This window comes from Marmota monax, unplaced genomic scaffold, assembly GCF_021218885.2.
Source record: "Marmota monax isolate L192 unplaced genomic scaffold, Marmota_monax_Labrador192_F-V1.1 WCK01_AAM20220418_F8-fsc00215, whole genome shotgun sequence".
NCBI lineage: Eukaryota > Metazoa > Chordata > Mammalia > Rodentia > Sciuridae > Marmota > Marmota monax.
The window spans coordinates 802,552-932,828 of NW_026695214.1; the positions used below are offsets into that span (position 1 = coordinate 802,552).

General features: G+C 46.8%; 6 protein-coding genes, 1 long non-coding RNA gene and 1 pseudogene across 10 annotated transcripts; 1 reads left to right on the top strand and 7 right to left on the bottom strand.

Annotated features, from left to right (window-relative positions):
- Positions 1–9,082: 9,082 nt before the first annotated feature.
- Positions 9,083–24,307, bottom strand: LOC124084075 (zinc finger protein 134-like). Its single transcript, XM_046431032.2, has 3 exons — positions 23,902–24,307; positions 19,318–19,356; positions 9,083–15,976 (listed from the first exon to the last, which is right to left on the bottom strand). Exons 1-3 carry the CDS (start codon positions 24,038–24,040, stop codon positions 15,093–15,095), a joined length of 1,062 nt encoding a protein of 353 aa, XP_046286988.1. The 5' UTR covers positions 24,041–24,307; the 3' UTR covers positions 9,083–15,092.
- Positions 24,308–25,313: 1,006 nt separating this feature from the next.
- LOC124084139 (zinc finger protein 17-like) lies at positions 25,314–29,898 on the bottom strand (the record flags this gene model as incomplete). Its single annotated transcript, XM_046431117.2, is given in 2 exon segments — positions 25,314–29,757; positions 29,760–29,898. Coding segments are annotated over 2 exon segments (669 nt in total), but the record flags the coding sequence as incomplete, so codon positions are not given.
- An 8,098-nt stretch (positions 29,899–37,996) lies between these two features.
- Positions 37,997–61,928, bottom strand: LOC124084059 (zinc finger protein 548). 4 transcript variants are annotated; one of them, XM_058574747.1, is made up of 4 exons: positions 61,679–61,928; positions 45,365–45,400; positions 42,996–43,122; positions 37,997–41,741 (listed from the first exon to the last, which is right to left on the bottom strand). In XM_058574747.1, the coding sequence occupies exons 1-4, from the start codon at positions 61,691–61,693 to the stop codon at positions 40,285–40,287; spliced, it is 1,635 nt and encodes a 544-aa protein (XP_058430730.1). In that variant the 5' UTR covers positions 61,694–61,928; the 3' UTR covers positions 37,997–40,284. The 4 variants fall into 4 exon arrangements, with proteins under 4 accessions (XP_058430730.1, XP_046286924.1, XP_046286922.1 ...); XM_046430968.2 differs by lacking the exon at positions 61,679–61,928 and adding an exon at positions 47,296–47,691; XM_046430966.2 differs by lacking the exon at positions 61,679–61,928 and adding an exon at positions 47,246–47,691.
- On the bottom strand, positions 52,363–59,848 carry Znf304 (zinc finger protein 304). Its single transcript, XM_046430931.2, has 2 exons — positions 59,722–59,848; positions 52,363–56,090 (listed from the first exon to the last, which is right to left on the bottom strand). The coding sequence occupies exons 1-2, from the start codon at positions 59,753–59,755 to the stop codon at positions 54,382–54,384; spliced, it is 1,743 nt and encodes a 580-aa protein (XP_046286887.2). The 5' UTR covers positions 59,756–59,848; the 3' UTR covers positions 52,363–54,381.
- Positions 61,919–65,078, top strand: LOC131423700 (uncharacterized). The gene is made up of 2 exons (XR_009225604.1): positions 61,919–62,116; positions 63,141–65,078. It is a non-coding gene; the product is annotated as an uncharacterized LOC131423700 (long non-coding RNA).
- Positions 65,079–67,392: 2,314 nt separating this feature from the next.
- Positions 67,393–80,429, bottom strand: LOC124084093 (zinc finger protein 543-like; annotated as a pseudogene).
- Positions 80,430–83,682: 3,253 nt separating this feature from the next.
- On the bottom strand, positions 83,683–96,979 carry LOC124084048 (zinc finger protein 805). Its single transcript, XM_046430932.2, has 4 exons — positions 96,756–96,979; positions 94,250–94,376; positions 92,207–92,302; positions 83,683–90,027 (listed from the first exon to the last, which is right to left on the bottom strand). The coding sequence occupies exons 1-4, from the start codon at positions 96,783–96,785 to the stop codon at positions 88,400–88,402; spliced, it is 1,881 nt and encodes a 626-aa protein (XP_046286888.1). The 5' UTR covers positions 96,786–96,979; the 3' UTR covers positions 83,683–88,399.
- Positions 96,943–117,990, bottom strand: LOC124084196 (NACHT, LRR and PYD domains-containing protein 7-like). The gene is given in 14 exon segments (XM_058574714.1): positions 96,943–97,314; positions 100,310–100,397; positions 102,794–102,964; positions 104,343–104,510; positions 106,446–106,616; positions 106,902–107,075; positions 108,903–109,073; positions 110,087–110,254; positions 111,771–113,367; positions 113,469–113,540; positions 115,018–115,116; positions 115,595–115,673; positions 117,846–117,888; positions 117,890–117,990. Coding segments are annotated over 14 exon segments (3,474 nt in total).
- Between the last annotated feature and the right edge of the window lie 12,287 nt (positions 117,991–130,277).

Sequence of the window (130,277 nt, forward strand, 5' to 3'; positions counted from 1 at the left end):
GAGGAGGAGGAGGAGCACGAGGAGGAGGAGAAGGAGGAGGAGGAGGAGAAGAAGGAGGAGACAGAGAAGGAGGAGGAGGAGGAGGAGCAGGAGGAGCAGGAGGAGCAGGAGGAGGAGGAGAAGAAGGAGGAGGAGGAGGAGAAGAAGGAGGAGGAGGAGGAGGAGGAGGAGGAGAAGGAGGAGGAGGAGGAGAAGGAGGAGAAAGAGAAGAAGGAGGAGAAAGAGAAGGAGGAGCAGGAGGAGTAGGAGAAGGAGGAGGAGAGAGGAGAAGGAGAAGGAGAGAGGAGAGGAGAGAGGAGGAGAAGAGAGAAGGAGGAGGAGAGAGAAGGAGGAGGAGGATAAGAGAGGAGAGAGAGAAGGAGGAGAAAGAGAAGAGAGAGGAGAGGAAGAAGAGAGGAGAGAAGGAGAAGAGGAGAGGAGAGAGAAGGAGGAGAAGGAGAGGAGAGAAGGAGGAGAGGAGGAGAAGGAGAGAGAGGAGAGAGAGAGGAGAAGGAGAAGAGAGAGAGAGGAGGAGGAGAGAGGAGAGAGAAAGAGAGAGGAGAGAGAGAGAAGGAGAAGAGGAGGAGGAGAGAGGAGAGAGGAGAGGAGAGAGGAGAAGAGAGAAGAGGAGGAGAGAGGAGAAGGAGGAGAAGAGAAGAGGAAGAGGAGAAGAAGGAGGAGAAGAGAAGGAGGAGAGGAGGAGAAGGAGGAGAGAGAGAAGAAGGAAGAGAAGAAGGAGGAGAGAGAAGAGAGGAGAGAGGAGGAGAGGAGGAGAGAGAAGGAGAGAGAAGGAGAGAGGAGGAGCACGAGGAGGAGGAGAAGAGAGGAGAGAGGAGAGAAGAGAGGAGAGAGAAGAGAAGAGAGGAGAGAGGAGAGGAGAGAGGAGAGAGGAGAGAGAGGAGGAGAAGAAGGAGGAGAGAGGAGGAGAAGAGAGAGGAGAGGAGAGAGAGAGAAGGAGAGAGAGGAGGAGAAGAGAGGAGAGAAGAGAGAGAAGGAAGAGGAGAAGAGAGGAGGAGAAGAGGAGAGGAGAGAGGAGAGAGAGAGGAGAGGAGAAGGAGAGAGAGGAGAGAGAGAGGAGGAGAGAAGGAGAGGAGGAGAGAGAAGAAGGAGAGAGGAGAGAGGAGAAGAGAGAAGAGGAGAGAGAAGGAGAAGAGGAGAGAAGAGAGGAGAGGAGAAGAGAAGGAGAGAGAGGAGAAGGAGAGAGAGAGAGAAGAGAGAGAGGAGAGAGAGAAGAGAGAGAGAGGAGGAGAGAGAAGAGAAGGAGAGAGAGAGAGAGGAGAGAGAGGAGAGAGAGAAGAGAGGAGAAGAGGAGAGAGGAGAGAGAGGAGAGAAGGAGGAGAGAGGAGAGAGAGAAGGAGGAGAGAGAGAAGAGAGAGGAGAGAGAGAGAGGAGAGAGGAGAGAGAGGAGAGAGGAGGAGAGAAGGAGAGGAGAGAGAGAAGAAGGAGAGAGAGGAGAGAGGAGAGAGAGAGAAGAGGAGAGGAGAGAGAGGAGAGAGAAGAGAGAGAAGGAGAGGAGAAGAAGAGAGAGAGAAGAGGAGGAGGAGAGAGAGGAGAGAGAGAAGGAGAGAGAGAGAGAGGAGAGAGGAGAGAGAGGAGAGAGAAGAGGAGGAGAGAGGAGAGAGAAGGAGAGGAGAGAGAGAAGAGAGAGAGAGAGGAGAGAAGGAGAAGAGAGAGAGGAGAGAGGAGAGAGAGGAGAAGGAGAAGGAGAGAGAGGAGAAGAGAGGAGAGAGAAGGAGAGAGGAGAGGAGAGAAGAGGAGAGAGGAGAGGAGAAGAGAGGAGAAGAGAAGAGGAGGAGAGAGAGAAGGAGAGAGGAGAAGGAGGAAGAGAGAGAGGAGAGAAGAAGAGGAGAGGAGAGAAGGAGAGAGGAGAGAGGAGAAGGAGGAAGAGAGGAGAGAGGAGAGAGGAGGAGAGAGAGGAGAAGAGAAGAGAGGAGAGAGAGGAAGAGAGGAGAGGAGAGAAGAGAGAAGGAGGAGAGAGAGAGAGAAGAGAGAAGGAGGAGAGAGGAGAGAGAGAGAAGAGAGGAGAGGAGAGAGAGAGGAGAGAGGAGGAGAAGGAGAGAAGAAGGAGGAGAGAGAGAGGAGAGAGGAGAGAGAGAGAAGAAGGAGAGGGAGAGAGAAGGAGAAAGAAGAAGGAGGAGAAGGAGAAGGAGGAGAAGGAGGAGGAAAAGGAGAAGAAGAAGGAGAAGAAGGAGGAGAAGGAGGAGAAAGAGAAGGAGGAGGAGAAGGAAGAGGAGGAGAAAGAGGAGGAGGAGAAGAAGGAGAAAGAAGGAGGAGGAGGAGAAAGAGGAGGAGAAGGAGGAGAAAGGAGGAGAAGGAGGAAGAGACGGAGGAGGAGAGAAGGAGAAGGAGGAGGAGGAGGAGAAAGAGAAGGAGGAAGAGATGGAGGAGGAGAGAAGGAGAAGGAGGAGGAGGAGGAGAAAGGAGGAGGAGGAGAAGGTGGCAGAGGAGGAGGAGGATGAAAAGGAGAAGGAGGAGAAGGAGGAGGAGGAGGAGAAGGAAGAGGAGAAAGAAGGAGGAGAAGAAGGAGGAGGAGGAGGAAGAGGAGGAGAAGGAGAAAGAAGGAGGAGGAGGAGGAGAAGGAGGAGGAGGAGGAAAAGGAGAAGAAGGAGGAGGAGGAGAAGGAGGAGGAGGAAGAGGAGAAAATATCCCATAGTCCTGTGCCTGATACCATCCACTGTGAAGCTAGATGAATCTATAAAGTGTTACCCAGGAAATCCAGTTGGAGAAATACACAAAGTGGATACATATCTACCAGGAATATGCATTCATCCTGTTACTAAACACACCCATTCACATCTGCAGTTACATCGCTCTACCTCATTTTATATAGCTCTTCTTCCACCACTTCAAATAACTCATTAGCTTCTACCCTTCTGAAACTCATTTCCACAGGAAACTTCAAGGGCTTTAAAAATATTTTTATATTTCTTAGCCAGTTTACAATTGTAAAGTTCTGGTACAATATTTATTAGTTCACTGTCTTGCTTTTCTAGTTAATACCCTTTTGTGTCCCACTAATTCCTGTGGGATTCTTTATTGCTAACTGTATGGCTTAGTATTCCCTAAGAACATGTAGGTTGCATTATAGCACAAATGAATATGGTGTCTTCCCCAGGGTATATTCTTAAGTGATAAGAACATGGGTCAGAACAGTGTCCAAAATATGCCTCATTATTTTAATCCAATAGAGACAAATATATAAAGGAGAGTTAATATGGTAAGAGATGGAAATAAGAGGTTTTTATGGAAATTTCTGATGTTATAGTTTTGGCTTTATGCAAATGAAAATATTTTACATAATTACTAAAGAAGATTAAGTCAGAATGAACTTACAAACTCCATAAAATCAAAATTAAAACGAAGAAAAAGTGAACCTAATTTTGTGTCAGTGTGGTAGCCAATCCATGCAAGGAAAAGTGGGGTTTCTTTAATATACACACATCCACAAGCACAACTAAGTAAATATTAAAAAATGGATATATCTAAGTCAGTATCATTGTCATTATATTGCACTGCAATTGCAAACTGGGTTGTGTGTACAAAGTCTTCACCTCTGCATTATTTCTTATCACTGCTTGTAGATCCATAATATTTCAATAAAATTTCAATCAAAATCCCTGGGAATATGTAAGGCCAACATAAGACATCATAAACCTTGCCCATAATCATATCTTGGAAAACACCTTTGGTATGGTTACATTGAAATAAACAATGTTAATTGGTAGTATAATTGGTAATCAAGACTTTCAGCGTTGGCCAAAGGAAGTACAAATACTGACACATACACACACACACATACACACATATGCAGGGCATGGGGGTGCACACCTGTAATTCCAGCTATTTGGGAGACTGAGGCAGGAGGATTGCCAGTTCCAGGACAGCCTGACTTATAGCAAGAATCTGCCTCAAAAAAATTAAACTGTGATTTTTGGCATAATAATTCATGCTTTACATAAGCATACATATTTTGTATTATTTCCTACTGAAAAAATGTAGACATTGTCAATTGAGTCGATGGTCTTGACCATGATCAGATTGTCACTGAAATGTCATTTCTTACTAGAAAAAAAAAAGGCTCCAGAAAGTAAGTGCTGACTACAGATAGGCCTAAGAGAATCCCAAAACTTATCAGCTAGGAACTTTAGTCATTCAAGGGAAATAATTCAATGGAAGGGAATTCAAATGCAAAATAGCCATATGTGACAATCATCCAGAAAATAATGACTCTGAAGACTTAAAGCTCAACTTGTATGTTCAAGTGCCATTTAGGTGAATCTCGATATTCATGAGGGGATTTTTAATTCTACTAAATTAACTTATATACATTAAAAACTACCATAGGTAAACATTAAAATTTCATGAGCTAGTTTTTTCTTAAAAGCAGTTAATAAAGATGAAATCAATCATTTCTCTGCTTTCTCTGCATGCACTGGTTTGTTAAACAAATTAGATGGAGGAGAGTTTTGTGTCAGATTTCTCTGAGATGAAGTAAAAAGAATTGATCGAAACAGCAAACACTGGTGTTCTTTATCAAAGTAAGAGAATTACCGAAAATGGAGGAACAGTGGTGGGAGTTTAATGCAGGGACCTATGAACCACAGAAGAACCCGAGTGTCAGGGAAAGGTCACCCCAGGGGCCTGCACTGCCAATGAAGTGCCCTTAACCATTAACTGAGTCTGGGTTCTACCAAGTTCCATTGATGATTCAGCCAATGTCTTCAGTGGAGTGGAAAAGGTAATAGAATGCTGGATATTATCCCAGAGCACTGATCCTTTTATCATCTTCTTCATGAAAATGAGAAAAGAAGAAAGGAAAGAGGAAGGTCTGTTAGTTTTTTTTTTTTTTTTTTTTAATAAGCTTCAAGGAAACACAGCAATAGTAGGTGTAAAATGTTTTGATACTTGTTAAAATTAACTGATTTTTTTTTCAAAATTAGGTAAGTTTGTACATGATGTGACATTGATGGCATTTTTGATGGAATTCATCTGTGTGGCTGTAACGGGGACACTGAGGTCCTCCTAGTGAAGGGTGTCCACTTTGAGACAGACATCCTTACTTACTGGTGAATGAGGATGTATGTTGGGCTTTCCATAAAGAGCTGCCCATAGGATTGGGTGCAGTGCAACAGGTGTGTGCTGATAATTATTTGTTGAAGCTTCTGATGCATCCATATCCTTTATTACACCCTTTTCTTTTCTGTATATTTCTTAGTTTCTTTTATAGTAAATTTCAAAGTCTTCTTTTAATGCATAATTTTATTTTGTGAGATGTTTTCCTGATGTTATCTCAGAAAGAAAACAAAGGTGCTGGGCGCACACTTGTGATCCCAGCAGCTCAGGAGGCTGAGGTGGGAGATTGAGAGTTCAAAGCCAGCCTTAGCAACAGTGAGGCACTAAGCAACTCAGTGAGACCCTGTCTTTAAGTAAAATACAAAAAATAGGGCTGGGGATGTGGCTCAGTGGTTGAGTGTCCCTGGGTTCAATCCCAAAGAAAGAAGACAATTGTATTGGCACCAGCATGTAGGGTCACTATTATTGTGCTTGTTTGGCTCAGTCAGTGGAACAGATGAAGGAGATGCATGTGTAAGAAAAGGCAAGCATACAAACTAAGATATTGTTGATAATTCAATCTAAATGGCACATGCTTCAAAGGCACCACAGACTCACAAAGTTATTGTTAGGGTTAAAAATTAATTCAGGATGTCACATATGCTAGATGAATTACCAGAAGGCAGCAGATTTGCTGTATGTTGAAAATCATAACTTTGAGTTTTATTACTTTATTGTAAAATAAATCAATGCAGGATAGTTAAGTTCTGGCAAAAACACAGAGATTTTTGAGGAAATATCGAAGAATAACAAAACACTATAGAAATATCAAGATCATAAATAAGTAACAGCAGAGATACACTGAAGCCCAAGATAAAATTCCAATATTTAATTTTTTTAACTAAGTAATTTATTGAACAAAAGAAAACAAAATCATATTTTATCTAAATTACCTCTCGTATTAGGGAAATAAATTTTTTCAATACATCAAAATTACACATAAAGAAAGACATTGTGGGGCTGAGGTTGTGGCTCAGCGGTAGAGCACTCACCTAGCATGTGCAGGGCCCTGGGATTGATCCTCAACACCACATAAAAAAATGAATGAATGGAATAAAGATATTGTGCCCATTTACAGCTAAAACATACTTTTTTTAAAAAAGGGAGTCACTGTGTATTGAAAAAATTCAAAGTTAATGACAGAGAAAAAGAAATCTATAAAACTAATCTCACACAAACACATATTTTGAGAAATATTAATAATTAATTCAGGGCTGGGGATGTGGCTCAAGCGGTAGCGCGCTCTCCTGGCATGTGTGCGGCCCGGGTTCGATCCTCAGCACCACATACAAACAAAGATGTTGTGTCTGCAGAAAACTAAAAAATAAATATTAAAAAAAAAAAATTCTCTCTCTCTCTCTCTCTCTCACTCTCACTCTCTCTTTAAAAAAAAAAAAAAAAAAAAAAAAATAATTAATTCATGGAGAAACAGTTTAGAGTTTGTTATTAAAAGACTTCGGTAATTAGTTCTTTATGGTAAATTTATACTGTACCTAGTAAAGTATAACACACTGAAGCAACAATACAAAGGACAAATCTAGATGAATATATTGAAGAATATTTTTCATAATCTGGGGTTAAAGAGACATTATTATTCATGCCTCAAAGTACTAATCATATTATTCAAAGTAAACTCATACTAATATTGGTAGAAATTATATTAAAAAACAAAAATTCTCAAATATGTGAAGAAGTGGAAATTATTGACTATAACCTCAGCAATAATACTAATTAAATGAACACAATATAAAACAAATAATGGGAAAGTGTACAGACTCCTTAGGAAAAAGAATAAGCTTGCAGAAAGAAAACGGAAGATGAAGTCAGCGGTGCAGAAGAAGTCCATAAAACAAATTTCTCACCCACATATCAACTGTTTTTCTGAGGAGCAGGGTTGTGTCCCCAAGCCCACTTAAAGCAGCCATAGAAGGCGGATCTTTACTCCCAACAGTCCTTAAGCCCAAGGGATCAAATTCTAGGGATGGAGATGAAGAGGGATCTGGGATAGAGAGAGAGAGACTGAATCTCATGAGCCATGGAGGTGCAGAGAGCACAGGTGGAGATCATGAGCCACTCGCCTTGCCTCATGGCCTGGTAAAATCAGGAAGATGTGTGCGCCACGGAGAATCCAGCACATGACTGAGTAGCTGCACCCCGACTGCACCTCTTGCCCAGCCCCCTGTAAATAAGCTTCAAGGAAACACAGTAGGTACACACTGAAACCCACACCAATGGGTGGGCCACCCTCCAAAGTAGCCCGCATTTCCACTTAAAGTGGAACTCCTTGCTTTGCCCCAAGACATCTCTCTTTTGAGACTGCCCCCCTCACACACACACCATTCTCCCTTGAAAGCGCATCTACTTTCCTAAATACATATCTATGTGTGCAGTTGGAGGAAAAAAATCTGTCTGCAGAATTCCCACCAATTGCTAACACTGTCCTTTTTGGGATCAGGAAAGAGAAGGACTATGTGGATATGTGTCTCAGTGGATATTTAGTTTTGTACACACATGGATTCATTGAAATACACTCAGTAAAACTTATAATTCCCAAGTTTGAAATGGAAAAACTAGGAATCCCCCAGAAATTTCCAGCATAATGAAAATAAATGACAAAACAAAAACAGTGAAGAAAAATAAGGTGATAAGGAATGACATCATCTGGAAGATAGATTACAAGTGAATTCAAACAGGAAACACACTCTTCCACAGAGAGTGAGTGGGAATCTGAGCCCTGGCGTAAATGAGAACCTGAGAGGCAACCCTGCTGTGCAGGGACTCAGACAGAATGCCTCCTGGTTCCCGAATCTCACAGTTCTGTGAAGACATGGGGAGGTACAGCAAAGTGCTCCTGCTCCCAAGTACAGGGAAGAGGAAATGCCTGCCAAAGGGCATCTGCTCAGAATCATTTCCTCTGAAGAATGACTATCTCACAAACTGGGGTTTGCGTTGGAGTGAAGCAACACTAAAGTTGAAATAGTACACAGGTTGCTAAGATACAGGGACAGATGAGATGGGCAGATAATCTCATAATCTGACTACAAGCCTATTTATATCAGGGCTGGTCCAGAGGGCAGCCTGGCCTTGCAAAGGAGAGTGTCGACTGAGGGTGAGAATAGCACTACACAGGCGCCTACATGATTTGGTTAGAGTTTAGAAGAATATTTGCCTGTTGTGAGTATTAAGACCCTGATTAGTCCATATTTCACAATGTGTGTGCTAACTTCAGCTGTGCCCTTTCTGAAAGGGAGAGGCTGAGGTGCCTGTCGTTGGACTGATAGACATGATTAAGAACCTTCCACTGATAACAGAAATTCAGGGTCCTATTGTTATGGACTGTGTTTCGTGCTGCCTTCCCTTTCCCAAAACAAAAGAGCAAGAGGCACATACACAGGCCTAAGACCTGCACACAGATATCAAGTCTGTCCTGGTACGACCTCCCACCGCCTCAGTACTGAACCTTTTGGAACAAGTGCTTCAAGGGAACCCTGTTCAGTACCCGGCATGGAGATGTTCCAGAGAGCAGGTAATTGGGATGCGGGAGGGGAAGCAGGCACCAGGCAGCACACAGACAACAATGGGGGTGGCCTGTGGATCCCCTCACAGGCACTTTCTCCTGGAGTGTGTCTGTTTCTATGTATCGGCTAGATGACAGCTAGCTAGCTAGTTATCATCTATATGAAGAGTTTTGATTCCAGCTTCAGAAGGATGATATAAAAATTATTCTCAAATTTCCAAATAAACTTCAAGCATATGAGGCTTAACTGAAATAAAAGCTACTTACCAAGTCTGAGTTTGCCTCCTACGGGGTACCAGTGTCACAGGGGATATCTGGATAAAGTTTCGAGACTTCATGACTGTGTCTCCTTGCTGGGAAGTGATGATCTCTGAGAACATGTGTGAATAAAGCAAGTTTCTGGACTTATTATACTATCATGCATATCTAAAAAGGAATAAATAAAAAGTGAATAATAAAGATGCCCAAAAGGAGTACTGGTAGCAGGTGGGGAAAACTAGTTACTTACATATACAAGCAAAATATCCATGTAGGAAGAGCAGAGATCACTGACATCAACTAAATGAAAAAAAACTAAGCACAGGACCAACCAGAACTGGTACTGAATTTAAGTGTTTGTCTACAAAATAAGACTTCTTCCCCCATTTCTAACAGCACCAAGGGTAGTAAAATTAGAGGAAGAGATAGAAAGTCAGCCGAGTTTGAAATAGGATTCAGAGTGTTGCAAATGGAAACTGTGGTCCTATTCATTTAGCAGTTCAACAAATATTTATTAGATACCCTATAAGTTTCGGGCACATTGCAAGATATGTAGGATGTATCAGGAATCACAGTATAAAAGAAATTTCCCTACATGGAACTTACACTGTGGTTGATGGAATCAGTCAACCAGAAATTCATCTACAGTATTAAGTAGCATAGTATTTTACAAGACCCTATTACAAACAGAAAAAATAATCAGAACATAGAGAAAAGTCAAAGGGCTAGGTTGAGATTGCATGTTGGATATCCTTGGCTGGATTCATAGTAAGAATGACATTTGAGGAAATACTTTAGTTTGGGCAGGATGGACATCTGTATTCCTTTTATTAGATAGGAAAGTATTCTTTTGTTGTGAGGAAAGACAATTATGCTTACAGCATTCAATAATTAAATTATACAATCTGTGGGATACTGACAGCAGCTCAGTTTTTCTCTTTTTAGAACAAGGACAGTGTCTGTTAGTATAAGGAGTGTCTGTCTTGCTTAACTCCTTTGCAGGTATGAATTGTACTGTAGCAGTACCCAGGATCTATATACGTATTTGCAGTACTGGGGGTTTATCCCAGTGGTGTTCTTCCACTGAGCTACATTGCAGCCATTTTTGAGAAAAGGTCTAAGTTGCTGAGGCTGGCCTCAAACTTGTGATCCTCCTGCCTCAGCTGCCTGAGTCGCTGGGATCACAGACTTGTGCCACCAAGCCCAGAGAGGAATTACATTTTATAATAGAAGAAAAATGTTACAAATGTTTCCTTTACACAAAATGTATTCAAACATTGACCAACACCTTAAGGCTAAGTCCATTTTCTTAATCTGTATAAATCAAAGTTGGCTTCCCCACATCCCCCAAAAAAGACAGATGGCCAATTTTGGAGAATAAGCATCAGGGTGATATTTTCTTCCAGGAGACTAGTATGTTTAAAGATAAAGCCTCACCTATACTCTGAATAAGAAACACGATGCTTTGGCCTTGCTTGGTAGAACACACCTGTAATCCCTGGCAGCTCAGGAGGCTGAGGCAGGAACATCCTAAATTTGACGCCTGTCTCAGCAACTTGGCAAAACCCTGTCTCAAAATAAAATATAAAAAGGGTTGGGGGTATACTCAGTGGTTTAACACTTCTGGATTCAATCCCTGGTGGGTGTGTGTATGTATATTTATGATGTACATATGTATTGATGATGCCATGGAGTCACAAACTCACATTGGATATATGCATGCTCATCAACTTCTCAATCTTATGTCAAGTTTGGAGATAATACTCCAATAATGCTTTCTGGAATAAGACCATTCAAGTAAGACTCTGTTACAGTACCAAGAATATCTTGATAGAAATTCATGTCTAAAAAGTACTTAGGCCTAGCGAGGTGTGGTAGTTCACACCTATACTCATGGATACCCAGGAGGCCAAGGCAGGAGGATTGCAAGTTCAAGGCTTGTCTCAGCAATTTAGCAAGACCCTATGTCAACAAATACAAACATAGGTCTGGGGATTTCAGGAGAACACCCTTGGGGTCAGTCCCCACTACCACAAACAAAAAAGGACCACCAGGCACAGTGGTTCATGCCTATAATCCCAGCAGCTCGAGAGGCTGAGGCCCTAAGCAACTCAGTGAGACCCTGTCTCTATAAATAAAATATAAAAAAGGGCTGAGGATGTAGACTTGGGAGTTGAGGCAGGAGGATCCCAAGTTTGAGGCTGGGCCCCACAGCTCAGCAATACCTATCTCTAAATAGATAGATAGATAGATAACAAATGGGGTTGGAATATGTCATAATGGCAGAGTATTTCTGAGTTCTATCCCCAGTACCACAGAAAATAATTCAAATTTTTTTGAAGTTTTACAATTAAGAAACAAATACTGCAAAGCAAATAGTGGTAAAATTGTGGCTATTGAAATGTATTCTTACATCTAACTCAAAAGTTGCCACCATGGAAAACTGAAATGGGATCACAGACTTGTACCAGCAAGCCCAGCGAGGAATTTCTAAGACGGCCAATAAGCAAAGGAAGGGATCAGGAGGAGGAGGGCAGTAGTTCTTTTGTTGTTTGTTTGTTTTTGTTTACTCAGTGGGAAGAGGGAGGCACAAAATGTTAAGGGCCTGGAGCCACCACAGACAGGTGCGGCACTGGGCAGAATCTACAGTGCTGGCCCCCAGGCGAGGGATTGTGGATGAAGCATCTGGACATAGCTTAGCCCCAGGCACACGTTTCACTCCCACACCTGACCCCCCTCAGCCTGAAGGCATTACCTGCAGCTTGACAACTTACACTCCGCATGTGTGTTGAAACACAATGACCACACAAGAACCTCGGGCTGGTGGCTAAGCTGGACTTGAGGCACAGTGTAATGCTGAAATAGCGGCAATTACCACAAGCTCAAAGAACATATAAATACCCCGCTCAGGAAGGATGAACATAGACAGGAGAGATTGCAAAGACTGGAGTAAATATTTAATGTACAAATGCCATCATATGCCAAGAAGAATCAAGAACTTTCAGGAAAGCATGATCTTACCTAATAAACAAAATATAACATCAAAAATAGATCACGGAAAAGTGAACATGTGAGATGGAAATGAACCTGTGAGAGCTAGAACAGAATGCTATAGTTTGGTTGAAATGGAGCAAGATTTAAAGCCTGATCTCAGTACAAAAGTGGACACGATTGGCATTTCAAGACAGTTTACAGAGAGCTTATGTAAACACATGAAAAGAATTTACATAATACTTGCATTTCAGATGATAAGAATCAAATGAGAATTTTTAAAGCAATCATGAGCATGTTCAATTTCAATTTTTTAGAAAGGCAGACTCTAGAACTTTGTAATATTTTGCTAATATTTTAATGTTTTCATTTAATGTTCCACTAGTCAAGGGGAGGGGGAGAGAGGGCACTGGGGTAGGAAAGATGGTGGAATGAGACTGACTTCATGACCGTAGGTACATGTATGACTGCATGAATGGTGTGACTCTACTTCATGTACAACCAGAGAAGTGAAAAAATTTCTCCATTTGTATACAATGAATCGAAGAGCTTTCTGCTGTCATGTGTAACTGATTAGAATACAATTTTTTAAAAAAAGAGGGCTATGATGATCATCTCAGTCCACCATCTTTCCTGCCCCCATTCCCCCTCCCCTCCCTCCCCTTTGATGGACATCATGACCCTAGGTACATGTACGACTGCACTTATGGTGTGACTCTACATCAAGTACAACCAGAGAAATGAAAAATTGTGCTCCATTTTTGTACAATAAATCAAATTGCATTCTGTTGTCATATATATATAAAAAAAAAAACATGTAAATGTGTTGTTGAATCCCCAAAGCCACCTCAAATTCAATAATTCAATAGAAAGACTCAAGGAACTGGGTAAAGATGTTAGTGAATATATTACAAAGAAATTCATATCAACAAAGAGCTGGGGGGCGAGGTTAACTCATTAGTAGAGCACATCCACGGCATGCATGAGGCTTTGGGTTCCATACCTGGTACCCAAAGTTAAAAGAAAATAAAGAGGTGCACAGGGCAGAATCTAGAGAGCAAGCACAAGTATCAAACTTGCCCCTCCAGTGGAGTCATGCAAACAGTACTTAAATCTCCAGCAATAATGTTTGACCACACACAAGAATTACTGCCAACCAGGGAAACTCACCCATGCCTTGTTCCACTTTTTATTTTTGTATGAAGGATTAAACCGGGGGTCATTAGCTACTAAGCCACATCTCCAACCCCGCTCCCCCCACCCCGCTGCTTTTTAAAAAATATTTAGAGACAGGGTCTTATAAATTGCTTAGGGCCTCATTAAGTAGCTGAGGCTGGCTTTGTACTCACAATCCTCCTGCCTCAGCCTCCTGAGCCACTGGGATTACAGATGTGCATCACCAGGCACAGAGGTCCACACTTTTTGTTGTTGTTTTGTCACCTAGACAAGGGACACTTGTGCAGCTCCCCTTAATTACTTGGCCCCTACAGACGTCAGATTAGTATTAGGAGACCTAAGGTCCTATCATAAAACACATTACTAACATAAACTATCTGGCATGGCTCAAGGCCCTGTGTGAACAAAACATTCTTCTCAGGCATAAAGTTTTAAGGTCTTGGAGGTGATTTACCACAGGAGATGGCTCTATAGGTTGAGGTTTCTGTAAACCCCTCATCTTAAATAGCCATAGTCCCCCGAACATTTCAAGACACAGTGTTCAGATGGGCACATCAACTCCAGTTTACCATCACTCATAATCAATGTTTCTGTAACAAAACATGGTTCTCATCTGATTCTTGTAGTGCAAACATCAGTAACACAAACCTCCCCAATTCTGGCTGCTAAAGCACGATTCTTTTATAGGCCCCAGAGAACAGTTTCAGTCAACAGTAATGGACACTGTGTAACCTCACATGAGAAAAAGAAACCAATTTATACTTCCCCACAAAGGACACGTGGTCCCCATAACTGTCCCCACCTCTGGTGACTGCCAGACCTTCAAAAAGTCCTGACAATCAGATCACAAGGCTAGTCACAATAGGTCCTACAGTCTATCTCTGGAGGCCTGACAACAAAGCAAGTAAGACCAATTCTGTTCTCAAGCCATCTCCGCCAGTGAACAGAAACTTTTGAGATGAAATATGGCTTACTCAGGTGTGGGGGTACATGCCTATAATCCCATGATTGGGCTAAAGGAGGAGGATTCTAAGTTCAAGGCCAGCCTCAGCAGAATAGCAAGATCCTATCTCAAAGCAAAATAAAAAGGGCTAGGGATGCAGCTCAGTGGTAGAGGGCTTCTGCATTTAATTCCCAGCACTGAAAATTTTTTTAAAAATAGAAGGGAGAAAGAATGTGGCTTAAACATTAAATTTTTACTCTCACACATGCATGTAGTTCCCAGACTGATGGCCTGAAGGCTAGAAAAATTCATCATAAAGATCATAGGTGTCTCATAATGTGGCCAAAGAAGGAAAGACTTGGCACCAGCAGAAGACAAACTGGGTTTTGTTGGTCAAAGCTGGTTAGGGCCATATCCTAGTCGGGTGGAATGACAATAAACAAAGGTCCAGGCTACTTATGATTCCTCTGGAGAGGGGGACAGCAAAGAAGTCTGAGCACACTGAGGTGACTAGCAAACACCAACTGAGATGATGGCTTCTACTGTAGAGATTCAGTGTGAAAGTACTCAGAAAACAAAATATAGCTGCTTAAAAGCTGCCTGAGCCTGGTACTCATAAGAAATGTCCCCACCATGAATGTTCAGATGCATGGTGTTCACTTCCTGCTGATGACTCCATTACTGAGGCTTTCCAATGTGTTGATGCAATAAATATGGAGATAGCACATTCCCTGCTATCTCCATCTCATTCTAGGGCCTTTCTTTAGTATGAACTTTCTGGTGTAGAATAAGGTTGGATCTTTGGCTGAAGCCTTTCCCACATTCACTGCTCAATTATAGCAGACCACTGACTGAAGACTATTCCACATTTACTGCACTCATAAGGCATTTCTCGGTTTGAACTTTGTGGTGCTGAGTAAGTTGGCTGCTTTGACTGAAGAATTCTCCACATTCACTGCACTCATATGGTCTTTCTCCCCTGCGAACTCTCTGGTGCTGTGTTAGGCCAAAGCTTTGACTAAAACATTTCCCACATTCGAAGCATTTATAAGGTCTTGATCCAGTGTGAACTCTTTGATGTTTAATGAGGGTAGAGCTTTGACTAAAGAATTTCCCTCATTCATTACACTCATATGGCCTTTCACCAGTGTGAACTCTCTGATGTTTAATGAGGCTGGGGCTTTGGTTAAAGACTTTCCCACATTCACTGCATTCATAAGGCCTTGTTCCTGTGTGAACTCTCTGGTGTTTAATTAGATTGGAATTGGAGGTAAAGAATTTTCCACATTCGTTGCATTTATAAGGCCTTGAGCCAGTATGGATCCTCTGATGTTCACTAAGGCTGGAGCTTTGGCTAAAAAATTTTCCACATTCACTACATTCATAAGGCCTTTCTCCAGTGTGAATTCTCTGGTGCTGAACAAGTATGTGTTTGTAGCTGAAGGCCTTCCCACATTCATGGCACTCATAAGGCCTCTCTCCAGTGTGCACTCTCTGGTGCTGAGCAAGTCTGTATTTTTGGCAGAAGGCTTTCCCACATTCACTGCACTTATAGCATTTTTGTCCATTGTGAAAAGCTTCCATATGCTCAATATTCTTTTGTTGCCTCCCTCTGCTTTGAGTGACCTGAAGCTGGAGATGGTTCAAGCTGTCTGAGAAGTCCTTCTTGGCCTCCGAGGAAATGAAACACTTCTTTGACTCATGGATACTGCAACTCCTCATACAGGAGACCCTGTTCTCATCTCTTCTGAAGAGTTCCTCTTCACTGTGCTGCTTCTGGTGTGGGTGACATTTTCCACATGCCCCACAGGGTTCCTTCCCAGAGCTGGTCCCTAGGCACTCGGCCAGATGCACATCACCTTCTGAGTCTAGGCCACATATCTCCCAGGGATGGGGCTTCTGGGTGGACAGATCTGCCTTTGTAGTATTTATTTGTGACACTTCTACAGAAACACTTTGTTCAGAAGATGCCTCCTCATTCCCAACTCCATGCCAACAACCTATAAACAGAAATGCTAGTGAAATATACATTAACATCAATAAGAAGGGGCAGCAACATCACAAATGTGTCCAATATTCCAAGGAACGAATCCATAGGATTTTTATAAGAATGAAGCATCTGGGTTTAGGCTCAGTAATGGGCTGCTCTACAGTACTGGGCCTATAAGTGTCACAGAGTAGAAACACAAGGATAGGCTACAGTACAAGGAAGAGAGGCAAAGTCCACAGCCTACTCCTCTCTGGAAAGAGTTTTCACCAGGCTCTTGGCTGGCTGGTGATACATGCATGCTTTGTGGAAGAGTGTGTTCAGGCCCAGGAAAATCCTATTGTACCCAAGTAACTAGTATCAAGACTATTTTAAGGATATGAGCAAACCTCATGACACATTAAGAGGAGGCTAACACTGAAGAGCATAGCATAGAAAGCAGTAGACAGGAAGAGGAGAGATAGAAGCCTAGGCAGTAGGAGAGAGAGAGATGAGAGATAATTCTGATCAAAAGTTAAGAGTAGAAATGATAGGTGGAAAAATATCAGAAATGAGAAGAGACAGAAATGAGGTATACAGCCCCTGGCCTTGACACCAAAAAAGTATCTGGCACAAAACATGTTCCTGTGATAATCTGAACACAGCTATTGATATCACATCTTTCCCCTGATGCTAATCACCAGGGCAGGCCTACTTTGAGGCCCTCTTGCTATGCCTGGAGTCATGTCTACTCTGTCATGTACCCAGGGTTTTCCTCCCAGCTCCAGTTGGACAATGGCATGGGACCCAGAAGATGCAAGTCCTAAGGAAAAGACAGAACAGGTGAAAATTCAGCACTGGCTGAGGGTAACCAGTTGCAGAACAACCTTAGGAAAGAAAATTAGCATTACATAATGAAGCAGCATTCTGCAGAAAAAGCCTAGTGGTCCCCACTAATGTGACTATGTTGGGTCTTTACAATTCCTGATACAGTCAGACCCCCCAAAATATCACTTAGAAGTGGGGAGAACCTGAAGCACAGAGGTGGAATAGTGCAGAGTGTGATTCTAGCAGGGAAAGGCTACGACAGAGAGGATCCACTGGACTAAATCCAAGTCTCCTGACCCACAAATCTTCCCTGAGAAGGCATCAGGGCAGCTGAGGTTGGGCATTCTTGTAAAAGGAAGCAGTATACACAGCCCAGCCTTGACACCTGTAGCACCTACAAAAGGGAACCAGGAACTGAAGCTGTGCCCATTGTCCATGTATGAGAGGAATAGAGCTGCCTCTGGAAAAAAGAGGAAAGGCAGAGCCCAGCTCAGGATGCGTAAGGTGAAGATGAGGGCCTTGCCCGTGAGGCGACAAGTGAAAGGCTTCCAGCATCACATCACGATACAGTACTCTCTGAGCCTCGTCAAGGGATTTCCACTCCTCCTGGGAAAAGAATACAACCACATCCTCGAAGGTCACAGAGCCCTGTGATGATGAAAAGAGTGGTGTCTCCAAGCAGATTGTCTCCCTGGAATCCCATGAACACACACCCACCCTAACCCACAATAAATCCCTGCTCATAATCTTCATCATCTCCCAACTAAAGGGCAATACACCCGTTTTCATTTCAAGTTTCGTTGAGCATGGGTCCAACCTTAAGCAACACAAAAGTGGGCAAACACATGCAATCTAAGCTCTGGGCCTGGTATGCAGAGCCTTCAAACCTCTCCTGTCGAACTATCAGCCTGAGAGTACCCAGGACCAAGCTTCCCAGACATGACCAAACTTGATCTCATCCTTCTCTCTTAAGGTCCTACTTCCAGAGCCTTGAGAAAATTAGTTCACACTCATCCCCTGAGTATATCACTCATTAGATCATATCTCCCACATTTAGCTGATCTCTACTACCACCACCTAGATCACAAAATTGGCATTTCTCTCTGGCCTCTTTATATGCTGTCATACGTACAACACCCAGAAAGTGCTTGGCAAAGGTAACAGGACCCTACTAAGCCCCAGAACTCCAATGGCAGCCTCCAGTCCTACTTGGAAAGCTTCCCCAACTGGTGTGACTTTAGTCAAAATACATGCAGATCTAAATACCCCTGACGTCCTTAACTTTTCTATTATACATAATGTCTGTTTGCCAGTTACAATGTCTGTCCACCATCACTCAATGAATACTTATACTCACTAACACCAAGACTTAGGTCAACTAATCTGACATTGTGATAATTCAAGTCCCACCAAAAACAAAAACAAACAAACAAAAAAAACCCAAAAAACTGGTGAGTCATGGAAGCATGAAAAAAGCACCAGATCAACTTCACTACTTACCTCGACTACTGCTTTGCCTCCTCATCCACCTCATATCCACTTGCCCATGAAAACACTGACCACCTGCTGGACCTTCTCCTTCCCCTTTCCTGCTGATGACCACCAATCTTCCTTGTATTTGTGATCCCCCTCCAGTTGCCCAAGCAAGAGACTCAACAGCTACCACCCTCTTCTTCATTGTCCCCTAACAGCAATATCACAATGACTTGAAAAAACACACCCCTCCTATAATGGACCTAGAGTTCCAATTTGTTCCACATCCCAAATGTCATACAATGGATCAGTCTATTTTGAAGCTCTCCACAGAACTCAAGACATATCCAGCTATCTACTCATCACTCCTCTCTGGGATTCTCTAAAACATCTGAGACACAACCAAACCCTGACTCCTAGTATTCTCACTGAAGAACACTTGTACCACTCACTGGCTTTCCCATTTCAGTTGATAACAGTTCCATTCTTCCAGGACACCTCCATGACTCATCAGCCTGTCATGCTCCCCATTTCAAAATCTGGTCAGCCCTATTATAAAAATAAATCCAGAAGCCAAAAGTGTCTTCCATCTCCACATCCACCACTGTAGTCTGCCATAACCAGTAAGATCCGGACAATGTAAGTGGTATCCTTAATGGTCTCTCTTTGTTCCTCTCCCTGACTGCATTCTGTATTATGCAACCAAGGGAAGCATATTAGGACCTGAATCAGATCTTCTCTACTCCAAAAATTCCATGGCTGCCACCATTCTCAAGACAGTTACCCAACTTCACAGGACACCACTGCATGCCTAACTCTGAACCCCTTGCCTTCTGTCCCCATCTACAAGTCCTAGAACACTCCAATCTCAGTCTTATCTCCAAGCATTTGTACCTGCTGATCTCTGCACCTAAAATAACCTTTCATACCTCACTCCAATGATTGCCCCAAATGGAAGCCTTTCCATGTAACTTCTAACCTTGCCGTAGAAACCTAGGCTTAAGGCTTCTCTACCAGCCCCAGACACCAGGGGTAAGAAGAGTGACAACAGAGTTTGAAGACATTGTCGCTCACCAGTGCAGGGTTCACACACGCCTCTGCCGCAAGAAGAACCTGTGGGGAGAGCAAGGCCATGTCACTGTAATTCACAGCAGGGGCAGAGATAATAAAGGAAATAGTATAACATTTAACATTTCAGGTAGAAACAAATGCTGAAGGGGAAGATACAGTACACACGAGGGGAGAAGAAGTCATGACTTCCTGCACGTGTCATGTGGGTATCTTGAGGAAAGGCTTTGGGAGTGGCAAAAACACGTTCAAGGTCCTCCTCCTGGGGTTGTGTTTGAGAAACACCCACAACACCAGTGTGGCTGGAGCCCAATAAGCCAAAAGTGCAAGGCAGGCTGCTGGTGGAGAAGCAGTGGCACATATTACACGATTCAGTGGTTTTAGGCCTACATATATCAAAATTAAGTACTTAGATGTCCAAGACTATTTCTGACACCTGCATCGTATTCCATCTCTTCTTGTGTCAATAATATATTCTCCTCTTCCTTTAGCTCACAGTTAATAGTCAGTATTTATAGCTAGACAGTTATGTGACTTGGTGTACTTCCATTTTATACTTATTTTGGTTTTATCATATATTATTTTATATAAAAATTATAACAATTAATGAAAATTCCTCTTTACCTAGTTCACAGACCAAATCACAAATCTGGCTAACTAAATTCTGATAAATTTAAACTAGTATAGCACTAAATGAGAGAATTCAAAAATATTTTTTAGTATCAATTCATACACACACACACACACACACACACACACACTGAGGATCTAATCTCAGAGCACTTTACCACTGAGGTACATTCCCCAGCCCTTTTTATTTTTTATTTTGAGAAAGAGTCTAAGTTGGTATTGACCTTGAGATCCTCCTGTCTCAGCCTTCTGATTCACTGAGATTACAGGCATGCACTACTGTGCTGGGCCTCTATTCATATTTTTGACAGTCAGATTTTTCCAAAAATATATGGACAGATTATTTAAAATGCATTCACTTTGTTTTTTGTGAATGATACTTTATACCTTTAATTCTGTAGATGTTTTTCCCTGCTGTGGTAGTTCCGAACCATTTACTGACTGCATTCAAACTAATATTCTTCCCATATTTTTTATTGGTATATTATAATTATACATAATGGTGGGACTTACTATTACACGTTCATATGTACACACAATTTAACAATGTGATTTGGTCAATGTCATGGTTTGAATATGAGGTGTCATCCAAAAACTGTTAATGTAGGAGGTTGAAATGATTAGATTATGAGAACTGGAACCTAATCAGTCCATTCTGGTTTAAGTGGACTAACTAGGTGATAACTCTAGGCAGGTGGGGTATGGCTGGAAGGGCAGGTCAGTGGGTGCATGCTCTGGAAGTGTCCATCTTCTGTGAGTCCCCTTCCACTCTCTGTTTCCTGGCTACCATGAGCAGCTCCCCTCTGCCATTCTATTCCACCATGGTGTTTTGCCTCATCTTGGCCCAGAGCAATGGAGCCAGTCCACCATGGACTAAACCTCTGAAACTGTGAGCCAAAATAGACTTCCTTCTCTAAGTTGTCCTTTTCATGTATTTCAGCAGCAACAACAACAATGACAACAAAAAGCTAACCTAGTCAAAGCTGCCAATATTTCCTTCCTCCCCTATCCTCTCCCCGCCGGTCCCTTTCCTTCCTCTAGTGTTTCCCTTTGATTACCATAAGACAGTGCCATCCACCTTTCTTTTCATTTGCCCTCTCCAGCTTTCACATAAGAGAGAAAACCTACAACTCTCAACTTCCTGAGTTAGGTTAGTTTCACTTAACATAATGCTCTCAAGTTCCATTTATTTACCTGCAAATGACATTAATTTCATTCTTCTTTATGGCTGGATAAAACTCCATTGTATGTATGAATGTGCATATACGTGTGTGTGTGTGTCTGTATATTTTCTTTATCCATCCAATGATGAACATCTGATCTTCCATAATTTGACTACTGTGAATTGTGTTGCTATACACATGGTATGCATGTATCACTATAGCATGATGACTTTTAATTCTTTAGGATAAATGCCAAGGATTTATATAGCTAGGTTATAAAGTGCTTCGATTCCTTGACTTTTGAGGAAAATCCACAAGGATTTCTGTAATGGTTGTGCTAACTTAAAATCCCACCAAAAGTATAAAAATATTTCCCCCCTTATCTTCTCAAATATTTATTACTGTCAAACCTAAATTTTATTAAAGGAGTTGTGGTCAGAGCCAAAGGAAATATACTTAGCCTCCAACAGTTTAAGGTTAAACTTAAAAGAAAGGAAGCTAGAACCTCATCTTAGTTTGATCCTTGCTATACAAAAAGATAAAAAATAAAAAACATAATCCTGCTATGAGAACAAAATATCTTCTCAATTCTAAGCATTCTATTGGTGTTTGAAACTTTATTACTTTTTGTCCTTACAACGATTAATTTCTGCACTTTAAAAACAAGTATTTTAGCAAAATATCTAGATTTGTCATGACATCAGAGATGATTTAAGAATGTTAGAAGAGTACACTTAAAAAATGAAAACTCTGTTGAATGTGCATACACTGTAAATTTATATAATATATAAGTGTGTTGAAAATGAACCCCCCAAAATAATAGTTCTATTCAAAAGCTAAAAAGATAAAATTAGTAACATAGTACAAATAAGAACAAAAAACTGGAAATGTTAAACTATAATAATTTCTATAAAAAACACACATTAAATTGTATGAGAAAAAATATAAAGGATCTACGTCTATCCCCATAACACCCATGCAATAAACACACCTCAATGTGGGACACAGCTCAGTGCTAGAGTGCTTATGTAGCATGTGCAAGGGTGTGTGTTTGATCCCCAGCACTTCCCCCTCAAAAACCAAACAGAGCTAATATATATAATATAAACAGAGATTAAATAAATAAACCTGAATAACATATATCTAATAAGAAGAAGAAAGACCACAAACAGCATCTTTAAACATGGAAAAAAGGCAAAACTAAGTAAGTTACTAAAGAAAAATAACACGAAGGGAAAAAAGCATGTCAAAACGGAGGCTGCAAAACTACTGTCTGTAACATATTCAAAGAAAGAGGGCTGGTATACCTCAGTTGGTAGAGTGCTTACCCTGCATGTACAAGGCCCTGGGTTCAATCCCCAGCACCACCAAAAACAAAATAACAACAAAAAAAGAGTTATCAAGTCAGTAAGGTGTAGAATAAGTATGGCAAGTAGGGGCAAAAAACATGGTTTATCATCATGTAAAAAATAAAACATTGACATACTGACAGTGTTAGATTTTAGTCTGGTATGCTTAGTAATGCTGCAATAAAAACTATGAACTATTGCTAAACAGTTCTCGAGAGCAGCTAGTAAAAGTAGAAAATCCCAAGTGCTTTAGAATTCAAGAAACCATTTCTAAAAAGGCACTATGTAACAGAGAACAGACAAAGTCATTTTAAAAAGCAAGGTTAAAGTGATTTCTGTAAAGAGACAATAATACTACAAAGCTACTAAGAAAAAAAAGTGTGATGTTGACACTGTGACATAAAATGTAGGTTGAACAATGAATGGGACAGAATACAGAGCTCACAAAGAAGCACATGGTTGATCTTGATTTTTGACCATAGTGTTGGTAAAGAGCATTAAAAGGTAGCTTTTAAGTAAATTGTTCTATGGCAACGGACTACCCAAAATATAAACTTACCACATGTTCTACAGAATATGCAAAAAGTCATTTTGGCCAGATAAAACTTAACTGGGAAGATAAAAATTAGACCACTTAAAAGTTAATAGAAGAGAATACATTTGCAACATGTGTACAGCAGATTTCTTAGACCAAAGATACAAGGTACTTGTATTATATAAAGACATATATAATAAATCCGACTAAATTAAAGTTCACGGTTGTTACTATCATACTAAACCATAACAACTGAAATAGGAAGTTACACAGTTTGAAACAATAAATGTCAATGTACAAGTAAATGCTTGAATTTAGTAAATAATCCCACAAATCAGTGAGAGAAAAATCTGAACTCAAAAAAGTGCAAAGCTTGCCTGCACGTACTATAATCACGGAATGCCAACAGTACTCTTCTTTTAAAATGTAGGAAAAATCTGCTGAGGGTTTACATCGCCCTGAAAGGTTAATAATCTTGAGAACTGTTTGCTAATCTTGTTCCCAGCATGCGCTGTCCCCAACTGCCAAACTGCAGAATGTATCCCCTCACCGGTTGCAGGCAATCCGCCCACTCGCCCTGACCCGTCAATGAACTTCCCTCCCTGCCCTCTCCAAGGAAAGTCTATAAGCTCTGCTTAAGCTGTTCTCAGGGCTCTTTGCTCTATTCAAGTGAGCTCTGAGCCCCAGCATGCTGGACCCCAATAAACCCTTTGCTGTTGCATGAGACAGTCTCTTGGTGGGCTCTTCCTCCGACGCTCGCCTGACCTTTACAGCCCAAGGTTTCTAAAGCTGTAGAATTAAGCAAAAAATCACAAACTACTAGTGGGCGTCTTCATTTGTGAAAGTTTGGAAAAACCCGGGGGGAAAAACCTAGCGTTAAACCTCTGACCACTTGTGGGAAAGGAGTTCCTACCTTCGACACCGCCCATGGAGTCGGCTTCGCAGCCCGGCAACCGCGGCCGGGGGCTAGGGACAGCGCTGACACCGCGCGTGGCCCACGGAGGGACAACACCCAAAGGCCTTCGGCTGACACGCAACGACATTTTATTCATCCAAGGAATAAAATGACAACGAGCGACACGTACAGACGTGCCCCGGGGCGCGGGTGCAGACGAACAGAGCAGAAAGGTTAAGGGGACACCGTAAAAGCGGGCAGTCGCCCGCCGCCTGGGGACCGCTGGGGCGGCCGCGGCCCGCGGGTCTCGCTCCCGGTCCGACACCAGCTCCGCGGCGGCCGCCGGCGCAGCGCGGGACGGTCCCGCGCGTTTCCAACTCTCGAGAACCCAGCGGGACAAGAGGCGTCAGGGCGGGACCGGCGGGCACGGGCGCGCGCGGAAACGCGAACCGCCGACCTCCGGGGCCGCCTTACCCGGGCCGGGCCCCGCGGCGCGGCCGCCGCCATCGGACTCTGCGCCCCTCCTCGGCCGGCGCGGCCGCGTCCAGCCAGCGAGCGTTAGGACCGCGCCTTCTCGCCGTTAATTTGAGCCGAGCCAGCGCCGCCCGAGCCCGAGTCTCCAGCGAGCGCGCGTGGCCCCGAGGAGGACGCCGGAAGTCCCGCCCAGGAGCGCTCCACCTGGCGGAAACGCCCCTCCCCCAGGCCTCCCTTGGCCCAACGCCACGAACGTGTCTCGCGCAGTGGCGTCTGGGTAATACCGTTCCCGCGGCGCCCGGGGCTCTGGCCAGGGTCCCTCTCCAGACCTTTGGGCTTTGGCACTGGCCACGGTCGGGGCCTGGGAAGTTGTGTCCTCAGGCCTTGCTGACGGAGCAGGGTGAAAACCAAACAGGCCTTGACAGGAAAGGAGAAAGGGACGTGGAGGGACAGAAAGCAGCTCTGGCTTCGTCGGAAATGAGGCACAGCCAGAGTGTGTCCTCCTGGGAGCGACCCCGACGGACGGACGGACGGACGGACACTCCATATCCTGAGGCATATTCAGTTACCATTGTTTTTTTGGGATGTGAGACTTACCTGCCAGTTTTGTCCAGGACTGCTACACAGCCAGGCCCATTTAGAAAGGAAGCACCGAACCTTAGATCGCTAGGAGCTGGGCACCGTGGAACACACGAGAACATGGCGCTCACAGGCTGAGGGAAGAGGATTGCAAGTGTGAGGCAGCTTAGCAACTAACCCAGGCCCTCTCTCCAAGAAAAAAGAGTATGTATCAGAGTGGTAAAGCCCCTGAGTTCATTCCCCGATTTAAAAAAAAAATATATATATATATATATTAAGAGTTTCTTTGCATAAAGAAGGATTTGTGAATCGGACAGTGCTGCCCCGGACCTGCGTGGGTAGCTGGATTTAAGATCACCCTGTGAACTGCAGGGGCACCAAGTAAGACACAGACACGATTTACCCTACACAAGCTTCAGGACAGGTTCCCTGCTCTCGCCTCAGGCTCCCCAAGAGGGAGCGCAAGAGAAAGGAGACAGGGAGAGCGAGACAAAGGGGGGGACAGGGAGGGAGAGAAAGCGGGGAGGAGAGAACACGTTGGGAAATGAGCTTTTATTGGGGGGGGGACTCTTATTCTTAGAAAGTTCTATCCAGAAAAGGGAAGAAGGGGCAGGGATACAAGGGACGGGTCAGTGTAACTCAACCCTGGGGGCACATCCCAAAAAGAAGACCATCGTACTATCCAGGCTAGACCCCGCCCAAACCAGAGCAAATGCAGTGGTTGGTCAGAATCTGCGGCATCAGGCCTGGAAGAGTGTGGGCATTCTTTGCGGCTCCCCCACAGGGCAACACTCAAAAGTTGAGAAAGATCGAGTGAGCACTGCCCACTTTCCACATGAGTGGAAAGTTTTATACCCAAGAAGAGCAAAGACCTCATTAGAATTGCTATAGCTAGGTATTGCCTTACTTGGGTATGTTAAGATGAGGCATTTGCTTTATTTGAATGTAGTTTGAAGGAGGTCCTTAGTTGTATAACCAGTAACTGATTGCCTATTGTGACAGCCTGATGCTCGTTTTAGTTTGTTTCTTTTAAGTTAGTTACAAGAAACATTTTCAGGTTAAATTCAGGCTTGCTTATGTAACAGCAAAGACAATCTCATTAAAAAGATCCTCAAATTAACAGCCTCTTTAATTATTTAGTGAGCTATTACTTGTTGGAGATGCACTACCATTGCATATTTCAGTCTCTATCCCTTACCATCCAGGTCTCCTTTTGTAGGCAGAGCACCAGATCCCTCCTATAGTGGGTCCCCTCCTTTCTAGAGGGAGGGATCATTAGAGATACTGACCTCCCCAGCTCTGCTCTCCAGCCTCAGCTCTCCCTTTTTCACCACAGGGCCTATCTGAAATTACAATTTTTGAATCCTTCCTAAACCTGATATCTATGGCATGCCCTGGTGTGTTTCCTATTCTCCACACTTTCAAAGCTCCAACTCAGTCCACTTTAACTCCAAACCTGAATGACCACTGGTCAATGAAGTAACATCTATGACTTGAAATGTCAGAGAATCGCCATGCTCCAAACTCAGTTCTCCAAAACCTGCTCCATTTTCTCAGATGTTAAGGCAAAAAATATGGGCTGGGCCTTCACTCCCCACTTTCTCAGTTACATTTGATGTTTCAGGAAATCTGTAGGCTCTAGTTTTCCAAGATCTCTATCTGAGATCTTATGATGTATCCCGTCTTTCCACTCCACCAGTTCTACTTCAACCAATATTCCCCTGGAGGTTTTGCAGTGGCCTCAAAGGTCTCTCTGCCTATCTTCTGGCCATAAGGACCAGATCTGCATAGAACTTAGCAGGCACCCCTCCACCCAGGTTTTAGCATTGTGTGTGGGGGTTCAAGAGTGCCTGGGGAAGCACTACCTCCCTCCTACCACCTCACGAGATGGACCTCCATCAGCTGAGCCAGGGAAGAGCCAGAAGATGGGGCAAGTGATCAAGACGGGGACAAGGACATTGGAGTCCCCAGCCTGGCTCAATTGAACCTCACACTCATCCCAGGGCAGGGGGACAACAGCCTTTTCTTCCACTTTCTTGCTTCATCACCTCAGTCTAAGCCAAAGTCCCTGAACAGGTTTAAAGCAAGAGAAAAGCCTAAGACTGCTGCAGGTGCAGTAAGTCCTGCGTTCACTGATTCACATGCGCAGCAGCACTCCCTCCTGTTTTCCGCCACAGTCTTCTAGATAAGTTTCCAGCCTCTGCCTCAAGCTTCTGAGACTTGTTGGGTAGTTACCTGGTGATTATAGGTCTAATGCCCAGGAAAGGGCTCCAAGAAATGAAATTCTGGGAATCCAAACGGGGCAGGACTCCACTTCCTCATAACCCATTAAGCCCCAAATATTCAATTCTGTAAATATTTCAAAGAAATCAGTAGGGGTACATTTTTACTGATTTTCCTGTAGCACAACTAGCATTTTCTTCATAATTACATGGGTAGTTAGTTCATTGACTATCCAGTGCGATGGTTATGTGTCCCCTAAAGTTCCATGTGTTATGTGCTTGATTACCGATTTGTGGCCCCTACTAGAGGATGACTAATCTCTAAAAATCAAGAGCTAGTGGGAGGAAGTTATGTCATGTGGGGGTTCCCTTGAAGGGGTTATTGGAACCCCAACCTGTTCCCTTCTTGCTTCCTGGCTGCCGTGAAGTGGCTTCCTCTGCCTCACTCCCCTCATGATATACTTGTCACGAGCCCAAAAGCAATGGCCAAGTAAATGTGGACTGAAACCTCCAAAATTCTTTTTTTTAATTGGGGATCGAACCCAGGAGTGCTTCACCACTGAGCCACATCCCCAGCCCTTTTTTATTTAGAGACAGGGCCTCACTAAGTTGTTGAGGCTGGCTTTGAACTTGTAATCCTCTCTCCTCAGCCTCCCAAGTTGCTGGGATTGCAGACATGCACCACCGTGCCTGGCAAACGTCCTAAATCGATTTTACTGTTATTTATCACAGTAATGAGAAGCTGACACAGCAACAAAATGAAAAGCACAGGAATAAACCTTCATGTTTATGCAGATATGTGATGAAAGTGCAGAAAGGACTGATTTGGGAAAGGAGTCTTTTGAAGAAAGTGTTCAAAAGCTAGATACTCACATGCAAAAGAATGGACAACAAGGAGCTGGGAATGTGGCTCTGTGGCAGAGTGCTTGTCTGGCATGTGTGAGACTCTGGATTTCATCCCCAACATTGAGAAAGTGAGAGGGAAGAGAAAAGAGGGTTAAAAGAATTGAATATACATTTCTCTAAAGAACATTGAGCAAGAGGTAGATAAAAAATGTTCATCAGTAATCATTACGGAAATGCAAATCAAAGTGACAATGAAATACCTCACATCCATTTAAATAACTATTTAAAAAGAGAAAGAATTGTGGTGTGAAAAATTAGAACACTTGTACTATTTATGAGACTCCAAAATGGTACACCTGCTATGAAAACCATGTCTCATATCCTATGAAACAGCAATTCCATGTCTGCCTCTACACCAAAAAAAGAATTTAAAGCAGAGGAGTAGGAATGTGGCTCAGTGGTAGAATGTCTGACGGGCACATGTGAGGCCCTAGGTTTGATTCCCAGCAGCACCCTCAAATATATATGTAAATTTTTAAAAAGCAAAACCTCAAATCTTTATCTATATACTCATGGGAGTCATTATCCTCCATAGCAAATACATGAAATGAATGCAAAGCAATTCTCATTATGTATAGATAAAGTGTTATATATGGGATTTTATTCAGCTTTAAAAAGGAAATTCTAATCCTTTTGAAGACGGGTAAAATGGGGCACAAAATAATAAGATTCAAAACAATTTTCCTTAGAGAGAGTACTAATGAAGTTCAGAGTGCTATCAGGGGCTGGGTGTAATGGAAAATAAGTCGTTAATAAAGGACATAGAGTTTTCCCTATCTTGTAAGATGAAAAGACTTGGGCAGGGGATGTGGCTCAAGCGGTAGCGTGTTCGCCTAGCATGTGTGCGGCCCGGGTTCGATCCTCAGCACCACATACCAACAAAGATGTTGTGTTCGCCGAGAACTAAAAAAAAATAAATAAATATTTTTAAAAATTCTCTCTCTCACTCTCTCTCTCTCACTCTTCCTAAAAAAAAAAAAAAAGATGAAAAGACTTCTGAACATTCATTGCACAATGTGGACAATTACTGAACTGTACACTTTAACATTGTAATGATGATAAATTTTGTTGTCAGCATTTTAGAATTTTAAAAAAACTAGTTCCCAATTATAAATCAGAGCATATTTCTGTCTGAAGTTTTTTAACATTTACTTGTAAGTTCTTTATCTGATGTGAATGTTTTGGAGCTGAATGAGGTGGGAGTTTTGGTTAAACACTTTCCCACATTCACGGCACTCATAAGGCGTTTCTCCGATGTGAATTCTCGTATGTTTAATGAGGCTTGAGTTATATCTAAAGACTTTCCCACATTCATTGCACTCAGAAGGATTTTCTCCAGCATGAACTCTCTGATGACTAAGAACTGTGGAATTGTTCGTAAAGAATTTCTCACATTTGCTGCACTCATAATTTCTTTCTCTAATGTGAACATTTTGGTGCCGAATGAGGTGGGAATTTTGGCTAAAACCTTTCCCACATTTGTTGCACTCATAAGGCTTTTCTCTAATGTGATTTCTCCAGTGTCTAATTTGACTTGAGTTGTGGCTAAAGAATTTCCCACATTCACTACACTCATAAAGCCTTTCCCCACTATGAACTCTCTGATGTGTATCAAGTGTGGAGTGATATCTAAAAAATTTTCCACACTTGCTACATTCATAAGGTCTTTCTCCAGTGTGAACTCTCTGATGACTATTCGGTGTGAAGTGTCCATAAAAATCTTCCCACATTCACTGCATTCATAAGGCCTTTCTCCAGAATGAAGCCTCCGATGTCTACTCAGTGTGAAGCAATATCTAAAGAACTTCCCACATTCACTGCATTTGTAAGGTTTTTAACCATGTGAACTCTCTGATGAATAATAAGTGTGGAGCTGTCCATAAAGAATTTCCACATTTGTTGCATTCATAAGGCCCTTCTACAGTATGAACTTTCTGATGTCTAATGAGGATGGAGTAGTATCTAAACAGTTTTCCACATTCACTGCACTCAAAAGGCCTCTCTCCAGTGTGTATTCTCTGATGAATAGTAAGTGTGGAGCTGTACATAAAGAATTTCTCACATGCACTACAACAATAAGGCTTTTCTCCAGTGTGAACTTTCTGATGTCTAATAAGTGTGGAATGTAACATAAAGACATTCCCACATTGACTGCACTCATAAGGCCTTTCTCCAGTATGGATCTTCTGGTCACCAATAAGGTAGGACTGTGTAATAAAAGCCTTCCCACTTTGACTGCATTCAAAAGGCCTTGGCCTGGAAATTCTCTAGTGCTCCATGAGGTCAGATCTTTTTATAAAGAAATTTCTGGTGCTAAATAAGGTGGGACTTTCTAATGAAGGATTTGCCACATTCAGTGAACTCATAAGGCCTTTCTCCAATGTGAATTTGCTGGTGCTCAACAACATTATATTTGAGACTGAAGGATTTCCCATATTCACTACACTTGTAAGGCTTTTGTCTAGTATGATTTTGCTAATGCTTAATAAGGCGGGAGTTGTACCTAAAAAATTTTCCGCATTGACTGCATTCATAAGGCCTCTCCCCAGTGTGGATTTTTTGGTGCTCAAAAAACATAAGTTGGTGGCAAAAGTCTTTCCAACATAACTGCAGCCATAATCATTTTGTCCATTTTGAAAGGCCTCCTTGTCCTGGGTGTCCCGAGGTGGCTAACTGTTGACAGCCACAGCTGAAGGAGCCCCAGCAAACTTCCAGCTGATTGGCTCACGGTGGCCCCAGCAAACTTCCAGCTGCCAGCTGATTGGTTCCTCTGCAGTGATGCTCATTGGGCTGTTTCCCCGCCCTTTCAGACCACGGAGCTGCTCACTGGGGGACTCTTTTGGCTCTGCCCACGTGACCCAGCCAATCGGCCTCAAGAGCAGGAGGAGTGTGTGTGTGTGTGTGTGTGGGGGGGGGGGGGTTGAGAGGCTTGTGGGAAGCAGGTGGTGGCAGTTGGGCTCTGAGGGAATTCCTGAAGAGCTCCTGTGGTGCAGCATGTGTTCTAAAAATAAAGTTTGTTTCTGCTTGATAAGTGGCTGGTGAATTGTGCCCAGCCAGACTGCGGCAGCTAACCACTGTGAAGAGCTTTTTTCTGAAAAAGATCGAAATTGGCAGTAAAGTCTTTTCCATCCTCCCTGCTTGTGAAGGTCCTCTCTGCTATGTGAACTCCATGGTTCTTCCACAGTGATTTGATCTAAGCAGCTGCTGTTGGTGCTGGTAAAGCTCTGCCAAACACTTAACAACTTATGTTCAGGATGTGTTCCACTGCTGTGCACAGTCAGATGCAAAATGTCTTCCAAAAGTGAGCTGCATGTCTCACAAGGCTTCTGAATGGATGTTCCTACAGATACACCTTTCTCAGAAGGAATCTCCTTATCTACAGCTCCATGCCAACAACCTGTAAGAATAGATATACTAATAATAGGCAGGATCACTTTAGTTGAAACAGGCAGAACCATAGTAAATTTCGGATACACACACAGATTGGTCCAGGGGATTACTGACATAAATTAAACACTAAAGTCGATGAGTGAAAGACCTGCTGGACAGAGTTGGGCCTAGCACATTCCCACCACCAGAGAGCCCTACAATAGGTAAAAATGCAAGGAGGGATAAAGAATAGGGAGGAGGGTCAGCCCTCAACTGACTGCTCTTCAAATGGCCTTAAATGAGGCTATGGATACAGATAACTGGTGAGCAGATATAGAAAGTCGTGTCCAGACCCAGGGATATAGCTGACTTATGTAAGAGTGGCTGGTGTATAAGATCTCAAAACACCTTGAGTCAAATGCTAAGAGAACCAGAAAGAGTTAAAAAGAAGAGATTTGGCAAGAGGTGAAGGCCAGAGATGTGAAGAACTAGGGGCTATAAGTAAGAGGGGGAAATGAAATGGGGAGGAGAAGTAGAAACAAATATGTCACAGGCAAGGGCATAAAACTGAGCTGGCCTACAAGTATGATCTGCATTCAGTTCTCATCAATCTTCTTCCCAGCTCCTACCCGCCAGGGCTATGATGGTTGAACTTCTCTTGTCATTGTGGAGTAAATCCTGGCATTCCACCCTGACAGGACCCAGGCACTGTCCCGTGCTTAAGGTGAGCAACTACCTAAGCCTGGCCTTGGCCAGTTCTAGATGAAAGAGGAAAAGGGAAAAGCCAGCGTATACCTAGAGCATATAACCCAGAGTATTCTCCATCTAAAATTATACGAATTTCCATTGGAGAGTCCTGCAGAAATGACTCTCTAATCCTCACATGTAGTGACCAGGTAAATGCCTGAAATTCCTGGCACTGGCAGGCCCTAAGCATGCCAGCAACATGAAAGGAGGGAAGGCACAATTTTCATACACCTGAAGAGTAACCTGACCAGGAACAGGCAAGGTTGCTGGGTTCTCTTAAAACATTTCTGACTTCTGAGCATTAAAAGCTAGAGTAGCAGGGGAGACTATTTGGGCAGAAGTGGATACAGTGCACAGAACCAACCTCTGGCTCCCACAATAGTCTGGTAGGAAACCAAGGAAGGAGACAGCACCCATGGCCTGGTGTGGCAAAGACAGAACTTAAGATCAGCTCTGTCTGGGGGGGTGGGGGGGGAGCGCCCACCTCAGGCACTGGCTGAGGGACTTACCTGGTGAGGACAAATGTGCAAAGTTCTCCAGCATCACATCATGGTACAGGTGCCTCTGAGCCTCACTAAGGAGTTCCCACTCCTCCTGGGAGAAATATATGGTCACATCCTCAGAGACCACATGGACCTGCCAAAATTATGACATCAATTATGAGCAGCTTCCTGTTCTGTGTTTTCAAATTTGTATATATTTGTTCTGCATCTATTAATTGTAGGGCCAAATGGCCAAATTTGTTTCCAGTTCCACTGGGATCCAGTCCATATTTTGAACCACTTCCTTACTTGGCGCACACATCAATATTTCCCTACACTAATCAACCTGATGCCTGGAACCTTATAACCAGGGATAGTCCCTATGCCCCAAAGCTTGCCGACTAGTCAAATTCGACAATCTTAAAACCGTTTCACTCTGCCCTGCCTTGCCTTTCCTGCCAAGACCCTCATGGAGCTTCTGAGGCACCCTTTCTCTCAACCCTGCATCTGCCTGTAGACCACATCTACTGCTTCCCTTCTGGCCTTTGCTGCATGGTACATCCTTAGCACTGGAGAAATATCAGAAATAAATTTCCTTTCAATATCATTAGCTATCATTCAAATTCACAAAATTAAAATTTTATGGGTGCAAACAACGATGCATTTCCTCTCCAGGATCTTCTGGCTTCCCCCATTCCAACCCACATATCCATTCCCTACTAAGCCTCTAGCCCACCCCCAATGAGGAAGAAGTAACAGGTTCTGGTGGTCCTGCGGCCTGCTTTTCCCTCATTTCCACTGATTAGGACAAAGAGGTGTGAGAGAGGGAAGAAAAGCTTCATCACAGCCTGCTAAGTGGGGCCCTAACCCTCCTATATCAGCCAGTCTCCTTGGGATCCTCCATTCTTGTCTTCCAGAGAATCAAATTTAGGCTCATTTCTCTCCCTTAAGTGCCTGGAGGGCCATCCATTCACAATCCTGACTGCACATCACTCTGGATGGCACCTCCCTCACATCTCCAGTTCCTCCACCCATTTCATCCACTCTTTCAGTCTGCACCACAGGCATTTATATGTGACCTCCCAACACAGCACTCTGTACATGGAATCAAGGAGGCACATGACAGATGCAACAAAAATCCTAGCTGCACATGTAATGACCAAAATGTCAAGCTTCCCTAGTGCTTGGAGCAGCCCCAACCCCTGCTCTAAAGGTCTCCAATTTTGCCCTGCTTCTTGCTTTAAATTCAATTACCAAACCTACATGACAACTTCACAGTTCTCCCTCACCTCCACTGAATACCAGATCTGGGATGTCCTCTGATTTACACCGCACATGCTGTCCCATTAACAGTATGACCTTCTGTGGGAAGCCATTCTCGCACGTGATTGGGCACCTCCCTGATTGGGTGTGAGGCATTCTGGCTAAACTGTGTTGGAACTAATCCCCACCCACTCTAGGTGCGAGAGCCCATCCGTGTGGGGGTGTGACTGACCATTGACCCTGAGACCAATCACTGACCCTGACCTTGGAATGCTGTCCCCCTTGACCTTCATCGGATAGAATTTTCCCCTGAATTTCTTGTTCCCCAATAAAAGGCCACTCCCTGGCGTGCTCTCTCTCTCTCTCCTGCTAGTCCTGAGTAAGCCTCACTGCCCCACCGGGAGCCAGAGGAGAGAGCCGTCTCAGACCTGGTCAAAGAAAAAGGTAAATTGAGTTTTGTGTGTTTATTTTGATCTCATTAGTCAACTTCTATGCTATGAACCTCTAGTATGAAGCCAGCGTGCTGGTCGTGCGGTGGAACCTTCTCTCTCTACCTATCTCTAATCAAAGATCAGCTGCACTCAGCTCCACATTCTCACTCTAGGCTTAGCCATGTTTGTGGCTGATTCCGCTTTCCCTCAAAGTGATCTGATGGCCTAAAAGAAACTACCTAGTTTCTGGCATGGGCAGGCCCTAAGAATGCCAGCAACATAAATGGAGGGAAGGCTCAGTTTTCATTCACCTGAATAGAAACCTGACCAGGAACAGGCAAGGTTCTTGGGTTATCTTAAATAAAATTTCTGACTCCTGAGCGTTAAAAGCTGGAGTGGCAGAGAAGGGGACTATTTAGGGAGAGGTGGGTACAGTACACAGAGCTAGCTATAGTCTGTAGGAAACCAGGTGAGTTAAAAGGGCTAAGAGGCAGACCATGGAAAATGGATACTAGTGGTTCTGCCCTGCCTGGAGCAAAGTGACCTAAGGCTAAGCTTAGCACCTTTGTGACTCTAGACAAGGACAGAACCTCCCCTCAGCCTCAGTGATCTTATCTGTAAAATGGGGATAAAAATGGTTTCCACACCATAAGGTTCATGTTGGCATAGTAGACATTGCTGCATTGGCAATTACAGTTTATAGATTAAAGGTCTATGTGTTTTCAGTGCAAAAGAAGTGGAAGAATTTTGAAAATTTGGATATTTCCCCTACTTTTTAAGATTAAGAAAACATGTAATATATAATACTTTTCTGTTCTTTTTTTAAAGAGAGAGAGAATTTTAATTTAGTTTTTTTTTTTTTTAGTTATCAGCGGACACAACATTTTGTTTGTATGTGGTGCTGAGGATCGAACCCGGGCCACATGCATGCCAGGCGAGCATGCTACCACTTGAGCCACATCCCCAGCCCTATATAACACTTTTCATTGTAAGCAAATACTTAAAGGTAAATGAACATCCCAACAATTATGAAGTACTTAAATATAGCCTGTTGGTTGCATTAACTTCTGACTAGCTATGTATACACATGTAGGATATTGCTTAATTAGTGAATAAATATTTTATAAATTCTTAAGTTGTTGGGAGATGCTGAGCAGGCAGCTCAGTGATTGGTCCCTTCACCAACCAACTCTGTTACATTAATATTCTGAAGAATGTTTGCTGAGGTCCCGGGACTGGGGTAGATGATCAGAAAGTATGCCCAGGTCTGGTCCAATGTTCTACTATCCCAACTTATATTTCCCTTGTTCACAGAGCAACCCTAGGGGTCTAGAAGCCTACAGGACACCATGTTTATAACAACTTACACCTCCACTCCAGGCTCTGTATTTCATCCAGGACTCTCTTTGTACAAACAGAATTCTTACTTCGGATGTGCTCCTGGGCTGGGGATATAGCTCAGTTGGTACAGTGCTTGCCTCATGTGCAAAAGCCCTGGGTTCAGTCCTCAGTACCACCAATTCATCAATCAATCAATCAATCTACTCCTTTCTGAAGGGAATTAGGGATTCTTCTGCCTCCCTCACAGTGTACCTCCTAAGTCTGAGTCCTCACCTTCCTCATTAAAGAGCCCATGTGACATAAAACAAGATTCTTCCTTTTCAATCTGATCCGGAGGCCAAGCCCTGGTCCTACGCACATCTTCTAACCCTTTGAAAGTTCCAGACCTGCTACTTTCCCTGATTTTGGAACATCCTGTTCCATGGGATGTCTCCACCTGTGACATCTCAGAATCACCATATCCACAATCTACCTTATGACCACACTGAAAGAGGCTCCCCAACTCCATTCTTTCTGATTTTCAAGGCAAAATAAGAAAAAGAAAGAAAACCATGAGATGGACCGGACCTTTATTCCCTACTGCCCTTAGCCGTAGGGAATGTGGCAGGAATCCTGCACCCACTCCCTCTTGTGGCACACGGTTCACCTGGGGTCTTCCGCAGTGACCTCCTTATCACCACCCCACCTTCTCTGCCTTCCTTCCCACCCCACTGTAAACCTCCCACCTGGGCAGGCCGCCCTGGAACTGACCCACCTCCCGGCCAGCCTTCCAGGGCTCCCCGCCAGCTCCCCGCTCCCTGCAGGGCTGCCCACTGGGCAGCGCCGACAGCCTTTACGCACACGCCTTGTCACAGGCTGGAACCCGACCCCACGCAGGAGCCCCGGGTGTGGACAGGGGCCTGGCCCCGGGACGCACCCCCCACCGAGTGGAGCTCCTGGGCAGCTGGCACGAGGCCGGTCCTCCACCTCCACCTCGGGACCCAGGAAGGCGCCCCCACGCAGCGCGCCCTCAGCGACCCGAGCTGGGCCTCCTGGCACCGCAGTGTGGGGGAAAGCGGCCCCTAGGCCTCTGCCCACCCGCTCCCTAGGGCAGATCCCGCCTGACTCTTGGGGTGAAAGCCAGGCTGCGCTGGAGGCCTTGAGAAAGGGCCTCCGTTTGGGGGCTGGGCCCTTGCCTAGCACGCGTGAGGCCCTGGGTTCGAGCCTCAGCGCCACCAAACGAACAAATAAAACAAAGGTCTTCTGAACCGGGGGCGGTGGGGTGCCGATGGTACTGGGGACTGAACCCAAGGCGTTTTACTACATGCCACCGCCCCAGTCCCCTTTACTTTCTATTGAGACGAGGTCTTGCTGTATTGCTGAGGCTAACTTTGAACTTGGAATTCTTCCTGCTTTCTGAGTCACTGGGATGTGGCTAGTTTACAATTTTTGACAATCCCTTCATATTTAACTGAACCTAAATATAACTTACTTAAGCTTTATTTTCCTATAGTAAGGAATGTTTTTGCTCAGAGCGATTGTCAAACATCAAGGCACGTTGCTATTTATTCCCCATGCACCTATAATGCATAGTGCAGCCCCTTGCTCCCTCTTAGAAAACTAGACGCTGGTTTTTGCACAAACATGGATAAATATTTTTAAATGCTATATCAGCATCCATACGAGAGTAACTGTAGGATCTCATTGACCTAAATTATTAGAAAATCTAAACTATAGCATTACAAATGAAGTTAGTGGTGGCCAGCGAGTGGTTCGTTCCCGTAATCCCAGTGGCTTTGGAGGCCGAGACAGGAGAATCCTGAGTTCAAAGCCAGCCTCAGCAAAGGCGAGGAGCTACGCAACTCAGTGAGACCCTGTCTCTAAGTAAAAATACAAAATAGGGCTGGGGATGTGGCTCAGTGGTCGACTGCCCCTGAGGTCAATCCCTGGTGCCAAAAGGAAAAAAAAAAAAAAGTTCATCCTTTTATTCTAGCAGAGACCAATTCTGTTCTAAACTAATAGCACACAGTAGATACCTAAGACTTATGGTAGCTTATGAAATTATTACAAAAACTGGAGAGCAGGGAGGAGTTTATGGTATGGTTGACTTGGAGCTTGGAAAAATCCATCCTGGGAGTCACAAAATGACAAATAATGCCCTGAAGGAAAACTTGAACGATCTTCCAGTCAATACCAGCCCCTGTCTTTTGTCCAAAGCTGACATCCACAAACCAAACCAATCATGAAGGAAGGCATGAGGCCCAAAGGTGTCAAGTAATTGGTGAATCCTCCAGTTGAAATAAGAGAGCACGGCATGATGTCATATCTGAGCATTTTAATGTGACAAAGTTATTACACACTGTGGTTCTCTGCACATTGCTAGAGGGAAGATGACTTTTGTAAAAATGAAATAACTCTGACAAAAGTGCCAGTCAAACTCCGTAGTGCCACACAGTTCACAAAGTTTCCATATATGTGGCAACACAGCAAATAATACTAATGTGGACAGTAGGGGATCAATTGCTGACTACCTCCTTAGAAAACGAATCACGAGAGATTTGCTGTAATAAGTTATGTTGAACAAGGAAAGAATGCACTGCTTGTACTCCTAGGCCTTTCTCCAGTGTGAATTTCCTGGTGTTGAATTAGGTCAGAAAAATGGCTAAAGAATTTTCCAACATCTACTGCATTTGTATGTGTATGTGTTGCTGAGAATTGAACCCAGGGCTTTGCACATGTTGCGTAACTGAGCTACATTCCCCTGCCCACTGCAATTTTAATACCTTTCTTGGTATGGATTGTTTTTTGAAACAAAGTTCACTTCATGGCAAGAAATAACATAATGTCACTTTAATATATATTAAAGGCAAAAGTATTTATTATTTACAGCTAGGAAAGAGAAAACTCAAGCAGGGCCCCACAGGGAATAGCATCATAGCAGCCACAGCAACCTGAAGTTGTAGGGGACAGTTTATGAGACTACTGGATTGAATTAGCTGTTTCCCAGATTCCCTGTGAATGGGCTAATTTAAGTAATTGGATATAGATATAATTAGCTGCTCCAAAAGAGGAACAGACGAACTTCTAGCCTAGGCCTCCAAATGGATTCAGCATTATATTCATTTAAAAAATTTTAAAAGTATGTATCCAATTGTAATACTCTCATAAAGGTATATAGATCAATTGAACAGAATTCAGAAATAAACCCTGGCATATGTGGTCAAATGATTTTGAAAAGGGTTCTAAGCCTACTCAATAGGGAGAAAGGACAATCTTTTCCAATATATTGAGCTTAGAAAGCTATATACCCACATGGAACAGTATGAAGTTAGTTTGGCCTAATATTTTGTACCAAAATAAACCTAAGTCACACACAATGACACATATCTGTAGTCCAGCTACTCCAAAGGCTGAGGTGGGAAGATCACTTGTGCCCAGGTGTTCAGCCTGGGCAATGTATCAAGACCCTGTCTCAAAAGAAGATCAAAGACATAAACATAAGGCTTTAGGGAAAATGCTTCATGACACTGAATTTGACAGTGATTTCTTGGTTATAACATCAAAAACACGGATAAAAATTAACTAGACTACATGACAATCAAAATTCCTTCAAACAACATCAAAGGACACAATCAACAAAACAAAAAGGTAACCTATGGATTGGGAGAAAATATTTGAAAAGCATATATTTAGGATGGAATTAAAATCCAAAATGTTTAAAAAATTTCTACAGGTCTACAAAAAAAATCGAATAGCCCCATTAAAAAATGGGAAAATGACTTGAAAAAATATTTCTTCAGATATACAAATCTGAACAAGCACAGGAAAAGATGTGTCACTAATGGTTAGCAGTATAAAAGTAGAAAATGCAGGGCTCCACCTCACACCCAAGATAGCTGCTATTAAAAAACAAACAAACAAAAAAAAGAAAAAAAAACAAACAAACAAACAAAAAACAATTCCAGAGAGAGAGAGAGAGAGAGAGAGAGAGAGAGAGAGAGAGAGAGAGAGAACACTGAAGTATTGGCATATTGGCAAGGATATAGAAAATGAAACCCTTGCACTGTTGTAAAAACATAACTGGTGCAGGTAGTATGGAAAACAGTCCCTAAAAATATTTTATGATCCAAAATTTCCCCTTCTGGGCATATACCCTAATACCCAAACAGAACTGAAGTGGGGTTTCAAAAAGCTATGTATGTATGTTTATGTTCATAACAGCACTTTCCCTAGTAGTCAAAAAGTAAAAGAAACCCAATGTCCATTAACCAATGAATAGATAAATGTGTTATGTACATACAATGGAATATTATTTCACTGGGGAAAAAGTCAGTGGGGTGAGGATTTCTGACACATGCTACAAATGGGTGAACCTTAAGAACATTATCCTAGGTGAAATAAGTGTTTCACAAAAAGATGAATGTTGTATGACTCTACTTATATAAGATGCTAATAGGTAACAAATCCATAGAACAGAGTATAGAAGAGTACTAGTCAGGGACACCAGGAAAGAGAATAGGGTATCACTTCTGCAAGATAAAAAGGTTTCTGAGATCAACTGCATTTGAAATATGAATTTACATAGCATTAACTGTCAATTTAAAATGGTCAATGGTAAATTTTCTTCATTGTGAAATTTCTAATGTTTAATAAAGCTGGAGCTGTACTTAAAGAAAGCCCCACACCTACAGGACAGACAAGCCTCTCTTCACTGTGGATTTTCTGGTGGTGAACCAGATGGGATTTCCTAATGAAGGCCTTCTGGCACTCACTGCATTCATAAGGTCTTTCTCCAGTGTGGATTTTCTGGTGCTCAACAAGTATATGTTTGTGGCTAAAGGCTTTCCCACATTCACTGCATTCGTAAGGCCTTTCTCCAGTATGATTTCTCCAATGTTTAATGAGGTTGGAGTTGTACCTAAAGAATTTTCCACATTGACTGCACTCATAAGGCCTTTCTCCAGTGTGAACTCTCTGGTGTCTAATGAGTCTGCAGTGGTACCTAAAGGATTTCCCACATTCACTGCACTTATAAGGCCTTTCTCCAGTGTGATTTCTCCAATGTTTAATGAGGTTAGAGTTGTACCTAAAGAATTCCCCACATATGCTACACTCATAAGGCCTTTCTCCAGTGTGAAGTCTCTGATGTCTAATGAGTGTGGAGTTGTACCTAAAGAATTTCCCACATTCACTGCACTTATAAGGCCTTTCCCCAGTGTGAACTCTCTGGTGTTTAATGAGTGTGGAGCTGTCCATAAAGAATTTCCCACATTCACTGCATTCATAAGGCCTCTCTCCAGTGTGAACTCTTTGATGTCTAAAAAATGTGGAACTGTACCTAAAGAATTTCCCACAAATGTCACACTCATAAGGCCTTTCTCCAGTGTGAACCCTCTTATGTCTCATGAGTCTATAGTTGTACATAAAGGATTTTCCACACTCTCTACATTCATAAGTCCTTTCTCCACTGTGAATCCTCTGATGTTTCACAAAGTTGGCATTGTACCTGAAGAATTTCCCACATTTGCTGCACTCATAAGGCCTTTCTCCTCTGTGGCTTTTGTGGTGCTCAAGCATTGAATGTTTGTATCTGAAGGCTTTCCCACATTGACTGCATATGTAATCATTGTGTCCACTTTGAAGGGCTTCCTTGCCCTCAGTTTCCCTGTCTGGCTTCCACCCACAGTGAGAGACTTGGTGCTGGAGAAGGCGTGAGGTGGCTGGCAATTCCTTCCAATCTTCCCTGCACGTGAGGGCCCCCTCTGCCATGTGAACTCCGTGGTTCTTCAAAAATGAAAGTTTCCAATTGTCCCTTCTGGAAAGATTCTTTTCAATCTGCTTTTGGGGCTGGTACAGCGCTGACTCACAAATATGTATCTTTTGTTCAGTTTGTGTTCTATTTTGTTCAGCCAGGTGCAGAATATCTTTCAAGAGTGGGTCACATGTCTCACTAGGCTGGGCATTCTGGGTGGATGAACCTGGCTTTGGAGTCCTGACCTGTGGTGCTCCTACAGAAACACCTTGTTCAGGAGCTGCCTTCTCAGCCTCGGCTCCATACCAACAACCTGTAAGGACAGAAATATGATGAAGTGCAAGTTGACTCTGATGACAGGGGGAGCCCCATCATAAATGTGTGTCAGACGTCCATGAATATGTTCATGGCTTTGCTGACAGGAGGTGGATATAAAGCCAGTGAGGAAGGCCTGCAGCACAGAGCTGGGCCTGGCAAGCTTCCATGGTGGAAAGCTCTGACGATGGATAAAGACACAAAATGGGGCTATGGTGTAGGGGAAAGAAGCAGGCCCTCCAACCTACTGCTCCACAAATGATTTCAACAGGCCATGGCTGTTTGTGACGGGTGAACAGTATGTAGGAGGCACGGCTGTTTGTGACTGTGAACATGTGTAGAAGGCTGTATCCAGACCTGGGGACACTATTGGTGACAGCATCAGGTGTTCAATGTGGAGATGCATGCAGACTTCACAACTCCTTAAGTAAAGCTCACGTGTTGGAGGGCCCTGCAAAGGGAACATTGGGGGGAATGGGTGAGAGGTGGAGGCCACAAAAGGTGGGGAGGGGATGTGTGGCACTAGTGGTAGACAAGGGCAGGACCTCAGAGTAGATATGACAATGGAGAAGAGAAGGTATAAATTGTGGCCTCTGGCCCTGGCATCAAACAATGGTGAGCTCAGGGAAGGTTCCCAGTGTGATCTGAACCCAGCTCTGACATCACCCTTTCTCAACTACCAGCCAACAGAACCAAACCCCTTTAAGACTCTATTACAATTGCTAAAGTAATATCCACCCTCTCAGGTACCCGGGGCTCTCCCTATCACTCAAGGTGAAAAATTGCATGAGACTTGGAAAAGGTTGGTCCCAGGGAAAAGAAGGAAACTGGACAGAGATCCACCCCATGACATCCCACATTCCATGATCATAAGCATGTCAGAGAACAGTCCTGCAGAATCAACCCCGTGGCCCCCGAATTAATGATCACTGCAGTGCCAGAATTCCTGTTCCAGGCCAGGCTATCTGTTCAAATATAACCTGGCAAGGGACAGGCAAGGTCAGCAGAATCTCTTGGATAAACTGGACATTTCTGACTTGAGTCTTTCTTGCAAGCCCTCAGAGCAGTGGGGGATGGGCTGCTAGGGTAGAACTGGAGCTGTGGACAGAGCCCTGGCCTGGCCCCCACAACATACCTGCTTGGAAATCAGGGAAGGAAGTAGACCCATGAACATACCAGGAAAACAGAGCTGCCCTTGGGTAACAGGGACAGGAGCCCAAGCAAAGATACTGTGTAGAAATGAGAGCCTTACCTAGTGAGGACAAAAGTGTCAAATTCTCCAGCATCACCTCACAGTACAGGAATCTCTGAGCCTCATCAAGGTGCCCCCACTCTTCCTGGGAGAAATATATGGCCACGTCCTCAAAGACCACACGACCCTGCCACAGTAGAAAAAGTTCAGTAGATGAGAGCCTTCTCTTCAAGCTGGGTTGTGTTAGATTTTACATTGATCTATGTGGCACCCATTAATTACGGGGCTAAACTAACAGGTTTGTTTACATCTCCTAGGCCATGCTAAGCCCACATTCAGAGTGACCTCCTCATCTAACTCTCACAGATCAAGCCCATAGTCCCCTTGTCCTACGTCAAACCAGGGCCAAACCCTGGTGCCCCAGGAATGCTGGAATTCTTTAACACCCAAATTTAAGCTGGTCATCCTGCCCTGACTTGTCTTCTCCTTGGGAACCCCAATAATGACCATGGCCTAAACTTCCCCTTTGCTCCTGACTTATGCCTTCTGACCAATCAATTCTTTTATGTGGCCCTGCAACATGTGGCATGCACTGTTCCTGGGAAAATGTAAGGAATAAATTCCTTCTTTTATTGTCATTGGCATATACCTGTCGTCACTCATTCATATCCATAAAGTTACGCCCCATGGGTTCAATCACTGCTACACCTCTGTCCAGTTTCCAGTCCTTCCCCACAACCACTCACTACTAAATCTCCTCCACACCTCCCAAAGTAGAAGAGCAGCTCATTGTCATGATCCCCACTGTGTTTAGCACACAGAAAACCAGGCTGTGGGCCTGGTATACAGAACGCTATCCCCTCAGGCCAGCCAGTTTCCCTGGGCCCCCCAGATCTTGCTTCCCAGACAGCCAAACTTGGACTCACCCCTCTCCCTCCTGTGCCCAGTTCAGGGCCTAGACTTAATCACTAACAATTCTCCCACATACACATCACTCTTTGAACTGCACTTTGATCACAGCTTCGGCTCCTCCACTACTACAGTTCCAGAGACACCTCCTGGACCACACCACAGATATTTCCATTACTCTGCAATAAGGAAACAAGGTAGCATAGAGCAAATACAACTAGCGACCAATTCGGCCCCAGTCCTGGTACATAACACCAGATTTCCCTAGCACCAGGGGTCGATCAAAGCCCTGCTGTGACGGTCTCCACTCTAGCCCCTCTTTCAACTTCACTCAGCCACCCAAGCCTATGCAGGGACCTCAAACCCTATGGCCATCCAGCTTCTGCACTGCATTTCTTGTCCCATAAGCAGTCATGACCATCTGCTCTCCACCGAAACTTCATTCAAAACCCAGCTGCACTGACCTTCAAACCTTCACCCAAACCCTCACCCCACCTCAACCCAATCAAGGCTCAGCAAGGTTATTGATCCCCTCCCCCCTTCCCCCACAGTATCCATATCATGTTCACTTGCTCCTCATTCTGTCTTATTCCTCCACCCCACTATCTCACACATACACTCTCACACTCCGAATCCTCATCGGTACTTTGTAACTCCAACCACTAGCATCTAAGCATCCCACTGAGAGATGCAGTTCGCAGTCCCCCTGACCCTCACTCGTTATCCTTAAATGGCATTACCACAATAACCTACAGACGCTGCCTTCTAGTTCTGACCCACAACTTCATTCTCAGTCCCACACCAGCCACCATGCTGTGCATGTCTCCAATATGGACTCCACCAGGAGCCACCACATCACTTTCTCTCTTTTTTAAATAAATGTGTATATTCGTGTGTGTGTGTGTGTGTGTGTGTGGTAGGTGGACACAATACCTTTATTTTATTTATTTTTATGTGATGCTGAGGATCAAATCTAGTGCCTCACACATGCCAAGCAAATGCTCCACCACTGAGCCACAACCCAGCCCCACTTATCACTTTCTATATTGTGAAATATGGGCAGCTCCGGTACAAAACATATTGCAAAGCCAGAGGGAGTCCTTTAAGTCTGAGTCATAACATGGCCCTCTTCTGCTTCAAATCTTCTTAGATCCCACCCCCCTGAAATAAGAGGAACAGAACCTGAGGCTGTCATTCTAGGCCTGATGTCTGTGCCTTTATCCACCCCTCTCCCTGCTCCCCACGCCTACCACACATAATAGAGACTTGCAGTTCCCTGAAAATGTCTGCTCTGTTTCACCTCCAAGCACTTGAATATTCTAGATCCCGTGCCTTGTACCTTACCCCATCAGCTGTCAAAAACAGGAATGACCCAAGACCAAATATAGGATATTGGACCTGGTGGAACCCATTCTTCAGACATGAAAGAGGGGAGAAGGGCAGAAAAATAGTCTCTTATATTGGGGTGCCAGAGCCATATGGGAGGTAACAGGGTGGTTGAAAGGGAACCCTCTACTCACCTGTGCAGGGTTCATTTCTGCCACTGCCAGGGGACCCTGAGGGAAGAGGGAGGTCATGAGAAATCACAATCACAGTAGAACCTACAGGTTGAGTTGGACCACCACCTCTCTGCCCGCCTTGGATCAAATTGACCTCAAGCTGATTTTATGAACTCAGCTTCTCAGACCTCAGTGCTCAGAGGGGCTTAACAGATCTGTGACTCTGGGAAAGAACTAAACCTCCCTGGGCTTCATCTCTAAATAGAGGAGAAGAATGGTTCCTACTTACAGGGGTCATATAGGTATCAAACATTTGACGCACACACTACATATCAGATAACCCTATCCATAGGATTGTTTTATACGTTTTCAGTACAAATGAAGTACTATGGCTTTGAAATTGGATGCATCCTTTCAGCTTTTTTTTTTGATGTTGTAGAGGATGTGATATGAAATTTTCCATAGTAAGCAAATAGAGATAAATTAATGTCAAACTAATCATGAAGTTTGCACAACTTGCACTTACTGAGTAACTTCACTTTTATTTATTTATTTATTGAGACAGAGTCTCACTAAGTTGCTTACATCCTCACTAAGTTACTGAGGCTGGCTTTGAACTTGCAATCCTCATGCCTCAACCTCCCAAGTCACTGGGATTACAGGCATGCACGGTGGAACCCAGCTAAATGATTTCACTTCTAATTGCCTACATACATATATATATATTTAGAAAGATACTGGTTAATTAGTATTTAAATCAATAAGTAGTTCATACATTGTCAGAATAATGAGCTGTAGGAAGAGGCTGAACAGGCAAGTCAGCTACTTGTCCTTTCTGCAACCAGGCCTGCTTACGTAACAGGGAAGAGAACTTGTTGGTGTCTCTTGACTACAACAGCAAATTATCCCCCCTTGCCTTAAAAAGTGAGGGAGGAAAAGAAGCAGTGTCCTGGTCTGGAGTCTATCTGCTACACTAGCCTACATGACCTTTCTTTTGTTCTACAGCGATCCTAAAGGTCAGCCAAGTCTTCAGGTGGAGAATATGAACAATCTAACATCTTGGTCTCCATCCCAGGCCAGCTCCAAGTTGCCAAGACTGTCCTTAAACTTGAATCCTCTTGCCCCATCCCGTCAGGTTGCTGGGATCATAGGCATGCAACACCTGCCCAGCCAAATCTCCTTTTTTGCATACATGGTCCAGAATCCCTCCTTGGCCAGGTTTGCAGCTCTCTGAAGAATCGGCACATGGTCTGCTTCATGTCTCAGCCAACCCCACAGAGCCCCCCCAGTCTTAAAACCTGAAGACTTCCTCACCCAATTGGGCCCTCAGGCCCTGGCCACACTTTCCATCCCTTTGATATTTCCGGCCCAGCCCTCTTCCTCACACTGTAGGCCCCTATGTCCCCCTAGCTATCTGCTCTCTCCACCTTGAGACATATAGGAGGAACATGGCTAAAATCATCCATGATCTTCTTCCTGAAACCCGTTCCCCCTCCTAACTCCCCCAGGAAACCCTTTAGGCTCTGTCTGTACGATCTCTAAAACCTCATCACACTACTCCTATACGGGCACCATTCTTGGCAAGCACCTGGGGTCCATTGCTGTTACCTCACCAGTCCCTCTGCCTTAATTCCCCATCTTTTCTCTCTGTAAACTCCCTTTTTCTTTTCTTTCTTTCCTTTTTGGTACCGGGGATTGAACTCGGGGGCACTCACCACTGAGCCACACCCCAGCCCTATTTTGCTTTTCACTTGGAGACAGGGGCTCGCTCGGGTCCTGCCTCCGCCGGCCGCCCGGCTGCTCTCTCCTGACCTGCTTCCTCTGGACGCGCCCCTCCCATTGGCCCCGCCGACAACCGTCCGCGGCTGCCCCGCGGGAGGCCCTGCGCACCCTCCGTCCCACCTGCTCTCTGCCGGCCCACGCCGTTTCCCCAATGCTGCCGACTCGCTTACGAGGCGGGGACGGGGACGTTTCCACACCGGGTCACATGGCTGAACCTGACCCCACGTGAAGCACCTCTGCTCCGGACCGGCCCTGGCTGCCGGCTCCGGCACGCTGTCCGAGGCAGGTCGGGCACTCGGGCAGCGAGGCCGAGCTCAGGGGCGCGGCCTCCGCCCGCCCAGCCGGGCAGCGGGGAGCGAGGCAGGGCTGGGGGAGGCCTTGGGTCGGAACAGTGCCGCCTTCGCCAGCCAGGATCAGCTCAGGCTCGTCTCCGGCGTCGGGTGTGGGCGCCAAACCTCTTGCGCTTTCCCGCTGTCACCGAGGTGACAACCAAGTCCTCCATCGGCCCGAAGGGATTAAGAAACCCAACAGCAAACAAAATGACTGCCGCCGGAAGTCCCGCCCTGCGCGTTGCGCATGCACGTCAATGACGCTGCGCAAGCTTTCATTGGGTCAGTCGCTGCGACCTCCGCTAGGACTTCTGGGTAATGGAGTTTGCACACCGCTGCCCGTCTCCTCTCAGTGATTTGGCCACGCCTTGTTTGCTAAAGGCCGGGTGGCACTGGTGGGACCCTGAGAAGTGGGGTTCCAGTGCTGCAAAGATAGGAAACTTTTTCTTAAAGGCGACATATCAAGTTGTCTTGGAGTGTAGGAGTCTGACAGAAATTTTAGAAACCCATTATTTCAGACTCTGAAGCATAAGATCCTAAAATACTGCTTATCTAAAGGGATACACTACACCATAAAGGGGCTCCACATCCTCTAAAGTGTTTGGTTGTCTTGTTGCTTTTCAAATACATGTAGAGATAAGCTTTGGAGTTATTTCATAGTTTCAAGGGGGACGAAGTGTATATATACCTCAGTTGTGATGCATGTGCGGGACTGTAAGTTTAGTCTCCACCACTAATATAAAAATAATAACAGTAACAATAATCTTCCATACGTTTGGCCTAGGAGAAGAAAGAAACACTAGCAGTGGGAATGTGGAGGAGGGATGATAAGATGTACTGATGTGAATTGAAAGGGCAAAAGTGTGTTTGATTCCAAGAGCAAACATCCTTCCTGGCTGTACAGTCAGTGATTGTTTTCCTACCTAGGGAACAACAGTTTTATTCAAATAATGTATAATTATTTAATATCTAAAATAGTTTCAAGCTATTTTAATACTCTCAAAATAAAAGTGAGAGAACTGATCACTGTGCTATTTCCTTCCAAAACAATGTGTGCTGTTTGTGTAGTAGAAGCACATGTGCAAAGCATGAATATTAACCCCGAGAAAAGGTGTGAGATTCTATCATTTTATCTTGCTGAAAAGTGGTTTTCATTTCATTTTTAAATGCCACACTATCTGCACATTGTTAAAATTCGGAAAACACTTGTGAAATGGAAGTTACCAAGAGCCATTTTTAATGATTGAGTAGTTATTCAAAACCAGTTTTAGAGAATAATATCTATTCAGTATGACCAGCTCAGTAAAGTTGGAGAGAACTAAGTCCAAGAAATCAGAAAATTAAGCTGAGCCTGTTACTGTACAGAAACATTTGCCACACTCATGTTTTAATGTGATACCTCTTCTTCTCCTCTTCCCCTTCTCCTTGAACCTGTCTGTCTGTCTCCCCCAACCACATACTGAGGATTGAACTCTGGGCCACTTTACCACCTAAATATACCCCCAGTTCTTTTGAGACAGGGTCTTCCTAGGTTGCTGAGGCTGGTCTTGAACTTGCAATGCCTCAGCCTAGAAGGTCACTGGGATTACAGGCATGCACAGAATGCCTGGCTCTTTTTTCATTCTTCATTAACTGTTTGGTGGAAGAAGTGGATAATAAATTGAGAGACTTGTCACAGGTTAAAATGCAGTGATGAGTATTTACTGCTTTATCAAATGTAGTATGTAATGTTTCAGGCACAATAGTAGATGCACTGAACACATTGGGTGTAGGGTTTCCAGTTTCTCTGTTTACAGAACTGTTTTCTTAGATTCAGAATTTGTCTACTTGGCATTCATTAATCACAGGACCAAACAAACAGTTTTTTCCTCTCTCTTGCATGTATTTTTAAATGCAACACTATCTGCACATTGTTAAAATTCAGAAAATTCTTGTGAAAAGGATGTTACCAAGAGCCATTTTTAATGATTGTGTAGTTATTGTGTATGCAGAACTCATACTGTAGTCCCCCAAAGTGACCTGGCTCCCTGATCACCGAGCTGCAATAGCCATTGTTGAGACAATGGTGAAAGAGTGGAGCAGTGGCCAGGGTTGGTGGAGGGAGGGCGGCAAGAATGGGCTGCACTGCCTGTGAAGCCTGCCCTTCTGGCCCAGGCCTGAGGCATGTGAGCCAAGGCCAAGACAACCCAGGGTACACCAGCCTGTCACACCACTGTGGGCCAGCCTGGCCCCAGTGCAAATGCCTACTTCACACAGCACTGCACCACAGACCTCAAACTCTGGCTTCCTGATGAGCATCAGGAAAGTGGAAGTTGGGTAGACCTGAATGGAGACTGGAGGACTAACAAGTCTTTTTTTTTTTTTTTTTCAAACTCTCACTAGTATAAATTTGGGCAATGGCCATTGACCCAAGTTCTATATAAACGTCTAGACCAGCACAAGCAGCAACCCCTCTCACCTTGTGAGAGCTCTCTTTTCTTCTCATATGAATAAATCCTAATATTTTACATTCATTCTTCCTCATCTGTAAATGTCATTCTTCAAATCCACAAGAACCCACAAAGAAGAAATTGGCAGTGAGTTTCTGGGTCTGCTGCAACACCACAGAAAAGCATAGCCTGACGTTAAGAGCCACACCACACCCCTGAAAGGCAGCGAGGAACTGCAGTGAAGGCTTTGCCAGATGTGACCCTCAGAGCTGATGCTGGCAGGATCCCCTTCCTTGATTAGCTTTGAACACTACAACAAGCTTTCTCAGCTGTAGAAGCCAGCAGCTTGTGCAGACCAGACCTACCTGTAGAAGTGGAGAGACTCCAGTTTGAAAACCACAAACCCTAACCTGCATATTCTCTTCCTGCCCAATGGGGATGTCCCTCACCTAATTATTCCTTATACTTTACACAAAATTCATAGTGCCCATTACTTTATTCTTGTCTTCCTCTCTTTCTACACACACCTTCTCCTTGCATGGGCTCCCTGACTCCATTTGTGTGGTTGCTGAGTGTGCCCTTCTACTTCAATATCTGTAAGTAATAGAAACTTTGTATCTTGTGCATCCTGATTATTGAAGGAGTGCTTTCAGTCTGAAAGATCCCAAATTAAAACACTAACATCAGATCCTACAAAAAGAAAAAAGTGTGGGTTAGGGCAGTAGTGAACTGGCAGAATATAGGACTTCATATTTCCTGTGGAATATTTTAGAAAACTGGACAATACCCCCCAAATAGATTAAAACAAGTGTTGACCACATCTGTGACCCTACCATTTTTATTCTAGGATTTTGCCCAGGTAAGTGAATAAAATACCATCTGACAACTTGGTTACAGGTGACATTAAAAAGTACATTTCCTTACATATTCAATTACCTTTTTGAATTCACCTTTGTGAATTAATATGAGAGTCTCAATTTAGTCAGAAGTCTTGAACTGATACCTCTTAGGGAAAATAACTTAGGCAATGCCATTTTAGAACATACCCATCCTAGAACAACTGTCGCCCCACGGTCACTCTGATCCAGAACAAGTCAGCCTGATCTAAACCCCAGATAATACCCTTTAACAAGAATTCTTATCTGGGACTAAAACTTGAGAAATACCCTGTTCAAAATGGAACAGTAATGACCACAAAGAATGATGGTGATAACTGTGGTTGTTCTGGTTACTGGTGGGGTCAATTGGTCACTCGGCTACCTCAGTCGTCGGGGGTAGACATGGAGTCAATACCCAGACACCAGGGGCTGGTGAGAAGCTGGCTGGTAATAAACCTCAGTCGACGTTCAGCAGCCCATTTATTTTTGGAATGCATCCGATTGTTATAGGGTACGAGTGGGGCATGCCTGTCAATCATAGATAAGCAGGATAATATTCATAAGCCAATCATCTTATGCCTAATGTAGCCGCACTATGAGGAAGCTCTAAATATTGCTGTCATGGTGGAAAGCAGTCTGGAAGGGTCTTTGTCCCTAGGGGAGGGGGCCTTCTGAGTCAGGGGTTTCAAGCCCTGAAGCTCCTGACTATCGGTTCCTGGCCTGGTAGTTTGGCAATGCTAACCACAAGTGCTGAGGATGTGGTTTCACTTATGGCTTGCTAGAGCAGAGCACCCCTTCCTGCAGGTGTTCCTGTCAGGCTTGAACAAGCGTAGATTCTTCAAGCACTCCAAGCTGCTCATAGCTGCTAGCTGCAAACCAAAAGTTATTCCAACAGACAACCATAAGAACCCTTCCCTACGACTCCAAAGCAGTAGCCATACTGCAAAAATTTCCCAATCCCCTATAACTTCCCTCAGCTATATGTGGAAGACAAGCTCCAGGCTACACTGGGACCCCCTGCTGCAGGTTTGTCCCCCCAAAAACTGTTATTGTTGAACCACCTCTCCTATATCCCTCTGTACCTCCTTTGTTCAGTTCTTTACTGGGCCTGGGAACTTAACAGTGTAAGGCCATTCTTTACCGCAGCCCTCTTCTTGGCTCTAGATGTGAACATTTACTCCAACATGAACTCCTGATGAGTTTTCACCCTTGCCAGAGACTCAAACCAATAGGAATGTCCAATATTGAATATGAATCTAAAGACTACTCTTTATTTTACAAATACCCTGTGTCAGGAATTTTGTTACAGTGACACAAAGCTAATACAAACAGAAAAAAAAAAATCCATAAAGAATCACGTAAGTTGGACTTGACTAAAAACTTCTCTGCTAAAAACATGTTTTAAAAAGGTGTCCTTGATTTGTCATTAGGAGATTGCAAACTATGCAATGATGTAACACTATACATCTATTTGAATGGCTAAAATTTAAGTTGGCAGTTTAAAAACTAAATATACTCTTAATATGTGATCCAACAAATTATGCTCCTTGGCATGTACCTAAACGAGTTGAAAACTTATGTTCACACATAAACTACACACAAAAGTTTGTAGCAGATTTATTCATAATTGTCAAATCTCGAAAGCAACTAATGTGTCTTTCAATAAGTGAATGTATAAACAAACTGTGGCCCATCTATACAATAAAGTATTACCTCAAAACTTGAACATAAATCTACACAGTAGCTTTATTTGTAACAGCCCCAAACTGGAAACAACCCAAACATCCATTAACAACACAATGGATTTGAAAATGTGTCACAGAGTGCAATACTGCTCAGCAATACAAACTACTGATGCATGCAACAAGATGGATTAATCTCAAAATAGTTAGTGAAAAAAGCCCTCATTCTCAAAAAAAATTACCATTCCATTTATGAAATCCTACAAAATGCTTGCTTACTGTTGTTAATATGGAAGAATTAGGAAGAACTGGAAGGATTATAGCGATAAAAGGAATATTTTTTTGTGTTGGACATATTCAGTAACTTGATTATGACTGTTTCACAGCTGTATGTGCATGCTGTAGCAGCACACATTTTATACTTTACATATTTGCAATGTATTGCATGTAATCATACCCTGATAAAGCCATTAATAACAATACATTCCCTCATAGAAATCTCTTTCAAGCCTCCTTCATGGAAAACCAGATCTGCCAATTGTTTTGGCTGTCCCATACTCATTTCCCTATTTAGGAGTGCTGGTGGGATCAGAGAAACCCTATCCTTCTTATCAGTTCTGTGGTCCCCACCTATGCAGTGATGGCCATAAGGTCAATGCTGGGGTGGAGGGTACAGAAATCCACAAACCTTATTTACTCTGATAGTAGCTTTGGCCACAGGAAATAATATCAATATCTAAAAAGATTCAGAATTTCCATACATCCTCATCCTACACAGCCATACTCATGAGTATTTGTGGGCAACCAGTCAGAATGTACAAATCTTTTGATTGCCAGTCCTATCCACTCCAGTATTTCATTGTTTCTATAATTATTACTCCTGCCTTACCCTGTATGTTTTAACAGTAAATGCACTTGCCTGTGAGATGCTGGATATAAGATACTGGCCCCTGAACAGGTTCAAGACATGGTAATCCCTCAACATGTGAGATGCTGGAGGATGTGACATTTAGGGAACCTGACTCATGTTATTTTAGGAGCATGAGAGATAATCATACCAATTATTCCTTCCTCAGAATGAAAAAGAAAGCCTTACATCCAGAGCAAAGAACCAGAGCACATAAAACTCTTCAGTCTTCACTAGCAGGCCAATGGCAACAGCACACACAGAGTAAACTAGACTGAGAACCATTCTCTGCACTCCTATGGTCCCCCCTGAGGCAAATATAAGTTGTGCACACAAAAAGTATTCCTCTCTTCATGTTGGCGGGAGCCAATTTTTTTTTTTTCAATTCAGTCCACAAAGTAAACAAAGCAAAAAGAATGACATAAAGTGCCTTTATAACTGTATAAAACAGTAGAATGGAATAGGTAGTTGCAACATTTTGTGACTTGGCAGTAGGAAAAATAAGTCATGGCTATTGTGTTCACAGCCAACACTGTTGCATCAAGGGAAAATTTGTCTCAAAATGCTCAGCAGACCCTAGCTCAGACCTTAACATTGAGGGAAGAAATGAGGTCCCTCAATGGACCAGAACACTCATGATTTCCTGTAGGGAACAGGAGAGCAAGAAGAGATTGCCTTCCTTGGGCAGAATGGTGGGATCATCCATAGACTTGGTGGCAGTAAGATGGCTTCTGCCACAGGTACTGGCAGTGATGTTACCTCTGGAGTCACGAACAGTCTAGAAACTCCTATACACCTCAGGAAAAGATCATGCATATGTGTGCCTACTGGAAATCTCACCAGAGTAGATGTAACAATATACAAGGTTCATATGCAGGCTGATGATTCTCTCACGAAAGGAACTCAGAGATTTTATTTGATGTGTGCACTATTACTTGAAAAAGGAAATAGCAAATTTTCTGCATTTGTAAGACCTCCCTCTAATGTGACATTTTTGCTGCTAAACAAATTTAAGAAATACAGCTAAACAGTCACCAAAACTGTTGCACACAGGGCCTTTCCCCAATGTGAACTTTCTGGTGTCTCACAAGATGGGAGCTTCTGCTATACGCTTTCCCACATTCACTGCAGACATAAGGCTTTTCTCCAGTGTGAACTCTCTGGTGGAGAATGAGGCTAGAGTTACGGCTAAAAAATTTCCCACATTCACTACATTCATAAGGTCTTGCTCCAGTGTGAACTTTCTTGTGTTGAACAAGGTGAGAGCTACTAATGTAGGCCTTCCCACATTCATTACACACATAAGGCCTTGCTCCAGTATGAACTCGCTGATGTAGAATGAGGCTGGAATTGTGGCTAAAGCATTTCCCACATTCACTGCACTCATAAGGCTTTGCTCCAGTGTGAACTCTCTGGTGTACAATGAGATTGGAGCTATGTCTAAAGAATTTCCCACATTCTCCACACTCATAAGGTCTTTCTCCAGTGTGGATTTTCTGATGCTTCACAAGTGTGTCTTTACGGCTGAAGGCTTTCCCACACTGACTACACTCATAAGGTCTTGCTCCAGTGTGAATTATCTGGTGCTGAATAAGCGTATCTTTGCAGCTGAAGGCTTTGCCACATTTGCTGCACACATAAGACTTTGCTCCTGTGTGAACTCTCTGATGTTTAATGAGGCTGGATTTATGGCCAAAGAATTTCCCACATTCAGTGCATTCATATGGCCTTGCCCCAGTATGAATTCTCCAGTGCTCAATAAGGTGAGAGCTTTGACTAAAGAATTTCCCACATTCACTGCACTCATAAGGCCTTTCTCCAGTATGAAATCTCTGGTGCTGAACAAGTGTGTCTTTACGACTGAAAGCTTTCCCACATTCACTACACTGAAAAGGTCTTTCTCCAGTGTGAACTCTCTGGTGCTGAACAAGTGTGTCTTTGCGGCTAAAGGTTTTCCCACATTCACTGCATGTGTAATGCTGTTTTTCAGTGTGAAATTTATGGTGCATTTTTAGGTGGGACAAGTGAACAAAGGCTTTTCCACATTCCTTACACACAAAAGATGTTTCTCCACTGTAAATTTTTCTGTGATTAAAAAGAATTGACTTGTCCTTGAATACATCTCCATATGGTAGGCATCTCAAGGGTCTCCCCTCATTATGAGTTATCTGTTTGTCAAAAAAAGTGAAGGTGTTCAAGAAGGTTTTTTGATTGTCTCTCCAATTGTGAACCATCTGTTGATCATGGTCTCCTTGGTGTTTCCTGAGACTGGAACTCTGTGAAAGAGGCTTCATGTACTCAGTCCTTTTGTATGGACACAATCCACTGTGCTTGGGCTGGTGCTGAAAGAAGCCAAAGCTATCCGGCAAGTTTATCCCTTCTTCCCTGCATGAAAAGAGTGTCCCTGGTGTGTAGGGTGTACAGGTCTTCATAAATGAGGTCCTTCCATCATCCCTTCGGAAGGGATTCTCTATAGACTGTAGCTTCTGGGGCTGGTAAAATTTTTCATTAAACAAGAATCCTCTCCCACATGGCCCACACATGTGCAGTTCTTCCACAGGGCATGATCCCTGGTGTTTATCCAGGTGCAAAATGTCTTTCAAGAGTGGGACACCCATAAAACATGGGTAGGCTTTCTGGATGAAGAGATCTGACTCAGGATGTCTTATCTCCAACTGTCTTTCTACTGAAATGCTCTGCTCAAAAAGTGCCTTCTCATTATCTGCATCACACCAACAACCTGAAAGCAAAGAAATGCTGGTGAAGACCACGTTGACTTTGGTGGAAAACAGTAACTCCATTAGAAGAAAAAGTCAAATTGGCTTATTGGAGGAACCAGAGAGCCAGGATCAGGTGGGCAAGGACCACTTGACTTTACAAGTCACAGAATAGAGGATCCTTAATGATGAGCAAAGACCTAATGATGGCATATGGGAGAGAGAGTCGAAGGAAGGTATCTAATTCACTCCTCTGAAAAAGGGTTTCAGCAGGGCTCAGCTGCTAGTGTTAAGTAGACACACCCTGCACAGAAGGATGTGTCTGGGACAAGAAAAATCTGACTCCAGTACTAGTTGATTCTCAAGGTCTATTCAATGTGCACAACTTATGACATGTTAAGATATGCCAGTGTCATACAGCATTTCAGAGGGAGTAAAGAAAAGAGAGTGACACATGGAGGCCACAAAGGAGGGGAAATAACCAAGGGATGGTTGACAGAAATGATAAGTGGACAAAGTACCAAGAAAAACAGGCTCAATAGGGATCAGAACATAACAATTCAAGGTGAATCTGAATCCAGCTCCCTTTTGAGGGGTGGGCAGGTCTCCAACAGTTCTCTTTTACTATAACTGAAGCAAATTTGGCTCAACCAGACACCCAGAGTCTTCTGCCCCTATGCCACTGGGCATTATACAGGATCTAGAAAAGAAAAGTTGAAAGAGAAAGAGAAAGTGACCAGCCCAGGTCAGCCCACCCTACAGAGAAGTAAACAAATGTAAAACAAACCCTGAAACCCAAGGGGAATTTGTCAAAACAGTCCAGTTACCACTTAGTACCTCTAATTGTGGTAACAGAATTCCAGGAAAAAAATGGTCCCAGTTATAGCACCTGCCACAAGGTGCTATAACTCTGAAGTGGCAGGCAGATTAGAGGATCCTTAATGATGAGTGCAATTTATTGGTGACAGAAGCATGGTCAAGAGTGTCAGTTCAGACCAGGATATGGCTCAGAGGCAGACAGCTAATACACTTGTCAGGGCGGAAGTGACTTCATCCACCTGAAATGTACCTGGTTTATCTCAAGCTATTATCAAAGACATCAGCCACATTTCTGCTCTAACAGCTCCAGGTTCCAGTCATAGAGCTCCACATACCATTCTAATGGTTTTGTTTATAGCATGCTAGAAAACCACAGGGGAAAATTAGATTACGGTTACTCATGTGATCATGGTAGTTATAATTCAAGATGGCTTCAGTCAAGTCAAGCTAAATCCCTTTCAACTCATCTGAACTGAATCTTACAATCTCACACGCCTCTCTCTTCTGCAACATGTATCACCTATAGAAAGTAACATATATCAACCTTGTATATCACCTACACAAGGGACAGGATCAGAGCAGACATTAATTTGAGCTTTATTAGAGTAGATAAGAGTAGACAGTCATAGGGTAATTGTTTAAAAGTTTTTGCAATATCTGGCAATACTGCTACCAATTTATTCCCAAGTAGCCAGAGTTCCTGCAACTGAATATGCTATCCTCTACTTTTCATTGCATTAACAGCTGAGAAGAAAAACAGGACTCATAGACAGCAAGGGGGTCCACATCTCCTATCACTCAGGTCCTTCCTCACTTTCTTCCTCTCAGGGATTCCAATTTCTTGCACCCCATTCTGGTCATGAGACAACAGCTCACACATGAGTTTCCTTTCAGTAATTTGCCACAAGCTGCAGAAATCACCGGGCTATGGTTTTTAGATTAATAATGTGGTCTTCCACTTTTTCAGCCAAATAATAGGCTAAGAGAGGGGGAGATACATATCTCTTTCAAGCTCTAAATCTTGCAATTTCTTTGCTTTCCCTTTCACAGCCCTGGACATCAGTGGCCAACTGAAAAGCCCACAGCAATGGCCAATATGCTGTAGCAGAAACACAGTCTTCCCTTACTGCAGTGGGATAAATAGTATTCAACAAACACCTGTGCCACACCCAGAAGCACTTCTGGGTTGTCCTTGTGTACAAACAGTGGCCCACAAACATCTAACAATGGGTCACCCCTCCCACACAGGGACAGATGGCCAATCTGAGATTCCCACTAAAAGTTTTTCTCTTCCCTATTTTCTTGGTCTCCAGGCTGGCATACAAACAACTCTGGAAAAATCCAATCCCAGCATATGAGAAAAATCTGCAAAGTGCCATTAAACTCCCCACTTCCCCACTCCCCGCAAAAAAAAAAAAAAAAAAAAAAAGGTAAATGAATCCAGAAATGGACAGAGTTCAATTTATTGGGGACTTAATTACAGCAGTGTAGCAGACAGTAGCAAGTCAAGAGGATATCTGCAACTTATAGAGGAAGGGGGCTTTTACTTCATTTAAGATAAATGTATCCTAATTTATCTCCAGCTGGTATTAAAGACAGCAGTCCAATTCCTGGTGCTGCCAATGCCAGGGTCAGATCATAAGGCTATGTACCACTCTAATGGCTGTTTGTAGTGTGCTGGGAAAGGAAACTATGTGGACAAACACATCAGGACAAACACTATGTGGTGAAGTCATTGTGGTGAAGACTCAAGAGGGCTGTAGCCAGGTGAAGCCGAATCCCTACACATAGCCACATCTCAGAAAAGGTAAGCTAGAGGATGATGCACAACCTGTGAAATACAGGTGGCAGAGCAGAGGGCAACAGGGACAGTAAGTGTCCAAGGTGTGTCAAATCCTTTGAAGACTAAAAGAACCCTGAATCCCCATAGTCTTGTAGACGATGTAAAGTGGTGTGGAGACTGTTCAAGAAATACCATCCACTCTGGTAACCCAGGAAGCGAGCGAGGGTGGGCTAGGGGTGTAGCTCACTGGTAGATCACTTCCTTAGCACAACCACAAGGCCCTGGGTTTGCTGGCCAGTAATGGAAAAAAAAGTGGTGGGATGTGTGGAAAATTCACGGATATGACAGCTTACAAGTGCTACCTCTGGGGGAGAATCAATTCAAGGACAATGGGATAAGCATAATGTTCTATGGATGAAATCCTCAAAGATGGCAGAAAGTGATTCCTACTACTTATTGGTAATTTGACCCTCATGTAAGCCTCTTCCCTTCATTATAAGCTGCACTGACTGATTTATAAAGAGAATATAGAAGAAGAAGAAATAGAATGTCACTTTTAAGATGAAGTTACAATACTGGATTTCCATCCCAGGTGCTTTCTCTTGCTCACTTGCTCTCAGAGAAGTCAGCTTCCATGATATGAGGTACACTAGGAGGTCTTAGGCCAACAGACAGCAAGAAACTCATGCTCTCAGTTCAAGAAGGGACAAACTTGGGCTAGGGATATAGTTCAGTGGTACAGTGCCTGCTTTGCATGCATAAGGCCCTGGGTTCAATCCTCAGTACTGCCCCCCCCCACCACCAAAAAAAGGAGATGAGGGGCAAGCTTGTAAGTAGAATCTTCCCAAGGAAGGCCTTTAGATGACACCTCAGCTCTGGCTGACAACTTCACTGAAACCTCACACAGAGACTCTGAGCCAAAAACACCCACATAAACTGTGACCAAGATATCTGAGGCACTAAACTAAGACATAGTAGTTCTCATTGTGATAAGCCTCTAAATTTTGGAGTGATTTGCCATGTAACAATACATAACTAAAATAGGAACTTACCAAGTGTGGCCACCAGTGCAAAATTCTCCAACATCACATCACGATACAGGAATTTCTGAGCCTCTTCAAGGAGTTCCCACTCCTCCCAGGAGAAGTATACAAATACATCCTCGAAGGTCACACAGCCCTAGCATGATGAGGAGAGTTGAGCCCTCAGGCAGCATCTCTCCCCAGAGTCCCCCAGTTTATCCACTCACATAACACACAGCACTTGGTCCCTCTCCTGGCCAGTCTCCCTTGAACCCCTTAGTGCCTGCTCTCATGTCTTTTTCACCACTACGTCCAAACCTGAGTAAAACCAGGCAAGTGTGAAGATGCTGCCTAAACTATGGGCCTGGCATGAAGCGCGCCACTCAACTGACAACCAGTACTGCTTTATCCATACCATGGGTGCCAGACACAACCTAACCTCTGTTCAACCTTCTCCCAGAAGCCACCAATACTAGAGCTGGAAGACTGTCAGTTCACATTCCTTCCAATACGTACATCAGTCTTAGGATCAACCTGGCTCACATCTGGGACACCCAGCACCGCAACTCCTGACCCATACCATCTCCATGGCATTCCTCCCAAGCCAACATAAATATGTACCACTGCCATCAAGGCACCTAAGCAACAGACTCACCTCTCCATCCTCACTTTCATCTTTCTTATTTGCTAACTGCACTGCTACCATGACTTGAAGATATTCCCATAGCTCCACATATTGGCTGTTGCCTTTGAAATTTCTTCAACAGAAACCCTCCCCAGAAATAAAAACCTGGCTATCCAGCTTGGTAATTCCACCAGGAGTCTCTAGGACTCCTTAAACATGGTAGAATGTCTGATATAAACACAAAAATCACTGCAAGAACTTCTCCATCTCAGATGACAGCACATTCATCACTCTACCAAATAAAGCACAACAAAAGAAACCTTGGATCACCCATGACAATTAACTTTCTCTACTTCACCCTTCACATCAAAAAAACCTGCCACAATTCTTCAAACACAGATAAGAAGTTCACCAACTTCTTTCACCTCTTCATCCACAACTCTGTCAGATACCATCAATAATATTACAGTAGACTCCTCCCCATGCCCACAGTCAGTTCTCAATCTGAAAGGCAGAAGGAACTGTTTAAATCTGAGTTTCATCATCTCTCTCATGTGCTCCAAATCTCCCATGGCCTTCACCACACTCACAAGAGAGGCCCAGTTTTGCAACCTAATATTCCTCTCACCCCAACCCCTGCTCTCTGTTCCCAGTAGATATACTAGAGCAGTGGTTCCTTCAGCATTCCCAATTCAATCTTCTGTCCAAGAGTTTGCACAGGCCACTTCCTGGGTCTAATACGCCTTTCCATGTGTCTTCCCACTACCAGTAGTGGGATCTTCTCCATAAACACCTGGTCTGGATTCAGGACCTCCGGCTAGAAATGACACCCATGCAGGGCGCTTAGACTTCCCTGTAGACAGGGCAGCTGAAGAGTCCTACGATATCAAGGCCCCCTCAGAAAACCTCGTGAGTCTACTTGAACACTGACACAGCTCCCCAGCGCGCTGGCCACACTGGCCACACCGTCAACGCGCACGACACCGCTGCCCCAGGCTCCGGCCGGTCCTCCCGCCAACACCCGCACTCCTCACTCTGCGGCCAGAGGAAGCCTGCTGAGCCGGCCCGGAGCACCGTCGTCTCCACACGGACCGCCTCGCGGCTCCCGCCCCTCGGGTGAGCAGCGGGGCTCCTCGAGCTGCCACTCAAGGCCAGACACGGAGGCCCTGCTGGCTCCGCACCACGGACCTGCGCCTGGAACCTCCCAACTCGTCCTCACGCCCCGCGTCTCGACCCGCGGCTCCCGGGCCGTGGAAACTGCATCTCGTCGCACTGCCAGGCCGACGCTACATTCGGGGCGAAGCGTCCGGCACACACCACCGATTCCCGGGTCAGCGAAGGCCCGAGGGACGCTCTATTCACCTGCGCCGCGTCCATCAGCCCGGACGCCGCCACGGGAGGGACCGGGTAGCGACACACGGGCGAACACGGCGGATCCCGCTAGACCCCAGCCTCCGCCGCGCCTCAGCCTTCCTGGACAGATGGAGACCGGATCCCGGGTCCTCGCAGGGCGACGGCGAGCACCGTCACCCACCGCCGTGCGCCCGCCGCGAAGCTGGGAAGAGACGCGGCCCGCCACACGCCCGCCCGGCCGGTGTACCCCAACGCGCGCAGCAGACGCGACACAGAGCGACGCCGGAAGTCCCGCCTCCACGCCGCGGTGGCAGGAAACGCCCTCCCCCGCGGTTGTGGGCCCGACGCAGCCGCGTACGCTCCGCGCAGACTTCTGGGTAATGCAGTTCGACCCTGGGCACCCTTAGGTGCTCCAGGTCCACCTTCAAGAACACCGCTTAGGAGCAGGTAGGGGAGAAAGAGGGTGGAAACAGTATCTGGGAGACACGGGCTCCCTTTACTGGGGGGTACTCGGGTTTCCGTCGTCACGTGGGACGATGCCAGGCCTCAGAAGTCTCCAGCAGGTGATTCAATCTACAATCTTTCCTGCTTCTGAGGCCCGGGTAGTGCAGCCTCAACTCTCAGCTTTTGGAGACTGGACTTAAATTGTCATAAACGAATACACCTCCCTCGTGGGGACTCTGGGTACCAACATTAAATGCCCTTCTACTTTTTTGATTCCTAAGTTGGGGTCCCAGGTTTCACAACATCTGCATTGCCAGACATAAAAATGAAACTCCTGGGACCCAATCTATATGTTCCCTTGGGGTTGGAGCCCAATCTCATATTTGAGAACTAGAGTTTTCGTTTAGCTCTAATTTTAACTCTACGTTTTAACCCTTCTCTCACGAAGATCCTAAGGCTTGCTTTGAACTTGCAACTTCCCTGCCTCACTCAGGCTAGTTAGCTGGGATTACAGGGTGTACCACCAGGCCTGGCCTATTTTCACCTTTTAACATATGTGTAATTTTACTAACATGGACAAATATTCAGTGCAGGGATAATGAATAGCTCTATTAATGACATCTACAGAATGCCTGCTATTGATTAATGCACGCGCACCAGACCCAGGTATTTTCTTTTACCACAGTCCAGTCACCACTGACCTCAGGGTTGTCTGATAGCCCCTCAGGATATGCCAGCCCCTTGGCATTCCTGGAACGAGTCCACTGGGATTTATGTATTCTTAGCTAGTCCCAACTCAGTATCCACTTCCTCTGGGAAGCCTCTCAAACCAGCCCCTCAGCTAGACCAACACAGAACTGAGCCCCTGATCTCCCCATAAGTTTTTCAAAAGCACCAAGATGGCTCACACACCTCTATACCTTTGCACATGTTGATGCCTCTGGTGCCAATCACATTTCTTTATTGCAACACGAAACAATCTCAGGAAACTAAACAATGAAATCCCTTCTCCATGTGTGTTTTGCAGGATTTATCATAAATTCAATTTGAATAGGTGTTTTGCAGTGTTTGTTTTAGCCAAAATAAAACCCTGGGAAAATGCTGACTTGGAGAAGGTCTCAAGAAATTTAAAAACAAAAGGAAATTTTTTAAAAAGAAAAACACATCAGAAGAAATGATTAGGAGTCACCTGTGAAGATGGCACAGCTACATGATCACCATCATGCTTTAGAGAAAATAATAAATGAACAAATATATCAAAATAAAGAAATATGAGAGTCATATAGACATTTTAAATGACATGAAAAACGCTTAGTTTTTAAAATTTCATTTCTTGGGTTTAGTTTTTAAAATCAAACCTTTAAGCGTTCTTAAGTGAAATGACATCAGCAAGATGACTTCAGATATTCCCACCACCCGCGAGCACACTGAATAAACACGATAAATTCCCTCTAGGAGAAATCTAGGACCAGAGTCTCTCCACTGTATCTGCAGCTCTCAAAGTGCTGACAGGCGCAGGGCGCCGCCTGTGGGGGTCAAAGCGAAGGAGGTGTAGAATCTCTAAGTAAAGCCCTCGAGAAGGATGATCACGGACCTCAAGTCTCACTCAGGAGCCGCTGAGCGAGATGGAGTCTTCCAAACGACACCGAGGCGGGCTCCCTCACTCCATCCCGGCTGTTTTCTTGCTCTGTTCCAGGAAAGCTGTCCCTGTCACACATTCCAGTCTACAAGGCTGATGTTGAAGAAACGGCAGAGTCTCCTTCTGCGGAGCCGGAAGCCCGTCCCTTCGGGAAATGATCCTTTCCGGTGTCTCCCTGGGCTGTGCGCTGGCGGAAGCACAAGGGAACGGGCTTGGGGGCACCCTAGTGCCCGCGCTTTAGGCGCCCACACGCTGCGTCAGTTGCGTTCCCCATGGCAACGGCCAAGCGGCACTGCCGGGACAGCCCTTAAGAGGAAATTACGTTCCAGAGCTCCGATAGAGGTCGAGTTTTGCTTCCTAAAAGAACTGTTGAAATTTCCGTGGCTATCGAGGGGCACAGAAGACCCCTTCCCTGGCCGTCCTGCCTGTTTCGCCCTGGGCAAGCTGCTTCACAATTCTGAGAAGTGAGGACCGAGAGTTATCGTGAAAACAGAAACAACTTTACCTTGGGAATAGCACTGGTACACGTTACTTTAATTTGGTTTTACAAAGTTGTGGTTCCAGAAGGTGACGAGGACCTTTAGTACCAGTTACTTGGGATGCTGAGGTGGGAGAATCGCTAGAGTCCAAGAGTTGGAGGGCAGCCTGGACTATTTAGCGAGACTCCCATCTCAAAATACATGAATCAAAAAAAGAAAGAAAGAAATTGTAGTACGCAAGACTTGGGAAGTGGTCAAAAATGCAGGCTTTCTGAACCCACTACTAACTCAAAAACTCTGGGTATGGGGCCGTGAGTTCCAGCTCCTACTCCATCCTCTTCACTAGTCCACTGCAAGCAGTTGTCCTGTCTTTGGTCCGGAAGAGCTGAACAAGTAAACCCAGTCTTATCAGTCGTTACTTAAATTCACCATTTTTTCCTGTAATAGCCAGAATGAAGTCAAACTGTTTGCCAGTGCCTCCACGATTTTCTCCTGGCCTCTCATCTTCTGCATTCTCTGCCTCCTTCATTTTCCAACCAGATCCCTTTGTTTCTCTGAAATTTCCTCCCAGGGGAATTTTACCAGAGACTCTTCTAGTATCTTCAGTTTTCAGCTTCCTTTTTTGTCCTCTGTTCTCAAATGTAGCAACTGGATGCTTTTGTGAAACATGGTCTTCCGGCTCACTTTAACCCACAAAATACAATTAATTTTCACTGCTCTAGTGCTGATTAGTTTCCACCACCCTGAAGTCCAGGACTGACCTGAAATTCTGTCTTCCTAGAAGGCCAGTTCCTTGGAATTTCCCTTCTTTCAATGATACGATCAATAAATCTGTAATATGCCAAAACTGGTTTCCACAGCCTTTCTTTAATTTGCCAAAGGTGGTTACCTAGAGAACCCTAAGGATTATTAGCTTTCCTCATTAGGCCATCACCATGGGAATTTGTTGACCTGTACTGTGATGTTTTAGGCCAACAATCAGTGATAATTGAAAAGAGAATAATAATGATAACAGGAATGCATTTGATAGTAAGTACAAAAATCTCCCCTTGTACAGTGGGGATAGGTTCCAAGAACTCCAGTAGATGTGTCACTAATTTTTACACCCAACTGGGTTCTTTTTCCTGCTTGAAATTGTAGAACCAATAATAAGATGGAGCACTGATTGATGAGTGAAGGACATTTATTCTTGGCCAATAGGAGAAGCAAGGGAGAAAGGCTCACACTTCAGTTTCTACCTATTGCAGAGCAGAAAGAATAAGAAATAGGTAGAAGGGGAAAATAAATGAAGGCCAAGGAAACAAAACATTTAAGTTCTGCTTATATTTCCAGGCCTGTCATTCCCTAAGCTAGTCTCTTTCCCAGGTCTGTTACTACCAACTTTATGGAAAATCTAAAATCTACCTATGTACTGTACTAACTCCCAAATGAATAGATTGAGAGATATTGAAAAACCTATAATTTAGAGTGTAAGGATTTCCAGTGTGGGGATTCTGGCTATGGAAATGTACAAGGCACTACTTTATATTCAGAGATACAAAAAAATTGTGCCCTATATGTGTAATGAGAATTGTAATGCAAAATAAAATAAAATATTTTTAAAAATGTACAAGGCAGCATTCCTCTGGTGAGCAAACTCCCAGAGGGTAACAAGGTGCTCTGTTTTCCACAGTTGGAATATTCTACAGTTTCTCCATGGAACTAATAAGATGACTAATTCATGCTCAATGCTTAGCTGCTATGGTAATGTCCTTCATGAGGAAGCTTTGAGCTAGAATCTTATCAGCCTCGACCTTAATCTCAAATACTCAGCTTCTGGGAATAAAAAAAAAAAAAAAACGCTATTAAAGACCACATCAGCCTAAGGATAATCTTGAAATAATTAGATGGATATCATTCCCGCATACACAAGCCCTCACCAAGTTACCTTTAAAAGAGCCAGGAACTACAAAAATCCATCTTTCACTTGAGATAGCCATGAATGTGAATCTACTTTCCTAAATAAACCTCTATGCCTCCCAGTGGTGAATGCTAAAATTATTATCACCTAAGCCAAGGGTCCCACTGGTACTTAGTTAAGTTACCCCTTCTCTCCTGGAACTCCTCAGACCCTTCTTCTGAGGCACCTCTTCTCCTGTGGCATGAGGAGGGGGCAGAGAGTAAACTGGGCATGATGGTACACACCTGTAATTCCATCTTCTCAGGAGGTTGAAGGAGGATGGTCCCAAGTTAAGGCCAACTTGGATAATTTAGTAAAACCCTATCTCAATTTTTTTTTTTTTAAAAGGGGGTAGTTGGGACAGTAGCTCTGTGGTAGAGTACTCCTGAGTTCAGTCTCCATGAAAAAGAAAGGAGGAGAAGAGGTGGAAGGAAGGGAGGGAGAGGGGAAGGGAAAAGGAAATAAATTTGGGGGCTGGAATTGAGCACTCAGCCTTAACAAACTCTCTCATTACTGGAAATTAGAAATATTACTAAATTACCCATAAAATTTACATTAAAATTACTCTTCACACACTGACCAATAAATAAAAAACTATTATTGTTCTCATTAGCATTAACACATTTCCACATATATTCTGAGGAATTCTGTCAGGGATACATCTTGGCAAGTATTATTGGCAAATATTATATAAAATTACTCCCTGATTTGGAAACTAGCCACATAGATACTGAGTAAAGTTTTACATAAAGGCACAAGTGTACTAGTTGTTTTTTGTGTTACTGTTTGTTGTTTTTTCCAGTACTGAGGATTGAACCCAGGGGTGTGCTATCACTGAGCCAAATATATATATATGATTTGTTTTGTTTTAAAATTATGATGAGATTCAATTTGAAGGGTTGCATATGACAAATAATGACTAATATAATGTCATCTGCATATATATAAATATAAATGCATAAATATAAATGACTAAATAATGTCATCTGCATCATTTTCATGAAGTACCATTAAGGAAGTCTAAAGGAGGGGCTGGGGATGTGGCTCAAGCGGTAGCGCGCTCCCCTGGCATGCGTGTGGCCTGGGTTCGATCCTCAGCACCACATACAAACAAAGATGTTGTGTCTGCCGAAAACTAAAATGTAAATAAAATATTAAAAAAAAAAGAAGTGTAAAGGAATACCATTTCATTTACCTATTGTTAAAAAAAAAACAACTCTGATAATTAGAAATGTACACATTCATTTAAAAATATCTGAATACAGTACTTTTTCCTGGAAATACAAAAAAGATCTCTATAGCACTATTCATGTAAATTTCAAAGCAGACAAAACACCATAGCTACTATTAGTTGTACACATTTAAGTTAACAAACTATGAAGAAAAGCAACAAAATCAGTGAATTCTGGAGGACACTTTCCTCTCCAGTGTTGGGTGGAATTTCCAATCCAATGAGCTCATGCAGGGCATGCTAAGCTTTTTCCATTTTTTAATGAAAAGGTGTGAGTCCACAAGTAAAATTATTTTTCTTTTTATACATGTATCAATGAGATTAATAGACACATATTCAGTACACAGATCGAAGGCTCCCTACATGTTTCCCATGTAATCTCAGGCAGAGCAAAAGACAGAACATTCCCAGTAGCTTTCCAGACACAAACTTGCTTTCCCTCAGTTCATACCACATACATGACCAACATTCTGTCCTTTATCCCAATGCATGAGGTCCGCCTAGTAATGACCTTATTGAAAATTTCACCTATATGTTTTTTTTTTTTTTTTTTTTTTTTTTAAATTTTTTAATATTTATTTTCTAGTTTTCGGCGGATACAACATCTTTGTTTGTATGTGGTGCTGAGGATCGAACCCGGGCCGCACGCATGCCAGGCGAGCGCGCTACTGCTTGAGCCACATCCCCAGCCCTCACCTATATGTTTTGTGTATGATACATCACAATATTTTTTTTGGAACTATACCGGTTTTCTAAGGAACACACTTCTATGCTTGCCATGATCCCAGGCTCTGGAGGTATCTATGCCCCACTCTGGATTTTTTTGGTAATGATCACTATCATCACTCCAGACGTCAACAGAACCCCTAGACTCACAAGGCCTCCAACCCAGCCCTACTATCACTGGCAAATGCCAAAGACAACATGTAGGAGGATTTTTCAGAGAACATGATGACTGTTTCCAGAAAACAAAAGTGCCATGTTGTTATACAAAGCAGATAGCATTCCCAAACCATAGAGAGAAGTTGGGGCCTGTGCAGGCCTCAATTCTTATTATTTTTTTTAAACCATTTTATTCAACACATATAGATCTAGGTAGTAAAGAAGAGAGGAAAAGAAAATGAAGGGATATAGGATATAGATCAAGAAATTGGTTCTCTATTTGTTACGAACATATTTTAACATATTTTATTAAGAAAATCCTGAGGAATCTATTGAAACGTACAGCTAGACCTAATAGGTGAGATCACCAAAGTCATAACTTACAGGGTCAATATGTAAGAATTATATTTTCCTCTAAAGGCAAAGATCATGTGCAACATCAAATTAAAACCTCAATTTCGAGTCTGGTGTGGTCAGCACTTACCAGGATTGTAGGTTGAGGAAGGACTACAGGAGCTCAGGAGTTCGAGGCCAGTCTGGACAACAAAGAAAGAGCAAAACAAAAACAGCTGGGCATGGTGGCACATACCTATAATCCCAGTGACCCATAAAGCTGAGGCAAGAGGATCTTCCAAGACCAGCTTCAGCAAATTAGTGAGACTTTGTCTCAAAATGACTGAGGATATAGCTTAGTGGCAAAATGCCCTTGGATTTAATCCCCAGCACACCCCATAACTACTAACTAACTAAATAAAACCCTAAATATCACAAAAACATGGTTCCATAGGATATATCTACAAAAGTCTATAAAAAAAATATGTCCACAATTAGAAAACATGAGATAAATGAAGGAGATCTAAACAAGAGACATCATATTTATGGACTGGAAGACCCAACATAGTAAAACAAGATAGTCTGGTGAGCAGAAGTTTGGCCTCTGCCAATAACATGGACAATTAGATCAATAAAATAGAGAATGCAGAAAGAGACCAACATGAAGAAACCTAATGATATTTGACTAAGCCATAAAAGCAATTAAATATAGGTAGGCCAGTCTTTAGGAAAAAAAAAAAAATGGTGCTGGAACTGAACATTCATAGGCAACAGCAAGAGAAAAAAACCTAAAACCTCATGCAGTAAAACAAAATTAACAGCATGGTTCAGAGATTCAAACAAAAAAGGTAAAATTTTAAGATAAAATATGAGAGCCAGGTGCTGGAGCACACGCCTATAATCCCAGCCACTCTGGAAGCTAAGGCAGGAGGGTAGCAAGTTTAAAGCCAACTTCAGCAACTTAAGGAGGCCCTGAGAAACTAGTGAGACCCTGTCTCACAAAATAAAAAGGGGGCTCAGTGGGAAAGTGATCCTGGAAGGAAAGAAGAAAGGGAGGGAGAGAGGAAGGAAAGAGGTGAGAAGGGAAAGGAAGGGAAAAGGAAGAATAAATATGCAGGACCTACAAGAAAGAAAGGACGAAGGGAAAATTCACAGGACCGACAATTTGGTGAAGAGTTCTAAGACACTACATGAAAGGAGCAAAGAACTGCCAAAACAATGACGACACAGATTAACACAACCCAAAATGACGCTCCCTACAGTGCCAGTGTGAATTACCCATGGTCACCTCAACAGCTCAGTGGAGAGTTCCAAGTACACATGTGATTATTTCTATCCTTCTGTACAACATCCTTTTTAATGCTGAGTAATACTACTTCATGTAGCTCAAAACCTACGCTCCAAAAGAGGATCCATAGTAGTACTAGTAGTCAGTCAACAGGGACCAAGTCCCTGGTGATGAAGGTGACTCTCTGAAACTGCAGGCTCACCTGTTGACATTACAGACCCTCCATGGTGGATCTTCACACAATCTTTTATAACATTAAAAATAAGATTCCTTTTGTGTTTTGTTTCTTAAAGTGTTTATCCTGCTCCTTTAACCTAATTTAGCCTTGCATTTTATTTTGTTTTGGCTTTAATTTGACCTCTAGAAAATTGCTTGGGGGGACATGCAGAAGCCTGAGGAAGGATAAGAAGAGAGAAAGCTGAATCTGAGGGAAGAACTGGGCCCCAGCTGAGTTAACTGTGTCAGGAACACTATCATCCCCATCCCACAGGAAAATAAAGACTATGTACAGACTGGGATCAGGAAAGTATGAGGTGGGTGGGTTAAGGCATAAGAAATAGTTGTTTAAAAAGAATCAGCTTTAAATGTGCAGTGAAGAGGGCTGGGGATATAGCTCAGTTGGTACAGTGCTTGCCTTGCATGCACAAGGCCCTGGGTTCAATCCCCAGCAACACACACACACACACACACACAAACAAGTGCAGTGAAGATGTGCAGTTGTGTGTGCAGCCTCATCTCCATGAACAGAAGCACTTCACAACACAAGCCTCTAGTCTCCCAACAGACTGTGCTCCTGCTCCTCAGACAGAGGTGTTGCCTCTGTCCCCTATTGTTTCAGGGGACAAAGGTGGCTTTCCAGGTCTTCCCACCCTCCCAGTCTAACTGTTCTGACACTGGACACGATGAGTGTGCACACTGGAAACAGGGCTCTTTCATTTCTGAAACAACACTTTCCTTTTCCCAAGTACAATCATGAAGAGATGGCAAAGTGCTTATCAAAGAGGCCTGAACAAAGATGTGCCTGCATTTCCTCCTCTTTTCTCCATCACCTCCCAGTGGTGCTGCTGTCTCTGAGGACTGAACCCAGGACTTTGCACATGAAGCACTAAGCTACACACCAAGCCTTATCCTCCTCCTTTAAAAAAAATATACCTGAAATAACATTTTAATTTAAACTAAGAAGAAAGATGTGGATGAAGGTTTTTCTAAGAGCATAGTAATCACTGGGTCTCCCTCATGGAGGAACTCTCAGGCGTAGAAGTCTAGGCTGCATCCATTTCAAACCTGACTCTTCAGATGACAAGTGATTTGTGACATCTTTTTTCAGAGATGTCACTAAAGGAGTTTCTCTTGGCAAGAATGGCCAGAGGCTGAAGTGGAAGTTGCCTTTGACCACTGGTTTTACTCAGTGGTTACATTAAAAAAAATTTTTCCTTAACATGAGTCCTGAGATGTTGACAGAAGCTTTCCAACTTGTAAAAAGGGGCCCTCCTCTGCTGCGCTGAGTGAGGGATGAGCTGCGGCTGAAGGCCTTTCCACACTCACTGCACTTATAGGGCTTCTCTCCAATGTGGATGATGGCATGCCGGATGAGGTTTGCACTCGGCAAAAAGACTTCCCACATTCCATACACTTATAGGGCTTCTCCCCACTGTGAATCTGCTGGTGCCTTGTGAGGTGGGACTGTCGGCTGAAGGCCTTCCCACACCATGCACTCATAGGGCTTCTCTCCAGTGTGGACACTGAAGTGACGAATGAGGTCTCCTTTGTCACTAAAAGCTTTCCCACATTCTTTGCATCCATAGGGTTTTTCTCCAGTGTGGGTCCTTTTATGTAAGATGAAAGTGGAGCAGTGGCTGAAGGCCTTCCCACACTCACTGCACACGTAAGGCTTCTCCCCAGTGTGGATGCGCTGGTGCTGGTTGAGGTGGGACCTGTGGCTGAAGGCCTTCCCACATTCCATGCTCATGTAGGGCTTCTCCCCAGAGTGAATGATGTGGTGCTGAGTGAGGTCAGCGCTCTCACAGAGGCCTTCCCACACTCACTACACTCAAAGGGTCTCACTCCAGTGTGGGCCTGCTGGTGCCACTTGAGGTATGACCATCGGCTGAAGGCCTTCCCACACTCCGTGCACTCACAGGGCTTCTCCCCAGTGTGGATGATGTAGCGTCGAATGAAACCAGGCCTATCTCGAGAGGCTTTGACACATTCTTTGCACACAAAAGGTTTCTCTCCAGTGTGGCTCCTGTTATGCAAGACAAAAGTGGGGCGGTGGGGGGCTGGGGAAGTGGCTCAAGCGGTAGCACGCTTGCCTGGCATGCGCACAGCGCCGGGTTCGATCCTCAGCACCACATACAAATAAAGATGTTGTGTCCACCAAAAACTAAAAAATAAATATTAAAAAAATTCTCTTTCTTAAAAAAAAAAAAAAGTGGAGCAGTGGGTGAAGGCCTTTCCACTTCCACATTCGCTGCACTTGTAAGGCTTCTCCCCACTGTGGTCCGCTGGTGCCTTATAAGGTGAGATCTGCGGTTGAAGGCAGATCTCCAAGCACTTGCAAGGCCTCCCTCCGGTGTGGATCATCGGGTGCTGGAGGAGATGTGTGCTCTTGCTGAAGGTCTTCCCACATTCCGTGCACTCATAGGGCTTCACTCCAGAGTGGATCCACTCGTGCCGAATGAGGAGACAATTCTTATTAAACACTTTCCCACAGTCCTTGCATTTGTAGGAATTTTCCCCTGCATCCATCAAGGGACCTGCATGTGGTCCACTGTGTCACAGACACACAGAAGATCATCTGGAGAGATGTGCATAATCCTTGAATATACAGAATCAGCCATTCTCATGCCACAGTGTCCAGGCCCATGTGCTCAGGAAGCTTCTCAATCTCTGGTCTAGAGGGTCCTTTCTGCATTTCAGAAATCCCATCCAGACCCCTATACTGCCCCAACTGGGAGTCCCCTGACGTCCTCAGTGTCAGTTGTTGCTGATGTGAGGCTTCTTCAGGCCAGGCCAGAAAAGCAGGGGTGAGCTCTGTGGTTTTACGATTTGTGTTGCTACCTGAAGGAAATACAATGATCAAAAGGGCTCATTAGAGATGACAACATCAAGGAAATCAACAATTCAGTAAGAACAAGGAGATGGAAACATGGCTCCATGCCTGGTATTGTTTGAGACCCCTGGGATTCACATTTGCAAAATCTCTGTGTTCCTTGGACTCTTGAAACTTTTTCACTTTCCACAGAACACCACACAATTTTGCTATTGAATGTGGAAATCTCACCTGTAACTTTGTTATATTATTAGTTAGAAATGCCTTGACAATGCAGAAAATCAATACTCTATCAACCAACATCTTCATTTCTACCGCATTCATTTACAAAGAAATAATATCCAACACAACCCAGCATAGAAGTCTTGAGATTTAACAACAACAACAACAACAAAAAAAAAAAATCCAGAAGTGGCTGGGACAGGGGACCCCTGATCTGCATTAAGATGGGCGGGGGGCACAGTGGCTGTGGCTCTGTGACAGAGGGCTTGCCTAGCAACCGTGCAGCTGCGTTCCATCCCTAGCACCACAAATAATCAAACAAAGATGGGTGTGGGGAAGGGGCAATGGTGACACAGCCAAAGGGGCCTGGGCAAGAGGCCATGACTCAATGGTGAAGCCAATCACCACAGCCCTAGTGCCTTCAGCAGCCCAGATCTGGGGCAGAGAGGCCAAACGTCACCTGAGGTTCCACCAAATGGGAAGAATGAAAAGACAGAGCAGGGAACCCTCTGAGTGTGACTGACACTTGGAGGGTGAAAGGGTTGAGGCAGGAAAAGATGGAGCACAGAGGATTTCAACGGGCCTCATTTCCTCAAGTTCAGAAGGAAACATCATATATTACCACTATACACAATTCAGGAGGCAGGAGGATCATAAGTTCAAGGCTAGCCTGGGCAACTTAGCAAGACCCTGTCTCAGAAAATAAAATCGCTGGAGGTATGGCTTACCTCAGTGGTGAAATACCCCTGAGTCCGTCCATATTACCAAACTACATATGTGTATGCATGCATGTATGTTTAGAAAATCAATATTCATTAGCACTAGCAGAGCACGAGCAATGCTAACAGCTTCTCTTATTGAACCACTCACTGAAGTCAGGCACACTGTGTAGTCGTTCCACACGATTGATCACATCCTCAACACAAGGACGTACAAACCATCATTACCACCACTGCTTAGGTGAGCAGCGTATTGAGATGTTCACCACATGGTACACTCACTCTTCTCTTCTGACACAGTTCCATGCACCCAAGTGTGTCCAGCTATCTTGTCAGTAGAACATGAGGATGTCATGTACACAAAAGAGGGTGCGACATCTTACCTTCCTGGTTGCCCCTTGCCAACTATAGCATGCCAGGGACACACTGACTCCTTGTGCTACACACAGAAGACACCTGGGTCCATGAAAAACTGTGGTACAGAGTTCCCCTTAACCCAGATGGTCCCAGTGGTGAAAAAATAGTTTTTATATTCCAAACCAGGGAGATCTGAGTACATTTGTTAGTGCAATTAGATCTACCTCAGCTGAAATCACAAAGGCACAATGAGGGCTTACAATTTCCCCAATTCATGAGGCTGTCTGTGTCAAAGCTACTTGTTGAGGCTGAGCAGTCAGAGCAAAGTGCCTGACTTAAAGACTGTGCCTGCTGAGTCCCCAGGAGCTGTGGGGCATAAGTGGCTGAAGATAGAGGGCAGAAGAAACCACAGGTTAAAAGGCCCAAGTCCCCAGAGAGGCCTCAAGGAAAAAAAAGAGGCTCCCTCAAAGTTCAAAGGCAATATCACCTCCAACTCTTCAAGCTGTCACAAACCCACCCTTGCAGCTGTTGGCACCCACCTGGACAGGAGCCCTGGGAAAGGTCCCTCTTCTCCTCTGTAACTCCTGGCTGTGCTCCAACTAGCAGATCAGCTCTGATTTAAACAGAGGACAGTCTGTGCATGAGAACTAAGGACACAGGGACCTAGTGGGAGAAGAAAATCCTCGGTCTAGCCTGCAGCTTCAGGACAGGGATGAAAACCTGAAATGAAGTTGCTCCCATCCAAGTGAGCAAGACACTGAACTGCTTCCTGGAAACAAAAGGCAAAGCATCACTCTGGGTCCCAACACCGCAGACAAGAGAAACAGCTGCAGAGAGACCCAACTCCAGTCTCCACCTACAAAGCTCAGCATGGTCAGATGATTTCCTGGAGGTTATTTTCTGACCACTCAAAGTCACATGTATTTGACCTGTGTGAACTGCTAAGACCTAGGAATGTCTTGTTGCCCCTCAGACCAACTGGAAATCTCTGTGGGAAGCCTGGGCATCAGACTAAACATTCTGGGTAACTGTGGTCCCCAAAGAGGCAGAAGCATCCTGATATCCCTCTGGCACACTGCATTCCCTCATGCTTCAAGGTCTGGGGTGGGCAGCTGACCTACACCAGTGACTGAAGAAAGAGGAAGCTGGTATTCCAAAAAGGGCTAAATGAGGGGGGGTCTTCCATTCCTTTTACCTGTGGCACTCTGGGACTTCTGTGAGGGCATGTGCCTAAAGACACAGACCAAGCAGAGGAAGCAAAAGAACAAAAAACAAGCAAAGTCCAACCCAATAAACCCCAGATAACTGGGTCAGCCACAGTAACCCAGGAGTCTTATGAGGTAGGATAACACATTCCTTACAAGACTGAGGTACTCTGTCACTTGCAGCCAAATACTTATTCACAAATTGGCTGGGGTTAAAGACACAGTACTCTGGAGGCACAGAGACCCACAGAAGGTTCACCTGAAAGATCCCAAACTATAGTTCAGAACTCATCAGTCATCACTAAGCAAGTGGTCACTTGTGCCTGCCACATGCCCAACACTGGACTCAGTGATCAGGCAGACCTTCCTTCAGCTCTGCAGTTGCAGTCCCCATCACGTCCTCCAGTCCTTCCATCAAAATGCCACTGCACCTATACCTTGCCACTTCTAGCTAACTATTACACTTAAGAGTCTGAGACAGATGTCACTTCCTGAGAAGATTTCACTGGTGTGGCTCTCGAGTTCATGTCACTCCATGACATAATCTGCCACTCTGTCATGGAGTTTTCACTCCTAATACTAAGTAAAAACCTGATATTTACATGGTGGAGTCAAATATACCCCTTAAGGACTATGCCTAGCAATTTAAATCCACAACATTTTGTGAATTCTAAATTAAAATATATGCAGTAGGAAAAAAAAAAACCACTTAAAGTATTACTACATCTCTTCATTCACAAAGAAGGTATGTGTCCTTATTGATCTAGTCTTTTTTATGTAGTAAGCAAAATGTTACTTTGCTTTTCCTATTGGCCTTGCATAAAATATTTTGTCCTGAGAATTTCTCACAGCACGCACCTAAAGTACACACTGTGATTAGCACTGTTGCACAGATAAAGATACCAAGGCTTGGGAAGATACTGACTGTCAGAATTAGGGAAATGGTGACTGGCTGGGCCAAGATGGAAACCTAAGTTGCCTCAAGCATCTGGCCAATTTGATGACAAAATTATGCAATCTCATTCCTGAGAGTAAAGAGGATCACCACAAGAATGATATGTTGATGGTATCAGCAACAGGGGGTCAAAACTGATAACCTGCACAAGGCTGGTCTCACCAGGCACTTACTGTGAGTCATGTACATGCATGAGAGCCTTGTGCAGTGCTACACTGACCCATTCTACCCATGAGATAACTGAGACACAGAGGGGTCTAGTAACTTTCTCAGAAATACACAGCTCAAGAGCAGTACAAGTGGGCCTAGACTCTGGGGTCTGGCCCCAACCCTGGTTTCCCAGTGCTACACTAATGAGCCAGCAAGCACATCTGTGTGGAGTTAACAGCCTTAGACCAACTGAGCTGTGGAGATGAGAAGCAGCCATCATTAGGAAGATTAATTCTTCAGGGAACAGAGGCCAGAGTAAAGCGCAGTGACTCCAGCCTTCAATATTTCACGAACCACTAAAAAGTAAAAAATTGGGAGGGAATCCCACATGGTCATTTCGGTACATATAGATATCTGCACAAATATCAGCTACTATTATCAATATCACACAACAGAAATAACTTTTGGGGGTGGGGGGCTGGGGATTGAACTCAGGGGCACTTGGCCACTGAGCCACATCCCCAGTCCTATTTTGTATTTTATTTGTAGATAGGGTCTCACTGAGTTGCTTAGCACCTCACTTTTGCTGAAGCTGGTTTTGAACTTGTGATCCTCGGGCCTCAGAAATTATAGGCATGTGCCACCATGCCCAGCTCAGAAATAACTTTTACTACCAAACGCAAACAATGGCATCTTGCAGTGAAAGTTTCTCTCTTAAAGTAAATGAATTAAACTGAAGGAGGGACTCACTGTAATGGCCTTATTTACATACTTGCTAGAAGAATTTTTAAAAGGAATGTAAACAGGAAAAACAATAATAATAATAAACAATAAATATGTAGAAAGGTAGGCAAGGAATGTGTGGGCCTCAGAGATAATCCAAGTGACAGGAAAAAAAAAAAAAAGCCATTGTGCAAAGACAGGGGCAGAAGGAGACTCAGAAGTCACAGCACAGTCATGCTTCCTCCCAGGTGCTGTCCCAGTTCCCCATGGGACCTGGCTGAAAATGCTGCCTCTGGGTTTTGCAAAACACGCAAATTTCCTTCCATCACATCCCTCTCCTTTGACTATTACCGAGCCAAACTGTTTCTCTTCCCAACTCTTGCTGAGACACAGGAGATCAAGAAGAGATAAACACAAACCAGGCACAGTGGCACACTCCTGTAATCCCAGCAGCTCACGAAGCTGAGACAGGAGGATGGCAAATTCAAAGACAGTCTCAGCAATGGTGAGATGCTAAGCAACTCAGTTAGACTTTGTCTGTAGATAAAATACAAAATAGGTGGGGATGTGGCTCAGTGGCTGAATGCCCTTGGGTTCAATCCCTGCTATCCCCTCCCTCAAAAAAAAAAAACAAAAAAAAACGAGGTGAGCACACACAAAGCCCCAAATTGTGGAGAACAGGAAAGGCAGCTCCTGAGGCCTTCTTGACCAGGCAGCCCTTGAGCCAGAGGGAGGAAGGGAGGCTTCTGGTGGCCCATATGACAAAAAGGAGAGACCTTACCCAGAGAAACCAGAAGCCCACAGGTCTCCAGCATCACCTCCCAGTATAAGGTCCTCTGGGTCAGATCTAGCTGCCTCCATTCCTCCTGGGTGAAGGTCACAGACACCTGGAATGTCAAAGACGGGCAGTAGTATTTGCTGTGGGCCTGCTGGATAATATTAGTACCTGTCACTTGAGCACTATAAAAAATGTGCAGACCCAAAGTCCCAATCACCAAATGCCTCCAGAAGTCCCAGCTCTATACTGGGCTCAAGGAGGTGACACTGCCTTGGACATATTACAGCAGCAAAGGAAAGCAAAGTCTCTTAGCAGAAAGACACTGGGACTCAAAACAGGGGTAGGACAATGCTGAATGGACTATGAGGCACAGAAAGGTAGTGCTCGGGGATATCAAAAGAATGGAGAAAATAACAACAGTAAAAACAGTGTCAGAAGCAAGAGCAACAGCACCTGAGTCTTACTGGTCCCCACTGTGCACCTGGCTTGTATTGGAGACTTTATATGTTAAAGTATCTGAAGTCCCCAGCTCAGGAGCCAGATTTCTAGGGTTAAAAACAAGCTCTGGAAATCAACACTTGCTTCCTCTTATGTGTGACTGTGGAGCCCTTATTTAATCTGTCTGAGCATCTACTCCCAGATAAATGCAACAGTATTTTCTATATCACTATGAACAGTCATAAGAATTAACAGTATTTTTAAAGAAACACAGATAACAGGCCACAGCCCCTGAGGTCAACACCATCATCATTTCCATTTCAACCTCAGAGACCTGAAGTCCAGGAAGCTCTATGAGCTCACCCCAAGTTCACCTGCAGGGGCAGAATCTGGACGCAGGTTCCTCTAGTCTACAGTCTAATTATGCAACCATCACACTCTTCTGTTTGTAGTTAATCCTCAGTTGATAAAGATATAGAGAACTCCAGATAAATTTTTACTGTTACTCTCATCTCAGGCACTTCTGAAAATAGTTCCACAGACATGGGTGGGCAGAGGAGTGCAGAAGAGAAATCACCATCACCCACCTCAAAGATGAATCATCTGAGTTTGTGGCCCTTGCCTGGGAAGTAGCAGGGCCTAAACAAGTTCCCTTGGCTTTCTTTGTTCCTCCTGGGCTTCAAAGATGCCCAGGGAGAATGGATAATGAGTCATTGCTTCTTTTTCCTACCTGAATTTTGCCAGCACTCATTGTTGAGGCCAGGACACTTCAGGAACGGGGTACAATGGTCAAAGAGGACACAGCAGGTGGTGGTTGAGAACATGGGCCCTTGACTGGACATGTTTTTTTCTGGATATGCAGGATGGAAGAGCCATCAAAAAGTCTCACCATCTCTCCTAGGATGTGTCATCAGTTGGGGGCAAGGAACCACACAGGTCCTCTGAGGAGTCCTTTTAACCAATACAGCTTTCTTGTGTCCACACACAGTTCCACCTGCCTGAAATGCCACCTCACCACGTGCCCAATGTTACATTTGGGAAGAAAGCATGCTCCCCTGGCAAAGTTTATTTTAGGTGTCTACCCCAGCCTCCCTGTCCCTCTGGGTAGAGAACACAGGCACTGTTAATAGCTATTAGTTTACAATATATAAAAACTTATCATTCTCTGGGGCAGGTAACTCATCCTCTGTAAACCTCAAGTTCCTCTTATGTAAAACAGTAATGATGAAAGATCCTAACTTTAAGATGATGGCAATTAAATGAAGTTATACCTAATTCCTATCAGTGCACAGCAAAGAATCGATTCAGGACTGATATTACGGCTCTTCTGCAATTACTTCTTTCCTCTTTGCTCCCACAACATTCTGGACAAACTAACCCAGCAAGCGCCTTTAATTTTACCAAAATCCCTGCACAAAAATTCCAGACACCGAGTAGACACGGAAGGGCCACTTTAGCCTGAACTGCTAGGAAAAGGCCTCTCCCAACAAGGTAAGCCTGAGCAGAAACCAGAGAACATGAGAAGCCCTGCAAAGACGTAGAGGCAGTGTCCCAGGCAAAACAAAGGCAAGGGCAAGGGCGACGAGGCGGAAGGGAACTCAGCACCGTCTGTCAGGTTTGTGAGTCAAGAGTACCGGCTGGAGACCTCAGGAGGAAGCCTCATTCACCCTTTAAGCACCGTCAGAGGCCCGCGGGGCCGGAGGGCCGGAGGAACCACTAGCAGAGGAGCGGCAAGGCCGAACCCTGGCCGCTCACCTTCGCGGGGTCCAGCAGCGCCGCCGCCATGTCTCCCGGCTCCCAGCGGGCGGGCGGCCCTGGACACCCGGCGGGGTGCAGGATGCCGGACCCAAAAACGGCCGAGCCGAAACACTGCACCCGGGCTGCAGTCCCGGCGCCGGGCCCGGGCTGCCGGGCGCCGGGAGGTGACGTAGCGCCGCCGCCGGAAGCGGCCTGCCGCGGGCCCTCATGGGCCAGAGCGCGCCGCAGTGCTTCCTGGGTAGCGCGGCCTGGCCTCAAGGCTGCCCCCCGAGTGCGAATCCGCCTCAGGCGCTGTTCTTTTTTGTGGTGGGGGTGGTTTTTCTTTTATTTTTTTTTAACCGGGGGCCCAGACCGTCGGTTATCCGCCCAGCCAGGCCGAGTCTCGGGAAGGTGGACAGATGAGGGGTGGGCGGCGTCCTGACGACGTCCGAGGCCGAAGTCGGAGCAGGAGAGTGAAGGCAAAGCAGGTGATCGCTGCCTGGGTCGTCGCGGGGACCGACCGACCGGCCGGAGACGGGCGAGTGATTGTGCGGGGGAAACGGCTGGGCCTCCTGTGGACGGCGAGACCACCTGGAGGGGAGCGTTGGGCAGGCCCGGGACGGCGCCCTCGTAAAGGCCGGAAGTGCGTCCGGAGGACGTCTGTGTAGGAGACCCCGGAGGAGTTGGTCGACCCTTTCCCGCAGTGTCGAAGTGACGGGCCACCGGGAGGCTCCCTTTCTGAAAGCCCACTTAGAACCTCGGGTGTCTGGTCACTACTTGAACAGTTCCCCTCGGCACTGACCCTCTTCCGTCCATAGTTCTTAATCTTGTCTTGTTTGATCCCCAACACCCTGTTGGAAATCCCGCCGAAAAAGCTCGTTTGCTTCACTAAACTTAAACTTACCAACTCATTAATGACTTGGTGGGTTATTTCTAAATGCCAATTTTACTACCCAGGGGTGGTGAGCCAAATGACCTTGGTACAATTGCCAAGACATGTCTTGGTTCTTTGTTAAGGTCCCCAAGAGGAACGTCACACACCATAACGAGGGGCCAGGTGGAAAAGCACAGAGTTGGTCACCAAGTGAGGGGAAAGCAGGGTCAAGAGCCTTTATTGTGCTTCTTCAGCACAGAGTAGGCAAGGCAAGTAAGCCAAGTAAGGTTTAGGATTGGCTAATTAGTCAGTAGAGACCATCCTATTTCCTTGACATCTAGCCCTGGGGTAGTAATGGCAGGGAGTTGGTGGCTTCGTTTAACAGACCCTGATAAACAGGCAGAAGAGATAAAAATTTTCTTAAAGGTCTTCAGTAGGTAAGAACAAGGACAGAAAGCATAGTCTGACTGCCAGGTCAATGCCCTTGATGCTGCTCCGAAGGAAGCAAAATAAAGTGGACATCTAATAACATAACTAAGACCATTTTGTTGTGAAATGCATAACATAAACACATTATTGCTTATGACTAAAATTTAAAAATTGTAAGCAAATATTGTCTTTAATCCTAAAACTGAAGCACATCATTAAACGCTATGGAGACAAGTACAGAAAGGAAAAGCCAGGTGTGGGCCAGTGTGAAAAGTAAGCTGCACACACAGTAAGAGACTGGATTCCTCTAGGTCTCCTGCCTGTCTCTGTAGAGGGCCCTCTTAGGTGGAGCTTACTGTGCTCACTCCCTCCAAAAGAGACTCACAGACCTGTAAGTGACTAAGTCTGCAACAAGATGTTCTTTAATCTCAAATTAATGATGCATGAAGTCTTCATGAACCCCATATTCTTTAATCTTTGCTATACCCAGAGGATATAACATTCAATAGCAGGAACAAAGATGAGAAATTACTGACGTGATATAGAAATACACAGCATTTATCTGGGTATTACATCTTTACAGAAAGGAAGGCTAACAGGGAATATTTACAAGTCAGACCACTTGCCAATGTATCATTGTGTACATATTAGAGAAAAAGGGTTTTTCTCACCAGACTACCTCTTTTTTTGTTGTTTTTTGGTTTTTTTTTTGCATCAGGCATTGATGCTTAACCACTGTGTCACATCACCGGCACTTTTATTTTTTATTTTAAAATAAGGCCTCGCTAAGTTGCTGAAGCTGGCTTTGAACATGCAATCCTCCTGCTTCAGCCTCCCAAGTTGCCGGATTATAGGCATGCACCATGGTACCCAGCTGTACCTTGTGTTTACTAAATTAAATACTAGTTTAAGAATTGCCACTTATTAAATTAATGGTTTATATGTGTAAGGCTTCATCTGAAAGCTATAACTGATATATGTTGTAGAAAATTATATTTGCTTAATGATAAAGAATTTTGAATTTAGTAGCTGAGTGCCTTTTAAGTGACTGAAGATACAACATAGTAAGCTTGAGACTGATCATCCTTTGCGCTTCCAAGTTTCACACCTGGCTGGAGTTTGGGACATTATTTTTCAGATTGCACATTATTCCCAGAAATGAAGAGTGGGCAGGTCCATGTGCCTTAATTGTTTGTGTCAACAATATGGCTTATGAGGAACACCTGCTATCTTTTTGGAGGTCTGGAATTGTATGTTCTGGAAAACATGTCCAGTGCAAATTCTCTGCAGTGAGCATCAAAAGATTCCCTAATAGAATCTCATATGTGATTGTTAAGTTCCAGATAAAGCTTAAATTAAGCACATCTAATATGACTTCACTGAGACAGGCTCAAGAAAGTAGTGCCTGGTTTTCTCAGCCAATGAGTCTCCTCCCTTTAGTAAGTGCTTTACATCCTTTGGCTATAATAAATTATAACCACTGACCATGATATGATGAGTTCTCTGAATTTTCCTAGTAAATCAAACTTGGAGGACTCCAACAGTCATTCATTATGACTTCTGAAATTTTGCACATCTGTCCATAAAAGTCTATGCATATCTTCTTTAAGGTCATCATGTCATAGATGGTGCCCATTTTTTAGGGTGAACACTGTGAAGGACTCAAAAATCATTACAAAAACACCCTGCTATATGTGGGTATTCACCTAACAAATAGTTAAGTGTCTACTAAAAAAACAAAAGATAGAATGCACAGAATGGAGCAGAGGCTCACTATGGGGACAATAAAAGGAAGAGGAGAGAGGGCTACAGTGATCTGGTTTAGGCAGTAAAGCAAAAGTTAGGCAGATTCACAGAGTCGTCTTTCAGGCACCTCAAAAAACATCTAAAGACAAATGCAAGCCTTGGCCCTTTTCTGCTCCTCCTTACTTCCCGTCTCCCCTATTTCTCAAACCCAGGCATTATCTAGATTTTCCACAGTTACAACAGACTACACCCCTTTTAAGAGTATGGTTCATCTCACTTGCTTGAAGAGATGGCCAAGATGTATTCTTAAATGTTTTAAAATAGAAGGTTTCAGATAAATAAGCCTGTTTCATCCATTCTAGTAAAAATGAATAATGACCAGGAGAACGAAGATCCACCCCATAATAGGCAATAAGTTTTTTATTCTGGAGTCAACCAACATTGCCTCCAGTCCCTAAGCTCAAGTTTCACAAATGGGTAACCTTTGGCATATTCCCTCATCTTTCTATAAAATGGGAAAATAACTAATACATAAAGATGTTATAAAGGAGCTGGGTACAGTGGTACAGACCTGTAATCCCAGCAGCTCAAGAGGCTGAGGCAGGAGGATTGTGAGTTCAAAACCAGCCTCAGCAAAAGCAAGGTACTAATCAACTCAGTGAGACCCTATCTCTTAAAAAAAAAAAAATAGGGGTGGAGATGTGGCTCAGTGGTTGAGCGTCCCTGTAATTACTGTACTAAGTTCAATCCCCAGTAACACCCCCCCAAAAAAAGGATGTTATAAAGGTTAGAACTGTTGAGGGCCACAGCTGAGTCTGGATGGCGCCAGAAGGAGTGGTTAAGAGCGAGCCATTAAGTTGATGATAATTATAATTGCTGTGACTGGATGATGCTGGATTGAAACAGACTGTGTATTGAGTTGTATATGGACCCTGCAGTCCGAAAATAGGGCGGGTCCTGCTGCCTCGGGTGCCCGCTACTTTGGAGTTCCCATGGAGTTCTAGCGGGTTCCGAGAGTTCGCCTGGAGCCTGGTGGAGGGTGAGAGAGTTCCCGGGAGTGTGTGTGGAGTGTGCTGGTGGAGTTCGGGAATAAAGAGTTGCTGTTTGAACCTACAAGTGCTTCGTGGCGGCTCGGTTATTTTGTGCCCAGCCAGACTGCGGCAAAAACAGTTGGTACATGTAAAACTTCCCAATCTCTAACACATAGTAATACCATGTTTGCTTGATCTTATATGATTGCTCACCTATAGCCACATGGTGGATACATACATACTGGGATCAGTGTGTATGAATACAGTAAGATGCAGGATGATCAGTGGGTAAAGGACATGAGAAATGTTCAACCGGGAAACATGATTTTGGGAAGCTCTATAGACCACTGACAGTAAAATGCCTTGAGGAGAATTCATTCATTTGTGGGAAACAAGAAAAATTATAAAAACAATGGCCATGATGACCCTGAGAAGTAAAATTGCTTATTGGATAGAATACATACAACACTACAGATACATCCATGGAATTCTAAAATAAGGTGAATTAACCAAAGGGAAGAAAACAACAAACACAAGAGAGGAACAGTTAGCAGGGAAAATAAATTCAAATCATAAAATGGAGCTGTGAATGCTAGCAAATCGATAATTACTTTAAATGGCCTCAATATACCAATTAAAAGACAAATATATAAAAAGGATGTAAAAGCAGAATCAGTGTGTATGCTATTCATGAGAAACTTGTTTCAAATATGTAAAGAGTCTGAAATAAAATAATGAAAAAATATAAAGGATATGAGGATTAGCCAAAAAAAAAAAAAAATGTAAGAGTGAATATACAAATATCAGATAAAGTATACTTCAGAGCTAAAAGTACTTACAGGGGCAAAACCAGGATGTTAAAAAATGATAAAAGCCAGGCGCAGTAATCCCAGTGGCTTGGGAATCTGAAGCAGGAGGATGGCAAAGCCAGCCTCAGCAATGGTGAGACACTAAGCAACTCAGTGAGACCCTGTCTCTATATAAAATACAAAAAAGAGCTGGAGATGTGGCTCAGTGGTTGAGTGGCCCTGAGTTCAATCCCCAGTACCCCACCTCCACCAGAAAAAGTTATAAAAAGGCCAATACACAAAGAAGTCTTAGTAAACTTACATGTATATACGTACCAAACACAGAGCTGTGAGTATATGAAAGAAAAATTGATAGAACTTACAAGGAGGAACAGATACTTCCATTCATATAGTTCAGGAGTTTAACACCATTCTCTTGGTAATCTGAATAACATTACCAACAAACAGGATCATCTGGATCTCTACAGAAATTCCACCCAATTACAGCAGAACATGCATTTTTTTTTTTTGCAAGAAGCCATACAAAACAGGTCATGAAAGACTTTAACAAATATAAACAGGGCAAATGTGAAACAAGTTAGAAATCAACAATAAATAGATAAAAGGAAATATTCAAAACACTAAGAAATTAAACAACTTCGAAATAATTCATTCATTAAAAATGAAATCTCACCAAGAATTTCAAAATTGGAGAAATATAATTAAAACTAATTAAGATGAAGCTAACAGTACTGTGATTCAAATTCAAAGAATTTCATGCTTACATTAGAAAAGAAAAAGGCTTCAAATCAAGAAGCACCCACTTTGAGAAATTAATTAGAGCCAAATATAAATAAATTAGGTGGAAGAAAGGATATAACACAGATCCAAGAAATGGGTTGAATTAAGAACACATAGTAGAGAAAAAAAATCGATACAATTTTAAATAACTGAGAAAATTGAAAAAATCTAAAAAGATTACAAAGACAAAAAGAGAATGGCTATAATGGATACACTCCCAGCTACTGAAGAGGCTGAGGCAGGAAGTTCATAAGTTCAAGACCAGCCAGGGCAACTTAGGGAAGACCCTGTCTCAAAACAAAAAGGGCTGGGGATGGAGCTCAGCATTAGAGCACCCTGGGGTTCCATCCAGAGTACTGTGAAACAAAGAAGAGAGAGAGAAAATGGATATATTTCCAATATCAGAAGTAAAACAGGGCATATAAGAACATATCCTGCTGCAATCAAAGGATAATAGAAAATAGTTCAAACAAATTAAATAATTTGCATGAAATAAAACAATTCCTTGAAAAGAACCATGATAATTTATCCAATATGAAATACTCTTATAAGTTCTATACATATAAAATAAAATAAATATATAATTAAACATCTTAAAGAAAAACCTCCAGGTCCAAATGCTTCACTGGAGAATACTACCAAGCATTACGGGAATTACACCAATTCTACAAATTATCTTCCAAATAACTGAAAAGAAAAGAATGGTTCCCCATTCATATTGGGAGATGAGCACCACCCTGACACCAGATGAAGACAGTCCAAAAGCAATGAAGAAAACTACAGCTTCCTTATAATTAATGAAATCAGGGAAATTTTCCTCAACAAAACACTAGCAAATGGAATAATGGTAGACAAAATCACATGCCATGACCAACTGGGGATTATTCCATGGATGCAAGTCTGGCTAAATATTCAAATCTCAAATTAATATGACATATCATATCAACAGAATATAGAAGCAACATATAATGATCATATCAAATGATTGAGAAAAAACATTTGACGAATTTGAACAATCAGTAATAAAAAAAATCTCAGCAAATTCAGAATAGAAAAAAAATTTCTATTTTTGGCTAAAATAAATCTTATGTTCAACATCATTATTTATGAGAAACTGAACATTTCTTCCCTACTAGTATGGATGAGTTCTCACTAATCATATTCAACATCATACTGAAAATCCTAGCTAGTGCAATAAAATAAGGGAAATAAAAGATATGCAAGGTGGGAAAGAAAAGATTCTATTTACAGAGGACATTTCTTTGTTTAAAATCCAAAGGATTCTCTAGCAAAACATATATAAAAAATGCTAGATATACTTCAGCAAAGTTGAAGGATAGTAAGACAATATCCAAAAACTAATTACATTTCTGCATACTGCCAAACATCATGTGGAAATTGAAAGTTTAAATATTAATTTTATAACTGCTAAAAAAAGGTATAAATCTCATTAAAAATATACAAGAGCTATATAATATAAATTATAAAACAGTAAAGGAATAAGTCAAGGAATACTTAAATAAACAAAATGATATACCATGTTCATAAAACCACATTCATAAAGGGATGACTCACCACAATAGAAAGATACAATTCTCAAAAACCTGATCTAGATTTAACTCAACATCTATCAAATATCTGGTATTTCATTACGATATCAGAAAAACAAATCCTAAAGTGGAAAGTAAAAAAAAAGTACTAAATCAACTTGAAATAAAAGAAAGAAAAGGAATCATTTTACCCAATTTTAAGACTTACTGCATAGCTTCAAGTAAACGAAAAAGAGGGGATCAAGAAAAATTCTGAGTGGTGTTTGAAACCATATTAAAGAGAGTTTGCCAGTCTTAAGTGGTGCCATAAGCAAGTGTCCATTCATTTGTATACCCTGGGGCTGGATGTAGCTCAGTGGTATATTGCATGCTTAATATGCTTGCGGCCCTGGGTTCAATTCCTAGCACTACACACACAAACATAAAAACATGTTTCCTTATTCCCTTAAATATAAAAGTATTCCCACATTCACTGCACTCACACCTTCATATTCTTCTTAAAAACGTATGCTCCACAAGAACAGAGACAATGTTGTACAATAAGGAGGACATTTAGTAAGTTTCTAGACTTGCCCTCAACTTCCTACCTCTCAACACTGGACAGCACTGAATGCATATACAAGACAGTCAAGGTTCTTTGTCTCCTAAACCAGAACCCTCTCCACCCAAATAAACAAAGAAATCCATGAACAAGTCCCATAGACTGAGTGGAACAGTGTGAAAGAAGCAGTGCCTATGTTTCACTCTATATCACTTCCTTTTTATAAACATTCCTGAGATAACATTGCACTGTAAATGAGAAGAAAGATGCATCTGAAAGTAGTCCTAAGTGCAAATAACCTCTGTCTCTCTCTCCTGAGATGAATTCTCAGATGGAGAACAGTGTTGTAAGCTAAGTCAATTTCTAATGAGTCTTCAGATAACAAATAATAAGGTTTTCTTATAATGAAGACATTTGTGGGTTTTCTCTTTGGTATGAATGATCAGATGCCATGCAGGATGTTTCCTCTTTCAAACGCTTTTCCTCATCAGTTACATTCACAAAGTCATCCCCTAATAGAAGTTCCTGAATGTTGACAGAGGCATGAGCACTTGGGAAAGGTGACCCCTCCTCTGCAACGCTGACAGGGTTTCTGCCACTGTGCATCCTTTGATGGTGAGTGAGGGATGAGCTGCGGCTGAAGGCCTTTCCACACTCACTGCACTCATAGGGCTTCTCTCCAGTGTGGATAATAGAGTGTCGAATGAGGTTTGTGCTCCAGCAAAAGGTTTTCCCACACTCGATGCATTCATAGGGCTTCTCCCCACTATGAATACGCTGGTGCCTCGTGAGGCCTGACCTGCGGTTGAAGGCCTTCCCACACTCCATGCACTCGTAGGGCTTCTCCCCAGTGTGGATGCTGAAGTGGCGAATGAGGTCTGCCCTATTGCTAAAGGCTTTCCCACATTCTTTGCACTCAAAGGGTTTTTCTCCAGTGTGGGCCCTTTTATGCAAGATATAAGTAGAGCAGTGGGTGAAGGCCTTCCCACACTCACTGCACACATAAGGCTTCTCTCCAGTATGAATGCGCTGGTGCCTCTTGAGGTAGGACCTGTGGTTGAAGGCCTTCCCACACTCGAGGCACTCGAAGGGCTTCTCCCCGGTGTGGATGACATAGTGGTGGATCAGGGCCGCGCTCTCACAGAAGGCCTTCCCACACTCGCTGCACTCGTAGGGCTTCTCCCCAGTGTGAGTCTGCTGGTGCCACATAAGATATGATCTGTGCTTGAAGACCTTGCCACACTCAAAACACTCATAGGGATTCTCCCCACTGTGGATGATGTAGTGTCGAATGAAGCCCGGCCTATCACGAAAGGCTTTGCCACATTCTTTGCACACAAAAGGTTTCTCTCCAGTGTGGCTCCTGTTATGCAAGACAAAAGTGGAGCGGTGGGTGAAGGCCTTTCCACACTCGCTGCACTTGTAGGGCTTCTCCCCACTGTGGATCCGCTGATGCTGAGTAAGGTGTGATTTGCGGTTGAAGGCCTTTCCACACTCCATACATTTATAGGGCTTCTCCCCTGTGTGGACCATGTGGTGTTGAAGGAGGTATGTGCTTTTGCTGAAGGTCTTCCCACACTCCGTGCACTCGTAGGGCTTCACTCCAGAGTGAATCCTCTCATGTCGGGCAAGAAGGCGTTTCTTGTTAAACACTTTCCCACATTCACTGCATTTGAAGATGTTTTCATTCTCCTGACTCATGGGATCCATAGCAGTGATCAGTGGGTCACAGTCATGAAGAGCATCTCCTAGACAGACAGGGTCCTGTACAATCCTTGAACAAATGTCCTCAGATGCCCCTGAACCACCAGGTTTAGGGATACTTTTCCCAGGAAGCCTCTCCTGCAGCTCTACACCTGGTCTCAAGAGTCCTTCCTGCACTGCTGATGGCCCATCCTGACCTCTGGCTGCCACCACCTGGGAGCACCCTGAGGCCCCTTGTGTTAACAGTCCCTGGAGTGAGGCACCCTCAGACAAGGCTGGCTCACAAGTAGTAGGTTCGGTGGCCTGAGGTTTTCCACTGTCACCTGAAAGAAAATTCAACACACAACAGGGCCTGTTAATAACAACACAGAAGGACAAGATCCTCACTTCAGTGAAAACATGGAACTCAAAACACAGCCTCTCTGTCCACTCTGTTACCTCTGAACCTTAGGTTTGAACATCTTTCTTCCTGGCCCTTGGACCCCAAACACCTTGAAAGGGAGACCTGGGGAGAGGTCAGTCAGCACACAGAGGGTCTGCAGTGGCGTAAGCTCCACAACTGCAGCCTGCACGTGGCTGGACAGAGCCACGCCGAAACCATGTGGAGGAAGCTTCCTCTACAGGACGCCATCGCATGCTGTTACAGGGACACCAGGAAAGCACAACGAGGGTGGCCCACATGGAAGACAGGAAGCGTATGATGAGAAATCTCAGCAAAAGTCACATTCGGTGTTTGATCAATGGGAAACCTCAAACACTAGATTTCTGGAATTTCTGCTTCATACCAGGTAGGCTCCTCGTACCACTTTGGACCCCTATCAGTTATCCCGAAGACTCAGGGAAGATCTCCCACACCAGAGAGACGAAACAGTGATCAGAGACAGAGCGACAACATCTAACCTGCTGGGCCTTTTGGAAAGGTTCACATCTGTTAAACCCCAGTTTTGTGATTAATTTCTTTCCTTCTCTGTATCAGTTGTAGAATTTATATATCTATCTTTTTGACGGCATTGGGGATTAAACCCAGGGATCCTCTACCACTGAGCTACATCTCCAGTCCTTTTTATTTTTCATTTTGAGATAGGGTCGGGTTAAATTGCTAAGACTAGCACTGAACTTGAGATCCTCCTGAATCACCATTCTGAGCTGCTGGGATATAGGGTATCCACCACATTCAGACACTTCTTAATTCTTGACACCTTGAAAGCCAGACCAAATGAAGAGGCTGGGTGAAGGGACAGAAAGTCTTTAGGGGAGAAATTATCTCAATTCCATATTGACACTTTACAAAAAGTTATCTCATTGTGAGCCCATAAATAATGTATTCTAAAGAAATGAATCAGGCTAAGGTCTGGCAAAACCAGAAAAACTAGTAAGACGACCATGAGAGCATTAAGCCACAGTGTAGCAACCAAAGCCTGGTGCAGTGGTGTACACCTATAATCCCAGCAGCCAGGGAGGCCAAGGCAGGAGGATTGCAAGTTGGAGGACAGCCTCAGCAATTTAGTGAGGCCCAAAGCAACTCAGCAAGACTCTGTCTCAAAATAAAAAGTAAAAAGGTCTGGAGATGTTGCTCAGAGGTAAAGCACCCCTAGTTTCAACCCCTAGTACCTTAAGAAAAAAAAAAAAAAGTACCAATTATGGCTCTTAAAAGGGGACATTGCTAGAGACAGTTTTACATAATCAATTACTTAATCAGCTGTGTGTGTATGTGTGTGTGTATATATATATAATGAAACCCAACAGAATGTCCATCAATACTGCAGTGACCATCCCAAGTCAGCAACATACCACCTATATATCGTCACAGGGAGAAACCAGATGGTTAACAAATCCCTGAGGACACAGAAGCTTCCTGCTTGGACACCCTTCTGTCCCACAATTCACACTTCTTCTAATATGTACACTTAATCTGAAATAAGCACAGCTACTTGAGAGGAGAGAATTGAGATATTCAACACACTGTCTGTTTTCTTGGACATATATCCCACAGTTTGTACACAAGTGTGGGTAATATCTAGTTCCTCAGGTAGAATGTGAGGGGACTGGTGTCCCTGGAAGGGGGAATAGTGGAAAAACCTTAAGACAACAGGCTGATGAGAGAAAGAACCTGTAGAGCCCCATGCCCCACGCAGACCTGGGGACAGTGAGGATCACAGCTACACATGCTGAGCCGCTGAGCCTTGTGCCAACCAATCACCCTCATGTACAAACCACGAGAGTCTTTGACCTTGCCAGGTAGGGCCTCAGAGCTGATGACAGCCAAGACAGGTTTCATGACCACACAGTTGGAGCCCTGGCCAGGTGTTAGCTCACCAACCTCACTCTTTCCCAGGACCTGGAACAAGCTGATGGGTTTGGCTGACCAGAGTACAGGTCAAAGGGCAACATGGCTACAAAATCCAAAGGCCACGGTACGATGCTTCCCAAGAGATACCGAGGCCAGTGTCTTCCCTGACTCAAGCCTGTGGGGCCTCCACTAGCCAAGGTCATGGCTCCTACCTGGACAGGTGCTCTGAAAAAGGTCTATCATCACTGTCCACAACTGCTGCCCGTGCTCCAGCTGGAAGATCAGCTCAGGTTTGGGAACAGGATACCCTATTCAGGGACAAAAGAAAAAAAAAAAAAAAAGGGAGAAACATGGATTTTGTGAAAAGCAGTAAACACCCTCCATCTCCTTCAGGCCTCAAGCCCAGCAGCTGGTCCTTAGGATGAAGCCTCTCCCACCGGAACAAACAGAAAACTGACATGTGACCTGGAACAAGGCTGGCCATCCACACTGGATGACCACTGTGCCCCAGTATGCACTCAGAAGCTGGCACATATCGGGGCTAACCACGTCCACAGGACTAGGCAAGCAGGTTGAATGTTGAATGCACTGGGTCAGCTCAAACCTGAACAATATTTAAGCAGTAATTTAGGGGAAAACAGACATGTAAAATCTCTCTCCACTCAAAGCAAAGGTATGTGTATTAGTCAGTTTTCCTTTCCTCATCTAATGCCTAACTCTTGGCAATGAAAACAACAGAGGTCTACTTAGCACACGGTTTTGGAGATTTCACATCCAACTCAGGCAAATTAACGCAGATCAATCTTTTCCAAGGGCAGTGCCGACAACGACCCTATGACCTTCCACCTGAGTCCCACCTCTGTACTTTCCCGCTCTGGTGAAAGGGGATCAGCAAGTGTCAGGGAAAGGGGCTGGGCTAGATTCAGCTCTAAACCCAGACTTTTCATTCAACAAATCTCAGTGGCAGGAAAAAGGTGCTCAAGGGACTGCTTGTCCAGGGCATGTCTCCAGACCAGATTAGTCCTCAAGAATGGCTTCTCCAGGGGTCTCCTGATGGCAGGTGAGGGGGTGTCTGTGCTTCCTCTCATACAGGTCCAACCTCCGCCAACTGATTTTTGGGTCCCGTGTGCAGTGGTGATCTGTCCTGTGCATTACAAGGACGCTCAGCAGCACCCAGGTCTCCACCCACTAAATGCCAGTAATACCCCCAACCCAACGTAAAAACCAAGAACATCTTCCCACGTCACCCCATGTGTGCGGAAGGGCTCCCCACTTGAGAGCCTCTGGCTTAGGAGGAGAGAAATAAATACAGGGAGATGGGAGAAGCAGCATGTGATGGGGGCGGGGCCTCCTGGAGACTGTTCAGGAAGGCTCTGGTGAGCAGATGCTGAGAAAGGGCAGCAGAGTGGAACGCTGCCTCACCCTGAGCACACCACAGCACAAGGAGAAAACTGCAGTGCTGTCCTGCGGCAGGCAGGAGGGCAGGGGAGGAAGGGCAGGAAGTTGCAAAGACTGGAGTGTGGGGAGTCTGGGCCGGAGCACCAAAGGTGAGCGAAGGTCGGCTGGGTTAGAGAGGACTCCTTATTGTTAAGAATTTACGTATCTAATTCTACCAAACCCCTTCCCAGCAAAGATCGCATCCCACACCACCCTGCACACTGGGCTACTGGGGACACCTGATCCAACCCTGCTCCTAAGTCAGACTCCCCACTGAAAGATGGCATAAAAAAGAACCACAGACTGGGGCCAATCTACGCTGGGCACCGAGTGAGAGGCTGAGGGAAGGATGGCTCATGGCTGCCATTTGCTGCCTCAAGGGTGGCCCACAAAAGCCAGCAGCAAATAAGGAAAAATACAAACATGCAGACAATAGGACCAGGAATCTGGTGGTCACACACAGCAAGGACCAGAAGGCCACTCATGCTGCAAACTGGCTCAGGAAGAAAAGGCCCTTGTTTGGATATGGTGGCAGGAGCCAGGAGAAATTGTGGTGGTCTTCAGGTTCTCCCTCGAAACCTCACCTTGGGTCCTGAAAGCCTCCCCATTCCTTCCACTGTCGCCTTCTCCACAGCACCCTGGGAGCCCAAGGGCCCTACTTCCACTGCCCAGAGAGACTCGGGACACCAGACAGGAAGAGGTGAGTCTAGTAAATGACTGAAGCCCTGGGAAGAAGCTGGATCCAGAGGCTTCTGAAGCCACAGGGTGGAGTGAAGGAGGCAGCAGGTCCGCTGCATGCTGGAGGTGGAAGGCCTTACCCAGTGAGACCAGGAGCCCACAGTTCTCCAGCATCACCTCCTGGTACAAGGTCCTCTGAGCTGGGTCCAGTTGTCCCCACTCCTCCTGGGTGAAAGTCACAGCTACATCCTCGAAGGTCACAGACCCCTGGAAAGTCAAACAGAGGGAACACTGTTGGTCGTGGGGCTATTCCAAGAGACAGGAGAGTCTGTTTCACTGAAAAACATGCAAAGAGATCAAGGCCTAAATCACATGGTGTTTCCCAAGGGCCATGCTCCATGCTGGGCCGGAGAAGGAAGGAGGAGCTGCTTCAACATAATACCATGTAAGGGAGAGATGCCGCTTATGCAGAACAGTCAATGGGATCAACCTCTGCACTGTGAGATGTAGAGAGAAGGGCTCTAGGACATCAGAGGAGCGAGGAAGCGATGATAATGACCCCACCAGTGCAATCTGCATCTTCCTGGTGCAGGCAGGTGCTGCCCCAGGCTGAGAACATTCTGTGTTCAAATGACTGCCAGTCCCCAGCTCAAAGTCAGACTGATAGAATCCAAACTCCTGAAATTGGCACTTGCCATCTATGGAACCTTAGGGAGCTTTCATTATCTGAGCCTTCATTTCCATAGCGATACAGGAACGCTTTATCAATGAAAGTCATAAAGCTGAAAAAGAAAATATTCTATGCATGGCCTTTAGGATTTCTATTAATCCTTCCATAGCTTCTGGGGTAAACACCAGCATCATTCACCTCTACATGGCAGTCAGTGACCTGAGCCTGAAGGACCCTACCAATTCACCCAGTTTCATGTTTGAGCAGTTATGGCATTTGAGCCCCGGTTTGAGGATTGTAATGTCAATTACTCCACCACCAATGTAAGTCTATAGTAACAAGGTGGTTAAGTTTTCCCACTAAATTTTACTGTTCAATTTTTTTCAGTAGCTCCTCAAAATACTTACAATATGGGTAAATCCATCACCACCAAGTGCATGGAAAATACCCACAGGGTGCTAAACCCTTTGATAACCCTAAGGCCAAAGTACTTTTAGACAGGAAATCCAAACAACTAAGGATAATGTAGGTGGTGATCCGGAAAACATGGGCTTGTGACTGGTCAAAATGCTGTACAGTCAAGGTGGCATGCACATGGAACAAACCATCACAGGATCTCACCATTCTGAAACATGTTTCAGCAGGTGGGGAAAAGGGACAGAATCATGGCAACCTCTCAGGCCCTCTTAGATCTCCTTAAACAACCTTGCCTTTGTCTAAAGGATTCTCTCTGCTTAGATGTCTGGCCCTCCACTTTAATGCCCAAAGCAACTTCCTAGAGGAGCATTGCTCAACCTGCATAGTTCTCCTTAGCTGTCACCTCCAGGGCTTTCCAGCCTTCTAAGTATAAAAAACAAAGGCTCTGATGGTCTGTATGCTAAATGTCAGTTTCTGCTACCTCAATGCTGTGTGACATTGGGTAGTTTAATAAAGGTGTCAAAGTCCTGAACTATTCTGATGTTAAACAGTGGTAGTAACTGAACCTGAAATCAGATTAAGTAAGGTGGTAAATGATGTCTCCCCTCAGCTTACATCAGAGACAATGAAGGACTGCTGTTAGGGGCCTCATGCTATTACCTACTTCATTTGGCCTCCCAACATCATGGAAAACCTCAATTTAGCAACATTTAAAACTCTGCCAGATTGTCTGCACACACACACACACACACACACAAAGGCAGGCCAAGGACAAGCAGAGAAGGACCTACTTCAGCCTGCACTGCCAGTAAAGACCTCTCCAAAGAAGTAAAATTTGAGCAGAGCCAAAAAGATGCAAAGAATGGCCTTACAGAGATCCGAGAACAGCGTCTGAGGCCCAGTGAACTGAAAGAGCAATGGCTGGGAGACGAAAGAGAACTTTCTATGGTCAGGTTGGTGTATCTGAAGAGCAGTGAGCAAGGACGATAGGAAGGAGGCAAGATCAGAAGTAGTCAAGCAGGGCGGATGAGGTAGCGACCTGCAGACCGTAGCTGAGAGGTTGTATTATGCTGTGATAGGAGCCCATGGTGTAGAACCTCAACCAATTATTGAGCAACTGTCAGAGATGTGATACGAGTGTAAGAGGAAAGTGTAGAAGAGCTAACTCGCAGAGTATATCCTACCGTATTGGTGAAGAGTGCATATATGGCTTTCCCTGGTAGGTCCTATTATTACCCGGAACAAAACTGGGAAAGAGTTACTAGTCAAGTCCTTCATGTAGTGGACCAGATGACAGAGAAGTTACCTTTCACCTTCCTCGACTATCACTAGAGATGGCATCCTGGCTTCACGCAAGCATGACAGCGCAGGCTGACTGCAGCTGCGGCTGAAGCGGGCCTTGCTTCCCGGCCGGCTGCTGCAGACTGCACAGAGTGCCGTTTTTAAGTATGAGCTGGCTTTTCGTAAACACAAGTGCAAAGGGAAACCCGGGGCCGTTTCGGCTGCCAGCCTCTCCCCACCAGCACAGAAGTCGCAAAGCCGAAACCCCAGCCACTCACCTGCGCCAGGTCCACCAGCGCCGCGGCCATCCTGGGCCGGGATGCCTCAGGGGTGACCCTGGGCGCCGGCCGCGCTCCACTAGCCCCGGAGGCTCACGGCGGGGTCCCAGGCACCGAGGCCAGTCTCCACTGCCCTCCCGCTTCTTTCCGAGCAGCCACGGGAAGGTGGCAGCCGAACACGGCTGGGCTACCCACAGCCGGCGTGGACGGCACCGTCGCGTCCAGTGACGTCATCGCCGATGGTCGGGCAGTTCCGCCCGGGTAACGAGGCCCACCGGAAGTGCCTCCGTCCTGGGCCGCCATTGGCCAACGCCGCCGAGGACGAGCGCGGTGCCTTCTGGGTGACGGTGAAGCGCGCAGGCGCGGAGAGAACGGGGTCCGGGGCCGGCCCCAGCTCTGCCGGACCGCGCGGCAGGCGGGCCTCTCCTTTCTTCTCCGGGGAGGGGAGGCTCTGACAGCTGCACTGTTTGCTCAGGGCCAGCGCGCAGACGCGGAGTCGGCCCGCAGGTGGCCGAAGCCCTGGCCGCCCTCCAAGGCCTGCTCTCCCCACCTGCACGGGCTGTGGGAACGGATGCCAACGTACAGTGGTCTGGAGGCGGGGTGGGGGGCGGGGGCCAGAGATAATCCGGGTAGATAACTAGGTTCGATCTGGAAGATGAAGGAGGCTGGGAAGCAAAGAAAATAGAACGATTCCCCCCTCCGCCAACTTGTTGCTAAGGTAACTGCCCCGGGCATTCTTCCTCCCTGCGGGGAGCTGTTAATTAACACCTCCAGGCCTGGTCCTTTCCACCCGCCATCTTCACGTTTTGGCCCACCCTTTTGGTCACATAAATAGAATGTTTAAATAAAGTAGCTGCCTTGGTTGTCAGACTGGTTTCCAGTTTCCAGATATCATAGCTTTTTCTGACCAAGTAGCAATTATTTTACTTAATAGCCAAAAAGTGCAGCAATGGTCATGCTGGCCATCCAGAGACAGAAGCCATGAAGTGCCTCCTTGAAGTGTCAAGGTGTCATTTACCTTATAGATGCGTATATCTATAAGGCTCAGTACAAGCCTGGTTTCAGTCAACCATAAGGGTTTTGGAATGTGTCCCCCTCAAATGAGGCCTAGTGTGTGGGCCCAGAGCACCATAGAGGGTTTTGCCATGGGGGGGGGGGGGACTCGAAAAGCTCAGGACTCCAACTGTTGTCTGTTTGAAATGTCTCCAGGACCACAAAGTGTCTGGGTCACAGACAATTCAACCCTGGTTTATTGGGAGAGGGATCCTGCTGGGACATGTGAAGCTGCTATTTCAAATCATGATCCCAGGTAAGACCACGAGGAAATAAAATGAGCAGGGCTGGTGATGTAGTTCAGGTGTAGGGCACTTGTATACGCAAGGCCGTGGGCTGAATCCCCAGCACCACCATAAAAATATAGACAAAGAAAAAACAATGGGAAGAGTGAGCCCTGAACCACCACACATCAAATGGTTGCAGACAGTAAACCAACAACATTGTGTTGGAAACTGTGACGCTCCATTCAGAAATACATCATGCAAAATCAGAGTTACAGAGCTGGGCCTTCCAGGAAACTGGGCAGCATGAAGACCTGCTCTGTCAAACCTCAGTCCTTGTAAGTAAATCAGGAAGATTTCAGGCATGTTGCTCAGAGTAACAGGTGAAGGATGTGGAAAATATTAACCCCCGAGGAGAAAGGGAGCGTGGTGGGCTCTGAACCTGTGGCAGTACTTATCATCACCTGTGATGGGGTTGGATGATAGAGTGGGCCCCAGTTCCATCTGACTTGGGAAGATGGAGAAGTCTAGCCTGCACACGCTAAAGGACCCTAGCACATGAACGCAGAGGAAAGAGCACATAAGGACACAAGGAGACTGTCCCCTTGGACTTCCAACTTCCAGAACCCTGTGGAAACATAGGTTGCTCAAGCCACCCGGTCTGTGGCAACCTAACAGGCCACCAAGTGCAGGTGTTTACTCCAGGGCTGACAAACACGCTGCACGTGGTCTTCGGCATGCAGAGAGAAGCACTTGGCTGCTGTGTATCCACCATCAGCCAAAATAATGCCCCCTGCACTGGAAAACACCCCAGAGTTCTGGGGGACGTTTGTGGGATGAAATGGATGAAGCAATGCCCAAGGAACCAGTCATCAGGGGTGTCGCTGCCATTCACAGAACTGGCACCTGCCAGAGCAGCAGCCTGCACCACCTGAGTGGCCGGGCATCCTTGTCTAACCACACCCCACTGACAGGCACCCCCAAGCCCAGGTTAACACCACCCGAGCACAACCACAGTGACCGCACCTCCATGGAGCACTGAAGACAACCTTCCTCGCTCAGGGCCCACCAGGGACTGTGATGCTAGGAGTGAAGGAAATGGGCTCCCTCCTGCTCTGAGGGCTGACTCATTCTACCTCCATATTTGAGACATGAAAAGAATTGCCATTTAGTCTTTCCACCCAATCAGTGGCCAGAGGCCCCTACCTCTGAGAGGGACTTTGGAAACCCCAGGGTGTGGTGGAGATGATCAGTCCTGTGACCTGCACTTTACATTTGGTGGAAGGTAGTGGGGAAATGGACAGACGGTCCGGTCAGGCCTGGGAATTACTGCTTGAACAGGGACTTGGACTCTTAATTCTGAAGTAGACTGATGTGTTTTCTATGAATTACCAGAAATAGTCACACTAGTACAGGACGGGCCATTCTCCCTTCAAATTGCTGAGGGGTGGAGAGAACAGACAAGGAGGTTTCCAGTGAGACATGATGTGGCCGGAGTTGTGCTTCCCAAGTAACAGGATGCCAAGAGCAGCTTCGGAGAGCCGTGGCTCTAGGCCAAACTGGCCTGCACTGGCTTTGTAAATAAAGTTCCATTAGCACAGAGTCCCACCCATCTGTTGACCCAGGGTGACCACTTCCCTGCTCTGAGCGCAGGGCTAAGCAGCGTGGCGGGGCCCACATGGCCTTCAGTGCCTAAAAGTGACTATCTGGCCCTTTGGGGAAAAAAATCTGCCAAATCCCAACTTAGGATATAAAAACAAGCTCAGTGGTGGAGCGCTTGCCTGGCACACGTGGGGCACTGGGTTCAATCCTCAGCACCACACAAAAATAAAGATTGTGCCCATCTACAACCAAAACAATATTTAAAATACATACATACACCAATCCTGTAGTCACCAGGGAGCGACTGAATCAGGCCAAGGACAGAGGAATGGACTGTCCTGAGCACACTCCCAGGCCTCCCTTTTCCCAGCTGATACACCAGCCATGTCCCTGTGACCCCACCCCCAGCACATGGACAAAGGCAGCTCCAAGCTCAGGACCTTCCCTTTATTACCCCCCCCCCCCGAGGTGCCCGTGATCAGAACTCACTGTGAAGAAAGAAATCGATGCTCAAGCCTACGTTTGACCCCCCAGCCCAGGGACCACCACCACCTGGCCCCTTGACCTCCACCATGAGAGCGAGACCAGATCCCCCTGGGACACGCAGCCAGGAGGGAGAGAGACTCAGGGTGTCGAGAAAAAGAACTGGCAGCAGGAGGGAGCCTTCGTCCCCACGGTACTGTCCAGGGTCAGGCCAGGGTTGCTCTCCTTCACCTCCCTCAGCACCTCCTGGACCTTCGCGTTCCACTTGTCCATCTTCAACCTGGGGGACCAGAGGACATCGGCATTAACAGAAAAGCTAGTTCTGTTGTCCCCAAATTCACCACAAACGGCCCAAGTGCCCAGGAAGGTTTCAGGATACTTGCGGCGGGAGACATTTTTGGATCCACAAAAATAGGAATCCTGAGAAATGTCCAAGTGCAGACACACGTCCTGCAAAGACCTCAAGAACCCAGCCACGGGCTCCCCCAGCCACAGTCGTTTCTGTAATCACCACACAGAGCCTCGCTCCCGTCCCCTCTGCTGGCACACCTGTCCTCAGGCAGCCCCTCCCACTGACCGTCCTGTCCATCCAGGTGGGAGCAGCCCAGGTGCTGGCCGCTGGAGAGACAGGCGCTCACCCCAGCCAGATGACCTCCCAAGAAGGATGGCTAAGACAGTCTCCCCAGCGCAGAAGCTGGAAGTCCATCTGGATGCAGAGTAGAGATTCCCAGAGGGCGGGAAGGTGCAGGAGGACAGAGGAGACTGAACAGCACCAAACAGAAGGCACAGCCCTGGCGTTCCACGGCACAGGGAGGGCACCGTGGTTCACAGTGGTTAGTGTACATCTTGAGTCACTAGAAGAGGAGCCCAAAGGCTCCACAAGGTGATAAGGACATGGAAACGTGAACCGTGCCCACTGGGTCAGCACTCACTGTATACGCGTAGTGCAGCGTCATGCCAGCCAGGGCGGGTGCACCCGCGATCCCAGCTACTCACACAGCCAACCGGGGAAACTTGGGAAGACCCCCGCTTCAAAATAAAAGACAAAGGGCTGGGGTGCAGCTCAGTGGTAGAGCACCTGTAGGTTCAATGCCTAGTACCTCAAAATATATCACTGTACCCCCAAAATATGTAGCATTATTATATGTCAATTAAAAATTTTTAAACGTTCAGAGAAAATGGAATTGTTAAAGAACCTGATTTGATCAATACACACTACATACGTCCAATTACACTGTACCTCATATATATGTATTAAAATATTCAATATTTGAGTGAATGAATAAATTATTTTCTAAAGCAAAGAAGATATTGGTTAGTCAAATATTTGGTAGAGCTGGGCACACTCACCATCCCAGCAGCTGAGGCTGAAGCACGTTCAAACACGTTCAAACCAAGTCTCAGCAACTTAGCAAGGCCCTGACAACTTAGGTGCCAAATAAAAAGGGCTAGGGATGTGGCTCAGGGGATAAGTTCCCCAACCCTGCACCATTCAGTGCTTGCCTGGCACACATGGGGCACTGGGTTGGACCCTTCTAGTGTAAAAAAGCACCATTCAGTAGAACAATCCCAAAGCGAACCCCAGGGTGAAACATCAACTTGGATCCACGTGGCCGCCATGTCCAGCCCCGCTCATGTGCGATGGGATGGCGGAGGGTGTCGCTGAGGGATAACAGGGGACAGAAATGGATCCAGACCACAACATGAGGCGGGAGGCCACAGGACTCGAGGTCCCACCATATTTCTTGGTGGCATTATGGCTTGCTCCAGCCCTGGACACACCCCTGCACTGCAAACCAGGTTGAGTGGTCGCCATGTCTACAACTCACAGCCCCTGAATGAGGCCAGCTTGGACATTCCTGTGGAAGCAGGAGTTGCATTCCTGGAGCGAATGACAGTGGGCTGGCCACCGGGGATGTCACAGGTTCCACAATTTTTACAAGGGGTGAGAAATAGGAACACCGCTTACTGGTCCCTACCCCAATCCTCCCCGAAAAGAGATGGCAGTGGAGGTGGGGACGGTGCACAGAGGACCAGAGCAGGGTGGGCCAGCTCCCGGCCAGATCCTGTCCTGCCTGTATCTTAAATAAAGCCCTCCTCCTCTGCCTTGCTCCACCTGGCAGGTGGGGACGGCCCGCTCTCCTCTCCCTGGGCCTCTGGTAACAGTGTGCACACCTGTGGCCCGAGAGCAGGAAACGTGGGTCTGCTCTGCTGGAAGGGAGGAGCCGTCTGCGAGGGCTTTGGGGAAAGGCCCGAGGAAGCCAAAGACGGGTCAAGGTACTGGAGGGCTGCAGATGTTCCCCCGTCAAGGAAACCCCTGGAGAACCAGCTTCGCTCAGCGGGGACCCAGGCAACCCTGGGACCCCGGAGACGGCAAGAACAGGAACCACGCGTCCTGGCTGGGTGTGCGGTGCGCCGACGCCAGTCCTGCGCACCCACAGGCAAGCTCCAGCCTGTGCCCCAGGGGGTCTGAGCATCCGCGTGCCCAGTACCGCGTGTGCTGGACAACACTGCACAACACTCGAATCCAAGAGAAGCGCTTAGGAGAAGGGGGCAGTGGACGGAATCCCCCAGGCGAGGGGCTGCTGGGAAAGGGGTGTGTCACCCCCGCCTCCCCTTCCTGGGCAGCACTGATCTCTTCGAGGGAAGCCCGCGTGTGGAGCAGGAAGACCATACCTGAGCGTCCTCAGGGGCCCGCTGCTGGCCCTCAGAGCCTCCAGGAGCACGGTCACTCCGCTCAGTCCCAAGGCGTTCTGGCCCAGGTCCAGAGTCTCTAGCGTCTGGTTGCTCACGAGGGCAGATGCCAGCTCCTGACAGTGCAGAGGGGTGAGGGAGCACCCCCAGAGCCTGTGGAGGGCAGAGAGCTGCTCACTTACTGGAACCCAGTGTGCCGCCCGGTGCACACGCTGTCCCGGGATCCAGCCGGGAGCAAATGGGGCAGGTGATCAGCTCCGTGGTGGTGGGGGGGGTGGTCGTGGATGGTCTTGGAACAAAACAGGTGAGTCGGCCAGAGAGGGTTTTACTTATAGTGGGCAGGAAGTCCTCCATGAGAATGGACCTTCAAGACAGGAAGACCCTGTAGTATATGGCAACTGGGGGAGGATCCGCGAGCAGGGGAGGAGGAATGCAGGAGATCTGGGCTCCGCAGCTGGGGTGCAGCTCAGTGGCAGAGCCCTTTCTAGCTGTGCCAGGTACTGGGTTCCATGCCCCCACACACAGCACACCTAGAGTCAGCTCCTAAGGAGGATCCATAAGATCCTGAAAGATGTTTATTATAAAAGTCTTTGTTTCACTTGTAATGAGATTTGAGGCTTTGGAAATAAAGATGCTGTGGTATAACTTGCAACTGGAAAGGTCCCTCGGGGTGATCGGTTAAGAGTTGCTAGGAAATTAAGAGAAACGTGCAGGTCACGTCCGAGATAGAAACACAATCCCTGGGAGAGCTGAAGGTTCAGAGGAGGGTTTGCCACAGAGGGACAGGTGGTCGGATCCCAGGCAGCTGGACCAGCTGAGAAATGAGTAGTGCTCGGAGCCGGGGGATGGTCGGGTTGCTTTTATAGACCTTATTGCTGAGAGCCCAATCGGTCATTAGAATGTATGACATTATTGTCACCTCACATTCCCCGCTTTCCACAGAGCCCCTTGGAGACCACGCTGCCTTTGTCTGTGGAAGGTGGGGAGGTTCCGTGAGGGAAAAGGCACATCATGCGAGTCTGCATGTGGCTCCACTGGATCCTGACCACCAGAATGCCAAGATTTCCCCAGGAACAGCCAGGACCCCAAAACAGAAGCACCAGTATTCTGTGTCTGTTCTGGTCTCTGCACCACAGCGAGGAAGTCCTTACACAGCCCAGACCACCTTTCCAGCTTGCAGATCCTCTGTCCAGTTGCAAAGAGGGCGGCATCAATGTGAGGGCTGGGCTGAGAAGGGAGGCAGAGCTCACCAACCTATTTATGGGGCTGATGGGTATCCTAAGGGGCAGGAGCCCATCTTCAGCCCCTGGGCATGGAACTGGCACCGGCTTTGCTTCCTGATCCTGGATCCCAGCGGAAGCAGCACATTTCTGAAACTCACCTCTGATAAATGTGAGCTCCCACTCACCTATGTTCCCCCGGGAGGGGTCCAATCCTAAAAACTCGGGTGATACACATTGCCACAATCCAAGGTATTTTGGAATATAGCAACTAAAGCTTTCAAACACTTTAGAAGAGCACAAACACCTACCCTAGGTATTTTAGCTGGAAATTTGGATTCCTCAAGGCGTCACAGAGAAACCACAGCCCAGCAGCTATGGGATTCAGGCCCAGGTCCAAGTGTGTGAGGCTCCAATTCTCCCGGAGCAGCGTCGAGAGAAGTTTGCATCCACGTTTCCCCACATTGCAGTCCCGCAGCCTGCAGAGCAATCAGATGAAGAGACGCCATACCCTCCCAGGCCCCCGTCCTGCCCAGCCCCCAGCACCTCAGCCTCATGGGAGACCGCTGCTTCCAGGTGGATGTGCACACACAGCACTGCAGACACAGGACACTTCTGCCCAGCCCAAGTGGCAGGGGACAGGACTGGCCTTAGTCTAGCACCTTTCCTACAGGGAAACGCACACCTCCTAAGAGACAGGTTTTCCTCAGGCACAGCCTGTCTTGCAGGTCAGGAGCCTGGGCCCGGGTTCCTCCAGACCTGTAAGGAGCCGGGGCCTCATTCACTTCCTGCATCCCTACATCACTGAGGTCCATCTGCTGTCCTTTTGTTTTATTCCAAATCTCAGACTTTGTTGGCCCAGTAGAATTGAGGGGCACCTAGAAAGCTGGATGTTCCTCACAACTCAGGGAACAGACTTCATATTTGAATATTGCAGACCCTCTGGTAAGACTGGACTTCCTCAGTGCTCCCGTCAGGGATGCCTCACTAGAGGACAGTGACATCAGACATCCAGGCAATTGGACCTCACAGCCTGTACCCAAGCACTGAGGATTGGAGTGTTCAGATTTGAGTGGCAGATACAGAGTCATCGGCAGCATGTGACACCTCATGTCATGTGGGATGCTGCCAGACAGACAATCCTACCGTAGGGCCAACTGGTGCATCTCAGCCCTCCCACCCTGTGCCCAAGCCCAGCATCTCAGGAGGCCACAGAACTCAAGGAACACTAAAAGACCAGGACAAGAGCTACCAGTTCGTACTGTGCAGAGTCCCAAAGCTGTGTATGAACCTAGAGTGTTTGGGGAGCAAATACTAAACCAAAGACCAAATGAAGTTACAACAGGCTACAGAAATACAAGTGTGGTCAGACGATGACTTTACACATTTAGAGTAATGACTGACAACTCTGCCTATAGAGTGGGCTTCATGCCCACTTCACAGATGTAGCCATGGGCAAGCTTCGTGGACAAGCTTTAGATTTCTATAGTTAGAAAGATTAAGGCATCACTCTCAGAAGATTGTGAGGATTTTGAAAAATAATACTTGAAAAATTTAGCATAGACCCCATATGCAAGTTGCACTGTTTAGATGCCCAAGTCAGCTCCAAGACAGGGCCCTCTGCCTGGCGGTGACCTGCGTGACATCAAGCCCACACTCTGCTGAGGAATCTTTGGGTACAGACACGACCTACCCCTCACATCTGCCCCTGGAGTCTGAACACTTGAATCTCAGTGTTTGGGACATGCCTGGACCTACGGTGATCCTGGGGTAGGACACTGGGTGCTTCTCGGACTCCCTCGAAGCCACAGTGCAAGCCTGTAGGCAATAGGTCTATGGGGCAGCAGGAGCCCCAGAGAAACCAGAAGAGGACAGAATTTCTGAACAGAAAGAGGTCTCCAGCCCCGTGCAATCTCAGCAGTGCTGTCACAGCTGTGCTGATGGACATGTGGCTTGTGCCGGGCCTGCCTCCACATGGCAAGGGCCAGAGAGCCACAGTCCACGGGGGAGACCCAGTCCTCCTGCCCAGCATCACTGGAACAGTCGGCCTCGTCCTCACAGGCTCACAACAGAGACCTCACAGGCCACCAAACCAGGAACAGTCACCCCTCTGGCCCTCTACACAAAACATTTCCCTGGTGCCACCGTAAACTCCATCTCATCAGCACTGCAGGGCGAGGGCATGGTATGAACGTCGACCACACACACAAGGCCTGACGCAGAGCCACCTGCCTATGCAAGTGGACGCTGAAGAGTCCTTGGAAAAACAGGCAAATGCTAGCACCCTTCCCGTGACCACCTGCCCTTTCCCCAATTCCCACCAGGCTCTCAGTCCCATCTGAATGGGTTGTCAGTGCTCCCGGCAGCCCACACCGACCCGCGGGCCTCACGCACGCGGCAGCCCCAGGACTTACACCAGCACCTGCAGCTGGCAGTAGGGGTAGCGCAAGCCCTCACACAGGGTCTTCACCCCATTGTCCCTGAGGTCGTTCTTGGCCAGGCACAGGTGTGTCAGCCTCTGGCTGACGACCAGAGTGACAGACACTTCCTTGCAACAGGCTTCCGTGAGTTGACAGTTCTCCAACCTGCAGGAGCCACAGGAAAGGGCAGTGAGCAGAGCACCCCACCCCAGTCTGCCCAGCCGTCTCCAAACAGGGGGTCCCCAAAGCCCGTCTCAGTTCCTCGTCCTCTTCCCACCCTGCTGGTGATCCCGTGGGGACGGGAAGAACAACAGTGAGATGCTGGAACTGTTCACCTGGACCAAAGACGGAAGCAGGCGTAGGGTCACAGGGCTGCCTGCATGTCCAGGGCCACCGTTCTTCCCCTGAGTCCCCAGACCCCACAGGACACCCAGGAGGGGGGAGACTTACGACAGCCTCTGCACGGGGCACGTGGGGTGTCTCAGCCCTGCGCACAGCAGCTTGGCGCCCTCGTCCAGGAGCTCGCTGTCGGAGAGGTCCAGGCACGTCAGGGAGTGATTGAACTGGAGGGTCACGAAGAGGTATGACCAATGCTGCTGGGTGGGGGCAGAACAGAGCCCCAGCCTGTGGGGGAGATGGAGCCCGTCATTTCCTGGGAGGACAGAGACCAGGTCAGCTCACCGTGCTCCACTGCCTGGTGTGCCCCGAGTAATCTGGCTCCTCCACCATCAGCCCCGCCTGCCCTGCCTGTTCAAGTATCCCACGGCCATTTGATCAACATCCTGCCTGGTCTCCAAGAGAGAAAATAAAACTGCTAATACAACTCTATGATATTCACCAACACAGCCGGCTTAAAGCTGATGCTCAGTACTCTAGACTGTTGGGAGCCGCTCTGGCCAGGAGCTCCGTGCACACCTTGAAGTCCCGAGTAAAGAGGTACTGAACTGGCATTGCACCCACTGCAATGCAACTGGACCTCACCTCCGCTCAGATAAGAGGTGCAGCTCGGGGTGGGCGACACCCTATGGGGGTGGATTACACCCACTTGTCTGTTATAGCCCTCTCCCTTGCCTCATTTGAATGACTTCTCCCCAGTAAAACCCAGTGTGCTCCCTCTTCCTTGCCGGTCTTGCCCCGTACCTTGTGGGAGCTGTGGCTGAGGAGCCATCACTGAACCCAAGAAGAGGTACTTTCTGTGTCTTTAATCAGCCCAAAGTCACTTGGAGTGACCCTGATTTAGTCGCCTGTCCACACAGAAGACATCTTGTTTCAAAAGTTATTAGGACATGAGAAGGTGGAAGTGACAAGGTGCAACCTGGTACCCAAGCAGCCAGGTCCAAGGCGTGTTGGGCTTAAGTGTGACAAGGATAGAGAACTTGGGGCTCTGGCCAATGGGTGTGGGTGGCCCGGACGCAGGTGTCAGGAGGTGCACCCGGCTCCAGGCCCAGCTCTTCCCTTCCCCCACGCTGCAGTTCAAACCCACCCTGCCCAGCGGCCCCAGCTCCACCGGATACTCCAGGCAGATCAGACAGGACTGCCCACCCCACAGCTCTGCCCAAGCCCACGCTCTGCCCCGGGCTTAGCCTTTGGGGTGTCCTTCTCCCACATTGGGTGGTCTACACCTTCATGCCAGCCAAGTCAAGGCCACAGGAAGGGCACGTTCAGCACAGCGTCTGCCACGTAGGACTGCTGCGCAGGTCAGTGCCTTCCCCTGGACTCGATCCTACCACCCAGACTGTGGATCCACTCCAGAGCCCAGGACTGTAAGGGCCTCAAGTCCAAGGAGCACAGGAGACACGCAGCCTGCCCTCACTCAGTGTCACTAAGGAGGTCACCTTATCAATCTTAAAGCTACAGGGGAACAAACAGAAAACAGCCTGCTTGGAAATCAATACCAAGAGCTTCCCTCTGGCCCAAGGAAAGCAAGTCACTCCCAGTTCTTAAAGTCCCCCTCGTGGATGACGAGAGCTCACGCATACTTAGGTCAGGACATGGCATTTCTCAGTCTGAAACCTGTGCCACCAGCCAGTGTCCTCAATCAAAGGGAAAGGAGGCCCCTGGTGACCATTTGTGGAGACAACTCGGGGAGCACCTGTTCTGAGAGCCGGGTGACAGCAGCTTCTCCAGCCAGGGAGCCACCCAGGAGCCAGAACACGTGACTGGGCCTAGTCACTGTGGGGCCCATGAAGGCCCATGGCTGTCCTGGATCACCACAGGCAGCCTGCAATGTCACCCACCCCATGCCGCACAGTCGGGGGCACAGCCTCCTGGGCATTGCTCTGCCCCCGGGGATCACATCCAGAGCCAGGCGCCCAACTCTGTTGGGGAAGCAGCTCCGTGTCCACGTGGTACTCAGTCAGAGCCACTCCCCTCTCCTGGTCCAGCATGCAACACCCTGTGGCCCACGTTGAGGACCTCAGGGGAGGGGGCAGCAGTGACCGCAGGGCCCACCTCAGGCACTGCAGGCGGCACCGATTATGTTTGAGGGTCTCTCCCAGCAGCAGCAGCAGCAACTGTGCCTCCGGGACGCTGCCTCCCAAGGTCAGGTGAGTCAGGGTCGTCTTGCCAACCAGCGCCAGACACAAGTCCTGGTAAGCAGTCTCAGGGAAGACGCTCCTAGCCCTGGGGAGACAGGAGGACGGAGGTCACGGGGGACATGATGAGCCCTATTTCATTTCCAACAAGCGTTTGCTGGGGAGAAAGGATGACAGGGCGACATCCCTGGGAACAGCCACCTTGCAAGAACCCAGATGGATGGACGTGTCCCCGAATGTGAGCAGGCCCGTGACCTCCTTCAAGCTGAAGAGAACAGGGCAGGGGAGGTGGGGCAGTCACAGGTGGTGACATCACCGACTCCTGAAATGGAAGCACCATCTTTCAGAGTCAGTCTCCCCCTGACTTAAAAGCAGCAAGAAGCCACGTTGTAACCCCCTGATGGAGGGCAGCTGGGCCCCCAGCAAGGATGGTTGCAGCATGAGGCAGGTGTGGGAGCAACCCTGCCCACTGTGCTGTTAGCATGGCCCACCTCTCACTGTCCCTGGGCTGTGGCCAGGCCTCAGTTAGGCCAGTCCAAATTCCCTGTCCATAGGAATGGAGGTGACCCATGCCGAGAGCCTGGGTCCAGGAGGGTCTTCTAGATGGCTTAAGGGCTGTTTCTAGCAATTTCCTATTAGCTGTAACAGCTGTGGAGGTGTCAGAGGGATTGGAGTGAATCTCACCTGGTAGAGAGTAGCAGGGTTTTTCTAATCAAAGTGGCTTCTTTGGCTTAGCTAATGGACCCACCATCGTTCTACCTCCGAGTTTGACATGTTAAGAGAGGAGAATGATGGCTGCTAAGGCTGGAGGGAGAAAGATTGGAGCAGAAAAAATCTCAGACAGGAAGAAGTTCACTGGCCACCTGCACCCCATGGTGACCAGTCACGGATCTGCTGGGTTCAAACTACACCCCACGGGGGAGGTTGGCAGACATCCAAGCTCTTGACCCAATTTTCCCGAACCTTGAGGACGGGAACCATTTCCTTTCTTCATATTCTGAGCACCTGGTCAGAGTCCAGTCAGGTATTCCAATAGGGCTCCCGTCTTCAAGATGCAAAGCTCAGCCCTGCCCCAGGCTCTCCGTGGAGACCTCTACTTACGTCACACTCTGCAGACGGCAGGAAATGTGGGTCATACTGTCACAGAGAAGCCTCACGGCTGGCTCACTCAGGAAGCTCCTGCTGATGTCTAGGGAACGTAGGTTCTTGTTGGAGACCACAGAGCAGAGGTCCATCCAGAGGCAGAGTGGGTCACTGTCTGGCCGAGACCTGCAAAGAAGGGACGGAAAGGAGCAGACTGGAGAGAGCAGTGGGGTGCAGCAGGTCTCGAGGGTGCCTGCTCCCTTCCCGGCCCGACTAGCCCGTGCCAGTGACCGCAGAGCTCCTCAGATGCTGGTCACAGGGACTGTCACCCAGTGAGAGCACTCCACTTTCTGTGGCCTAACGAAGTCTAAGGCGTGTTGATGTGAGGGTCTGTCCCGAGGGGAAAGCTTCGGCCATGTGATTTTACATGATTTTGACCAGAACTTGAAACTGCATCACCCAGAGGCATAGAAGGCCGCCCAGCTGGGTGCCCTGGCACATGCATGGGTCCCAGCGTCTTAAGACAGGAGGCAGGGACAGGAGAATCGCTTGAGGCCAGGAGATAGTGGCCAACCTGGGCAACACAGCCAGACTCCATCTCAAAGGTGAAAAGTCTTGGGCCAGGGCTGTGGCTCAGTGGCAGAGCACTTGCCTACCACGTGTGAGCACTGGGTTCAATCCCCAGCACAAAATACAAATAAATAAAATAAAGGTATTGTGTCCATCTACAACGAGAAAAAAAAAAAGAATCTTAAAAAGGCTAATGCCTGTAGTTAAAAATCTGCATCCAGTGTGCAAGAATTTACTACAAGGATAGATCTCTTAAGTTTTATAATAAGATGGCAGAGGAATCTATGGGAGGTGGCAGACAGGTTTAAGGCACTGACTGGGAATACAGACGTGTGGCTCCTCCTGTTGACGGTGCCCAGCGTTTTGCACGTAAGCATCCCTCAGTAACTGGGAATGAGCTTTGGGCCCAGTGTCCCGAGTGTGGACTATAAGGATCCGTGTTTCCAAGAGTAGACAGTAAATGTTTTACACCAAGATCAAGTTCATTAACATATCTGTCACCTCCATGTAATCAAAACATAATCCTGTGTCCCACACATACCTATGTATAGTTATTACTTGCCAATTAAAAATGAGTCTTTAAGCTAGGCGCAGTGGCATAATCCTATAATCCCGCAGCTTGGGAGGCCAAGACGGGCGGTTCATGAATTCAAAGCTAGCCTCAGCAAAAAGGGAGGCACTAAACTCCATGAGACCCTGTCTCTAAATAAAATACAAGAAATAGGCCTGGAGATGTGGCTCCGTGCCCCCATGTTTAATTCCTGTACGCTCCCACAGCCCGCCCCCCTCAAAAAAAAAAAAAAAAAAAAAAAAAGACTAAAATTTTTTAATCTAAAAAAGTGTTAAGAAAAAAAAAAGTGGGAAAAATGTCAGGTATTGATGGAGAGAATACGTAAAAGGGTATAAGACCACAGAGGATCCAGGGCCCCGTCCACTCGTGAACACAGCCACCAAGCAAGGTCAAGTCCAAGCCCCCTACCAAGCTGCAACATCCCCTCCCACGTCGAGAGCTAAACAGGAAGGGAACCCAGTGAGAAGGACGCTGGGAGCTTAAGCCAAGACCACAGGGGACTCCAGCCTCATCCTCATGGGACCTGAGGAGGTGGAGGAGCTGGTACAGGAAACAGCTCACCTCACACCCCGCAGGCAGGGCTCCAGCGCCGCCATCTTCTCCTCCGGGAGCACCCCCTTGGCCACCCGCAGCGAGAGCCTCTGCAGGTCCTGGCACTGCCGGAGGCAGAAGGAGCAGCTCAGGAGGTCCTGGCTGGTGGCCAGCTGCAGGGATGCGTCCTTCAGAGTGGCCGTGGCTTTGCTCACCAGCTCTGGGTCCCGAGACTCGTAGAGGCAGTGCAAGACCTCCAGAAGGCCCACTGCCCACAGCACGGGCTCCTCCTCCTCCGACGTGCGCTTCAGCAGCTCCTGCCCGGCCTCCAAGGACGCGTGGCAGCCGAAAGTGGCCTCCAGCTCCCTGGCCCTGGCCCCGTTCAGGAGGCCCCACAGGAAGCGGCCGGCCTGGGCCAGCTGGGGATTCCTTGCTCTGGCCTCCATGGAGAACAGCTCCCGCACACCCCTGATGTCCAACCTGGAGCCCGGCCACTCGCTGTCCCCCGGGAACCGCAGGATGTAGAAGGCGGCCGCCAGGAACTGCTGCATGCTGAGGTGGATGAAGGAGAAGCAGTCCTCGTGGTCCCTGTCCCTCTGGAGGACATGCTTGTCCAGGAAGGGACGGAGGTCGGCCTCTTCCACCTCAAGTGGCTCCAGGTCTTCTGTGTCGAACAGGGACACCCGGGTCCACAGGCCCCGGGCAGCCAGGAGACACAGGGCCTTCAGAGGGCGTCGCAGGTGGTGCTGGGGATGGCCGCCGGGCGCTGGCGGGAACTGGTCACAGAGGAACCTCAGGAACAGTGATGTGGTGGTCTGGCAAGCCAAGCCAGGGTCCTCTCCGCCGTCCATCAGGAGCTTTAGACTTGCGCAGAGCAGCTGGCACACGGCGGGCGCAGTGCCCAGGTGGAACAGGGCTGGGCTGTGCTTCACGGTGTCCAGAGCTCGCCGGGCCTGGTCCGTGTCCTCAAGGTGTCTCAGGAAGAACAGCTCCCTGTCGGCCTCCGAGAAGCCCTCCACCTCCACCAGCAGCGGCTGTTCCACAAGGAGCAGGAGCTCCCGCAGGGCCTCGGGCCGCGTGGTGACCAGCAGGGTGGCCTTGGCCACCATCTTCCTCTTCAGCAAGCTGCTCAGCAGGACGGGCACTGGCTTCTTCTGGTTCCAGTCACTACAGATGTCATGGATCAGCACCCCCGCCGGCACCTTCAGCTCCTCGAAGCCATCCACCACGAACAGGACGTTCTCCACCTGGGTCAGGACCTCCAGCGCGAGGTCCTGCATCTCGGGGCAGTCCTTGGAGATCAGCTCTGCGAAGGTGCATGGGATCATGCGGTTGAGCTCCCTGCAGCTGAGGTAGAAGGCGCAGTGCTGAGGACTCTGACTGAACTCCGACCAGTCCAGCAAAGTCCTCTTGGCCTGCGTGGTCTTCCCAACGCCTGCAGCACCGTGCAGCACCACTGTGTGCGGCCTGGCCTCAGGGCCTGTCTGGGGACTCAAGAATGGTATCAGCTTCTGGTTTCTCGGGGTGATGTCATGGAATATGTCACTGTCTTCAGGCCAAAATGTACTTTTCCAGGCTGAAGCAGGCTTATCCTTGAGAACGCTGGGCTTCCCATCCTCCTCCTCTCCTGAAAAACATAGAATGCCAGGAACAAGAAAAGCCAGGAAGGCGATTTACCTTGTGTGCCCTCAAACACCAAATTTGTGGCATCAGAGGGAGTTCACCCACCTGCCTCTTTCTGCAAGGACTCCTCCAGGTCTCGCATCATGGTGTGCTCCATTGTGAGCCCCTGGGCATCCTCTGTAACACACAGAAGAAGCTGGACTGCGGGGCCATGGGTTCTCCTGCACCAACAGTCAAAGGAGGCAAAGAAGGCCTCCGGGACGGGGTCTGTTTTATTGTGGCAAAATGCACAAGACCGACCACTTTCAGGTTGGAGGGACAGCTCAGCAGGGGACTTGGGGTTCAGTCCCCAGCACCATGAAAGATGGAAACGTGTACAATTGGTACTTCCACAGTGTCGAGACCATCACCACCGTCTGTTCCCAAACTCCTTCCGATCCCTCACACCTAGAACCACCCATCACCCCTCCCCAGTTCCTGGTACATACTGACCCTCATCTCGTCTCTGGGTTTATTTGGGGAGTTTTATATAAACAGGCTCCTGAGGGAATGGCCTTCTGTGACTCCCTTCCCTGAACAGCGCTGGCTGCCCTTCCAAGCTGCAGTGTCCTGCCCTCTGTGGCGGGGAATGCCCATGGCATGGACAGGGATTTCATTCGTCCACTCACCCACGGGGGACATCTGGTTGTGCCTACCTTCTGGGAATTGTGACTCATGCTGCCAACGTATACTCTCACATTTTCTTGTTTCAATACCCATCTTCAACCCTTTTGCACATATACCTAGGAGAATTGCCGAGTTAGACGTGATTCTATTCTTGTAGAACCACCGAACTGCCGGAAAACATGCTAATTAACCAGGAGAAAAATCAGAAGTCTACAGCAGGCACCACGGACTGAACTCTGTGCACCAGGGGTTGACCCTGAAGCCCTAACCCCAACACTCTGAAGACGAGAAGCCGTGGAGGACAAATGAGGCCGACGGGACGTGTGTCCTGGTAACAAGGGGCCCAGGAGGCACACAGAGAAGGCAGCTCTCCTGCAAGACGAGGAGAGGCCAGCCCGCAGACCTTGATCTGGCGCATCCAGCCCCCAGAATGGTGAGAAAATAGCTTTTGCAGAAGGCACCGGGTCCGCGGTGTTCGGCGCTGGCAGCCCGCGCAGAGGAGACCAGCACCTCAGTAGCCACCAGAAGCACAGGCTCGGCACTGCTGGGCTTCCAGGAGGCTGGGTTCCCGCTCTCATGAGGCCTCTTGGTTTGATGAGGAACCAAGCCCCATGACACACAGGGGACACCATCAACTGTGGACGGTGGCGGCAGAGAGCACCGGAGCCTGGGCTGTCACTTATCACGCCGCCCCAGCCCCCGGTAACATGATCCCAGCCCGTTGCTCCCTGGAGTCATCTTTGTTCTCCTGCAGAGGTTTCCAGAGTCTGGGGCCCCAGGGAGCTCTGAAAGTGAGGGCAGTGGGGCTTTTTGTCACAGGACCCCTGAAACGCACACCAGGAAGACATCTTGAATCCGGCACTGGGGGTCCGATCCCCTCCTGTTGCTGTGCCATGATACCCGAGGCTCAGTGATTGATACAGAATGGGACCTTCTCAGTTCTGGAGGCCAGAAAGTCCAAGAGGGAGGTGCTGGGAGGTCCCCTCACCTGGCGCCGGCTTCTGATGCTTCACCATGGCGCAAACGGGAGGACCAAAGCTGCTCCCTCCAGCCTTTATACAGCAGCTAATCCAGGCTCCAGGGACACCTGATACACAGTTGGGGGCAGTGTCACTGTGGCACCAGAGCCCATCACTGAGCCCCCAGCACGGGGTTCATGACTGCTGAAGATCAGAGCCGGAGGAACCCCGTTTCAGGGTTCCGTGGCGCCCTACTCTAGAGGGAGCCAGGAGGGAATGCACATGCCACTCAACACCAGGCTCGGCGCAAGGAGAAAAGGCCTCAGGGGTCCTCTCCACTTTCACAGAGAGGGACTGTGACCTGGGCCTGGGGAGGTGCAGGCGGCTGAGCACAGAGGGCAGGGGAGGCACACACCAGCCGGCCGGCGGGGTTTGATGGGGAAGAGTTGAACTTACCCTGGGACTGAGAGGATCACAGGAGCGGCAAAGGGGGGGGAGAACCAGGGGACCAGACTGGAAGAGAACCAGGGGGCGGGGTGGAGGGGGAGAGAACCAGGGGGCAGTACTGGAAGACAAGGGAGAGAAGAGAAGGGGGGGGAAGAGTACCAGGGGGCGGGGGTTCGGGGAAGAGAACCAGGGGGCGGGAGAAGGGGGGAAGAGAAGGGGGGAGAACCAGGGGGCCAGACTGGAAAAGAACCAGGGGGTGGGGGGGGAAAGAGAACCAGGGGGGTGGGGGGGGAGAAGGGGGGAGAAGAGAACCAGGGGGTGGGGGGGGAAAGAGAACCAGGGGGTGGGGGGGGAGAAGGGGGGGAGAAGAGAACCAGGGGGGTGGGGGGGGAGAAGGGGGGGAGAAGAGAACCAGGGGGGTGGGGGGGGAGAGGGGGGGAGAAGAGAACCAGGGGGTGGGGGGGGAGAAGGGGGGGAGAAGAGAACCAGGGGGTGGGGGGGAGAAGGGGGGGGAGAAGAGAACCAGGGGGTGGGGGGGGAGAAGGGGGGGAGAAGAGAACCAGGGGGTGGGGGGGAGAAGGGGGGGGAGAAGAGAACCAGGGGGTGGGGGGGAAAAGAGAACCAGGGGGTGGGGGGGAGAAGGGGGGGAGAAGAGAACCAGGGGGGGGAAGGAGAAGGGGGGAGAGAAAGGGGGGATGAGAACCAGGGGGCGGGAGGAGAGGGAAGGGGAGGGACTGGAAGAGAAGGGGGAAGGGGGGAGGAGGAGGGGGAGGAGGAAGGGGGAGGGGGGTGGTGGGGAGAGAACCAGGGAGCAGGAGGAGAGGGCAGGGGAGGGACTGGAAGCAAACTGGCAGGTTGTAGTTTGTGCACCTACAATTGTCACAATGTATCCCACTATTGTGTAATTATAATGCCCCCATTTTAATAATTTTATATAATTTTTATATGATTTACATGTTGAAATGATCATATTTGGAACATTCTAACTTTTAAAAGCGTTGGCTGGAAGAGGTCTTCCTGCTAAACAGGAGCAGGGAGCTGACGGTGTCCCAGCCATAGGTAAGACGCACCTACCTGGAGCTGAGATTCCGTCTCACCCACACATCAGCCCCACACAGGAGCTTTTAGCACTCAAATTCCCCGACTCCCCAGAATCTCTCTGGGTAGGACCAGAACAGTATTTAGGATTCTCTGATAGCCTGTGCAGATCAGCTGCCCGAGAGCGCGATTGGAAAACTGGCCACAGTCCAGGTGTGGTCTGCCTCTCGTTTTTACAGATAATGTCTTATTGGTACAACGTTGCACCCATTTATCACCAAACGCAACAGCAGGGCCAGGGCAGCTCAGTGGTGGAGCACTTGCCTCACCCGGGAAGTCCCTAGGCTCCAACCCCAGCACCACAGAAGACAGAATCGTGCAGCGACTGCAACCCATAAGTGGTACAAGAATTAAGTTGTGCAGTTCTGACATAGACCACACGGTCTGAGGCCTGAAATAATTTGCTACTGGAACTTTACAGAAGAAATTCCCCTCCTACCCTGGAGGAGATGCTGAGTGGACGTTTTTCTTTCAAAGAAATAGAATTGGGTGGAATTTCTTCTATGTGGGAACTGGAACATCCACAGAATGCCGATTTAAATGGAAGCTAATTAGGAACTCATTTTTCAAGGACGCTGAACACACAACTTGAAGGGCTGGGGTCAGCTCAGTGGTAGGTGCTTGCCTAGCATGCATGAGGCCCTGGGTCTGGTCCCCAGTACTGAAAAACAAAATAACAAACCCTAAAACCCCGCATAACTCGTGAAAGAGAGAAAGTGAGCACTCATGGCTGGGGAGACATCCTCTTCTAAATGCGCGGGGAGTTCCTGGTTTGGACCTGGAAACCAACATGTTATTAGGGAGAGGCCAATGAACTCTGTCTAGAGTTTCATTAACAGCATCATGAAGTTTACTATTTAGTTTTGACCAAGGGGAGCTGCAGACATTAGGGGGCGCTGGGTGAAGGGTGCATGGGATCTCTTGGTACCGTCTTTGCAACTTTTCTATAAATATAACATTATTCCAAAACAAATAGCTTTTAAAATGTGGAACATGCCATCAAAGGAGGTAAAATAAAATCACAAATACTGGTGCAATACAGCCGCAATCATCAAGTTACCACAACAGGGAGAGCGGAGTGGGGAAAAGCCTGGGGTAGTCAGAAGAGGAGAGAAACACGTGTGGCAGGATCCCCCAGCGAGGTGGCCCTCACACCTCCTGACATCAGAGCAGGGGCTGCAAGTTGCAGCAACACTCCAGGCATCTCTGAACCCCCTGGGGACGACTGCTCTGGGTTACAAAAGCCCAGTGTCCTTACCTGGGATCGGAGACGATTCTGTGCAACTCATCTTTTCCAAGATGTGCAGGTCGCGTTCTGTAGCCAATTGTCTGGGAATCTGTGGATCAGAATTTGTCAGTTTTTTTGCTGGTGGCCTCTTCCACTCACACAAGGGCCTCTGTAGGTCGTCCTCCGGCTCGGGAGGATCCTTAATGGAGATTAAAACTCCTTCATTCATCCTCGTTCAGGTCAGCTTCTGCAGAAGGGCCTGCAGGTTAAACTCTGGCTGCAAAGACGCAGGAAGCAACCTGGTTGCTCTAGCCTGGGATGGCAGGGCCCTTGGACAACACCTGGTTGCTCAGCCTTCCCCTTCCTGCAAGCACAGTCCCACAGGTGTGGGGCGTGGGACACAGACCTGTGACCTTCCTGAGCACAGGTCACTGCCCCCAGCCTCTGTGAAGCTCTACCCAAGTCCTGGGGGATCAAGATATCATCCAAGTTGTAGACAGGGCACCAGCTCAAAACTACAGGCACAGGCCTCCGCCGCAGTGGTGGGGCCAAGGGACCTTCTCTGGGTGGTGCAAATGCTGCCCAATGAGGGGGGAGTTGAAGGGTATAGAAAATAAGTTTGAGGCCATTTTCCTAAGCTTTTGTCATTTAAAACCCCAGGCCTCAGCCTGAGCAAAGGAACACAGAGGAACTTCTCCTGATTGGCACCACACCCTCCACCCTAATGGGTCACCAGAGGCCAATACAATAAGCCAAGGGAACTCCCTATTCACATTCCTGTTCCACCCTAAAGGAAGCCCAGATAACCCAGACCCTGGCTTCAGCTGGCCGCCATTTTCTGCCCTGAAAATGAGCCATGCCAGGGTCCACGGTTGACTCTGCCACTAAATACAGAATAGAGAAAAGCCTGCTGACCCGAGGTTCGCTTCCCACCTCTGTCAGGAGTGCGCCCTTTGTCCTAACCCAGGTGGTATTTGCTCCACTGCATAAACCCAATCAAAGCTACTCTTCATCTAAAGTGGGTAAATTTAATGGGATAGAAATTTCACTTTAGGGCTGTGGCCGAATGATAGAGTGATTGCCTAGCATGTGTGAGGCCCTGGGTTCGATTCTCAGCACCGCATATAAATAAATGAAATAGAGGTCCATCAATAACTAAAAATATTAGAAGAAAGTGCATTTTATAAAACTCAGGCAAAACCAATGTTAGGAAAAACTACAGAATCACTGGGGGCTCTTCTCTCCAAATCTGTACTCACCAGGGGAGAGCTCAGCTCGAGGGCCCTCGCAAATCCTCCAAGGCTCACAGCAATGCTCCAGACTCAGAAGTTGAACTGCCGCTCCCCAGAGGAGATGAGGAGTTGACTCCCCAGGGCCAGGACCTGCTCCCGCGTGCACCAGGGAGAGGATGGGGCTATATGAGGCGCTCCACCAGCCTGGCTCTGCGATTGGCCCTTGGGCGGGGTGGGCAGGACTTCCTCCCACCCCAGGCCTTGCTGCTGGGTGGTCCTCACCTCTGATGGGGACTCACAGGAGGCACCTGGCCTGCCCTGGGCCCATCTAACTTAATTGGCCTGGGGGACTGGGAATCAGGATCCTTGGTCCAAGCCCCTTTCTAGATCCCCTGGGTCCGGTGGGCGAGCAGGAGGAATTGGAGACATACAGTTTGAGCTCTGTGCAGGGCCCCTGGCTCTCTCAAAAGCCCTTTTAGGATTTTTCTAATAGGTGTGTCTTTTGTTAAATATTTGACCTTTTGTCTCCCCCCTCCCAGAAACAGCTCCCGAGGTTGAACACAGTGAAAGAAGTCGGCCACAGGGGCACACGCCTATAATCCCAGCTACGCCTGAGGCAGAGGCAGAGCTGAGGCAGAGGAATGGCAGGTTCAAGGCCAGCCTGAGCAACTCAGAGAGACCTGTAGCAAAGATCGAAAGGCCTGGGGAGCTGGGCGTGGTGGCGCTCTCCTGTAATCCCAGTGGCTTGAGAGGCTGAGGCAGGAAGATCTCGAGTTCAAAGCCAGCCTCACCAAAGGTGAGGTACTAAGCAACTCAGTGAGACCCTCTCTCTAAATTAAATACAAAATAGTGCTGGGGATGTGGCTCAGTGGCCGAGTGTCCCTGGGTTCAATCCCCAGTACCAAAAAAAGGCCCGGGGATGTGGCTGAAAAACCAGCCTCTACCTCAGAGCCAAGCCTGTCCAAGGAAGGGACATGCCTTTGTCCTTGGGAAGACCCACAGAGCACTCCTAGGCACATTCCCACCTGCTGAGTTGTTTATCTACAAATAACAGGAGAGATCTGCTGCGCCAGGTGTCCCTGACTCAGTCAGGCTAGGTGGGGACCCACAGCAGCCCCCTAGCAGCCACCAATCAGCATGAGACAGGGAAATACCTGGGATGCCAGATGACCCCCAGTAGTTTATGGTGGTTGATAACATGTTGGGAAACCATGAAGTTCAGCACGAACACCCTCATGGCCTAAGCCAATCAGTTCAAATGAATACCCCTCTTGTACTGACCAATCACCCCTCCCCAACTTGTTCCCGCCAGTGAATGTGCTAATCATGCTTTAGAGTTGTTATTTGATTTTTCCGCGGAGTGTGATGATTTGCTAAGGGATGCTATGATGTATGTGAAGTCCCTGCCCTCTCCAAAGAATGTATAAAACTGCTGCAAACCCTGGGCTGGGGACCTCTCAGCGTCACCAGTTGCTGTGTGTGTGCGCAGAGGACCGACCTAGCTCGCAATAAACACCTCTTTGCTGCTTACATCGATCTTGGGTCTCTGGTGGTCTCTGGGGGTCCCGAATTCAAGCATAACATGGCTCAGCAGAAGAGCACTTGTCTAGCGTGCAGAGGGCCCTGGGTTTGATCCCTGGTCGGTCACACACACAAAGTGGAGATGTCTGTTGCTCTTCGTGAACACGCTCTATCAGGCGCACCTGAGTTTGTGTTAATGGGTGCTATTTGGAAAGCCCCTAGATAACGTGCCACGGGAGGGGGCTTATTGCCAGGGACCAGTAATAGAAATTGGGAAATTCTGATGACCAATAATGTGGTTAACCAGGCCCACCTGAGGAAGCTCCAAAAAACAGGCCTCCTTGCCGGGAAAACACTCACATGTGTCCAGGAGCACGCAGCCCCCCCAACTCCCTGGGCGCAGGGGAGCGCCAGGGAGCCCCTCCCAAGCACCTCGGCCTCCAGCTGTCCACCTGGACCTTAAAACAGCTTTGTAAGAAGTGGGTCTGCGTGAGAACGTGTCCCGGAGCTCTGCGAGCCCATCCAGCCACTTAACTGAACACCAGGAAGGGTCACGGAAGCCCCCAGTTCAGAGGCAGGTGGTCAGATCCAGGGCAGAGCCTGGGGCACTCGACTGGCATCTGAACTGAGAAGGGGGACGGGAGGGTGGCAAAGATTCTCTGACCAAATTGTCAGGCTCCCGAACCTTCCCCTAGGAACCTTCCCCTAGGCCCGTGTGTGCCTCCCGGGAAATCCAGTTGTAGCAAGTCAGTGTAGCCAGAACCCCACCGCCATACCTGCTCACACTCCATGTCCCATCCTCCACCCCCAGGTGACCACTGGTCACCCCTGCCTTCAGCAAGAACCCCCAGCCCCACTTAGTGAGGACCCCATCCCTAATGCTGCTTCCTATTTTCCATCCATGCCCACCCCCTGGCTGGCTCTAACTGCCCCCTGCCCGGGCTGTGGTTAATGAACCTGGCAATGGTCCCAGTGAAGGTCTTTCCACATTTTGTTTTTTCGTGCTGGGGATCAAACCAGGGCCTTGCACATGCTGGGCAGGTGCTCTACCACTGAGCTACACCCCAGCCCTTTTTATTTTTTGCTTTGACAGAGTTGCGGAGGCTGACCTAGAACTTGGGATCTCCTGTCTCAGCCTCCTTTGTCCCTAGGATCACAGATGCACTGGCAAAGTCAGCCTTTTTAAAAGACATTTTTATCTGTTACACTTTGTGGTGCTAGCAACCCGACCCAGGGCCTCGGCATGCTGGGCAGGCGCTCCACCGCTGAGCCCACCCCAGCCTGTGGAGGTTTTAAAATATACAAATGCGTGGAGATTGAGAAGTTATCTTTTGCTTCTTTCTGACTTCTGTTCTTCCCAGGAATCGGGCCTGAAATGTCGGGTAGCATCCCCATGGTTACGTAATTCCCTGGGGAGGATGACAGATTGAAACAGACTTCTGTTGGGATGAGTGGCCTGGGGTGGGTAGACAGAGCCTGCGAAGGTGACCGGCTGTGTGGAAGAGGAAGAGTGTGGCCTGAACAGAGCCCTTGAGGAACTGGTAAGAAGCCACAATCCAAAGCCATCCATGGGGCCGAGGGTGCTCAGCGGCAAAGGCTGGGTTTCCACGCCCGGGGGAGAGCAGGTCAGCAGAGTGCCCAGGCCACCAAGTTCCGCAAGCTTGGGGCTCCCAGCGCAGGCAGGGGGATGTCTGCCTCGGAGGACCCTGTCTGAACTGGCTGCCTCTAGACAGACTCCGGAAGCCAGGAGCCAGCTCATGGGCCCCAGGAAGAGGCAGCAGCCGGGCAGGAGCCCCAAGCACAGAGTTCCAGTGAGACAAAGCTGTCCCCACTGCGTGCAGACACGAGAGGTGTGGGCCGTGCCTGCCTCGTGGGTGACATGGCCCCCTGGTGACCGGGTGTGGCAGTCGCTCTTCACTTGCATGGCACTACTCTCTAGGACAAAGCGATGTCCTCGGGTCCTTAACTGTGTCCAAGGGCATAGCAAGTGTGACATGTCTCGGGGTAAACAATCAGGAGCACAGAGTCCTGAGTTTTCTGTCCATGCTCTTCTTTGGGGTCTGGAAAGAGCCACTGAGAAGGTTGGAGCAGAACAGAGGGCACCTGAGGAGACCTGTATCAACAAGAGGAGGAAGCTGGCCGCGTGTCCCCCGGCTCAGAGCTTCTGGAGGGCAGAGCCGGTGCCTCAGCATGAGAGGTGTGCCACAGGCAGAAATGGACCTCAAGAGTGGCCACGTCATGATATGGAACTGCCTCCTCGGGAACCCCCAGTGCAGACCTTTGTTGTCCGGGATGTTTGTTTTATTTTGTGGGGCTGAGGATGGAACCCAGAGCCTCATGCATGCTAGGAAGGCACTCAGCCACTGAGCCACACCCCAGTCCTGTTTAGTTGTTTGTTTGTTTTTAATTTTGAGATAGTCTCCTCTTGCTAAATTGCTTAAGGCCTCACTAAATTGCTGAGGCTGGCCTTGAACTTGCAATCCTTCTGCCTCAGCCTCTGGAGTATCTGGGATTACAGATGTGCCCTACCATGCCCAGCTCTAGTTCAGAGTTCTTTAAAGACCACACAAATGCACACCTATCAGGGACAACAGCCAGCATCTCATTAAGGGGTCCTTCTTCCTGCCCAGGATAATCCAAGCCACCCTAAAACTGACAATCTCAGATAATCAGTAAGTAACAAAGTACAAATACTCAGAAATATGTCTACAGAATGGGAAGCCCCTGACAGATCTAGTCCTAGTGGGTTCTGGAACTAGATAGAAGACAAAATGGCTCTGGTGGTTTATTTATTTATTTTTTTTTTAAAAGAGAGAGAGAGAGAGAATTTTTAATATTTATTATTTAGTTTTTGGCAGACACAGCATCTTTATTTGTATGTGGTGCTGAGGATCGAACCCGGGCCCGCACGCATGCCAGGCGAGCGCGCTACCGCTTGAGCCACATCCCTAGCCCTCTGGTGGTTTATTTAAGGGGGTACATCAAAGGTAGTGATAAGGTTTCAAGGGCCGAGTGTTGATTCCTGACGTCTTACAGTCAGCAGGTTGATTGACATCTTGGCAGGTGATACCCATATCAGGTGCTATGTGGGCCAAGGGAGAGCAGCAAAGAGATTCACATTGTCCCTGGGCAATTGACCAGAACAAATGACCACTGGTCATTCCCAGATACCAGATGTCTCTATCCACAAGGCTTCCATGCATGGTGACCCACATGCAACCCTCAGACGGCTCCTGACACACAGGTAGACAAACACGTGCACACACAAATACACACACCAACAAAAAGTGTACAAAAGTAGGCCTTGGAGATGATGGACAGTTACGTACTTGAGCAAACAAAAAACTTCACTGAAATCATGCCTGTGGTGTGACTGTCATTCATGACTGCACACTTGTGTTCTGTGTCCATCTGTATATGGCGTTGTATATGCATACCTGCTAGACCAGGTGACACACAGCTGTGGACAGAGGGAGGACACATTCCTCACATGTAGGACTGAGGTGACTAGTTTTCACGTCATTCTATGCACGACTCGTGTCCATGTGCTGTGTGTGTGGATCTGTGCAGTCATATGCACTCACACAGCAGCTTGGTCAACAATGAACAATGAGTGTGCAATGGAGACCTGGTAGGTCATGCTGCCAGGGGACGTCACCGTTACCCTCTGTGATGTTCTCACAAAACAAAATCATTTAGGCATGCATTCACCTCACCGAACATGTGCCTCTCTAAGCAACACGTGACTGTGTGGAAAGAGACCGGTATGTGGGGAAGAGGTACCTTGCTGGGGATGAAGTTTCAGGGGAAACAACAGGAAATAGAAGAACATGCTCAGCTCTGATCACTTCTGGTTGGAAGAAACCATTTCTGTTTTCACTTTGCTCTTAGAACAGCCTTTGCTTTTTGAATCAAGAGGACACAGGGCTGGGGATTAAATCCAGGGCCTCTTGAATGCCAAACGCACATTCTGTCACTGAGCTTCCTTCCCAGCCCAGGTAAATCTATTTTAAAACAGTCATTACCTTCAATTCTCCCTATCTACAAAAATTTCCATTAAGGACAGAAGGGAATATTCCCTTGAAGAATGGCTTCTGAGAACTGTCAATAAGAAGCAGAAGCATCTGGGCATCAGAATGACGGCTATGGACGTGGGCTTTTCTGGCCCTCGCAGCTCCGGCTGCAAGAAGACAAGGCCTCGGCTTGGCGGGTGTCTGATGGACGGATGATCAGCACCACCTTTCTGTGGTCGGGGCTTTTTGTATTGTAATTCCATGTGCCCACTCCCCTGCTCTGGGTAAGATCAAAACCTCCTTCTCTTCTGAGGCCCCCCACTTCAGAGGAAATACCCGTGTCTAGAGGCCAGCTTGCACCACCGCCTGCTCCTAAGGCCAGAGTCACTTTCCTGTCCCTGGTCTACAGGCTCGGTGGCCTGTAGGTGCACATGGCTATGGAGCACAGGGCTGTCCAACACTGGTGATGCTGCTGAGCTGCCCTGGGGCTACTGCAAGCAAGATACCAGGTTTTGAAGCCTTGAGGTGAAGCTTAATGGAAACTTCAATTTTTCTTCCTGTTGGGGGTGGGGGTGACAGGGGCATTAGTGACAGGGTCATTCTGTCACAAAACTACATCCCCAGCCCCAGCCCTTGTTTTTCATTTTGACACAGGGTGTCCCTAAGTTAGGTAGGGCCTCACTAATGCGATCCTCCTGCCTCAGCCTCCCCAGTCACTGGGATTACAGACTGAAAAACCAGCCTCTATCTCAGAGCAAAGCCTGTCCAAGGAAGGGACATGCCTTTGTCCTTGGAAAGACCCACAGAGCACTCCTAGGCACATTCCCACCCTGCTGAGTTGTTTATCTACAAATAACAGGAGAGATCTGCTGCGCCAGGTGTCCCTGACTCAGTCAGGCTAGGTGGGGACCCATAGCAGCCCCCAGCAACCACCAATCAGCATGAGACAGGGAAATACCTGGGATGCCAGATGACCCTCCCAGTAGTTTATGGTTGTTGGGAAACCATGTAGTTCAGCAGGAACACCCCTCTTGGCTTAAACCAATCAGTTCAAATGAATACCCCTTTTGTACTGACCAATCACCCCTCCCCAACTTGTTCCCGCCAGTGAATGTGCTAATCATGTTTTAGAGTTGTTATTTGATTTCCCCGTGGTGTGTGATGATTTGCTAAAAGAGGCTATGATGTATGTGAAGTCTCTGCCCTCTCCAAAGAATGTATAAAACTGCTGCAAACCCTGGGCTGGGGACCTCTCAGCGTCACCAGTTGCTGTGTGCGCGCAGAGGACCGACCTAGCTCGCAATAAACACCTCTTTGCTGCTTACATCGATCTTGGGTCTCTGGTGGTCTTTGCGGGTCCGGAATTCGAGCATAACACAGACATGAGCCACCCACCTGGCTGACCTAGGGGTTTCCTCCCCATGGAATGGCTAGTTTATTGAGAAGCTCATAATCTGTCGAGAGTCAAGGGTCCACTGGAGTGTGTCTGTCTGTAGTTACGTTGGCCCATGGTCTCTCTCTCCTCTCTATCAGTAATGTGTTGCCTTTCTCTGTCTTCCTCTCCTTCCTCCACCATCCCTATGTGGCCATCCTGGTCCCCAGGTGTCCCCACAGCTGGTCCTCTGACCCAGTCCTGGTCCCACTTAGCAAATGTTGCAATCTAGGCCAGGCCAGGCTCAGCGGGACACAGGGAGAAGTAGTGGGGACTGGAGGGACGTATCAGGCTGTGGCTGGAAGTGGGGAGGGGACAGACTGCCTGGAACCGTGCACAACCTTCCCACCTACCAAAGAGACCCTGGCACAGAATACCTGAGACCCCACAGGACACTTGAGGGGATGAGGGACAGAGGGGAGAACACCTTCAGAAGTTTCTCACTCCCACAACCAGGGTGGGCTTCCCCCTCCAGCCTGTCACCTCCATGTGACAGTGGATGTCCCATGTGCTCTAATATCCTTGCAAAAGCTCCCTTGAGGCCCCTGCCTTTAATCCCTTTGCCTGTGGGGGGACAGCAAACCACAGTGTGAGTGCCTGTCCTGTAGACTGGCTCCCAGCTGAGAGCCAGCCCAGGCCTGCCAGCTCCAAGTCCTGCAGAGCCCACCTGCTTCCCGGGTCTTTGGGGAAGGACAAGTGCCCAGCGGGACAGCCATGAGACTGTGGGGACACCCGCACCTTCTCCACGCCTGTGCGGAGCCTGCTGCGTGGGATCGGGCCTTGTTTTTTCAGTGATCGGTGTTGAGCCCAGGAGCGCACGTGCTAGGCCAGTGCTGCAGCCCAGAGCCACCCACCAGCCCTGGACAGTCTTGTGCCCTTTCCACCCAGGGCCTCCTTCCCTTCCTTCCCTGGCCTCTCCCTCCTCCACCTGGGCTCCTCCCCACAGGTTCCCTGCCCTGGACCTAGTCTAGCTCACTGAATGCAAAAATAACCAAAAGGGGGAACAGACCTCAATGCACCAGCAAGCTTTCTTTATTTAGCAGCGGAATGGCACATTTTCAGGAAAGAAAATGGTGACTGATTAGAGGAGGGCTCTGATTTTTATAGTGTTTGAGTGAGATTTGAACCATTTGCAGGGTTCACTGGCTGGGCAGTCAGGGGGAGCAGTTGTGAGTTCAAAGCCTAAATAAATCCGGGAACCAGCTGCGAAAGTTCGAAACCCATTGTTGCTGGGAAAGGGTGAAAGCCGAGCCCAGGGCGTTGCTTGCCCCTCCCACCCTCGCCCCAGTCACACTGCCCTCCTTTCTCCTGGGGGATGCGGATTGTTATTTTGCGTATTCTTCACTCACCACCTTTCCCTGTCCTCTCCGGCCAAGCCAGGCCAGCGTCTGCAGGATCTCAGCCAGGGCAGAGAAAGGACAGGCCCCAGGACACAGGGGCAGCGTGTCTACATCACTTCATGCCCAGCACCGTCTCCCACCTCTGGGCAGCTCTGAGGTTTCGGGCACAGCAGCAGGTGCTGTCAGGGTCTCTGGTCCCCCCACCCCAGGGAGGCGGCCTCCGGAAGGCCAGAGCTGCAGCGTCTCCTCCCCATGCGTCCTCAATGATGGACAGCAGGTGAAGCAGCGTGTAGGGCTCCCTGGGCTGCCTTTGTGTATTTAATGAAAAACGAATTTGAAAGTTATGAGCCAGAGGCTAGGGCAGGAAGTGGGGAGGAGGAAGTCGAGGGCTAAGAGTCCTTCCAGTCATTGGGGGTGTGCCCCTAAAGGGGATAGGAGGGGGCAGGACCCCTTCCTCTCTCACACCCTGGCCTTGCCCTGACCCACAAGCAGTGCGGCCAACCACGGATGGGAACCTCCAGACGGTCAGCCAAAGCAAACTCTCACAGCAAAGGTCATGCTGGCCATCCAGAGACAGAAGCCTTGAAGTGTCTCCTTGAAGTGTCAAGGTGTCACTTACCTTATAGATGCGTGTATCTATAAGGCTCAGGACAAGTCTGGTTTCAGTCAACCATAAGGGTTTTGGAATGTGTCCCCCTCAAATGAGGCCTAGTGTGTGGGCCCAGAGCACCATAGAGGGTTTTGCCATGGGGGGGGGGACTTGAAAAGCTCAGGACTCCAACTGTTGTCTGTTTGAAATGTCCCCAGGACCACAAAGTGTCTGGGTCACAGACAATTCAACCCTGGTTTATTGGGAGAGGGATCCTGCTGGGACATGTGAAGTTGCTATTTCAAATCATGATCCCAGGTAAGACCACGAGGAAATAAAATGAGCAGGGCTGGTGATGTAGTTCAGGTGTAGGGCACTTGTATACGCAAGGCCGTGGGCTCAATCCCCAGCACCACCATAAAAAAATATAGACAAAGAAGAAACAATGGGAAGAGTGAGCCCTGAACCACCACACATCAAATGGTTGCAGACAGTAAACCAACAACATTGTGTTGGAAATTGTGACGCTCCGTTCAGAAATGCATTATGCAAAGTCAGAGTTACAGAGCTGGGCCTTCCAGGAAACTGGGCAGCATGAAGACCTGCTCCGTCAAACCCCAGTCCTTGTAAGGAAGTCAGGAAGATTTCAGGCATGTTGCTCAGAGTAACAGGTGAAGGATATGGAAAATATTAACCCCCGAGGAGAAAGGGAGCGTGGTGGGCTCTGAACCTGTGGCAGTTCTTCTTATCACCTGTGACCACAGCCCTGACTGCCCAAGGTCTCCCTCAGCTGTAACCAACACGTTTCCTGCCAGCACTCAGTCCCTGTCAGCCCTATAAAACCTACTGCAGCCAGTTGCCATTTTCCCTCTTGAAAACCTGCCCCTGGCTGTTTAATAAAGCATGGCTGACCCACTGAGGTCCACCTGCGTTTCTCGTTTGTCTTCTCTTTCATCTGCTTCCAACAGGCAATGAGTTTATTGAAGGAAAAGGGACACTCTCAAGGGAGAGGGTGGGTCTTCTCAGAGAGGAGAGGGACAGTGTGCCTCCTCCTGCCCTCTGGGTTTATAGGGGAAATTTCCAGAGTCCACTCAACTCTTCCTCTTGAGTGTCAGCTGACAGCAGGATGATGTCTCTCTCAGGTCTGCACTGCAGGGCCACTCAGGGCACGTTGGCCCATGGTCACTGGTTCTAATTGAATTCTTAATGATGTATTCTTAGATTTAATGGTTATCTTATCCTTATCCGTGACTTTCAGGATCTGGTGCATGAAAAGGGTCACAGTCTCTCCTGTCAGAGAAACTTGGTTTCCTCTTAGCGACTTTATTTTGGACTTTCATTTCTCCTGCAAATAACAGGTAGTTTGCTGAGGACTGGGACACATTCTGCCCTCTTCAGCCAGTCAGGGCTGCAGGTAAATGCTTTTTGGAAATAAAACCGTGGGGGTCAGCACAGTGGGCCCCTTTTATAGATTTTTTAAAATTTATGTTTTAGTTGTAGTTGGACACAATACCTTTGTTTTATGTGGTGGGATCGAAACCAGGGCCCCAAACATGCTAGGGGAGTGCTCTACCACTGAGCCACTACCCCAGCCCCCCTTCTATAGGTTCATTCCCTTAACCTCACGTTCCCCCACTCATGTCCTCCCCTAACGAGAGTAGCCTGCGACAGTGGCCTTTTTCTTCTCCTTATCATGAACCCGAGAGTAAACTGCTTTGGGGCTTCTCCCTTGCGGTGCAGGTGACAGAACTGAAGTCCTGGCTCACACTAGGCACAAGCCAACTTTTCATGAGTTGAAGATATGCGCGGTTATGAAAATGGAAACTGTGCTGAAAAGGCTCTCATGACATTGAACATTTTGAATTGAGGGTGGTGATGGGGGCGGCCGAGGCAGGAGGATCCCAAGTTCCTGGCCAGTGTCAGCATCTCATCTTAGTGATGCCCTAAGAAATTCACTGAGACCCTGTCTGTAAATTAAAAAAAAGGCAGGGGGCACTGAGGATGTGGCCCAGTGTCTAACCACCCCTGGATTCAATCCCTGATGCCAGAAATTTAAAAAATTAAAAGAAAACATGTTTACATTCCATGCTTCATGGGAGGCCAGAGTGGAATCGGTGAATGAGGAAAGCTGTGTAGACACTGGGTGCACTTTAAACCCCCAGTGTAACCTGGTCTAAGTATGGACCTGTGTGGCCCGGTTCATGTCTAGAAGGCTCCCAAGAGACCCAAGTGTTGAAGGCTTTCTCCTGGCTCCATCCTGTTGGGAGGAGGTGGGAAGCCTTCCAGCCATTGGGGGTGTGCCCCTAAAGGGGATCGGAGGGAGCAAGATCCCTTCCTCTCTCACACCCTGTCCTTTCCCTGACCCACAAGCAGTGGGGCCAACCATGGA

What these genes read in the sequence shown, in the direction of transcription:
- LOC124084059 (XM_058574747.1), bottom strand. An exon ending in CAGAAATGAACCCTGCACAG is followed by an intron (nt 43,123 to 45,364) that starts GTGAGTAGAGGG and finishes CTACTGTGGCAG; the next exon opens with GGTCGTGTGGTCTTTGAGGA. An exon ending in GACACTTTTGTCCTCACTAG is followed by an intron (nt 41,742 to 42,995) that starts GTAAGGCTCTCA and finishes CTGTCCTTACAG; the next exon opens with GTTGTTGGTATGGAGCCGAG.
- LOC124084048 (XM_046430932.2), bottom strand. Translation starts at nt 96,785, where the DNA reads ATGGCCGCGGCGCTGGTGGACCTGGCGCAG. An exon ending in TGGGCTCCTGGTCTCACTGG is followed by an intron (nt 92,303 to 94,249) that starts GTAAGGCCTTCC and finishes GTCCCTGAATAG; the next exon opens with GGTATCCTGTTCCCAAACCT. An exon ending in TTTTCAGAGCACCTGTCCAG is followed by an intron (nt 90,028 to 92,206) that starts GTAGGAGCCATG and finishes ATTTTCTTTCAG; the next exon opens with GTGACAGTGGAAAACCTCAG.
- Znf304 (XM_046430931.2), bottom strand. Translation starts at nt 59,755, where the DNA reads ATGTTGGAGAATTTTGCACTGGTGGCCACACTTG. An exon ending in TGCACTGGTGGCCACACTTG is followed by an intron (nt 56,091 to 59,721) that starts GTAAGTTCCTAT and finishes CTTTGCTTTCAG; the next exon opens with GTTGTTGGTGTGATGCAGAT.
- LOC124084075 (XM_046431032.2), bottom strand. Translation starts at nt 24,040, where the DNA reads ATGAATAAAATGTCGTTGCGTGTCAGCCGAAGGCCTTTGGGTGTTGTC. An exon ending in CTCCATGGGCGGTGTCGAAG is followed by an intron (nt 19,357 to 23,901) that starts GTAGGAACTCCT and finishes CTCTCCCCACAG; the next exon opens with GTTCTTCTTGCGGCAGAGGC. An exon ending in CGTGTGTGAACCCTGCACTG is followed by an intron (nt 15,977 to 19,317) that starts GTGAGCGACAAT and finishes TTCTGTTTATAG; the next exon opens with GTTGTTGGCATGGAGTTGGG.